At 40.4% G+C, this 142,703-nt stretch overlaps 7 protein-coding genes across 9 annotated transcripts; 2 read left to right on the plus strand and 5 right to left on the minus strand.

The window, feature by feature from the left end:
- Positions 1-1,725: 1,725 nt before the first annotated feature.
- Positions 1,726-26,962, minus strand: PCGF6 (polycomb group ring finger 6). The gene is made up of 10 exons (XM_074295489.1): positions 26,528-26,962; positions 24,286-24,385; positions 24,093-24,189; positions 20,409-20,464; positions 20,244-20,303; positions 19,760-19,868; positions 16,626-16,653; positions 12,780-12,878; positions 11,517-11,603; positions 1,726-2,990 (listed from the first exon to the last, which is right to left on the minus strand). The coding sequence occupies exons 1-10, from the start codon at positions 26,864-26,866 to the stop codon at positions 2,934-2,936; spliced, it is 1,032 nt and encodes a 343-aa protein (XP_074151590.1). The 5' UTR covers positions 26,867-26,962; the 3' UTR covers positions 1,726-2,933.
- A 2,444-nt stretch (positions 26,963-29,406) lies between these two features.
- Positions 29,407-46,238, plus strand: TAF5 (TATA-box binding protein associated factor 5). The gene is made up of 11 exons (XM_074295488.1): positions 29,407-30,068; positions 33,838-34,075; positions 36,155-36,470; positions 36,817-36,980; positions 37,089-37,224; positions 39,373-39,493; positions 39,934-40,063; positions 41,668-41,832; positions 43,712-43,889; positions 44,114-44,291; positions 44,978-46,238. Exons 1-11 carry the CDS (start codon positions 29,426-29,428, stop codon positions 45,193-45,195), a joined length of 2,487 nt encoding a protein of 828 aa, XP_074151589.1. The 5' UTR covers positions 29,407-29,425; the 3' UTR covers positions 45,196-46,238.
- ATP5MK (ATP synthase membrane subunit k) lies at positions 46,231-50,370 on the minus strand. Its single transcript, XM_074295492.1, has 4 exons — positions 50,181-50,370; positions 47,908-48,004; positions 47,731-47,823; positions 46,231-46,359 (listed from the first exon to the last, which is right to left on the minus strand). Exons 2-3 carry the CDS (start codon positions 47,992-47,994, stop codon positions 47,734-47,736), a joined length of 177 nt encoding a protein of 58 aa, XP_074151593.1. The 5' UTR covers positions 47,995-48,004; positions 50,181-50,370; the 3' UTR covers positions 46,231-46,359; positions 47,731-47,733.
- A 125-nt stretch (positions 50,371-50,495) lies between these two features.
- Positions 50,496-85,106, plus strand: PDCD11 (programmed cell death 11). 2 transcript variants are annotated; one of them, XM_074295486.1, is made up of 36 exons: positions 50,496-50,640; positions 51,268-51,377; positions 52,682-52,813; positions 53,224-53,391; positions 54,161-54,316; positions 54,422-54,545; positions 55,486-55,667; positions 59,487-59,594; positions 60,617-60,823; positions 62,137-62,261; positions 62,417-62,477; positions 62,753-62,899; positions 63,204-63,455; positions 63,977-64,108; positions 65,947-66,141; positions 66,721-66,891; positions 67,888-68,107; positions 68,498-68,647; positions 69,246-69,361; positions 71,036-71,565; positions 73,066-73,128; positions 75,317-75,425; positions 76,105-76,194; positions 77,696-77,798; positions 78,098-78,275; positions 79,181-79,237; positions 79,947-80,069; positions 80,335-80,457; positions 80,852-81,137; positions 81,327-81,428; positions 81,977-82,123; positions 82,296-82,546; positions 82,961-83,129; positions 83,505-83,658; positions 84,109-84,274; positions 84,647-85,106. In XM_074295486.1, the coding sequence occupies exons 2-36, from the start codon at positions 51,276-51,278 to the stop codon at positions 84,816-84,818; spliced, it is 5,571 nt and encodes a 1,856-aa protein (XP_074151587.1). In that variant the 5' UTR covers positions 50,496-50,640; positions 51,268-51,275; the 3' UTR covers positions 84,819-85,106. The 2 variants fall into 2 exon arrangements, with proteins under 2 accessions (XP_074151587.1, XP_074151588.1); XM_074295487.1 differs by having other exon boundaries at positions 81,980-82,123.
- Positions 85,107-86,473: 1,367 nt separating this feature from the next.
- On the minus strand, positions 86,474-93,997 carry CALHM2 (calcium homeostasis modulator family member 2). 2 transcript variants are annotated; one of them, XM_074295490.1, is made up of 3 exons: positions 93,684-93,997; positions 90,950-91,530; positions 86,474-87,493 (listed from the first exon to the last, which is right to left on the minus strand). In XM_074295490.1, the coding sequence occupies exons 2-3, from the start codon at positions 91,502-91,504 to the stop codon at positions 87,077-87,079; spliced, it is 972 nt and encodes a 323-aa protein (XP_074151591.1). In that variant the 5' UTR covers positions 91,505-91,530; positions 93,684-93,997; the 3' UTR covers positions 86,474-87,076. The 2 variants fall into 2 exon arrangements, with proteins under 2 accessions (XP_074151591.1, XP_074151592.1); XM_074295491.1 differs by lacking the exon at positions 93,684-93,997 and adding an exon at positions 93,081-93,181.
- Positions 93,998-100,328: 6,331 nt separating this feature from the next.
- On the minus strand, positions 100,329-103,125 carry CALHM1 (calcium homeostasis modulator 1). Its single transcript, XM_074295493.1, has 2 exons — positions 102,473-103,125; positions 100,329-100,802 (listed from the first exon to the last, which is right to left on the minus strand). The coding sequence occupies exons 1-2, from the start codon at positions 103,022-103,024 to the stop codon at positions 100,329-100,331; spliced, it is 1,026 nt and encodes a 341-aa protein (XP_074151594.1). The 5' UTR covers positions 103,025-103,125.
- A 10,195-nt stretch (positions 103,126-113,320) lies between these two features.
- Positions 113,321-120,068, minus strand: CALHM3 (calcium homeostasis modulator 3). Its single transcript, XM_074295495.1, has 3 exons — positions 119,162-120,068; positions 116,045-116,300; positions 113,321-115,159 (listed from the first exon to the last, which is right to left on the minus strand). The coding sequence occupies exons 1-3, from the start codon at positions 119,446-119,448 to the stop codon at positions 114,659-114,661; spliced, it is 1,044 nt and encodes a 347-aa protein (XP_074151596.1). The 5' UTR covers positions 119,449-120,068; the 3' UTR covers positions 113,321-114,658.
- Between the last annotated feature and the right edge of the window lie 22,635 nt (positions 120,069-142,703).

Here is a 142,703-nt window from a genome sequence, read left to right on the forward strand (position 1 = left end):
AATTTTTTAGTGATAATATGTAGACATTCTCAATCAATTCTTTGTTGTCTATATTTAGAAATTCCGGAAGTTTATTTCTCACGTCATGGTGTTCAAATTTTTTGATTTGCAGTGTTCTCCTGGGAGATCTATTATTTTTCCTCCAATCACCTGAACTTTTTCTTTTGAAGGAGGCCATCAGGGTTAAGTGGCTTGCCCCAGTTTTTGTTTTGTTTTTGTTGCTTGCAGTTTCAAGTGGTAGTGCTTTCTGCCTTGTAATTGAGACTAAGGGCTCTACTCCTCGGTGACCAGAAATTTTCTTCTCAGCCTCAAAAACATGAACAATGTTCCTGGACTCCCCTGCAGCTGCAAGAGGTATCATTCCTTTTGGCTTTGGAGCTGTTACTCAGGTCCCTGGCTAGTGTGGGAGACCAACTTTAAATGCAGGCCCTTCTGACCCCAGGGCTGGTGCTCTATCTACTCTGCTGCCCCTCAGCTTTGGCTTATTGAGAATGTGTTCTTTTAATGTTGACTTTTGAGTTCCTTCAAATTTTCCTCCAATTCACTACTTCAGTATTCCAAAATTGTTAAACTTGCTTTAGAATATTTTTTCCTTTATGGATTTTTTTCCCCAATGTGTTGTTTTTAATTCTGAACAGAAAGCTCCAGATTTTAATCCACATTCATTTCTGATTTTTATACATTTTATTTCTCTTTTGAATCATTATGGAACTTTTGATTATTCTATGCTCCCTTGAATCCATAGGATTCTCTTTAGTCAGGTATACTGATACACTTTCCTTCATATCCTATGTGGATATGAATTTAATGCATTGAGGTTTTTATTCAATCTTTTTCTGGTTTTAGAATCCTCTCAGTTAATTTATCTGCTTTAGGGATTTCAGATCATTTATTTTGTTATCTTTGATGATTCAGTCTTTTTTTTTTTTTGGGAGAGGGACATTCCTGTCACTTCTTGTTTCTTCACCCTTGACCCCTCAGGTTGCTTGCAAGGCTGCTTCAGTCTCCTTGGCTTTGGGATACATAAGATTCTCTGGTCTGAATCCCTGCCTTAAACAATCTGGAAGGAATGGGGGACAAAAGGGGAAGGAAGGAAGGACTCACCTCGGTGGGGCGGGGAGGTTGTCCTTTTCTTTAGGTCTATATACCCATGCTAGAACACCTCCCTACTTCTCCCTCTGTTGTTTACATAGCCTAGTGGAGTCAGTTTGTGACACATTTTTGTAGAATTAGAGGACAGAGGCTGTTTGGGCAGTCATTATAGGGGCAGGATGCTAGGCTCCAAACACCTGCCTGATTCCTCTTATCTTTTATTCCTTCCCTTGGCCAGGCAGAATCAATGCCTATGGCTTCTTGTACGATGAAGGGGCAGTAGTGTTTAAGCAGCCACTGAATCAGGGCGGTCCGTATGCCAAGGTTTGCTTATAGGACACTGAGAATTTAATGGATAAAGGCTGATAAGTGAATTCCGGTATTAGAATTCCCAGTGTTAATTCATAAAGGAATTTCCCTTGTTGGAATTGTTTTCTTTTGAAGATTTATATGAAATAACATCTGCCATATAACTTACGGGGGGGAGAGGGGGGAGGAAAGGGGGTAACAGGGTGTGTTAGAGAGAGTGACCAACCCATCATTTTGTTGTTCGAAAGACTCAAAAGTGACAGTTAACTTTAATTAACCCTTGACCTATTTAAGTCATTTTTAAAAGATTTGTAATAAGCACTATTTAAATAGACTAAAATAAATTTTTTATTTAATTGTTACAAGGTTATCATTTTACACAATTCACAAATTGTTTACAAAGCATTCTCCTTGACTTATCCAACTTTGTAACTACTGCCATACAAACTTTCAAAATAAGTTTCAAAATCTGAACCACAAAATAATTTTTAACCTTTCAGGAAGCACTGTAAAATATTAACTTGAGTAAACAGGCTTGTTATTTCAAACTATCTTTATTGGCAAAAGAATTGTTTAAATTTTAAATTTTAAGGCCTAACATGCAAGTGAATGAGCTCATAAACACTACATCCTTCAAACATGGTGAAGAAACAATGAGAAAACAAGTTTGTCTGACAAAATAAGGAGACATTGAATTAACAAGTTATTTCCAGGATTCTAAGTCTACTTAAATAGTCCTGATCATACTTTCAGGAACATACTTTCAGAGCTAAGAGATCTCTAAAAACATATGAACCACTCAAATACAACGTATGTTGCCAAATGAATTATTTTAAGAATAAAAACATCAAAGAGGCACCTCTTATAAGCTGTGCTAGGGAAGTCAAACTACACTAGAGGCACATGGTGCTGGACAAGACTGCCCTATGGGAAGACATTCTGCCTACATAGAAGGAACTGATTCACCACCTCCAGAGAAAACAAGAGCTCTTTAGTGTTACTGCTGGTATAAAAATACATGCTCAAAAAATACTAGAAATCTGCAAATTGTAGCTTAATACTTTTGGTCTTCACAAAGATCAGAAAGTTTGTCCTGTGATTTTAAAAATAAAGCCATGACTTTTATCTTTAATTCAAAAGTATACATCACTTTTCCAAAAGGATGACTGTCTATCAAATCCCATCCCTGACAGCTGAATCTCAACTGCCTACTGTAAAGAGATATGGCTCTGGAAGAGAACAGGAGCTGATTTGCTTCAGAGAAGAGCAAGCAAATCAAAGATAAAGTGTGAAATCATAAAGATTTTTAGAATTCAGTGTTTCTAAATGATTTCCTTTCCCTGAGGCTTGTACTACTTTTTAAACTGTCACTGGCCAAATAAAAGTATGTCATCATTTCTAGTTTTATACTTTTAAATGCTAAGGTTCTTACGGCTGAAAATGAGACATATTGCATAAAGTGGTGGTAACCAGACATACGATGACAGTCTTTGGTGAGATGAGGATGCTGCTTTTCTATAGCTCTGGAATATTCAAGTTATTGTCAGTGGAGAAACCACAAGGCCATAATGAAGTACAAGTAAACCATCCTGGAAGGGAAAAAAGCATGTTATAACAGACAATCCTCCAAAAAGAAATAAAATGAGGCATTTTTTTCATTCCACAGTCACAGACTAGGTATTTTTTCTCGCTACAGGATCTAAATACTATAATGTTGTCTTGCTTTCTACATCAATTACTTTTTGGATAATTTGAACTTACCACTCTAAATGGTGAAAAGTTAGGTATTTTTAAAAGTAAAAACAAAATCTGACATTTTTAATGGCGCTTTTTGGTTTGTAAATCACTTTATATCTATTATCTTACTTAATCTTATCAGCACTGAATGAAATTATGATGCCCATTTTTATAGATGAAGGAACTGAGTCATAGAGAAGTTAAACAATTTTTGCAGACAAGTGGTATCAGAACCAGAATTCAAAAATGTCTTAAGTCCAAATCAAGTACTCATTCTGCCATTCTACAACATATTACAACCTTCTGCCTTCATCAGCAGACACTATTGAAAATAATTTAACTTTTTCTTGATTTTGGCATTATGAATATAGGATCATGGATCTCTACTCCAACACCTCCCCTGTTTTACAAATGAGGTAAGAGAGACTAAAGCTTAAGTGCTTACATAAAGTTATTGTAAGACAGTGAGGCCTTTAGGATTTCCTAAAGTATATAGCTATTTGTTTTTTATATGAAATGACTCCAGACTACTATAATTTGAATTCTTGTATTTGTTCTTCTATAGTTTTTTTTCTTCTCTGACAGTTATCATTTGATTCCACTGAGGAATCAGGGAAGGGAAGCTTGATACAGAATATCTAGGTTAAGATTAATGGAAGTAGAAAGAGAAGTGATTTTATCATCAGAATATTCTTTAGATTATTTGCCTGGTAAGAAGTTAGGAATTCAGAGGCATGACGCAGAAGAATTGGGTTCTCACATTTTTTAATCTGGATCTGTGATTCTATAGGTATAGGGAATTCTTGGTCACCTATTCTGCAATTTACCATATTAAAAGCAGTGAGAGGTACACTTCCTCAGGGTCACACAGCCAATATGTGTCAGTCATGAGATCTGATAGCAAGAACAGCTCTCTACCACCAATGAGCTCTATACTCTCTAGTAATGAAAGTGAAAGTGGGCTTTAATTCTCCACACGTGCAGTTACTAACTTTTCTTGACTTGCCTGCTGATTTAAGGACAATTTCATTCTTTAAAAGGCAGAGGTACTAACAAGGGGCACTCCCTTTTATAGCTCTTATCCTTACTGATAGGGAGAAACTCGTTGCTGGAGAGAAATGGGAACTTTGAAGGAAAGTGACCACTGCCTCCTGGAGTTAGTGAAAGAAAGAGAATAGGGAGCCAGGAATAGTTTGATATGCGTTCTAGATCTTGGGAGAACATATTTCAAGTAGTTCTGAGAAAAGATAAACTGGAGCCCAGTGATGAACATTCTAGAAGTCATCCTGTTGAGTATGGAAAATTCTTAAGAATGACATTTTGAAGACACAAAGCAAAACAATTCTGGTCAGGAGGAAAATCAGAGTTCTCTAGAGACTAATGTGGTAGGGAACCTCACCAACTAGTTTACAAAGATCTATACAAAAGATAAAAAGCAAGAGCATGTAATAGAATGAATGTTAAAAGCACAATGTAGTCTTGTAAAATAGTGTCAGAACTGCGAACACTCAGGATGAACTAAGTCTGGCAAAAAAAAGCTAAGAAGGGTAGGGCTATGGCTATTTTTAGGGAAAGAGAAAGCCCAAAGAAGAATAGGTCTATTGCTATGGCAGGGGGAATGAGGGTAGTGGGACAGAGATGGGACCCTGCTAACTGATGAGACAGAGAAGGCAGGACTGTTCAAATGTTGCTTTGCTTCTGTTTTCTCTGCCACAGAGAATGTAATGTAACTAGAAATGATGAGGAAAAAAATTGCAGGTGGGGAAATGGTACATAAAATAACCTTAATGAATTTAAATTACTTGACTGAGATTTGTGACTATTCATATAGCATTTTACTCTTTGTGACCCTCTTTGGCAAAGACCTTGGATGGATTTGTCATTTCCTGCTCCAGCTCATTTTACAGATGAGGAAACTGAGGCAAACAGAGTGACTAGTAAGTGTCTGAGACTGGATTTGAACTCACATAGATGAGTCTTCCTGACACTAGACCCAGCATTCTATTGACTGTGTCACCTAGCTGCCCATTTGGCATATGGTAAGTACCTTTTAAAAAAAAAAAAAATGTATTTTCATTCACTTAATTGGTTATACCAAACTAATTTTATTTTCTTTTTTGAAAGGGTTACAAAACTGATTAGGGAAAAAAAAAAAAAAAAAGCCATAGATACGGTTATGACATTCCATAAATTTAGTTTAAAATTTTAGCAAAATATTTAATGAAATGGAGACTAAATCAATGTCCTCCAAAAGGGACACTCAGAGAATATGGTAAGGAAATATTAAAACTTCCATTTGTATTTTTTTAATCTAAAAGAATTAAGAAAATAAGCATTTTTAATGTTTAGATAAGTGACTCTCACTATACACATGGATAGGAATCAACCCTTACAGATTTATTCATTTTCAGTACAATTGAACACAATATGTGTGTTCAGTTAAATGAGTTTGGTGGATATTATTTAGTTTTAACTAACTCACAAAATAAAATGTAGTCTAAAAAGAAGTGAAAAGTCTGATACTTCTCTAGTCTAAGCATTTTGTTAAGCTGCATTATGAAGTAAAAATTGATGATGTATTAAATAAGATTGGACAAGAAGTTGGTACAAAAGAATGAAATCATCAAGAGTATCTGAAATATAAGTTTAAATCTTCTATCACTCAGTATAGATCTTATTCCAATTGTATATTGTACTTTCAGATATTAATTAATGCAACATTAGCAAGACTAAAACTAAGCTTTCATTGTCAAAAAGATGCAACTTATAAAAACCATGATAAATGCTGAGAATACAAATATAAGGATAAGACAATCCTTACCTTCAAGCTTGTATTCTTACAAAGCTTATATTCAACTGAACTCTAGTTAACCAATGGAGACCTAGTCTCCTCATAGTAGCTCCTTTCTGACAACTAGGACTAGATTTTACCAATTACAGAACTCAAGATCACAACTGTACTTAAAATCTCTGCAAGTCCTGACCACCAGGACAGGGACACACCTGTGCCAGTAAACTTCATCCCACCTTCCTCCTCCATCCCAGACAACTGGTAGAATACTTGCAAAGATCCATCATACACATGAGGCCAGGAGACCAAGTCAGAGGCTTTTGCAATAATCCAGGACAAAATGATGAAACTATGCATCAAGATAGTAGGAATGTCAGAGGAGAAAAGGTGGGAGGGTTACGGAAAACAAATGAGAAAAGTATGAAGATTACATTGACAAGATTTCCCAACAGATTGGATATAAGGGATGAGACAGTGAACAGTTGCTGATGACACTTTGACAGTAATAGGAAATTTAGAAAGAATAAAGGGCTTGGTGGAGGCATGAAGGGGACATATAGACAGAAGAAAAAGTAGGTCACAAAAACCTAAAAAGAAATGGTGGCATTGTGAATTGGTCCAACCATTCTGGAGAGCAATTTGAAACTATGTCCAAAAGATTATCAATCTGTCTATACTCTTTGATCCAGTAGTATTTCTACTAGGCCTGTGTTCCAAAGAGATTTTAAAGGAGGGAAAGGGTCCATATTTACAAAGCTGTAGCAGTTCTTTCTGTGGTGCAAGGAATTAGAAATTGAGGAGATGTCTATTAATTGGGGAATGGCCAAATAAATTAAGGCATATGAATGTAATGAATTATTACTATTCTATAATAAATCATGGAGGGGCAGCTAGGTGCCTCAGTGGATAGAGCACCAGCCCTGAAGTCAGGAGGACCTGAGTTCAAATTTGACTTCAGACACTTAACATTTCCTAACTGTGTGATCCTGGGCAAGTTATTTAACCCCAACTGCCTCTGCATAAAACAAAACAAAACAAAACAAAACAAAAAAAAAAAAAAAAAAAAAAAAAAAAGAAAGAAAGAAAAGAAAAGAAAAGAAAAAAGGAATCATGGAAAGGCTGATTTCAAAAAAGTTTGGAAAGACACATGTTGAGTAAAGTAAGAAAAATGAAAAGGACATTGTACACAGTAACAGCAAGGATATGTGATGATCACTATGACAGCCTTTCTGTTAACTTATTTTTGTACAAATTATTCTCCTCTCTCCCCATCTCCCTAAACAGAAACTCCTTGTGAACTGGGGCTACCTTGCTTTTGTCTTTGTATCTCCAATATATTCAAAGATATATTTAATAAATGGAGCCATACCCTGGGCATTGGTGTGTGGCATAAATTTGGCCTACTAATCAGCATGCTATTTCTGACTCAGTTGTCAAATTGATTTTTTAAAAACTCCAGGGGCTCCCTTTCACCTCAGGATCACATGTAAAATTCCTGTTTGACATTCAAAACTCTTCCTAACTTAACAAACTTCGGGATGCGCATCAATTGGAGAATGGCTGGATAAATTGTGGTATATGACTGTTATGGAATATTGTTCTGTAAGAAATGATCAGCAGGATGAATACAGAGAGACTTGGAAAGACTTACATGAACTGATGCTAAGTGAAATGAGCAGAACCAGGAGATCATTATATATTTCAACAACAATACTATATGAGGATCAATTATGATAGAAGTGGCTATCTTCAACAATGAGAGGATCCAAATCAGTTCTAATTGATCAGTAATGAACAGAACTAGCTACACCCAGCAAAAGAACACTGGGAAATGAGTGTGGACCACAACATAGCATTTACACTTTTTCTGTTATTGTTTACTTACATTTTTGTTTTTCTTCCCAAATTATTTTTTTCTAAATCTAATTCTAAATCTGACTTTTTTTTTTTGTGTAGCAAGACAACTGTATAAACATGTATATATATGTTGTATTTAACATATACTTTAATATATTTAACATATACTTTAATATATTTAACATGTATGGAACTACCTGTCATCTAGGGGAGGGGATGGAGGGAAGGAGGGGAAAAGTCGGAACAGAAGTTTTTGCAAGAGTCAATGTTGAAAAATTACTCATGCATATGTTTTGTCAATAGACACTATAATAATAATAATAATATATATATATATATATATATATATATAAATAACTTGACTCACCCCTATTTTTCTTCTTTTTATATCTTACTCACTCCAGTTCCCTACTCCATTTTCAATGGCTATGCCCCTGCCTGGAATTTTCTTCCTCATCTCTTACCTCCTGGCTTCCTTCAAGTTCCAACTTTTGACAAGAAGACTTTTCTGTCCCACTTAATGCTAGTACTTTCTGTCTGTTGATTATGTCCAACATATATATATATATATATATGTGTATATATATATATATATATATATATATATATATATATATATATATATATATATATATATATATATATATATACACATATATATATATATATATGCCTTGCCATTTTGTATTGTTTATATATACTTGCTTGTGTGTCTCCCCCCAAATCAGACTATAAGCACCTTGAGAGTAGGCACTGTTTTTGTCTTTTTGGTATCTTTTTGTCTTTTTTTTTTTAATCTATTTGGTAAGTGCTTAGTACAGTGCCTGACAAAGTAGATACTTAATACGCTTGCTGTCTCTAGGAAGACATCATACATAGTTAGAAGTAGCTATGGAATATAGTTTGGAAATGGCCACAAAGTGACATAAAGGTCTGGCTCTGGGCAGAGTATGGTCAAATTTCACTTAGCAGAGCCAAGGAACCAGAGTTCAGGTAGTTCTGATGGGATGAGGATAAGGATTGTTAAATAGTAGAGGCTACATGTTTCTGCTTATTGAAGTGAAGTGAGGTACCCTTGCTACTGGTTTTTTTTTTTTTTTAAATGGTACCAATTTTAAATTAGATTCTTATTTCCAAATGGAATAATTACATTTCAACTTGTTTAAAATACTGATAAAAATCTAAATTTGCTTCTCTTCCCCCATACACATTCAAGTATTCAGAATATACATCTCACATGTGATTTCTAAATGGCCACTGTTCTTAGGCTGGGCTACAAATGTGAGTCTTTCAACTTCTGAAAAACTCTGCACACCTCTTTTGATTAAGAGGTGCCTAAAGATGAGACTGCTCTTGGAAATCCACGATTCACACTTCCTGTCATGTCCTCTGCATTTTGATACAATTTAGTAATGATGGGGCAACTGATCTTCAAATATTTCTGTAGGGGCTCAAATCTTTCCTTCTCTGAAGTCTATTTCTTATTAAACCCAAATGACTGCTCCATTAGATTTGTTAATCACCTTCTCTTTTTTTCCTTCTAGCTAGCTCTCAGGTCTGTTTTATTTCCACACTAGCTGCCTTAGCTTTCTAAGGCTGGCCCAATGATTGAGGAGTCCCTCATTATCATGTCAAGGGCCACTAATAAGTCTTTATTTATAATTCATCTTCTGGCATGCTTCAAATGATATTGCCCCACCTTTCCCAATCACCCATTATGCTCAGTCTTTCTTTATCAGGCTCTAAGTTCCTTGAGAGGAGGGCTATCTTGCTTTCATGTTTTTAGCACAGTGTCTGCACATGGTAAGTGCTCTACCTATCTCTCTGTTCCTAATGGATAGCAAATGGAGTTTTTCATCCTCTGGTTATAGGCTTTGGGATGAAAGTATAAGATTCCTCAGAATTCTAGGAAGAGACTTTGTTTCTCATCTTCTCTTTATCAGCTTTTTGGACTATGGGCTTTTCTGAGGTGTTTTCCATTATTCTTTTTTTGCCTTTTAGAATTTTTAAAATTTACATTGTTATAGTCATTGTATATGAGGCTCTCATAACTATCAATTCATATAAATTTTCCCATGTTTCTATGAATTCCTCACATGTTTTTTCTTACTACACAATAACAATCCATTACATTCACATATCAATTTATTCAGTCATTCTCCAACAAAAAAGCTCTATTAAAATTTTGGCATCTCAGCCTCTGATCATCCTGGGACATATGCTCAGCACTTAAAATGCTGAGCTTAAGAGTAAGAACCACATTTCTTAATTAATGCTAAATTGTATTCCAAAACTCCAGGATCAATAGATATCTCAAACAATGTATTATTTTATCTGTTTCTGAATTACTGCCATTTTTTCAATGTGACAGGCAAGACAAAATCTTATTAGTTGTTTTCATTTGCACCAATTTTAATAAAAAACTATTTTCAATTTTCCAGTTTTATGTTTTTTTTTAAAGTCCCTATAGGAGTTGGAAAAAAAAAATCCCCATGACAAAAATAATATTGTTCAAGAAAGTAAAGAGGAAAAAAGGACTAGAACTTAAATTAGAATTCAGTTATTATGTCATGTGAAGTTTTCCATGCGTAAGTATAGTATGCCCTGGGGAACATTAATCACCAATTAACTACATTAAACTTCAGTTAGATTAAAAATCTGGTTTAAAACTTTCTCTTCAAGTCCATGAAACTTCAAAAACAAATGCTCAAGATTTTAAAAGGTGTTTGATTTTTCCTTATACAAAGAATAACCTGCAGTGCTGAAGGAGATTACTTCATTTGTTACAATAATCTCTATTGCTCAATGTGCTCTTTTAACTTTTTGGAAGAAACTCTAGTTTTATGTAAAAAAAATTTTTTTGCAAGGCAATTAGGGTTAAATGACTTGCCCAAGATCACACAGCTAATGTTGAGTGTCTGAGAATATATTTGAAATCAGGTCCTCCTGACTTCAGGACCAGTGCTCTATCCACTGCACCATCTAACTGCTCCAGGAAAAAAAAACTAAAGAAAAAAATCCATACCTCAAACTCTGGACAGTAAGATTATAGTTATTAAGGTTCAGTTGTAGGCTTTCTTAGTAAGTCAGTAAATGATCAGCAAAAGCGGGCTAGCCTATTTTTATCTTCTAATAATTACATAATCCATGTTATGAGGATAATTCTTATACTACCATGTATTCTCTACACAGTGATCTTAGCTGTCTTGACTAGGTAGTTACATTTTTGATAATAAACTAAATGTACTCAATTGGGAATCTAAAGTCTATTTTTTAAAGAGTTTGCTGAAACTTCCTTATTGCAAGTCTGTTAATGTGTTGCAGAATTTTTTAATAGGATTCTTGTAAAAGCTTAGCAGAAAACAGAGCCCACAACTAAAGGTTCCTTGTCTTAACTCTTCATGAATCTCTTAGAGCAAGACCTTGACTTCCAAATGTTCTAAATGACATATGCTGGTCACTTTATATTACCAGAAAAATATAATAAAAAAATTAAGTCAACTCCATTCTTTTTCCAATGAAGAGGAATTTAAAATGATGAGCTTATTAATATAAGAAATGTTCAGAAGTTAAAAGTTTAATTTACTGTAGAATTTAGTGCAGGCTGAGGAATCTTGGCTGTGGAATGTTTATTAAAACTTTGTATCACGTGGTTCTTAGTTTTCTTTTTATTTCAAATGTTGATGAAAGTATTTCTTTTACTAGCATTTTCATAATATCTAAGACTTACCTGCATTGCTCCATCACCTATAGCACGGCGAATTTCCTTTAGTGTCTGATACTGTTCCAATAGGTGATCGCCACATATTATATCTACCTATGGACACAAATAAAAAACTATCAAAGTATTTTTTCTTGCTTAACATGTTATATGAATTAATTAAGCCAAACAGTTCTGGATGAGCTTTATCTACTCTATTTTAGATATATTCCAATAAACTCTTTTAAAGTGGGACAGCATATTGTTGTAAAAAGAGCATCTTCATTAAAAGATACAGACATAAGAGTTAAACCACTGCCACCTGCTTAGTATGTAAACTTAGGTCAAAGTGAAGAATAAACTTGGATCCTGTTCTTTATCTACTAGTACCCAGATCTTACGATGAATTGAGTTGCTGTTAAATTATCTACAATAATAAAATATACATCTCTAATTTAAAAATTGCTTCAATGATTAATAAAAACATTTTTCAAAAAACCCAGTTTTCATATACTATAAATAAAATCTGAAAAACTAAACAAAGAAAATGCATACAAAGCAACTATCCCAGAGAATATGGTATAGGACATCAATAAATTAATTAGATTAATGAATAAAGAATATAATTCTTTATAGAATCAAGGAATTGGAAGGATGCACTAATGTACTTTATGCAATCTGTAGCTGAATAAGAACCTTCTTTATAACACATCAAAAAGCCTTTGATTGAAGACTATTATAGTCCACTATAATATCCACTATACCTCCTAACACGGACTGCCCATTCAACTTTTGGAGAACTTTAACTGTTATGAGGGTTTTCCTTACATAAAACCTAAAGGTACTCCTCTGTAACTTTAATTGTTCTATGCCTAGTTCTGACTTCTGGTTCCAAGTAGAACAATTTCAATCTTTAGTCTACATGAAAATAGCTTTTGTTTATCTCCTCTGACCACTCCACCCTCTCCAAGTCTTTTCTTAAATATTTATATACTCCGAATTTAACAGCTAACAGAATTTAACACTAAGAAGCCCTAAAGTTGGATACCATTCCCCATCCTCAACTGCCTTTCTCCTTTATTCTATTCTGTTACTTGTGGCTTAAAAGGTAATTCATTACTTAATAGACCTAAACTCCTGGTTAACAACTCAGCCCTATTACCACATACCTGGGTATGAAGATCATAGATTAGTAAGTATGTCACATATTCACCACTTTGGTTAAATGAATGGCTTAAAGGAAGTCACAGTTGGAAGACTTGAGAAATTGAAGACTACATAAGTGCATTATACCTGACAAGCTGGATTGAGACCCATTTTTCTTCTGAGAAACTTTTCAACATGCCCAATAGTTGCTTCTCCTGAAACACGAACAAACTTCTTTTCCAGTGGCTGTAAGAAATTGAAATTATTTACAAACTAAACAAGTTGGATTACTTAACACATTTTAAACACCTTTCACAGTAAAGATTATTGCTTCATGCAACATCTTTATAACCAAGATGTGTAAACAAACCAAAATCTAAATACTAACCCTGCTTAACAATATAGTCTTCATTCCAAATCTATAAAAAGTCACAACCTTTCTGTCAATAGGAAAGTATTTTTTACAATCAGTTCTCTAAAATCAAGAAATGTTTTACCAAAGAAAAAGTTAGTAATATGTCCTAGAATCAACCTACCTATATGGAAAAAAAAAAGTTTTCCTAACTCCATATTTCTAGATGATATGTTGACATTTTCTAGGTTAAATAAATGCTTTAGTATCTCATGAAATAGATCTTCAACACAGAAAGACTGTATAGTATCACTCTGTAAGATTAACAACTGAATTAACATAACTAGCATTTGACAAAAAGTTTGTGTGAGAAATAGAGGAACACCCTACTTGATCATTGTCTTGAAACAATCAATTGTAATCTTTCAAAATAAATATTATCTTTTAGAGCACCAGCCCTCAAGTCAGGAGGACCTAAGTTCAAATCTGGCCTCAGACACTTAATAATTCTTAGCTGTGTGACCTTGAGCAAGTCACCTAAACCCAAATGCCTCAGCAACAAATAAATAAATCATTAAATAAATAAACATTATCTTGAATGATCATATTTCTTAAAACTGCTCTGCTATTTTTAAGCTCTCAAAGTCAGAGGTCCTTCTCTAATTAGTTTTCTGTTCTTCCTCTCTTACTGTCTCATACCTATTGAAATTGCTTTTTAACTTTTATCTTGACCTCCAGGCCCTCACTCCCAGTTCTCTCATTTTAATCTTGACCATCTGATTAACCTAGATCAACCAGGCAGCTCTTTAGTTGAATCCTTTGTTCTCATGTTCATCCCTCCACTAATCATCTTTTGTTTTCTTCTACCAGGTGCTTTATCTCTTCCAATTCTGGAGATACTGAATGCTAATACAAGAAGTAACAAAACTGCAGTCTGGATCTATCACAAATTATGTTTTCTAACTTCACTGACACATAGCAATTCTTATCTCCATAGCAATTTTTTTTCTTTTCTTCGTGTTCTCAACTCCATTTCTATCTCCCTCTATTAGAAGAGGGACTTGATTCCCACTTTATTAAGAAGATGGCTATGAACTAAAGTCATCCACATTTTAAAATTCCTGTATATTCACACAATCTTTGGATAATCAGTCATTCCATAAACATTTATTAAATGTTTACTTAATAAATGAATACAAATAAAATAAAGAAAACAAAAAGAAACAATTCTTACCCTAAAGGAGGATACATTCAAATTGGGGCACTATGTACACATATGCATATATGTATAGGTGTATATGTAAAAGAAGCTAAGAAGTAAAAAATGAAATAAAAATTTTGGAGAAAATAATTGAAAGCAGAATAAATAACTTACAAGAGAAGATGCTAAACTCTACCCAACTAATAAGCTACCTGATAGAAAAAAATCAAATAAAGATAAATGATTCTGAGATAACACAGAAATACAGAAAAAGAAAAGATGATATTAAAAACACGATTTGTTAAACAAGTCAATGAAAGGTAAATTAAAGATCATCAAAAACATGATAATAAAAAAAATTTAGGCACTATTATTTCAGGAAACTATCAATAATAACTGACTGAATCAAAACAAAAGAACCTATTTCTAAAAAAATTTCCGAAGAAAAAGAGCTGAGTAGGAACTATGAAATGCAAACTTAAGAGCCTAGAGAAACCTAGAAAGGTAGCTATATCTGAGTGATTGGAATAAGCTGTATGATTATTCAATGCTAACATTCTAATAAGGAAAGAACAAACAAATAAGTATTTCTTCATTAACTTAAAGTTTTCAAATGAGGTATTGAGGAAGCTAAATAAGAAAACAGAGGGCCAAGATTGAAATGGTTCTTTTCTAACAGAAAAAAGAACAGAGTTTAAATGGAAGATTAGAGATAGAAAAGGGAAGACAAGGGTAAAAAGCTATATTTCATAAATGAAATGTGTAAGAAAAGTATAAGAACAAAATGATCATCAGTGTCAAAGGGTAGGACAATTCAAGGACAATGGAGACAAAGACTTTAAAGGGAGCAGTTTCAACTGAATAAGGTCAGAAGATAGGTTGAAGATAGTTGAGAATGGAAGGGGATATACTGAATGTAGATGGCTTTTTCAAGAATGTGGCTAAGAAAGGGAAGAGAAGAAAATGCAAGATAATATTTAGTAGAGATAGTAGGAACTGAAAAGATTTATCAAGGAAAAGGAATGTTAGTATGTTTTAAGCAGCAAGAGACAGAAGATTAAAGAGAGGCAATAATAATGAGGGCAGTCTGATGGAGGAGATGGGCTCAAGGGTACAAAGAGGACTATTGAAGAAGAGGGCTATCTATCCATCAGTGATTGAAAAAAAGAAAGATGTGGTAAGGAAAAAGGTCAGAGAAAGAGGAGGGCTTATAAAATGAGGAAGAAGGGGGAAAAAAAGTTAACAAGTAACCTCAATTTATTTGTGGAATACTAAGACCAAAATTTCAGTTGAGAGGATGGGGGAAGGGGACATTTTTGCAGGTTTGAAAAGAGGAGGTGTAGAACAACTTCTGGAGGAGGAGGGGATAGGATAGAGAATTAATTAAGGAGTAGAAGGAGTGCCTAATTGCACTGAGGCCCTAGTTGAAATCAGATAATATTAAGCTACAATGGAATCAACTGCCATTTATGAGCATCATGAGAGTAGGAACAAAGGAGGCAGATGCAAAGAATAATTCAGGGTTGGTGTCAGGTTATCTCTAAGTCTATCTATAAGATTTAACTTCTTCTCCCAGGTTACTTATTTAAAAAAAACCTTAAATAAAACCAATCCTAGCATCAATCCTTGGGACAGTCTATTATATTCTTTCACCCAAATAAATACCCTTTATTTATTCTTACCCTTTGCTTGTTCTAAATTGGCTCTCTGTTTTAAAACAATTTACCAATTCCATGGTGATTTTTAAAAATAGCTTTTAGAGTAAAAATTTATAAAAGGCTTTAAAAAAGAATCAGATTATACTTACTGATTCCTTTTTATTCATATAAATATTTACCTCCTCCAAGAGCTGTAACAGATTAGCAAAGCATTTACCTTTACATAAGGTATACTGCCTTTCTCTGGATGATCTATACTATAGCATCAAAGCAGAACACTGTGTACAGTGGAAGTCTACATTTTGGAGATTTAAAAGGAAATCTGCCTCAAAGTGCATTCCAGAGGAGCTCATTCTTCCATCTAAAAATCTAAAGAAATGACTGAAGCAACAAGTTAGAGCAGGTTAACTCGAGCCAAAAATGTTACATGCAAACACAATTTTAAGCCTTTATAGGGCCAAGTGCCAACTATGCAAAAAATGCTGAGACATTTTTTCATTGTAGCTATGTTTAGTATTTGGTTTGAAATATTTTTTAATTGGTTAACCACTTGTTTTTCTTTACTCCATCTTGCCTTAAATAAATCTCTATTTGTTACCTCTTTCTTTTCTCAAAAAACATTTCTTGGGAGGCAAATGATGTCCTTCACATAAAAGTATTTGTTCTATTCATAAAACATTTTATGTAAATATCACTGTGAAAGATAATCTGACTAGGTTTACAGGCTACACAGAACTCATTTGAAATAAAAAATATAACTAAGAATTTTTTCTTACACATACCTTAAAATGTCCTGTACCTTCATTAGCACTGAAAAGAAGTAAAAGCCAAAATATCAATTTTTTAAAAGGTTTTATTTTACCATATTAAAAACAAAGCAATAGAATATGAATATGAGAGAGAAATTTCAGGTTTTTTTAAAAAAACAAATCACCGCTGAATTAAACTTTACATTTTAAAATAATCAAAGTAGATTAATGTCAACAATCTTGACCCACTTAAATTTCACTGATAAAGTTCTCCTGCTTGTTGTTTCTGCCATCTGGTGGTCTGATATCCATAGTTTTACTCAGCAAATAACTGAATAAATTCATTTAAGTCTTACTATTCTTCTATAAAACAAGAAATTTCAGAATTAAAGACATTCTTTTTAGTTCAACATTTTCCTGCTCATGTTTTTGGCTTTTCATAGTTTTTTATTTTTCTATATTAATACCAATGAAACAAGATTTCAAAGGATTTTGTGGGCTAGCTCATATATGGTAGCTGTTTTGGAGGATTTCTGTTCAATAATTTGCCATCGCTTCAAAGCTCACACAGAACTTTGTATATCCCATGAATTTGAATTTCATTTTATATGATTAATGTTCTTGTACCATCTTATGTAAATGATATTTTTCTCAATGCCTAGACATAATACTCTCAGAAGGCACTTACTATTTGTTGTACTGAATTTACAGTACTAAAGTATCATTCTTTTACCCCCTTAAAAATATCTGTATGACTCGGTAGAATTACATAATTGCAGAGATGAAAGATTAAAGATTATCTAGACTGATTTATTTAAAGAACAGGGAGGTAAAATAATTTGTCCAAAGTCTCACAGTTAATATTGGCTGAGCAAGAACTAGAAATCAAGTCTGCACACTCAACTGTACCAAATTTTTCACTGAGAAAGGGAGAGAAACATATAGCTCATAGAAAATATCAATATCGGAAGAAATTTTGGAGTTCATTTAGTCTAATATCCTATACACAAAATGAATCCCAACAGTAACATTCTTGCTTGATTGCTTTCAGTGATGGGAAGATTATTAGCTCACAAAGCAGTCTTCAATTTCAAGAGAATTCTATTTGTTGGAAAATTCTCTATTTTCAGCTGAAAGCTCTCTTTGTAACTTCTACTCCAATGATTCTAGTTCTTGCTACTAGAATTAATCAGAAAAAAAATAATCTAGTCCTTTTTTACATGGCAGCTCTTCAAATTACATCCCCCTTTATCTTCTTTTCTAGACTAAACATCCCTAATCCCTTTTGTATTCTTTACAACATATTTCCCATACTTCTTCCTAGTTATTGTCCTCTGGACATACTCTGGCTTGTCAATGTTTCACCTAAAATGTGGTAGACAGAACTGAATACGGTATCCAGAGGTAAAGAGAACAAGAAGATTATTATAATTTCTTTGTTCTATGCATTAGATTTCTGTAGATGTTAACTGATAAGCTCTATCTTGCAGAGTTTATAATATTTTCATTTCATATCTCATACAGGTCCCTTCTAAGCATCATTTATGCATTTGTGCATTATTTTATATATTTGGGTACCCCCATTTGAACTACGGAGGTCTTATAAGTACACAACACAGCAAGGACTGTCTCCTTTCTTGCACTGAATATTATTTTCCTATTAATGCAGTTTATACGTTCCTATAAGTTGTTATGATGACATCATGTTATTAGTATACGATGAGCCTTACATTACAAATGCTGTGCATTTTAAAAATTATTTTAGTGACATTTTCACATTCACATACAGTTTGAACATTTTGAGAACTTTTCTTAAGTACAACTTTATTGTTGTATTATTTAAAGGACATATAATTTTGGAAACAGAAAATATTATGGGACAGCAACAATCAAAACATAAACCAAATAACTCTGGCTTTTCCAAGTAACAATGTTCTTTTTATATACACAGAAACCAAAGTTCAAAGAGTATCATGACTTAACCCCAAAATGAAGTTCTATTATAAAGCATAAGTTAATTATGAAGAACATTTTAGTAAGATACTATAGCAGCAGTGTGTGTGGCAGTCCATGTAATAAAAGTACAATTTGGTATTACTGTCCAAAGGCTATAGTTTACCTAATCGGACTTCTGCACTGCTTTAAAATCATGGAGGGTTGCCAGTTGGTCTGGACTTAGTGCATCGATTGCATACAGCTTAGTCTATGACATGTAAAACTGTTAACCTCTCTCCCTTCCTTCTCTTGGTAAAATGACATTTCTCAAAATGTAAACTACAGAATACTGATGATATGCTTTGCTTCAATTTAGGAATGAGTCATTTTTTCCAACTTTTAAAAGAAAATAAAATTTCATTTCATCATCCTTAAACATTTATTGAACACTTCCTGTATTATACATAAGTCTAAGCTCAAGCTGCTTACTTGCTTAATTGGAGAGATGGGAACACAAAGTTAAGTTATCCAGTATTGCTATTCATCTAAATATTAAATGAATTATTTAGACAAAATATGGTACAGGAGTTCATAGGACAAAATGGTCAGTACAGGTTGTTTTGTCAGTACAAATTTTCCCAGAAAAGTATTTTGGCTTCTTTTGCCAAATCTATAAAATAAAAATCTGGTTTTGAGAAATGATAATTTTAGACACACACACACTCTATTACACACTGTTTAACAAAATAGTAGCACACTAAAATGTCACATGGTATGTATACATATGTTGTATTTAATTTATACTCTTAACATATTTAACATGTATTGGTCAACCTGCCATCTGGGGGGGGGGGAGGAGGGGAAAAATTAGGACAAAAAATTAGATGCAGATATCTAGTAAATAAAAACTATTAACATATTAAAAAAAAAAAAAAGCACCAGAGAAATTGAAATAATTTTAATAGTTGATCTATATTACACCTAATGGGATAGCACTTAAGTAACTAAAGGAAATTTTAATTATAATCCAAGGAAATAAACTAAAACTATAATAAAAATAAAATAAAATGTCACATGGTAGAGAGCACATATTGAGTCTTTCTTTTAATTTAAAGAATGGTTATCAAGAAAATTTATTTTTAACCTATGATTTAGTAAAGTCTTCAGTTTACTATATAATACAAAGTCTTTTTTATAAGGTAAAATCTTATGTAAGTCTTTGAGGCACTCACCCAATGAACTCCAGTAATAAAGACATATCAAGTTCTGGTGGAATACGAAACACTGACCCCAGAACTTTCCTAGGTCTTCCCCTGCTCACAGTGACTGGTTGAGGTACAGCTATTTGGGGACAAAATCAAAAGCACTATGTAAAAATAAAATGTCACGTATTTTATATATTTGACTACATAAATGTCAGTCTTGGGGGAACAATTATAAAACTCTCAGTTAAACCCAACTATTTCCACTAATATTGGGAATCAGTACAACTTCATGAATTCTGTAAATAGCCTACCCATTACTTAAGGAGGATAGGTCAGAAAACAATGAAAATTAAGTACGTTATTAGTTACTTTAGAGAACTTAATTAAAACTATTTAAGTTGGAATTAAAAACATGATCCAAACCCCTATTTTCAAAATAGAATCATAAAATTAGAAAAATTTACAATTTAAAAAATCTAAAGGTACACTAAAATATATTGTATAACCTTACCAGGTTTTGGTACTTCCAGACCTCTTTCTTTGTAAAAATCATGCATTTGTTTTTTCTCTCCTGTAAAATGAAAGATAGGCTAATTTATATTTAAAATACAGCTGGTAGAGTGAATAGTGATCCTGGGATTCAGAACTTTGTAATAATTTTTTTTGAAAAACTTACTTTCTTCTAGATTGATCACTAATTTGTATACTATGTCTTGTAATTGTCGATCCAACCTAATAAAAGGAAAGGATGAAGGGTAGCTGAGAGTTCAGAAGAATGCATTTCAGTAAAGCATATATTATGTTTTGGGTAATCAATTTTATTCCCTTTTTAAAATGAACTATTATTCTTTCTGTTGTGAGTTTATTTTCAGGTTAACCTCAGAGCTCTCAAGAAGAGAGTACACAGCATATTACCTATATTACATAATTCCCTGTGCAATTACATTCCATCTTGAATTCATGAGTTGTTCTGTGTGGGGTAGATTTGCTTCTCTATTAAAAAGGTAATAAACTTAGAGAAGGGCATTTTATACTGTATTGTACTTTCCACAAGACCTAATATATAGTGTACACAGAAAAAACAAAAAATTCAAACAATAAGAATGGTCTACTTCTGAATAGAAAGACTTCAATATATTTAACTTTTATTATACAGATCAAAGAAAGGAAAAAACAATTGATAAAACAGTACCAATTGACAAGAAAAATTAAAACTTTAGGAATACCACAAAACTGATATTAATTAATAATTGAAACAGGAAAGATTTCTTGATAAGAAGGAATCAGTCCTATCCTATCAAACTAGGAAAGCTTACTCTGTGCCCAGCAGAATATTAGAACATACTCTAAATCTCTCTCCAAGGGACTTAAAACCTAGAGAGACACAAAATGCACAATTGAAAGAAGTAACAATACTAAATAGTATAGATTAATGCAGTCCTAAAACTGTGTGGTTTTGATCAGAAGAGGTACTGAAGGATAGGAAAACATGTAGCTGGATGTAGGTGATAAGGCAACATAGTGTTAATATAAAGAGGAAAGGATTTGGAATCAGAATACCTAAGTTCAAATTCTACCTGTTCCAGATGATGATCATGACCAAGCTACTTCTACAAGGCTCAGTTTTTTCATCTGTAAAATAGGATAGAATAAGATTGGTGATACCTATCTCACCAAGTCATTTTAAAACTCAAATGAGGGGATATACGTAGAGAGCTTTATGTATAAGTACTGTATTGTCAGTTACAATTAGGTGGGCAAAGCTTCATGAAAAAAGTGTGTCAGTAAGGGTTCTCTGATTTGATTGTTAGTTGTAGAGGTTAGCATAAGGAAAGGCATAGAAGTGGGGGAAAGCATGATAGGCATGCAATAGCATCTCTAGTCTTTTTTTTTTTCCTTTTTTTTTTTTTTAAATATTTATTAGAATCTTCAGCCCCAGGGCGTCTAAGTGGCACAATGGGTAGAGCACCAACCCTGGAGTCAGGAGAACCTGAGTTCAAATATGGTCTCAGACATTTAACACTTCCTAGCTGTGTGACCCTGGGCAAGTCACTTAACTCCAACTGCCTCAGCCAAAAAAAAAAAAAAAAAAAAAAAAAATCTTCAGCCTTAATTGTTCTCTTTTCAAAGATCTTAAAAATATTTGGGGGCAATTTGTTTCTTTTTCACATGAATAAAAAACACAAATTTACATATTAAGAGTCTTCATTAAAGTTCTCTTTTGATGTCTCATCCTGGCAAGAAAATTTTCCTGAGTTTTTGAATGTAAAGAACAGAAGAAATGTTTCTAGCAGATCTTACTAATCTGAAAAGGCCAAGGACCAGTCTGGTTCTGATCAGTGGCTCATCACCAGAGAGCTGACCACAAACTGCTTTTTTGTTCATGGCACCTCATGAAACCATCTACTACATCTTGACCAGGCCTCTCATTATCTCTTGCCCAGACCACTGAAATGGCTTGCTAAATGATGTACGTGCATCCAGCTAAGCCCTCCACAGAGCTGCCAAATTAATATTCCTAAAGCCTAAGTCTGATCATGTCACTCTTCGACGACCCCCTACTACCTATAAACTCTGGTTTGGCACCCAAACTCTCTAGGCTGATCACATATTACTCCCTCCCTTCCCCAGTCAAACTAGACTTGCTGTTCTCCACAAACAACATCCTATCTCCTACCTTTGTAACTCCATGCCTGGAATGTTCTCCCCTCCTCATCTTTACCTCTTCAAATCTCTAGCTCCCTTTGAGGTTCAGCTCAGGAACCACCTTCATCAAGAGGCTTGTCCTGATGTTTGTCACAACCCAGATCAATTTTATATAGCTCACATTTAATATATACATAGATATAGAGACAGATAGATATAAACATGTTACTTTTTAGTAAAAGAAAAGTTTCTCAAAGGCAAGAAATAGTCTTACTTTTATGTTTCTAGTCATAGCACTCAAAACATGTAAGCATTTAATTGATACTTTTTGAAACTAAGGTATAAAATGTATATAATTTGTATTGGTTAGCGTTAGAAGCAATACCCTTATGAATAAAGCCATAAATCATCAAAGAACAGAAACTATAGGGTGATCATCTTTCATTTTTGTTAAGAGTTAAGATTATTCATTTCTTTTATCCTTAGTATGAATATTTTGAAAGGTTGTGTTGGTGTAGGGCAGTGTTACAAACTCAGGTAGAAAAGGGGAGGAAAGCACTAAATAGTACATAAGGATCTTGGCAGAACACCTATTGATTTAGAAAAACACATAATATCTATGTTCTATTTATTTTATTAACTATTTCCCAATTAATCTGATTCCTGTGTTTGATTCCTCCAGTATAAGAAGAAGAAAATCATAGTTGAGATCAGGAAGAACTGAGGAAGTCCAGCATCTGACATACAAGCTTTGTGCTTATGACCAGGTTCTTTAACCTCTCAGTACCCAGACAATGCCTTAGGACTGTGAACTACAGATGAATTGCTCAGTTTGTAGACAGGAACAACAAAAACAAAAAGATTAAAATGAATATTCTGATATTTACATTTGAACGTTTCTACATTTAAAAACTGATTTTCACTCAACAGTAACAGGCAAGATATTTGTTTTGAAGTTCCTGAAATAGCTACTTAAAAATAAAAGAAGCCCACAAATTGGAAACAATTTGTCTAGATTCCTCACACAGTAAATGACAAAGTCAGGATTCAAATCAGATTCTCGAATGACATATCCCACACTCTCGCCTTTCTTATTCTTTTTATCCTCACCCAAATGCTATCATGCTTTCATACTCAGCATCATAAATTTACTTCTCTTCTTGTGCTGCTCCTTGACCTTTTTTCTATCAGAAGCTTCTTTTGAGTAACCACACTCTTTCACCATCATATTCTGTTGAAGAGTTCTATGCTCATTAAGTGCTGGTGATGCTTATGAGACTGCTTTTACCCTATTTAAAATTTTAAGTTTACTTTGTTGCTTTACGCTACACCCAGGCATCTACACATTGGGGCCATAAAGGACATGAAACTTGTACCTCACTTTCTTTTGTTTTTGTTTTTTTCTTCAACATCACTTTCTTTTGTTTTTGTTTTTTTTCTTCACTCTGAATTCTTAGCAGCTTCTTCACTATTGTTACTGTCTTCTCTGTTAAGCCCGCTGTCCTCCAGAAAATCCCAGAATAGGATACTGATACTGTATTCAGAAGGTCCAGGTAATACATATGTAATATTTTAAATATACAGAAAAGTACAATATTTCACTGGCCTTAGACATTTCTAATTTTATAAAATCATTCAAATAGACTTTTAATTACAATTGGATATTTACATATACAGATTGCTGGCCACATTAACTACAATGAGATATTCTTACCTGATGTTATAAAGTGGTTGTGTCTGATGGACTACTATGTTGCATTTTGGACATCTGTTGCTATAGTAAAAATGTCTTACGATGCAGCTTTTACAAACTGTTGAAAAGGCAAAATGTTAAAGTTAAGATGCTTCCATAAATCTAAATATGAAAATACATACAAAATCACAATATATACACATATTATACTTACATGTGTGAAGACATTCTGTAATGGTTGTAGCATCTATTAAGTATCCTTTGCAGATTGAACACAAGATATAGGGGGTCAACTCAGAGAGACTAATCATACGCTGTAAAAATAATGGAAATAGTTTTAAAAACATGTCAAACAACCCTTCCCTCATATATAAAACGAAAAGTTAGAGTAGATAATCAATCCACATGTATCTCTTTGCCAGGCTCAGTTCTAAGTATTGGTGAAACAAAGAACGAAGAAACAGATTGTGTACTCAAAGAAGCTTATACTTAAAAGGCAACTTGTACACATGTAAATAGCTGCAAAATAAATACACAAGGTAAGGAGAGGGAGAGAGATAGTAGTAGACACTGAGGAAGATGACACTTGAGCTTGGTATTCAAGGAACCTAATGAAGCAGGGATGGCAAAAGAGTTCATAACAGACATAGGGAACAACCGTTTATACAAAAGAACAGAAGAGAGGAATAGAATATTAATTGCCTCTTCCATTTGATTGTAAGCTCCTTAAGGACAAGTTTTTAGCCTCTTTATGGATCTCTCATGCTTAGCATGAAGCCAGGCTTATAGTGGTTGCTTAAAAAATGTTTATGGAATTGAACTGAATGTGAGTGTGGAGAATGGAGGGATAAGGTGAAGAACTTACAGGAATGTGTGAATTCTTTTTCTGTATTTTATTATTCATTATTTCTATGTCTCTGTAACCTGCATTAGTATGTTGTATGTCAGCCAATATTTACTTAAACTTTAGATATATTTGCTTAACCTGAAATGATGACATTTATCACTATTCAATGTTATCAATAAGTTGAATGCTATTAACTTAGAAATCTAAATTTTGAAGGTCTGTTGGCATCCATGTCAAACATTCAATTAAGGGGAGAGGCATCTAAATGCTCCCCAATTTATGATGTAATTCCATTCCAGTCTCTCCAAATATCAACAACCAATTAGATGCCTCCCCCCCTTCTCAATGCTAATCCTTGTGATGTAATTTCTTATATAAGAGCTGTGTATCTTTACTACTTTTTTTAGCCCTCCTACTGCGAGCTTTCTCTTTCTTATCTCGAGATGGAACAGCTCATCCTCCAGAGGTTTTCAATAAACAACTTTTCTGCCTTCTACTGAGTGATCTCTGAGTAATCATTTTGGGTAAGGGTCTTCTCCATCCTTCCCATGAGGAAAAACAAAATAGTCACTTTTGCTAGGACAACAAATGCAAGAAAAGTAATGTGGAAAAAACTACAGTAAGAGAGTTTGGAGCTAGGGCGGCCAAGGTTTTAAATGCCAAGCAGAATATACCTTACAATTCTAAAGTTGTCATTGTATGAATGAGTACAGGTGCTAGTAGTCAATTAGACAATGCATATATTTCAGATTATATTTTCTGCCCAGCATTCTGTGTGATCTATCAAACTTATTCAGGTGTCCATTCTTTCCAGGAGAAAGGAACATGCATTAATTAATCACCTGTTGTATACCAGTTACTGTGATAAGACCTTTACAAAGATCTTTTCTCAATAGTTTAATAAATTTATTTCAGGTTTTAAACTCCAAACAAACAGCCCCTTCCCCAAACCATGAAGAATCTATTATTACCCTTGTTTGAAAGGTGAGAAAATAGTGGGCAAGAAAGTAAGAGGCAGGGCAGCCGGGTGGCCCAGTGGATAAGCCCCGGCCCTGAAGTGTGGAGGCCTGACTTCAAACTCTAGTTCAGGTCCTTGACACTTCCTAGCTGTGTGACCCTGAGCAAGTCACTTAATTCGAATTATCTCAACAAAAAAAGAAAGAACTTAGGAGCTCGTTCAGGATCCCAAAGGAAGTGCACAGGAAAACCCGGCTGTGATTCCAAGGCTCCCATTCACGTAGAAAAATGCCAATGGCAGAACCAGGAGAAAGTTCCCAGATCGGAGGTGGGGCGCTACTGCTAATTAACTGGTGGCTCTGGGTGGCTCTGCCTTTGTTGTCACTTCCCAGAGCTCTCGGACGACCAAACCCCAGCTTAGGGGATCAAGGGGAGACAGGGGAAGGAACGAGGACCCCTCCCCTCCCACTACAGTTTTTTCAACTGCAGGAGCGAGAGCATTCCAGGCTAGGGAAAAGCTGCCCCTCCCCGGCTCCCCGGGAGCGCGCGGGCGGGAGTCCAGCTTGGGGAAATCTCCTCTCAGACTCCGCCTCCTCCTCCCCTTCCCCCACCGCCACCTCCAGGGTAACCAGGGCCGGGGGATGCTCATTACCTCCTCCTCATCCTCCGAGTCCAGCCGGTTCCCATCCAGCCCCAGCGGAAAGCGACCGCCTTCTTCCTCCTCTTCCTCGTCCTCGTCCTCGTCCAGCTCCTCATCCTCCTCCTCTTCTTCGTCGACGTAGTTCCCACATGAGCCGTCCAGGCTGCGCTCGGGCTCGAGCTCCGGGGGCCGGGAGCCCGAGCAGCCCGGGGCGCCCACCTCGGCCAGCGGGGGCAGAGGCGGCGGGCCTTCCTCCAGAACCGGCGGCGAAGGAGGAGGGTGGCGGGACCGTAGGGGGGTCGCGGCGGACCCGGATTCCCTCGCGCCGTAGACAAGAGAAGTCCCCTCCATGCTCGTGAATAAGCTGAGGCGAAGAGAGAAGCGAGCGCGGTCGAAGGACCGGCCGATTGGGATGCTGCGCGAGCGCAGAGTGAGCTGGACGAGGACTGCCGGGAAATGTAGTCTTTCTCCTCCCCGCCCCCGCCTATTCAGGCTAGGGCGGGGTGATGGAGAGCAGGTGAGGAGGGCGGGGCTCATGACCCACACCTCCTTAAAGAAACCACACCAAAATTTGAAAAATGTTAGTAGAAAGAGCTCTGCATTCATCTAAAAGCCCTGGAACCTTGGTCCATGGTATAAAAATGAGAATTCCAGAAGGGCTGGGACTGTTTTTTGCCTCAATAAGTGCTTAATAAATACTTAATTTTCTAATCCACTTTATTACCCAATAAACCGCGTTAAGTTCATTTTCAGTTTCTCTTTAAAATATATTTTATTTCCCAGTTACCTATAAAAAATTTTAACATTTATTTTTGAAAGTTTTGAGTTCCAAATTCCCACCTCTATCAAGCTTACTCCCCAACTCCCATCCTTGAAGAATCAAGCAATTTTATATCGATCCTATGCGGAAGTCATGCAAAACACTTTTCCTACTTAGCTATGAGGAAAAGAAAGAAAATCCCGGTTTCTTTTCTCTCTTCCAATACTCTTCTCTTTTCAATTTAGATGAGATGGCGTTACTGAATCCTCCCTTTTCCACCCCCAATCTGTTCTTTTAGTTGATATTATATTTTGTAGCACCACTTTTTAAGAAACATTGTTTTAAGTCCACTCCACAAATACTTTTTTCTTAGTCTGGGATACCCTAGAATCTAATGGCCCAGATTTATGACTAGGAAGTTTTATACTAAAACATTAGTAAGCTGAGGTAAGGCCCCTCATCTGGAGAGTGGGATGGTGGAAAACATGGAGATATCCAGGAAACTGAAGGTAGATGCGTAAGGAGACTCTCCTCCTCCGCAAGAATGGAGCCATTTGGTAATTTTCTATTTAAACTAATTAATCTTTATTACTAGATGCTAAGGTTACTTGTTTTTTAATACTTGGCATTTAAGAAGCTTGATTGCAGGGGATTCCGTAGGGATAGTGTGATAACTTACAGTAAAAATACAGGGGAAACAGGGGCTTGAAACCAAAGGCCTTCTGTTAGACAGTAGCTTGTTAAGGCTAGAAAAGCCCTTAGAGATCTTTTCTAGTTCAACGTCTTAATTTTACAAAAGAAGGAACTGGCTTTGAATAAGGAGTGGGGTTGTGGTGAGCTAGCCTTGGGTCGCAGAGGAAGATTCATTTCATTTACATAAATTAAGACTGAGTTGAGGGGCAGCTAGGGGGCGCAGTGGATAGAACACCAGCCCTGAAGTCAGGAGGACCCGAGTTCAAATGTGGTCTCGGACACTTAACACTGTCTAGCTGTGTGACCCTGGGCAAGTCACTTAACCCCAGCCTGGGGGGGGGGGAAAGACTGAGTTGAGGCGGCCTCAGATAGAGCCTTATTTGGCTCTATCTTGTGGTTCAGAAGTCAAGAGTGAAGAGAACAGATTTGGGATCATAGAGTTAAAGATTGAAGCTATTCTTGCCAAAACGAAAAATGATTTTAAGAAAGAAAAGATCCTCTATGCGGAGCCCCCTGCTGCAAAAAGTGCCAGTCCTTGCTGCGCACTGCCCGAAGAAGCCAGGCACGCTGCAGATTATTTATGCGTTAAAGAGAGTGACTCGGCCCCCGGCACTGGAAATTTGACAAACCAGAGTACTTCCTTCAGTAAGGAGTCAGAACATGTGCCGCTTCCTATGGGGCCAGAGCGCGCTTGCTCCCAGTTCTATTAGAGGTCCATTAGATAAGCGATTCCGGTGATATCCTCCTTGACTTCGTAGTGTAACTCTAACTGTGCGGTATGACTTACGGTGACCCCAAGAGCTAAGAGACCCTATCTCCCTTCTCTTCTTTGCAGACGTCAGAATTATGGCTATGGAACATCAGACTAGATGCTTAGTTTTGCTTAACTTTTTTAAAAATAGTTTTTATTTACCAGATATATGCATGGGTAATGTTACATTTGCCTAACTTCTTAAACTTTTTTTGTGTTTTTATACCTGGTGGCTTTCCAGGAGAGAGGAATCTATGTTCGCAAATGAAAATGATGCAAACCTAAAGAAACGAAAAACACGTGCACGTCCCTTCTTGCGTGCTCTAGACACTGGAAAGGAGACGAAAGAAAAGGGGCTAAAAGGAAGGTCAGAGGTGCACTCCTGCCCCCTTCTTTCGTCCCCCGGTCCAAGCGGACAAGGCTTCCTTCTCCGCGGCAGGGAGGCCGAGAGGAGCCTTTTTTGTGCCTCGTTCCTGGTTAGATGTCAGGAATAATGCCAGTGCTTATAGCGGACTACGAAAGTGCCGTTTGGTCACCTGCCCCTTCCCAAGCAGCATTCTTCCGTCCCCAGATATTTCCGCCCCCGGCTGCTCCACGGCTGCCGTAAACCACCTCACTGTATTGTCGCAAAGCGTCCTCCACCCCGCCCTCGCAGCGACGGAAAGGTGGCCACACTTAGCGGCCGTCTGGGGAGCTCGGCTGCAAGATGGCGGCGCTGGCAGAGGAGCAGACGGAGGTGGTGATCAAGCCTGATCCGGAGGGACCTCCTGCGCTCCCTGCCACGCAGCCGGGCGACTGTCCAGGCGAGGGCAGCGGGGGCAGCCACAACAGCAGCCACAACGGAGGCGGAGGCGGAGGCGGTGGTGTCGCGGCGTCCTCAGCGGGCGGCGATGGCGGGACCCCGAAGCCCGCCGTGCCTGCTCCGGCAGCTGCTGCTGCTGCTGCGGCGGCGGCGGCGACAGCAGCCCCGGGGGGCGCGGCCGGGGCTCCGGCAGAGGCTGCCGAGGGCATGGCCTCTCAGGACCGGCAGACCCTGCTGGCCGTGCTGCAGTTCCTGCGGCGGAGCAACCTACGCGAGTCTGAGGAGATTCTGCGGCGCGAGGCCCGGCTGCTGGAGGAGGCGGCGGGAGCTGGCGCCCAAGGGGAGGTGGACGGACCCGGGGCCGAGGCCACTAGCGCGCTGCTGAGCCGGGTGGCCGCCGCCGCCGCCGCCGGACCCACCGGCCCGGGCCCCGGCTCGGGCTCTGGCCCCGGCCCCGGCGCCTGCCCTGCGTCCGCGGGCCCCGGTGCCTCAGGGGCCGGCACGGGGAGCTCGGGGGCCGCTCCGACCGCGGTCGCTCCTGCCAAAGGTGGGTCAGAGGGTCCCCGGGGCGCGGCGGGGATGCCCGGCTAGCTGTCTGGGGCTGCCGGCCCCGCTCGTCTGCGGGTTTGGTTTGAATTTCCTGGGCCCGCCTCTCCGGCCGCAGCCCGCCCCCTTTCCGGAGCGCGCCCAGCGCGTGGGCACAGCCTCCTTCTGGAGCCTAGCGCTGTCCTTGCCCGCCCGCCCGTGGGGATACGCAGCGGGCGGCGGGCGAATGGATGGATGCACTGGTGGACTGATGTGGATGGATGATGGATGGAAGAAGGGACAGACGGAAAGATGGATGGATGGATGGAAGAATAGAATATGAATGGATGGAGGGATGGGTGAATAGGTGGAAGCATGAACAAGGCAGAAGGGTGGATGGATGAATGGTTAGACTGGCGGATGGACGAGTGGAAGAATGGATAGGTGAATGGATGCATAAATGAAAGGATGAGTGGAAGAATGGATGGAAGGATGGCTGGTTTAACTAATAAATGAGTGGAAGAATGGAGAGTCTGATGGATGGATGGAAGAGTGGAAAAATTGATGGGATGAATAGATGAATGGATAGATGTGTAGGGTTATGAGCACAGATGTGGATGTCAGCTTTCTACAAGCCCAATCACAGACTCCTGGCTTCCAAATTCCACCTTCTGCAGGAAATCTTTACCTAGTCCCCTTAATTCTAGTGCCTTCTTTCTTTTGATTATCTCTGATTTGTACTCTAAAGTAGGGCTTCTTAAACCTTTTCCACTAGCAACTCCTTTTCAAACAAGATGTTTTTACATGACCCTGGTATTATGTAAGCATATAAAACAGGAATACAAATCAAACATTTATTGTTAACATCATAATTTCATGATTCCCACATTCAGTTACATGACTGAACTACAATTTAAGAAATTGTGGTTTGTTTGTATATATTGTTGACACATTTTTTCTCTCTTTAGGTTGTGAGCTCCTTGTCTTTTTCCTTTCTCTCTCAGTACTTAGCACAGTTCCTGACATATATTGTGGGGTCTTAATAAATATTAACTGACTGACATGGTATGTGACTGTGCAAAATTAGTGTTATAGGAAATTGGTGATACAGGAATTCACACTGTGATATTGAATAAGGGCTGGGAAGATCTGGTAAAGGTCAGATTTGAGCTGGACCTTGAAGTTTAAGTATGATCTAGGTGAATGAGAGGGGGAAGAATAGCAACTTCAAACAAAAATTACCTAGTATTTGGCAGACCAGCCTGGCTGGACCAAGGAGACTGGCAGAGAAGAGCAGAAAAAGAAGACGGGAAAATTTTGAAGGTTTTTTTTGGGGGGGGCGGGGGGAAGGATGTGACATTTTAGGAATGATTCCTGTACATATGGTAGACTTTAGAAGTTGGCTCTTTTATTAACTTAAAGGAGAAGGGAAAAGAAGTATTTATATAGCACTAAACACAACCTGTAGTGTAAAAGAGCAAAGCTTTTAGTAGCTTACTTGTCTGGAACTCTCTCTCTGGAAATCTTACCTATTCCTATCACACTAAGACATAAGAAGTAGGCAAAAATAGTTGCTAAAATAGATATCTCAAAACCAATGTAAAAAATTCTGCTTGTATTTTACATATAATTCTGTTTACTTGTTTAGTTTCCAGATGAGAAATTGAATATTATAAGGTTGAGGCTATCAGTAATAAAAAGTGACAATAGTGGAAAGAGAAGTTGTAGTATGTAAATATAAGAACTAGAATAAACCACTCTTTCCTGTTTAATATTACTCTGTGTGTGTGTGTGTGTGTGTGTGTGTGTGTAGTATTTACTTTCCTTTCTGTGTAAGTATTATATTCTCCTTCCTCCAAGAATGCATGCTCCTTGAAGGCAAGGACTATTTAATTTTTTTCTTTTTAGTCTCCAGCACCTTGTACATATTAGGCACTTAATAAATTCTTATTGAATTGAATTCCATATCTTAATAGGTCCCAAGGTATTACTATATTGCCTAGTATAGCAATTAATATTTATAATGATGACTCTTAGTAATGAAGAAAAGGTCAAATTACATTATATTCAAAAAATTATTGAGGAAAAAAAAAAAAAAGCTTTGGTTCTTGAAGATGTAAACCATCCAGACTAATTTATGAGAAAAAAAAAAAAAAGCTTTGGTTTTTGAAGATGTAAATCATCCAGACTAATTTAATCCTTAGGGATCCTGGATAGATAGCAGTGACTTTTAATATAAATAGTGGTTTCAAGTGACATTAGTATTTTGTTCCTTTATCAGGCTAATTTAGAATCATACAAATCATGGAATTTAGAGCTGAAAGAAATATTGAAGAGTCCAGCCCCCTTATTTATAGATCTGAAAAATAAGGCTTGGAGAACAAAAGTGATTTACTCAGGGTCATAAAGGGGAAATTTATGAATTCTGTGCAGTTGATAAATTATTTTTTTGGAAGTTGCTTTTATTGTTGGGGCGAGAGGAATAGTAAAACAGTCAGAATTAAGTGATTTGTCCAGGGTCACTCAGCTAGTAAGTATCTGAGGCTGGAATTAATTCAGGTCCTCCCAACTCTAGGTCTGTTACTTTATTTACTGCTCTTCCTAGCTGCCCCTAATCAGCTCTTTTAATAGTCATACATTACTATGTATGTTGTATAAAAAACTATATTAAGTCTTCAAGAGATAAACTATGATTTTTTTTTCTGAAAAAGTTGTCATTGCATAGCTTTGCTGTATGGAAATTAAAAGGACATATATTTTTGGTCTTTGTTCTTTACCAAAGAGAGTAACATAGTCATTAAATTAGGTATTAAAGTAAACTTCTTGCAAATATTGTTTCATTCTTTGTACTCATATCCCCAGTGCTTAACACCACCTAGTCATTTAAATCATTGTTGTTGATTGATAAAAAAATTTTTTTCAATTTAATTTAGATAACATTTTATTACCTACGTATGTTAGGACTTGTTAGGTTTTGAGAAGACCACGAAAAAGAATATTAAATTAAACATTTATTAATCATCTACTATGTTGAAGGCACTGTTTGAAGTACTTTCCTCCTCTTCTTCCTTTCCCTCACCTCCCCCTTCTCTCTCTTACACACACATATAACATAGTCCTTGCCTTTAAGAGGTTTACATTCTGGGGGAGTGGGAGGGGAATTCAATAAAGAATAGATAAATAAGTCTTAAAATTATTTGAGAAGAGAGAAAATATTAAAAACTACAGAGATTAAGACAGGCATCAAGTAGAATATACCAAGTTGAACTGAAACAAGCCAAGGATTCTAAAAGATGGAGGTAAAGAAGTTCATTCCAGGCCCTGGGATGGAAGATGGAATGCTGAATTGCCGAGATAGTTCAGAAACCAGTCTGACTGGAATGTAGAATGCATAAAGAATATAACATGAAATAAATCTTGAAGGATAGGCTGGAGCCAGATCATGAAGGACTTTATGTGCCAGGCATATTGGATCTATATGAGTGATAGAGAGTGCTATGATCATTTAAAGAATGGTGAAATCACATTTTTTAAATGAAATTGCTCAGAAAAATTATTAATTATTTTTGCTATTTGGTTTTGCATTATTTGATAGTCGCCACAGAAATACAAGGTGGAAGATGAATGTGGCAATATGAAGAGACCTAGAAACAAGTTCTAATTCTTTTGTCAGTCAGGGGAGAGGAAGAGAAGGATGGGAATGGATGTGAGTTATGTTTCACTCCTAGATATTATGCTAAAGGTTTTGTAGTGTTTCATTCTCCCTGAAGTATTTTTTTTCCTTTTTGTAGTTGGAGTAGTTGCTGTAGAAGATCAGCCTGATGTCAGTGCAGTGTTGTCTGCCTACAATCAACAAGGGGATCCAGCAATGTATGAAGAGTACTACAGTGGACTGAAACATTTCATTGAATGTTCCTTGGACTGTCATCGAGCAGAATTATCTCAGTTATTTTATCCTCTATTTGTACATATGTACTTGGAATTAGTCTACAATCAGCATGAAAATGAAGCAAAATCATTCTTTGAAAAGTATGTGAATATCCTTGTACTGAAGTTGTCCATGTATAATGTTGTAGAATTACAAAATTTCAGAGCTACAAGGACTGTATGAAGTGACCCAGCTCACCCTCTTTCTAATTACATAGTAAATAGGAGACCCAGATGATTTAAATGACTTTACAAGTGTCACAAATATCATTAACTAGTAGCAGGATTAGAATTGGAACTCAAATCTCCTGACTTTTGGTCTAGATCTCTTAGCCCTTCACCAGGATTCCTCTCAAAAGTATATATTTCTTTCTGTTTTTATTATAAAATAGTGTAGCATGACTGAATATGTAGAAGAAAGTTAATCTCCAGTGGCTTACATCCAAGAATTTATTTTTATTTTACTCCAATTAATAAGAAATTACTTCTTGTTTCCATCCTCCTAAAGTTCTTCTGGGTAAATGAACAGAATAAGAGACTCTCATTCCATGCTTTATATTTGTATTTGCCAGTACTTTTTTTGGACCCCAGAGTGCAAATATTGATGGTACACTCAGGGTCTGGCCCTGAACTGAATGCTCAGTCTCCATTCATTTGCTCAGGAGATTAAAACGTCAGAGACCAACTGATAGTTCATAAGAAGAAAATGATGTATCATTAACAAACAAATGTTCTCTTGGTATTCCAAAGTCAACTTTGTCCAAGACAGAATTTATTTCCCCAAGCCCACTACTTCCCTACAATCCTGGCCCTACCATTCACCCAGCCAACAGTGCTTGAAACCTTGTGGTGTTGTCTTGACTCTTCTTCCTTTCCTGTCATGTCTAATCAATTACCCAGTCCTTTAGATACAGCTGTCATAAAATAGGGCACTCCTTTTGAACCCTGCTCTGCTTCTCAGGACTTGTAAAACCATGACCTAGTCATTGATCCTCATGGCATTTTAGTCTCTTCACTCTAAGATAGGGGGATTGTTCTGTATGACCTAATCTCTACCTCTGGATCCTGATTTCCTTTCTAGCTCTATTGCCATTTCCCAAGGGCAGTCCTTTTGTTACCACCTGCTTGGACTGCTGATCTTCCTACCCACCTTCAGTTTCTTGTTTTGCCCATTCCTCACATTGCTACCAGACTTATGTTTGCATAGATCTGCTCCTGTTAGTCCTCTGCTGAAAATTAATAGCTCTACACTGCCTGTAAAGCCCACTCTCCAGTTAGCTATTAAAAGTCACCTAAAATCCAGCACCTCTTTATCTTTCAGATCTCATCGCTCATAATTCACTTCCAATTCATTTCAAAGCAATGTGTTAACACTATAGCCCAATTGAATTATTCTTTGTCCCATATATGCACCATTATTTTATATGTAGAATGTTTGTTGTCATCCCCCTACCCACCAATCCCTTTTTTGCTTCTTGGAATATTGACTTCCTGAAGATGTCTATTTCTGGAAAGCCTTCCTCAGCCCCTTTCTCAAACATTCTTTTCAGAAATTCTCTTTACTTCCTCTGATCTCATATGGTACTTTATACTTATTATATACTATTCTATTCTATTTTTCCCTATAATTACTATGTTATTAGTATTCCATTGAATAATATTTCTATATCATAAAATTTCAGACCTAGAAGGATCCTTTGAAGTGAACTTTCTATATGCAATTCTTTGCTTCCTACTATATTTTAAGCTCAAAAAAGTTAGCTACTATATCTTAATTGTTTAAAATTTCCTTCCCCTTCCTTGTTATGAAGACAACTGTGATCCCAGCCACCCAAGAGGCTGAGGCTGGTGGATTACTTAGCCTTACAGGAGACTAGGGTGTTTATACCAAGTCTGCCCCTCTTAGGTTTAATAATATATATTATTTACTTCTCTTGTGTTGTTCATTTCATTAATAGATGAAATGCTTATTATAAAGTCTTAATGGCTGAATTTAAGAACTGAATTAGAATAAGTTAAGATGAAATTAATTTCTTAATACACTGTGTTAATCCCTGTTTAGCAGATGTGCTTTAAAGGGGCAGCAGCATTACTTTAGGATATATGGGAGGAAGGTAAATACTATAATTATAATGAAGAAAAAACTAGTTATTAAAATTAATCTTTTAAAAATTGAATTAGGTTTCATGGCGATCAGGAATGTTATTATCAGGATGACCTTCGAGTGTTATCTAGCCTTACCAAAAAGGAGCACATGAAAGGGAATGAGACCATGTTGGACTTTCGAACAAGTAAATTTGTGTTGCGCATTTCCCGGGACTCTTATCAACTCTTGAAAAGACACCTCCAGGAGAAACAGAATAACCAAATATGGAACATAGTCCAGGAGCACCTGTACATTGACATCTTCGATGGGATGCCTCGGAGTAAGCAACAGATAGATGCTATGGTGGGAAGTTTGGCCGGAGAGGCAAAGCGAGAGGCAAATAAGGCAAAGGTATGGGCCCAGTCCTGGGACACGTATCATGCAGAGAATCAGAGTCAGGACCATTTCCAATGGATCAGTTTACACATTCTTTTAACCAATCAATTTGTCAATAAGCATTTATTAAGCACCTGCTGTGTGCTGGGCACTATGCTAAATTTGAGAGTAGCTGGGGCTACATAATAAAGTGACATTGAAGTGACAGGGGTTTTGTTTTCTAAAGAATGGGTATACATAATTTGTTTTAAACACCAATCATCTTATCAGCATCTTACTTCACTGTGCATTAGTGGGAAAGTGCATTAGAAATGCCTGAAAGCATACATATTTTTGAAATATTTGCTCTTTTGATTTGTAGGTCTTTTTTGGCTTATTAAAAGAACCAGAAATTGAAGTTCCTTTGGATGATGAAGACGAAGAAGGGGAGAATGAGGAAGGAAAGCCCAAAAAAAAGAAACCTAAAAAAGATAGTATGGGATCTAAAAGCAAAAAACAAGATCCTAATGCTCCACCTCAAAACAGGTTAGAAAGGAACTTTGTCAACTAAATGGGCTTTCCCATGAGGGCACTTATATCTGCCATTATCAAAGCATTATTTGACAAGCTATTTTGTTGTTTTTTTTAAAATAGAATTCCTCTTCCTGAATTGAAAGATTCAGATAAGTTGGATAAGATAATGAATATGAAAGAAACCACGAAACGTGTGCGCCTTGGTCCAGATTGTTTACCTTCCATCTGTTTCTATACATTCCTTAATGCATATCAGGTTGGTAAAATATTCATGGAAATTTAGGATACAATAGTTTGAACTGATTTTGAAAAACTGCCTGTGAAATATAATTAAAATAAGCCTAATAATTGGTTTTGGAGGGGGAAGATATAACTTTACTGTTTGACTTAACATATGAATGATTTCATTAAAGATAGCACTTAGAAAAGATAGATAGGCTTCCATTCCTTAGAAAGTTTTTGATGATTTGCAGCATCACACTTAAATGAAAATTTATTATTAAATTCAATCAGTAGAATCCTCTAAAATTATGTGAACTTTTGAGAAAGCACCACGATTTTGTTCTGCTAGGCTTGGGAAGTTTCTGTAGTTTATATAAACTATATAAGTTTAAAAGTTTATACTTGAAATTATACAGTACTGTGCTTAAATTTTCTTTGTGTGTTTATTACAAAAATTACTGTTAATTTTGCACTTCAGGCCAAACGTAAATGACTTAAAATTAAAAGTGAAAGGAGAGAGGTAGGTGGAAGGTGGTGAAAGATCACCTTGATGGCTATTCAGTTATATTGATTGCTTTGAGACAGTGGGGTTTTATCCAACTTTGCTTTTTTTTCTTTTTTGGTAGGTAGTCAGGGTTAAATTATTTGCCCAGGGTCACACAAGTTCCTGACACTGAATATGAACTCAGGTCCTCCTGACTCCAGGACCAGTGCTCTATCACTTTGCCACCTACCTGTCCCCCCATTTTTTTTAATCATGGGAGAATTCTCTCTCATGCATTCTCAAACTTAATAAGATAGCAGCCATTGTGTTTTGATCATTTGTTTTCAAAGATTTAATTGTGGTGGTTCTTTTCCAGATATATAAAATACCACTTGATAACATTTTTATACTCCTCTTATGTCCCTGTCATTCTGCTTTATATTATCTGTGTAGCAGTCAGTCAACAAGCATTTGTTTAGCACCCACTGGGTGCCAGGTGCTGAAGATACAAATGCAGAAAATGAAAGATCCCTACTCATAAGGTGTTTACATTCTATCAAGGGAGACTAGTATATATAGGATAGTTCAAGGGAGATAGAAGACCTAAAAGGGGACAGCACATTATTAGGAAAGCTTATTATTGTAGAGAGTGGTCCTTGAGCTGCTTCTTGGAGGAAGTGAGGGGTTTGAGGTGAAGTGAGGAAAAAGTGAATTCGTTCTAGACATGGGGACAGTCAGTACAGAGGTGTGAGTGCCATTTGTGAGAACTAGACAAAGGTCGATTTGATTGAAGGATAAAGGAAAGAAGGAGTAACATGAGGTCAGAAAAGTGGGTTGGGCTAGGTTGTAAGGGGCTTTAAAAGTTTAACAGGAAAGTTGACATTTGATTATAGAAGCAATAGGGAACTACTAGAATTTCCTGAGTAGGGGAGTAGTGACTTGGTGAGCTTAGTCTCAGATAGTCTGTCAGTTGATCCTCAGAGGTCACAAACATGACGATGTTGCCTGGCCAAGCATGTCCCTGCTGGCTGTCCCCCAGAAGTGGAATGCTCTCTATACCTTGTCTGTCTTCAGATGTAAACTCCTTGAGGGCAGAGAACTGTTTTCTCCTTTTCTTTGTATCCCCTGTTCTTAAAAAAGTACTTGTCAATTGATTAATTGTGCAGAAGATGGGAAAGGGGGAGCGAGGGAGGAGTTTAAGCAAGTAGACCCATTAGGAAGCCAGAGCAGGAGCCCAGGTTAGAAATGAGATGAGCTCAGACTAAGGTGGTGATTGTGTGAGCAGAGAGGAATCATATCCAAAAGATTTTTGAGGAGGAAGAAACTGGTAAGATTTGCCAAGGTATTGAATATGTGGAGGGAGGAACTGAAGATAAGGCTAAGATTGCAAATCTGGAAGACCAGAAGAGTGATGGGGACTTTGACAGAAAGAGAGAAATTTGGAAGAAGAGTGGATTTGGGAGAAAGGTGAGTTCTGTTGGACATGCAGAGAGGAGATACATGTATCTAATTGCCTTTCTAAATTGGAAACTCTTTGACAGCAGGCATCTTGTCTAATTTTTGGTGCCCTCGGCACTCTCCCTTCCCCAGTATAATGCATGGCATATAGTAGGAACTTAATATTTTTTTTCAGTATAAAATGAGTATATTATCTGTGGTATGATTTCCTATTAAAACTTCCTTCCCTTTTACTGACAGGGTCTCACTGCAGTTGATGTCACTGATGATTCCAGTCTGATTGCAGGAGGTTTTGCTGACTCCACTGTTAGAGTATGGTCTGTGACTCCCAAAAAACTTCGTAGTGTGAAGACAGCAACAGGTAATAGAAATGATTTTTTTTTTCATTTACTAGAAATCCATAAAGCACACTACTTTTTGATCTTAAAAGTGATTGCCATAAACTTCTATTCCAGTTGGTTTTGTTTCAGCTTCTAAGATACAAGTGATTTTCCCCTACATCCTTTGAATGTTTAACACCAGAGTATCATGTGAAAAATTTGGCTAAGGGTTTTCATTTCACATACAAAAAGAGATGATTTCAAAATGAAAGAAAATAATAAATTAGAGCAAAGCCTCATTTTAAGGGAAACTGGTTTCTACTAGTAATATTTTAGTATAAAATACTGGACAAAAGTCTTAAAGAATGAGATAAAGAATAAAACCCTTAATTGTTTAGATGAGTGATATATTCTGTTAAATTATGATGTGTAATTTTTTGCAAGTGTCATTTAAATTATTGCTATCTGGAATTTTTTCTAGATCTCAGCCTTATAGATAAAGAATCAGATGATGTTTTAGAAAGAATCATGGATGAAAAAACAGCAAGTGAATTGAAGATTTTATATGGTCACAGTGGACCTGTTTATGGGGCAAGCTTCAGTCCTGACAGGTAAAATATGAAAAGCAGAAGAGGTATGATATATGATAGCATCATATTGTGACTGGACAGAATATTTTCTAAAGCTGCATTATGCAAATTAAGATATTATTGAAAAGTTTTAAAATTATACATATTCATGATTATATTTAAGGATCTTGCATTTTGTTAACTTACTTCAGGACCCCAGTACAAAAAAAAACCTCCTGAAGAGGGCTCTTCAAAAGTTGTCATGAGAAACATGCAAAGCAAATTAACTTGTTTGAAAATTCAACATGATCTCATCCCTTTTCATTTTTTTTTGGAAAGGCTGGCTAACAGTCATATATCATCCTGATATGTAGCACTTTGTTGCAAAGTACCTTAATAGAAACATTTTCTCCTACATGAAACTCTCTAAATTAGGGATTCTGTTTTGAATATTTGATGGGTCATACTGGGTTCAGCTACCTCTCACTGTCTACTGCTGTTTGAATTGATACCTAATAGCTTGTAAATAAATGTAAAGGACATAATTGCACATGATTGAGACTTTCATCCTGTTATAATCAGAAGATCGATGAAAACTTCTTCAATTGTATTTTAAGAGTTATGATTAAAACAGGAGAAAAGCCCACTTGGAAGAAACATTGAATAGCTAATATTAAGGATTAATATTCAATATTTGATTTGAAGTCTGAGGACTTGAGTATGAATCATGACTTTAACTCTTAGATAAGGTACCTATGCTATCTAGGATCATTTCCCGATTTGTAAAAATGTGAAGGATAAGCCATTATTCTGTAGAGATGTCTGGTGGATCACTAAAGTTTATTCCCCCAAGAATAAGGAGAGCATTCTATAAAGTTATAATCTTATAAGATTATATAGTCAATGTATTCTTAGCTGAGAATTTTCACTTGAATACACTGATCTCTTCCAAAAAAATAATCCCTTAGTCACTAAAATTTTTGAGGGGCAAGAGTTTGCTTAATGTATAAAATGTCTTAAAGATTATGTTTTCTTATGGTTGGGTAAGGATAATACTGTATTTTCAGTGCTAAGCCATAAAAATACTTTCTGAAAATTTGAATTTAAGTTAATTTAAGGTGACATGAGAACATAATTAGCATTTTTATAAATGTTGGCAAAAACAGAGCTCACTTTAAGTGTTTTATGGTTTACAAAAAGCTTCCCAACCCTGTGTTGAAGTTCAAGCTGAAATTGTGTGTTAGCATATAACTACCTAACTTTGATTTGAATTCTATCTTCAAAGTTAGCTTTTTGCCTCTCGGCAAATTTCAACTCAGCACTTACTTCAGTTTTTTGTTAAAAATAATATAAAATAATTTAAGTGCTTTGCAAGCTTTTACACTACCAAAATTATTCTGGCCCATAATGCCTAATACAGAGTTTACAAATAAGGTGGGTGTTCAATCTTGAGCACTTTGGGAGTTTCTGTTATTTTATCTAGAAACAAAGCCAGCAAATTATTAACAGCTCATCCTAACATTAATATTTGTAGTGATCATAGAGATCCATTGATTTCTTTGTATTCTTAGGAGAAAATGGAGCCTCATTTACACTTACAATAGAAATCACATTTATCCTTTTTTTTTTTTCTTTTTTCCTTTAAGAAACTACCTACTTTCCTCCTCTGAAGATGGCACCGTTAGACTTTGGAGTCTTCAAACATTCACTTGTTTGGTTGGATACAAAGGACACAACTATCCAGTGTGGGACACACAATTTTCTCCATATGGATACTATTTTGTGTCAGGAGGACATGACAGAGTAGCTAGGTAAGAATATAAATTTTACTTGTCAAAGAGGAAGATGCATTTTTAATTGGAACAAGACTTTTCCATGTATGGTTTTATAAATATTCAGTATCCTTCAAGCAACAAACTTTAAAATGGCACTGAGTCATATTTTAAAGAATGATAAACTGACATATATCTTGTGATTTCTAGTCACTGTACTATGCTAGAATTAATCATACTTATAAATTATACTTATAAATTCAAAATTAACATGGAAATAGGAGTTGCATCTAAATGAGAATATACTGCTTGCAATTCTGTGAAGCCCCTTTTCTTTTCTGTTATTTCATACTGAAACAACATCTTTTGTAGAGTAGGGCAAAAAGAAGTTGAACTCTGATATGGACAAAATAAAATGTTCCTATTGATTTTTTAAAGTAGATTTTCTTAAGTTTCTCTCCCTTCTTCACACCTTGCTCTTCTGTAACAAAAAAATGTTAAAAGGTGCCATTTGGAGTATATGCAACATTCTGCTTTTATTCTCTTCCCTCCTTCCCACCTCTTGCCCAATCTCTTAAGATACATTTTATTGTGTGTTCTTTGGAACTGAAATAGGCCATTATGATTACTTCAAGTATGGCTTCTTTTAGTACTTTTTTTTCAAAATGTGCATTATTATAATCATAAATTATTCTAGTTCTCTTTATTTCTGTATAGTCCATACAGTTCCCCAAATGGTCTACATTTCTTCTTTTTCCTAGTTTATGGCATTCCTCTATTTGTTCAGCTAGTCCTCATTTGATGAGCATTACTTTATTTGTAATGCCTTGTGACTACAAGGGCTGCTGTGAATACTTTTGGTTTGTTTACATGGAGAAAAAACTCTAGATACCAAAGTAAGAGAACTACCCCAAATGTTCATAGAAACTATTTGTGTCTGACCTGTGGCAGAACATTCTGAGCTCCCATTGGTTTGAGTTGGACACACTAACTTGACTCTAATATATTGATGTCATTTTTGTCCTCTTCAATAACAAAATGACCTAGTGGGAGGATATGCTTTGTATTAGAAAAACTGGATCAAAATGTTAAGATGAAGCATTTCTATCAACTTTCTCATGATTCTAACTTTTTTCCCAGAATGGTTAAACCATTTTAGTGTACCATGTTAAGAAAACCTACTACTTTTCTAGGCTATACAGAATTAAGAGAAAAACCACCATATAACTTGTCATCTAGGCCAATCTGTACCAGAATAGGAGTCCCTTCTACAAAATCCACAAATAACATATCCAATCTTCCCTCAAAGGTCTCTTACCAGAACAGAATCCATACTCTTCCCCTGAGGCAGGACATTCTACTTATGGGTAGCTCTGGTTGATATGAAGTTTTTCCATACATAAACCCTAGAGCTATACCAGATCAACTTATTTCCCTTAACACAGTGGTTACATTAAAGGCAGCACTGCTTTAATTTAAAAAATTGATAACTAAATAAAATTCACATCATATTTTGCCCATATATTAAATATTGAATAAATAAAATAAGTTAAATAAAATGTTAAGATGAAATTTGAAAAAACAAGTAATTTCCAAATGATCCAAAGCACTGTTAACATTTTTTTAATATAGGTTCCATACTTCATACTTAATTCACAGAAAGAAGTTATATATCCAATTGCTATAGAACTGTAGATTTTCAAGAAGCCTCCTTCCAGAGAAAGGTTCCTTCTCTTTTCTTCCCCTCCACAGTAATTAGTATATAACTGTCAATAAATTTTAAAAATAGAAATCTGCTTTTTCCTCGACAGCCATACATTTTAATAAATTTTTAATTTTAGACATTTTTATTGTTTTTATGGCAGAATATACTAGTAATAGGGACCTGTTTTAAAGCTGATCTTTTGTTTCTGTTAAGGCTTTGGGCTACGGATCATTATCAGCCTTTACGAATATTTGCTGGCCACCTTGCAGATGTGAATTGTACACGATTTCATCCCAACTCTAACTATGTTGCTACGGGTTCAGCAGACAGAACAGTAAGGTTATGGGATGTCTTGAATGGGAACTGTGTAAGAATCTTCACTGGACACAAGGTAAATTATAACTTAAATAAAGCCATCAACAAAATATTGCTTTATAAGAGAAAAATAGTTCTAATTTCATTAAGTGAACAATAATATATACTATTGCTGAATTCAAATAGCGCTTTGTACTATTATTGGAATTTGTCCAAAATTTAATTCCCCTTTTCTTAGTTCTTTGACTTTTTTTTTTTTTTTTTTTTTTAAATGTTCACATGTCTTTCTTTACATTATAGGGACCAATTCATTCTTTGGCATTTTCTCCCAATGGGAGATTCCTGGCTACTGGAGCAACAGATGGCAGGGTACTTCTTTGGGATATTGGACATGGATTGATGGTTGGAGAATTAAAAGGTCATACAGACACAGTATGTTCACTCAAGTTTAGTAGAGATGGAGAAATTTTAGCATCAGGTAAGGAACTGGAAATAAAGTGTTGGAGGATGTGTGTTTAAAAAGTAATTCTGTGTCTTGATTAGTTTTTAAAACTCTTTATTCTTTACCTTGTCAGAGCAATTCCAAACCTAGTGATTTAATTATTCTTTTAGGCTCAATCCTACTTGATATTTTACACTGTTTATAATTAGTCATTTATCAGAAACTGTTAAAAAAAAAGTGCTGAAGTATGGTATTTTATTTTATTCTGCAAAATGGGTTATTATTTTTTTATTTATAATTTTTTTCACAGTATATATGAATAAGTAATTTTTTAAATAATATTATCCCTTCTATTCATTTTTCCAAATTATCCCCTCCCTCCCCTTGATGACAGGCAATCCCATACATTTTACATATGTTACAATATAACCTAGATACAATATATGTGTGTAAATACATTTTCTTATTGCACATTAAGTATTAGATTCCGAAGGTATAAGTAACCTGGGTAGATAGACAGTAGTGCTAACAATTTACATTCACTTCCCAGTGTTCCTTCTCTGGGTGTAGTTATTTCTGTCCATCATTGATCAACCGGAAGTGAGTTGGATCTTCTCTTCTTTATGTTGAAGATATCCACTTCCGTCAGAATACATCTTTGAAGTATGGTATTTTATAAAACATCAGAATTTGGTTGATGACTTAATATACTATTTCCACAGGGTCAATGGATAACACAGTTCGTTTATGGGATGCTATAAAAGCATTTGAGGACTTAGAGACTGATGATTTTACTACAGCCACTGGACACATAAACTTGCCTGAAAATTCACAGGATTTATTACTGGGAACCTACATGACCAAGTCAACACCAGTTGTACATCTCCATTTTACTCGAAGAAACTTGGTTTTAGCTGCAGGAGCTTATAGTCCACAATAAACTATCATCTATATTAAGACTTTTTGAAAGCCACTCTCTGGAAAAATAAAAGATACTAAAAAGTAAAATACCTCAAAGATGAACACTTAAGCCACAAAAAGTGTCTTAATCTAAAAGGATCTGGAAGGAGGCTGCCTGGAAATCTAAACTGGACAATAGTTCTACAGCAATTGCATATTTAACTATTTCTGTGAGTTGGATACAAGGCATGGATGCTGTAGAAAGAAAACAATGCTTTGGATTATGTGGAAACTATGCATTCTCTGTTCAAATTTCATCTTAATTTATTTTCTTTTAAAAAGAAAACCTGTAATTATTGACTTAAGTAATTTTTACCCACTTCCAAGCTTCCAAATCCTTAGTGTCCAATATAACACTAAGTTTAGGTTGGTTGAACTCTTCTGAATATATTCCTGATATGAAAAAAAAAATGAAATTTAGCCACTGTCTGGCATTTGATTACTTCAATAAGTAGCAACAGATCTGTTGCCTACTTTATAATAGTTTCCTGTTTTTCACCTTAATTACATATGTTCTCAGCTCACTGAGATCAAATAAGCAGGGGTCTAGTCTTAATTTAAATAAACCTCTGGCCTCATGAGTAAATCTCACTGCACTATTTACAAAGGTCTGAGCAACTAATGTAAGTGCATCTGAGAATTTCATAAGCCAGTGAAGGAACAGCTCCTATTAATAAATAAAGAAATTCTCTTATGTGAAGATGACAATAAAATACTGATTCACATGGGAAATGACTTCCTCTGTTTCCCTAGTTCCCTCCTTGTAAACTAATAATCTTTTTTTGAGGGAGGTAGAAGATCTTCAGCTAAACTTTGGTTTCAGTTAGCTGATATACAAAATATAATACACTTGAAGTCAAACGCAGACATTTCAGTTGCTTACCTCCAATACAGAGCCTTGCTTTGGGAAACTAAAAGCAGATTTAGACAGACAAGTCACTGCCAGTTTTCTGCCTTTGTTGTATTTTGTACAGTTTTTATATTTTTGATACCTTGTAAATAAAAACAAGTCAACTTTTCTGAGTTCATGTTTTATTTCAAGAACTGTAGATCACATGCTAAATTGACAGCAGATCTTCCTTCAGCCAGGGAACTTGATGTTGGACAAAAGTATACACATACACACACATACACATTGGGACTCCTATAAAAGCAAAAACCAAAAACATAAATGTGAATATACATACTAATTTAAAGACAACATTACAACCCAAATGAGAGCTCACAACTTTATAGTATATTTATATATGAAGCATTTTCATCTCATGTTTATACATAACTGTATGTTTTTGTCTTTCTTTGTAACTTCAATATTTACTTTGCAAATTAGTATGTTAAGCATCTGATTCAATAATCTTCACTTTGGAAAAAGGACATATAAACAGAAGTTGAGAATTTAATTTAATAAATGCTAAATATCTAGTATGAACAGAACACTGTTAGCTATTCTTTTTCTAGGAAAGATACAACATGATATCTGCCCTTATAAAATTTAAGGTCCATTGAGTAGATATGACACATATAATTCAAAATACATAAATGCATGAGAAATGCAAGCTATGCTAGATAAACTTTGGAAGAAAAAGTGGATGTGAAGATTAATATAGACTGGGAAGATTTGAATTGTATTGGAAAGTATAGAGAGATGGAATATCCCAAAAAAGGAACATATTTATTCCACCCAACAAAATGTAAAATGACTACCCTTTGCAATTAATGCACATTAAAATATAAATGCCACAGATACTTTATCATTCATTCACGGTTACTATCCAAACATTCAGGGGATTATTTACTTGAGAAAAGGAACTACACAATCCTATGACTTAAACTGTATTTTCTAGAGACATCAGTTTTATAATGATTAAAAACTAAGACTTTTGCAGAGAACTAAGTTTAACAGTGGTAAAGAGCAAAACTATGCTTACAATTTTAAATAGTATTTTATTTTCCTAAATACATGTAAAGATAGTTTAACATTCATTTTTATAAGACTATGTTCCAAATTTTTCTCCTTCCCTCTCCCCAAGATATCCAGCAATCTGATAGACATTTCCAAATTTGTCATGTTGTGCAAGAAAAATCAGATCAAAAGGGAAAAAAAATGAGAAAGAAAACAACAAAAAGGTAAAAATATAAGGCTTCTATCCACATTTAGTTTCCATGATTCTCTCTGGATGTGGTTGGCATTTTCTATCCCTAGTCTCTCGGGATTGCATTGAATCACTGCATTGTTGAAAAGACCTGGATGTGCTTAAATTTTTAAGACTACTACTTTTCCAAATATGTAAGTGAGGTAAAATTCAAATTCCTCAATCCCTTAAAAATAGCCAGAATGAGAAAATTACTCTTGAAAATAGTAACATCCTCTTTTTTATTATTATTTTAGGCATTTTTCACAAATAACATGGCCTACTTACAGAAACCCTCATCTAAGCAAAGAACTCAACAACCAAAATGTGGAATTTGTGTTGCTCAGAGACAAGTGCTTTCACACACCATGTCAATATCTTACCATTTATGTTTCCTTTACAGCTGGAGTTTTTTTAGATCTTGTCTTAAAGTAAAGTATGAGCAAAGCGATTCCTCCATAAGTGGCCAGTACGTACTGAATAAAATCAACCAGAAAACAAAGTTATACCAAAATTATTTTAAGATAGGTTTGCCCAAAGAATCACAACTTAGTACTTACATTCTTTCTGCCAGTAAGGGTGTATGAATTGAAGTATTTCTTAAAACCAGTGAACTGATACTGACTGTCAGATTCTGGACCTGCCATAATTGAAATCCTAAATATGAAGAAAAATCCAACAATTAATTGGTTTGGCTACAATCTGAATTGTGAAAATAAATTACATTTTTTGCAATGTAACTTAATACAACAACCAACTGAACAGCCATCTTCCTCCTTTCTGGTACTGGACTTCTTAACAATAGCTAACGTTTACAAAGCACTTTAAAGTTTGCAAAACACTATAAATTAGAAAACTGGAAGACTGATAGTTAAATGACTTATCTCTGATGAAGGAGGATTTGATTACTTGTCCTGCTGGTTCCAAATGCAGCCCTTTATCCATTGCTGCCTCATTTTACCCCCATCTGAAGTTCTAGCATCGGTGTACCTAAGACATCTACTTCTTTTGGGTAGAGAAGGGAAAACATTACAACCCAAATGAGAGCTCACAACTTTATAGTATGTTTATATATGAAGCATTTTACATCTCATGTTTATACATAACTGTATGTTTTTGTCTTTCTTTGTAACTTCAATACTTACTTTGCAAATGCCCAGCCCTAAAAAGCTACTAATTTGATCCTCACAACAGCTTTTTAAGAAAGTCAAGTACTCAGATATTTTACTTAATTGAGTATGATTCTGGGCAAGTAAATGGAGATGGTTGCACCTACCTACCTGCCTGTTAAGCAGCTAGGTGGTACAGTAAATAGAGCACCAGGCCTTGGAGTCAGGACCTGAACTCAAATCTGACCTCAAACATTTACAAATTGTGTGTTCCTGGACAAGGGTTTGCCTTGCAAAATGAGCTGAAGAAATGGCAAATTATTCCAGTATCTTTGCCAAGAAAATTCCAAACAGAGTCACAAGGAATAGAACATGATTGAACAGGACTCTCATAAAAATTAAGCAATAACTCTGCATAGTTAATTACAAAACAATTTTATAGTTATTTTATGTCTGATGAAACAAACTAAGAGAAGTTAATACAATTTGTTCAAAGTTTATAAATGGCAAAAGTGGGGCTAAAACATGGGTTTTCCTGCCTGCAAATATCAGACTCTTGTCTAAGCACCGCTACAATTTGCCTTAAATCAATACAGCAAGAAAATAAGATGAAGTTTCTAATCCTGCTCTTGCTAGAGATTTTGGTAAACTTAAATTATAGGTTGTACAATGTTTTCAAGTAGTTGGAGACAATCTATTGATATATTGTATTTTCTTTTGGATACTTAATTTTCTGTTGCTGAGCTGGGGATTTTGTTAATGTTACAGACTCTGGAGATAACATTGTTCCCTCCAGCTCTAAACCTACAGCCACGTGGAATCTTTTTGTTTTACGCTCATCTTCTCAAATAGAATCTTAGGGCACTGAAAACCCACATCACATTTTTGAATTTTCTAGAGCAAAGACAGGAACCAGAGGAGAATTCCACTGATACATGGAATTCTCAAGCGGGGAAACTTCCTCTGCCAATGCAGGTCGCCCCCTCCCCCCTTTAATGTATAGTCTTCGACAACCGGTCCCAGAGGCAGGCCAGGGTCAGGCTGAAGGGTGTGTCAGAGGCAGACCTTGACCCTGGCTTTTCCCAATGTCAGGGAGCAGTTTTCTAGACTCTTCCACTAGGCTGCCTCGAACGTTCTCCAGAATACCTCGCCACTTTCTCTCCTACTTCCCTGTACTCGGGCGAGCCCTAAGCGCCTGCTTGTGGAGAAAATGCTAAGAGACAAACATGAGCGGGTGGCCGGACTCCGACTCCCTCCTGGGGCTCCGACTTTCCCTTCTCCTGCACCAAAGGAAGCCCAGCCTGACCACTCGACACGTGACCCAGGACTCGTTTCTCCCCCTCCCCCCAGAGCCCATTGTTTCTTCTGGGTTACAGATCACTTAGTTCTAGGGTCCCCCTAGTTCTGACATCTGGCAGGACTCTGTCCTCATTCTTTTTTCTTCTTCACTGCTCCAATTCCTAGGGCTTCCCCTCCCCCCGCTTTTCCGGCCCTGTCTCCCCCTTTTTTTGGTTGCTTTAATAAAAAAACCGGGGGTGGGGAAGAAGAGGGGTGCATGTTGCTGTAAACACGGCGGGGAACCAGCTTAACAAGGAGTCCGTCCTTCGTCCTCACTCTCCTCTAAACCTCCTCCCGCCCGCCGGTCTCCGCCTCGGCCGCGCGACGGACTATCAGCCATTAAATCACTCCCGCAGACTTCGCGGTGCAACGGACTCTCGACTCACCGTGTGAAGTGCCCGGAAAAAGAAGTTAGAGGTCCGGGGTCGTCCGCAATTTATTCACCCTACAATGTATTCGGCGCAGCCGCTGCCCTTCACTGTCCGCGGCCACAGCCCCTTCCCCGACCCGGACCCGGAAGAGCTTGCCTCGACGTCCGCTAATAGGACCAGAGGAATGCAATTCTCGTCGTCGATTGGTAGGCGTTAGAACGCCTTTCTCCATCCGTTGTTGATTTCCCGCCCCCTCTTCCCTCGCCCCCTCCCACTTCCGCCGGCGCGCTCCCCTTTACCAGAAACGAGCGGAAGAAGTTTCAGACGGCCAGATTTGCTTCCGGAAGTGCTTTCTTGGCCGCGCTGATCCACGTGGGGCTGAGCTGAAAAACCGTAGCTAGGGAGAAGTTCTCCCGGGCTCCCCTTCTGGCCTCTGTTCCCCGGCCCCCCGTTCGGACGCCGGCTCCCGGGACAAGTAAGTGAGATCCAGATCCCGGCCCAGCTCCCAGCCTTTAACGCGGCCTTCCCCGGGCTTCAGCCTTCTCCTTTGCCGACGGAGGGGTTGGTCCCGATCCGGGCATCTTAACGCGCGTCGCCCTGTGGGCTTTCTAAGTAACGCATTTTGAGCATTACTTCAGCAGAGTTATTTGTGTATTTAAAGCCGTGCCTCGGAGAGCGGCCCCGTGGGGGGTTATTTACCAGCCTGCGGAGAGCGCCCAGGAGATAAAAATCCTCCGCGTTGGCTTATTTTTCCGGGGTATCTGAAAGCGCTCGGGTTCCCCCCCTCTCCCGGCACATTGACACCTGGACGTGGTCGGGGGCTGTCGCTCTGCAGGCTCTGGCCCCGTCCCTGCCCCCATCCCGGCGTGCGGGGGAATGGACCACATGATCTCCGAGTGGCCAGAAAGAGCCGGGGCCGAGAGTCTGGCCTGAGAATCGGGAGAGAACGGTCCTCTCCGTCACCACGCCCCCTTCCCCGGGACTGCCTTTCTGACTGCGGCTTCTGGTTTAAGTGGCCTGGGCGGTGCTGGGTTGTTTAGGGGTTGGGCCCTGTGATGCTCATCATATTTCACTGTAATTCACTGTGCTTTTTCTCTTGAAGAGACTGACATGGCATCCCAGGAAGACAGCTTCCCGCGAGGGGGCTCGAAAAAGAAAGCGCCCGGGGAAAAAAACCCCCAGCAGCCGGTGGAACATGACAATTTATTCGATGTAAGTGGGGGGCTTGTGTGGCCAGAGAGGCCCAGGCGGTGACAGTTTGACTCTAGAATTCTTAAGAACACTGGACTTTAGATCCCTTGTAAGATGGGTGTGTGTACGAGAACAGCTGAATGGCCAGGCCCAGGGGGTCTCACCCTGGGGTTCTCAGATACTTCCAGATGTAAGCCCTCCCGCTGCTCTCGGGGAAGGGGAGGGATAAAGTGAAGTGAGACTGTCGGGGAGTTAGGTTCTGGGAAACTGGAGGCCTAGAAGCAGATGTAAAGCTGGTGTCACGCAGTCCAGCCTGGGCCTATTGCACATTCTTGCCTAAGATTATTCCCTCTTCAGTCCAGTTTACACACAGAGCCGCTCCTTCCTGTTACCTGCAGGATCAAATGGGGGTACTCTGGATACTATGTCCTTCACAACCCTACTCTGCTTTCATCCTTACCATACATTGCTCTTTTTCTCTTAATCATCCATCTAAACAGGGCCCTCCCTCCTCTGACTGTGGCTGTTTCCCCCTCTCCCATACCTACAATTCTCCCCCTAACTCCCAGTTCATAGAATTCTTTCTTTACTTCAAAATTCTCCCCAAATACTACGGGTTATATGATGCCTCCCACTGCCCAGTTCCCTTCTTTTTTTGGTGGGGGGGTGTTATATATGTATTTGTGCACACAAATTTGTACACAAAAATTCCCATGTGTAGCAGAGGGCCTGATACACAGCAGTAGTCATGTAAAAAATTTTTTGGAATGATTGATAGTATAACTCTAGATTTTTCCCCATTGCCTGTTGTAGCAAGGCCTTGTGCTTGCAGTATAAGAGCTAGGAAATGATCCTGCCATTAAGCACCATAGTCCAATAGGAAATAAAATATATACCAAGTTAGCTGTGGTATGAGGCAGACTAAGGAAAGTGCCATAAGGATGATAGAAGACAAAACAAGCTCTCTGACAGAAGGGCCAGGTGAGTCTCTAGGCAGAGACATAAGACAAATGTTTGACCTGTAGTTTCCAGGACATAAAGGGGGTAGGAGATGGGAAGAAGTAAAGAAGGAATACAGGTTGGAACCAGATGATAAGAGTTTGGACTTAATCTTGGAGGGAATGGAAAACTCCCTGCGCATTTTTGAACCAGGGAGAGATGTGAGGAGCGCCAAGCTTCAGAAATAGTAGGAAAGACAAGGAGAGCAAGGGCCTAAAGTTCAAGGATTAGGGCAGCAAGTGAACTGCCATTGGAGCGGGAAGAGTTGGGAATTGCCTTCTGTTCTCTTTTCTTTACTTCTCTGGGTCTTGATGGATTTCTTCTAGGTTCCTACTGAGGAAGGACCCCGAAAAAGGAAAAGGAGCCAAGAACAAGGTGCTAAAAATAAAAGGTCAAAGATAGAAAAAAAGGAGACCAGCAGACCTGAAGCAGAGCCCTGTGGAATCCTCAGGATTGAGGTGTGTTGGCAGTGACTGGCAGGCAGGTGGGCTTCCTGAACTCTTAGGTCACTGCCCTTGCCAGTAGTGCCAGTTGTATCTGCAGTGGTGCTACCCAAAATTGAGTAATGTTAATCCAGTAAGGTTTATGAAGCAAACGGAATAGTCCTTGACCTGTTTCATGCACCAAAGCACCAGGGTTTTTTGGTGGAGTCAAGAATGTTAGAGAAGAAAAGGACTTTAGAAGTCATCAAGTCCAGTTACTTTTTTTTTTTTTTTTTTTTTTTTTTTTTTTTTATCAGTGGGGAAACAGATTCAGAGAGGGGAAGTCACTTAACCCAGGGTCACTACTGGGGACTAAGGTCTCCATACTCAGTGTTGTATCATAACCCTACCTCCTCCCCCAATGAGGTGATTCACTGTTTTTCCAGGCTCTGACTGAGGGAATGCGGCTCCTGGGATGTGTGAAGGAGATAAATAATCTGGAGCTTGTGATCAGTCTGCCTAATGGCCTTTGGGGATATGTGCAAGCAACCAATATCTCTGATGCCTATACCAAGAAATTGAACGAACAGTTGGATCAGGAGGAGCCCCTGGAGGTAAAGGGGAAATGAACAGAACTTCCTCTTTCTAGGCCTGGGTTGGTTGGGAGCTGGATAGAGTCCCTGGATGCTGACTGCTCTCCAAGTTGTAATTCAAAATTCTTCTTTGGGTTAAGGAAGAGAATTCAGGGCAAAGGAATAATAGTAATAGTTTCTCACATTTACTTTCATTGTCTTCAGAACTCACAATTGGTCATTTCATTGACCAGAGTTCTGAAGTCTTTAATAATGCTAATTGTGATTATCTTGTAAATTAGTTTTGGGATTCTGATTTAATTTTGTATCAGTTCATATAAGTCAATTAGTTAGTCAAGAGGCATTTATATAGTGCTTTTTACATGCCATACACCACACTAATAACTAGACCCAGAAGAGGCCAAAAGTCAGTCCCTGCCCATCTTCCCTTCGCTGCTCAATATTTGCCAATCTTCTGCTTGTAAGATGAAACCTTACAATTGATTTAATTTGTGTATCTCTTTATTGTTTTCTATTTGGAGAGTTGTTTCACCATTCAGTGGATAGTTTGCCTTTCTTCGTTTGAAATGTTGCTAGTGAATAAGCACTTTGCATTGCCCTCTTGGAGGACCAGCTAATGTAACTTATCTGTGACATCTTTACTTGCCCATTTGGTGATGCCATTGGAGAATATGGTACAGATAGGCATCTTGCAAGATGACAACTTACAGGCTTGTCTTGAGCTCAGGAGAGAAGCAGGCCCAGGGCTTCCCAACTTGGTTCAGAATGTCTCTCTGTCTTTGTTTTGTAGGACCTGGCTCCCTTGTCCGAGTTATTCCCGCCAGGATTGCTCGTGCGCTGTGTTGTCAGCAACCTTACGTCTGCCTCAAAGAAAAGCATCAAGCTGTCCCTGAACCCCAAGGATGTCAACAGGGTGCTCAGTCCTGCATCCCTGAAGCCAGGCATGGTAGGTGGTCTGGGACCTTCCCTGTGCCCTGCACGAGTGTAATGAGAGTAGAGGCTGGGGGAAGCAGCCGATCCTGACTGCACATGGGCTTGTCTTTTCTCGTAGCTGCTCACAGGCACGGTGCACAGTGTGGAAGACCATGGTTACCTGGTGGACATTGGTGTAACGGGGACCAAAGCTTTCCTGCCTTGGCAGAAAGAGCAGGAGTACGTCAAACAGAAGAACAAAGGTGAGGGGGAGGGAGTCTGGGGTGTGTGCAATTTCTGTGTGTTTAGCTTCCCTTTATATATATTTTCATATATACATACATGTGCGCGCACACATATCCATGTACTTTATATTTAGCCCCATTTTTAAAGATTACTTGTTTAAAATGGGCTGCATAGGAACCCATTGTAGAAATTCTGGAATGTGGATCTTTATTTTTTTTTTTTTTTTATGCATCCATTCATCAGCCCTTTATTAAATACTTACTATGGGTAAAGAACTGTCCTAGAGGCTGGACTTTCTTCTACATGTCCAGACCATCCCAGAGGCTGGAGGAGGAAGGAAATGCTAATGGACCTTACAGTCTAGCAATGGAAGATATATGGTATTGCACAACAGCCAGAGGCAATTGGAATCTGATAAGAGCACTGTGGTAAAGATTTGGTGCCATGTGAGGTCAAGGGAGCTCATTTGGGACTAGGAGAATTGGGGAATTTGCAGGTGAGATGGCATTTGAACCAGGCCTTGGAGAATGTAAAAGGTCTTAGGTAGAAAGGTGCGCATTGTTTGGTGTTCCTACTGAAATGTCTTTTATTAGAATTTTTCACTCACCTGGCCTTCTGTGAGGACTCGCAGTTGTGATTTCAGCTTTTGGCCTCATTTTAATGGGGCGGTTTTTAATTATAAATTTTATTTCTAGGAAATTCCTAGGTGTAAATGAAATCCATTGTGAATAGGGGTTTTTAAAGGTAGCTGCTGTCCCAGCACTGTGCCCAATACAGAAAGTATCCTTAATAAATGTTGCTTAATTGATTGATTGGAAATAAACCTGGGATAGTAACTGGACCCTGGAAACTAGATTTTTCTGGCAAAGGAATAACTCCTTCAAGAGTTGGGCCCAAGAGAACAGGTTCTTGTCACAGGGAAAATGCTCCTCTTTGAGGATTACTTTTCACTTTCAGATACTAAGCTGCGTGTGGGCCAGTATCTGAACTGCCTCATTGAAGAAGTAAAAGGCAATGGGGGGAGTGTCCTTCTGTCCACAATACAGTCTGCTGTTTCTGCGGCCATTGCTACAGAGGAACAAAACTGGACATTGGATAACCTATTACCAGGACTGGTGGTTAAAGCTCAAGTGCAGAAGGTAAGCCACAGGATGCCAGTTAAACCAAAGCTGATCAGATCCCCACATGGGATTGTTTAATCAGGCTACTAGTCCTAAATAGTTCACTTTTCTAGGTGAGTAGTGCTGTTCCTAAGCACTTGCTGTGATTGTATAGCAAAGTTCCCATTAGACTGGGAGCTCTTTTAAAGTGGGACTGAATCCTCCTCATCTGAACAAGAGCATCCTAGAGCATCTTCTCCATTGGATCCTGGTAATGGGTGGTGCTTACAGTACAAGGAGAGGATCAGTGTTTGGATGTTGTGCTCACATTGTTACCTCTAGGAGTGAAGGGGCAGCCTAGAAGGGGCAAATCATTGATCTTGTAGCCTCAGTTTCCTTCTCTATGAAATGAGAGGATTGGACTTGATACTCTTTTAGGGAATTTCTAGCTATTATTATTATTATTATTGTGGCAGAGTGTGATTATTTAGATCTTACAGCAGGGGCTCTAAACCTGTAATCTGTGAACTTGATAGTGTTTTTTAAAAATACTTTGGTAACTATTTCAGTATAATTGATTTATTTTCTATTTTCACTTAAAAACATTTCTGAGAAGGGGCTTCTCTGGACTATCCAAAGGGTCAGTGATACAAAAGTTTAAAAACTTCTTTTTTGGAGGAGAGATTGGCCTCTATCTAGAATGTGGCTTCTTAAACTTTTTCCACTCATGATCCCTTTTTGTCCAAGAAATTTTCATGTGACTCTTGAGTATATAGGTTCATAAATTAGGTGTACAAATTAAACATTTACTGATAATAAATCATAACTTCACAACCCCCACATTTAGTTGTGAATTGCTGGGATATAGAAGATGTAGTTTATAGCATTTATTTATTTAAAAAAAAAAATCTCAATATCAAGTCTCACCCTTTACTGAACTCTTCCTTTGGGAAGATTCTGAGCAGATGTCAGTGTATATCAGCAAATTTCAAGCTCTCCAGATTTTCCCTACAAACAGAACAAATTTGTGCCTCAGGGCGAATATAGACTGGTGAAAGATCAAGATTTGGGGCAGAATAGGGATCTTCCTGATACAGCCCAAGATCTGAAGAAAGATCCCAGACTGGGATTTACCAGAACCCATGTGAAGTGCAAACACCTCCCTCCAGCTAGTTCTACAGAAACACCAAGTGAAGACCCCTGGGGCTGGAGCCACACCAGGAACCAGAGACTTTGACCTCACAGACAGTTTGAGGAGGGTCTGAGTTTTGGGAAGACTGAGTGAATCTTGGCTGATCAGGAATGCCAAACTCAGCTGTGCTACTGAGATTGGGCCCTGGGCAAGAAGGAATCGGCACGCCAGTGTGTGTGCAGAGGCAGTGGGACAGGGATGCTGCTGGCTGCAGGCACTTGTAGGAGGTGGCAGCTCTTGGTTTGAGGTTCTAGGTCAGAAGAGAGAGCTGAAGGGAAGACAGGAGCAGCACCATCCTTCCAAACCTAGGATTAGAAATGCTTATACTGATACTTCTCATTAAAAAAAAAAAAAAAGAAACAAAGTGAAGAAAGAACCCAAACATAGAAACTTACTATGCGAATAGGGAAGATGTTCAACTTCAGAGGAGAACACTGAAGTTAAAAAAAAAAAAAAAAAGAATAGCTGCTTCTACCCTAAAGAATAACTGTAAATGGCTTCCTGCCTAGAGAGAATTTATAGAAGAACTCAAAAGAGAATTTAAAACTCAAATGAGACGGGGGGGGGGGGGGGGAGGAGGAAACGATGTAAGAAAAACCAACTAGAAAAGGAGACACAGAATTTTAGACAAAAATAACACTTTGAAAATCAGAATTGACCAAGGTGAAGCCAGTGAAGCTATGAGAGATCCAAGAATTAACAAAATAGAACAGAAAGTGATACGTCTTATAAGAAAGACAACAGATCTGGAGAACATATCAAGAAGAGAAAATATAAGAATAATTAGACTACCTGAAAGCTGCTTCTAAGAAAAGAACCTTGATATAGTAATGCAAGAAATACTCTAAGAAAATGGTTCTGGAGTGATAGATCATGAAGAAAAAGTAGAATTAGAAAAAATTCACCAATCATCACCTCAGTGAGATCCTTTGTGGAAAACATGGGGATATAATTACTAAATTTTGTAACCTCCAGATAAAAGAAAATTTTGCAAGAAACAAGGAAAAAAGCGAATATGCTGGAGCTACAATTAGAATTTTACAGGACTTAGCAGCCACAGTAAAGAACCTCACATACTGGAATCATAACTGATGATCAAAAGAATTAGGCCTGGGACCAAAAATATATCCAGTAAGTTTATCCTAAAATATTCAATGGGAAAATGGGCATTCAACGAACTTGGAGATTTTCATTTTCTATCAACCAAACCAGAATTCAGTAGAAAATATATAAGCCAACATCCATGATTAATTTTAAGGAATTTTACTTGTACACATTGCTTTCCAAATAGAAATGTATACCATACATCTGTGATTGACATCAGGAATTGGGTAGCTCAAAAAAATTTATACAAATGAGGTAAAGAGGAAAAATAGACTCAGGCATTAAAGGAAGGAGGACCTATAGTTCTGAAATTGGGAATGGGTTAAATAGAAAACACTACATATATACCATGAAAGGATATATAGCACCTTCAGAATCTATAAAGAAGGAAGGGAAGTCAGAGTTGTACACAAAGAAGATAAGAAAGGGATCATGAGTAGAGGGAGGTTAAGTAATAGCAAGGCAAGTTAAGGAGCAAGATAAAAATGGTGGAACACCAAGAGGAGATGTGCATAAATATGACAGATCAGGAGTCGAATTTATTAGGAAAAAGTACGACTAGTAATTGTTAACTTTAGACAGTCAAGTTTGAAGATTTAATTAAAAGAGAAATTTATATTATATGTCAGCCATACTAATATTGTTTTAGATGCATGTTTATATATGGGTAAATCTATGTGTGTGTGCACACTGTCTATAAGTATATATGGATATATGTATTTAAGGATCTTGATGAATATGTATGTATGTATGTGTGTGTGTATATATCTATTAAACATATCTGTACTTAACTATAGTCTGTGTTGGGGAGGTGTGGGGGGGAATGAAAAGAAGGAAAAGAACAAAGTTTCAAAAAGTGCACAGCAGAGAACAAAAGAACCCTATGATGAAATAAAGAAAAAATGAGCAAAAAAAAAAAAATTCTGCCATGCAACAAATTAAATAAATTTGAGTAAAATCCAAAAATAAGTCTGATACTACATGCAACATTATGCACTTCTAGTCTTTGCTTCTACTGAGAGAGAGGGGTCTATTTTTTCCACTTTTCCCTAAACAAGATGGGTTATTATTCATCTGAGTTTATTGTGGTATTCCAGTTTATGTTTTTATTTCTGTAAATATTTTCCTGTTCATTCTATATCAATTATATATAAATCTTCCCAGGTTACTCTGAATTTCTTATTTTCATTATAAAGTTGTATACTTTTCCCTTAAATTTATATAGCATTTCACATTTCCAAATTGATGAATCACTTCTAAGAAAAGGAAATTTTGTTACCACAAAGAGTATTGCTGTGCAATTTTTAATTGACCACTTTTATATCCAGCTGTGGGATGGTTTGGTATAAACTTATTAGTGACTTTTTTTGCATAAATTCAAATTGTCTTCTGGAATGGTTGTTGGCTTATTTCCTACCTCCCCTGACTGAATATTGATGTGTCTTAATTCCCCATAGGCCCTCCAACATTGATTCTTTTTTTTTTTTTTAATGATTCTGGCTGATTTATGATGTAAAATGTAGGAGCTCTGTCTTTAAACTTGCTGTTACTTCTCTTTGCAGGTGACCCCTCATGGTCTCACCCTGAGTTTCTTCTCTTCCTTCACTGGACTGGTTGACTTTATGCACTTGGATTCTAAAAAGGCAGGACATTACTTCCAAACCCAAATGGTAAGAATTTCTAGGATTTGTCCCCAACTGCCTTCTGCTACCTTTGTTTCTCTTTTAGGGTGAGGTGGCCAATCATAATTACCAGGAGTTTTGGAGGCCAGAGGTCTCTGACCTGAGTCAACTCCTCTGGAATAATGGATTGAGTAAGAAGACAAAATAGCTGTTACCTTGAGGACTTGATTTTGTGACTCTGATTTGTGATTATTCTCTCCTTATCTTTATCCTGGTGAATTTTTAAAAGGAAGAACTATTATAAAAATTGATAATTGTGTAATATATATTATGTTTTCTATATATCCTCAATAACATACAGGAGGTAGGTGCCATTTTATCCTCGTTAAGAAAACAGGGTAGGTGAGAAAATCTTGCCCAGGTCCAGACAGCTAATGTGTGTGTCTGAGGGAGGATTGGAACTCTGGTCTTTCCGGTCCCAAATCCTAGCATCTCTCCACTTTGCTCTTTGCCTCAATTTTCTTTGCACTCCTTGTCGTGAATGATTTGTTTTTATCTTAGAGGTTTGAATTATATATAGACTTAAGAGTTTTAGCAGAAAGCCAGACTTTCTCAGAATCTTTTTCCATTATGGCAGTCATAATTAAGACCAAAACTATAACTTAATATAATATTGCTGCCAGTTATAGTAATAGCTTGAGGGAACCCTTATTAATGAATTGTGGACTTCGGTTCTGAATATGCTGCCTTTGTAATCACCTGAGGCTTCAGCAGAGATTAACCAATGGCCAGAGTAGGGAATCCTTCCTGTGATTGTGGTGTTCCTCAGCCATAGTTAGTTACACCCTGTCACCTGAGCCAGCATCTCATTACTTGGGAATGCCATTTTAGTCAGTTGTAGGCACACAGTACTGTTGTGGACCTATGGGTTAGGGCCATGTGGATTGCACAGAGAGTGCATGTGGGGACATTGAGAGTTTGGTTCTTTGGAAGGTCTGGCCTAGGTGGCTTGATTGGCTCTGCTTCCTTTCTTGTTTAATGCATTTTTTTTTCCTTGATCCTCCTCACAGGTGAGGGCCTGTATCCTCTCAGTTCATCCACGTACCAAGTGCGTCCGACTAACATTGCGCTCTTCCTTCCTGCAAGCTGGCCGCCCAATCACTCGCCTCTGCCACCATCTCATTGGAGTTGTGTTGAATGACGTGCCTGTTCAGGGCTTCTATGCAAAGGCTGGTGCCACCTTCAGACTGAAGGATGGATCTCTGGCCTATGCTAGGGTGAGGAGGGCGGGCATGGGCCCATTCTCACTGGAATGGCAGATGGGACACCTAGGCTCTTGGCTGTTTCCTCTCATACCTATGTGGAATTGTCTTTGTCTACTTTGGGAAATCCATAGAGGATGTTAGTCAGGTGGTCTTTAAGTCTAGCACTTTTCTAGCAGAGTATTAGTTTTCCTTGATAGAATGAGTTGACGTGGGTTTCCATATATATATATATATATATATATATATATAGTTTAAAAAAAAAGTTACATCTGTTTGTTCTGTGTTGCTATATTAAGTTATATAGGAAGCTGCCTGTACTTCAGAAGAGTCCTAGGGTCTTAGAAGGTTTTAAACCTTCTGTTGCAATGTGTTCCTGAAGCACAAAACCATTTCCCAAAACCCCTCTCTAGCCTCTTTTTGAATAATTCTTGTGGTGGGGAATTAACTACTTAATGAGGTAGCTTGTTCTAGTGTTTTTTTGTTTTGTTTTTTAAGGAAGTTATTAATTGTACATGGATCTGTGAAAAGATATGGCATAATGGCATCCATTAATAATAATAAGTTAATAATAAAATAATAATAATAATAAATAAATGGCATCCATGCCGTTTATCTTTGTTTTTTTAAGAGAGCACTTTGCTGGCAAGCATGTACTCTCAGAGAAGGTAAGGGGCCACATAAAGACTGCCCATTGCCCCAATCTTTTCTGAGAGGGTAGTCCTGATGACCAAGTATAAAAAGAACCAAGAGGAATGCAGGACTGGTATAGGAGGTTTCTGTTTTGAGAGAAATGCTTTTTTGTTGGACAACTGGATATGCTTTTATCTTATAAAGAGTGAAACTGGGCCGTGTCATAAGCAGCGACTCAAGTCCTGACCTGGAGGGGGATCTATCCCATTCACTAGCTTCTCTCTCTGCTTTGGGAAATTCCTGAGTTCTATTGTTTTCTGCCTCTGCATGTGTTGAATGATGATGTCATATTCTCTCTTGGCTCAGGGAGTCTCTATTATGGGCACATGTTAGGAATTCCTTCTCAGAAGCATGATGTTGGGCTGGCATCATGGGAAGCTACTCATCACTCATAGTTGTTTCATTTGTCAGCATTGAGGCCCAGCCTGCTCCAATCATCCTAGCTTTCCCTCCTTAGAGTCTGCTGTCCCCTAGTGTCCCTTGTCAGAGTAGGATCGCAGACAGGCTAGCCAAAAAGTCCCTTGGGGGTTTCCTAAGAGTGCCCCAAGTCTCCCCAGAGCTCTTTGAAATTCACCTACTGTTCCGGGATCAGCCGGGTTTCTCTCCTCTCCTCTGATAAATTGCTTTGTGTGCAGATGATGCACCTCTCCGAGACTGAGAAGTCCTTTAAGCCAGAGAAGTTCAAGCCTGGCAACATGCACAAGTGTCGGGTTATTGACTACAGCCCAATGGATGATCTGGCGTTGTTGTCTCTGAAAACGTGAGTGTGGGGGTGGCTGGGTGTACATGTGTGGGCACATCTGTGCACAAAAACACAGCATGCACCATCGTGATTGTCAGTGTGGGAGCCCTTTGTTACTCATTGGCCACGTCAGCCTCTGCCACTGTGTGATTGTTTTTTCCTCTTTATCCCAGGAGCATCATCGAAACTCCATTCCTGAGATATCATGATCTCCACCCAGGGCAGGTAGTCAAGGTGAGGCCCTCTAGCCTTGCAGTCTATCCAGCAGAGGCAGCCCCCACCACCCCCTGGTCACCTCCATGTGTCTAAGGCAAAAGGACCCTATCCTAAAGAATGCCATTCAAGAGTGAGGGATAAGCTGGGTCAGAGCATTCTCGTGCTTCAGGTGTTCTGGCTTGGTCATGGAGATGAGGGTGGAAATGTCAGCTAGGGTTCTCCCCAGTCTTGATGGCAGAGGGAAGGCCTGTTTGGAGTCACCTGCGGTGACTGTGTCTGTTCTTCCCCCTCAGGCCACAGTGTTTGCACTGAGATCCTATGGGATGATTGTGAAGGTGACTGAGCAAATCAAAGGTCTTGTGCCGACCTTGCACTTGGCTGATGTCCAGATCCGGAATCCTCAGAAGAAGTATCATCTCCAAGATGAAGTCAAGTGCCGGGTGAGACTGGGGTGGCTTTCTGGGGTTGGGGTATCTTGGCAGGGCCCAGGCAACCAATGGGCAGGTCCAGCCTTGGAGTGCCCTCTGCTGGGTAACAGGAAGCAGAACAAGTAAGTCCAGCAGCAAATGTTGCTGCAGGGCTAGTCTGGGATGGCTTCCTGGAATCTGGCAGGTGGGCTGAGAATTTCTCCATGGGGAGAATGCAGACACGGTCTAGGGGAATAGCTGGGGCCACTTGGTTGTAATCCTCCCCAGGCTTTCCTGGCCCTCCTTTTGAGCATGGCTGACTACCCCACCCTCCCAGGTTCTGACTTGTGACCCTGAGAACAAGAAACTGCTTATGACCCTGAAAAAGACCCTGGTAGAATCCAGCCTTCCTGCTCTCACGAGCTACAAGCAAGCCAAGCCCGAGCTGCAGACGCACGGCTTTATCAGCAGCATCAAGGACTCAGGCTGTGTTGTCAAGTTCTACAATGACGTGAGGGGATTGGTACCGAAGAGGGAGCTTGGGGCCCAGCCCATCTCCACTCCGGAGGAAGTGTTTTACGTGGGACAGGTAAGCCCTTGGCAGAGGTGCAGAAGTCCTTGGGTCCATGGGCTCCTGATAGGCTTAGCTTTAGTTCCTTTAACCCTGTCCCAGGATGGCAGGGAATGATTTACACACCTGGACAATACCCTGTGCGTGAAGGATTCCCAGGAGAGCCTGCTGTAAGTACTAAGGCAGGAGTCTGCTCCCACCATCATGGCCACTAGGTCGTAATCAAGGCTAAGGCTTGGCTGGGGTGACGCAAGAAATAACAAAGGCCCTCTCTGCCCAGGTTCTCCCATCAGGGCCCCTGTACCTCCCCACTATCTTGATGATTACCATGACACTAGAGAAGAGAGAAGGGCTTGCTGACTATTTTGTGACTCTTCTGAGTCATTTCTACATTCCTCCTTGTTCTCCATCTGATCTAGGATCTTGACGGTTCTGAAGCAGTAGCTTTGGAAGATTTGTGGGGTAACAAGGAGCCTGCCCTCCCTTGTGGGCACACACCCGGGGAGAAGGTCAAGTAGCATTTGCCAATCTCTTCCCAGGTAATGAAGGTCACAGTGCTGAACAGTGAGCCGGAGAAGGAGAGGATGCTCTTGTCCTTCAGGCTGTTCAGTGACAAAGAGACAGAAGGCCCATCCCAGAGTCAGAAGAAAGCTACGATCAAGGTTGGACAGGTACTTGGATTCGCAAGGTCGCCTTCCTTTGTTTAACTGGGGTAGAGAGATAGAAAAGGACTTGGGCAAGGTCACTACCTTCCTCAGTGCTAGAATCAACTGCTAATCTGCATTTTCTGATTTCCAATCCAGAGACTTCATAAAGTCATCGAGTTTATCCTCTGCTTCTCCAGGAAATGTCTTGGCATATTCTGGTTTCCCCCCTCGTCCCCTGGCATTTTAGTTTTCTGTGTGATAGAAGGCTAGATTAAAAACGCTTAACATTTAACCTAGGGAAGAGAAAGCTTAGGACAAGATTATTTTTTTTGACTCTTGGGGAAGACAATTTTCTCAACGGCATTAAAGGCATCACTATAAACACGGTGAAAATGTTAGGGAGTCAGGTTATGGCCTTCATTGTAGGAATGAGGAATAATTTCTGAATGGGCCATCCAAGGGTTTCAGAAAAAGCTACAGGGAAAGACCACCAGGCTGGTAGTCATCAGATTGGGTCTACATCCAGATTTGCCAGTGATTAGCCATAGGTCATTGGTCCAATCACTAACCCTTACAAAATAGGGGGATTGGGCTGTCTAGATGATTTCAGAGGTGTCTCTGATCTTTAAAGCTTTGTAATTCTTTCATTCAAAAGCTGGAAAGATATATTTTGTATGATATTGAGGGAATTTGTGCATTGGGAAGGGGTGTGAACTCAGTTTCTTTTTTTCTTTTTAATTTAGTATTTTATCTTTTTCCAATTACACAGAGACAGTTTTCATCATTTTGTTCTTTGAAAGTTTTTGAGTTTTTAATTTTTCTCCCTTCTCCAAGATGGCAGGCAGTCTGATGAAGGTTATACATGTGCAAATATGAATGCATATTTTGGATTCTTTTTTTAAAACTCCTTCTAGCATTGAGATTTGATGAGTGATTTCTCCTTTTCTCCCACTTCATTGGCTCTTAGATCATATTGGCTTACATCCTGAAGTTTCCCCAGGGACTTCATTGAAGACTGTGGGGAGAGTTGGGTAGACAGCTAAAGATTTCAAGCTGATACCATTAAAGTTCTGGATGTTGGTGCTTTTTAGGGAAGAAGGAGAGAGATTTCTTCCCAAGTTAATTATTTTTTATGTTCTTTTTCTTTTTTCTTTGAATTCTAGATTCTCTTCATCCCTCCTTTCACCCTTTGAGAAAACAAGCAACATATCACTTATAATATGAAATCATGCAAAATAAATTTGTATTTTGACTTCATTTTTTTTTTAAAGCAGGAAAGATAAAGAAAGAAAATTATACTTCAGTTTGCACCCAGAGTCCATCATTTTTAGCTCTCTGAAGATGAATTGTATTTTTTCATCCATGAGTTCCTTTGGAATTGTCTTGGATTATTGTACTGATTATAATAGCCAAATCTTTCACAGTTGATCAGTTACAACATTGTTGTTACTGTGCACGATGATCTCCCAGTTATTCTTACTTCACTTTGTATTAATTCATATATATCTTGCCATGTTTTTCTGAAACCACACCCTTATCATTTCTTACAGCAATATGCCACAGCTGTTTAGCCATTTCCAAACTGATGAGCATCCCCTTGATTTCCAATTATTTGCTACCACAAAAAGAACTGCTGAAAATATTTTTGGGCACATAGTCCTTTTCCTTTTTCTTTGATTGGAATACAAACCTAGTAGTGTGATTATTGGGTCAAAAGTTATGCACAGCATTATAATTGTTTAGGTCCAGTTTCATACTCCTAAGTGGTAGTTTTAAATTTTCTCAATTGACTCAACTTGGAACCACGGAAAGTCTTTGCTCAAGAAAAGTGATAATTTTTTTTCCCTCTCTTTTACTCTTAGTTAGTAGATGTGAAGGTGAAGAAGAAGGTTGAGAAGGGATTGGAGGTGTCCATCCTACCCAACAACATCCGTGCCTTGCTTCCCACAACACACCTATCAGACAGTGTCACCAACAGTCATCTACTCTACTCCTGGCTCCGGGCAGGTGACGTCCTCCACAGGGTCTTGTGTTTGAGCCATAGTGATGGTCACATTGTATCCTTTACTATCCTCCATGGAGGGATGAGGGCCCTGAGTCTCAGAGGGAATTGTTGATCAGATACAATTTCTGGTTTTATTTGGGTCAGCCATGAGTATGATCTCTGGATTCATATACATAGTAACTAAAGAAAGTCAGGCTTAAAAAAAAATCTGTAGTTTTATATCCTCCTTTCAATCTGAGAGACTTTGAATCTGATGGGAAAAACTAAGGGAGTATTTTAGCCAGAGAGTGGGCCCAATCTTCTAATGTCCTCTGCCTTCCCTTCTATCGCCTCCCCATCAGAACTCAAATCCAGAGAGCCAAACACCTCTGCAAAATGGCTGCTGGAGTACCCACAAGAAGCTCCCCTACTGAACTCAGCCTAATCTACTCCATCCTACTATTGCTTCAAATTCTTCCCGGTCCTAAACCATTCAATCATTGTCCTATTCCTCATTTTGTTTTACTCTGAAAATAAGGTTTCATATTCTTAAGATGAGGCAGATCTCCCAATGACCTGAATGGGGACCAAATTTCCTGGAACCTTTGGCTTTCTGCCCTTGCTGGTATACTCCTTGATGTGGTGGCTCCAGGTCTTGTGCAGGAAACCAGCCCTGATCTCTGCTGTGGAGAGTGGCCAGGATCCCAAGGTCTTTTCTGAATTCCAGCCTGGGATGCTGCTGACTGGTTTTGTGAAAAGTATCAAGGCCTACGGCGTCTTCGTCCAGTTTCCATCAGGCCTTAGTGGACTGGCTCCCAAGTCTGTGAGTCTGCTTCCCCTGGATTCTCTCTATCTGAGAATTTTTTGGAAAAATGATGTACTGGGTCAGGCAGGAAGGAAGAGGAGGGATGGCCCCTTGGGGGACAGACACTGACTTTGAGTTGTGAAGGGCCAGCGGGTTGTGTCACAGGTTGTGTAGTGTGGGCTGCTGCCTACCTAGCGGGTTGTCATAGGGAAACCATGGGCAGAGTGAGGGTAGCTCCATGTGAGCTGTGCCGGAAGAGTCCAAAGGGACCTACATCACTGGATATGGAATCACAAAGACCCACCTTCCAATTTCGCCCCGACACTACTGGACCCATTGCTTCAGCATGCCGGCTCTAAGAGCACCGCACAGGTGTTTCTAGCCTAGCAGGAGGCCCTCTTATGGCAGGGATGTCGGCCCCTAGCTCGAAGCATGGCTTCCCCTAGGAAGTGTCAGGAAGTGAGTCATGTCTTTGCTGTTTGGGTGCATCTTGTGATGTTCTGGGGGCTCCCCCCAAAGGAGTGCTGCTCTCTCTCTCTGTGTCCCCTGAAGGCCCAGGTGCCCTGCTTGATGGTAGGGGAAATTCCTGTGGCAGATAGCATGCGGGTAATGAAGGTAGACTTGGCTTTGTCCCGACTACCAGCACCCTGATAGGAGTGTGATAGCATTAATCCCACGCTGCTGAGAAAAGGATGTTAAACATCGTCACATTTCATCAATGGGCTTTAAAAAATTTTTACTGACACTTCTCACTTCCTCCTTCCTCATGAAGCTTCCCTTTCCCCCCTCTTCCCCTTTCTCCTCTTAACAAATACCAGGTCAGTAAGCTGAGTCAAGTACAAAACAATAGTTGATTGGCCATAGTTGAGTACAGGTGCCATCTTCTGAACCTCTGATCTGTCAGGCCAGACTTCTGAACTCATGGTGATTCCCTACAGCGGTCAGACTTGGTGAGGGAAGAGGGTGGCCTGGCCTCCACTGGTGCTGACAGACCTCAATGCTCCCTCTCTCCAGGCCCTGAGCGACAAGTTTGTGACCACAGTCAGCGACCACTTTGTGGAGGGGCAAACGGTGGTTGCAAAGGTGACCAATGTGTATGAGGAGAAAGAGCGGATGCTGCTTTCCCTGCGCCTGTCTGATGTTTGCCAGGAGGACGCGGCCATCAGCTCTCTGGCCCTCCTGAGCCAGTGGTTGGAGGAGCTGCAGGGAGTCCGAAGCCTCATGAGCAGCCGAGGTGTGTGGGTGTCTGTGAGGGGCCTCTGTCCATGTGGATTCTCTAATGCGACTTGGGCCCCCCAGTTCCACAGAGGCCTGGAGGGAGCTGGGATGGGGGAGATAGTGAGAAGGAAGAGGGGTGTCTGTGCCCCCTGGGATTTTTGAGGGCTTGTTCAATTAGGATGAGGGCCTGTCTAACTCCAGCAAGGATTTTCACCTCTTAGAGTTTGTGATGCTCCAGTACTGCAGCATTCCTCACTCGACAGTAAGCCAAAAGGGAATGTGGTTCCCCCACTCAAGAGGTTTTCCTTGTCCTCGCTCTGTTTAATGCTGCTTGAGGTGGAGAAACAGGCTGCATGGTGCCATCAGGCTTCTATAAATCCTGCTGTTGCCTTTTAATCTTGCCCAGATTCTATGCTGACTCAAACGCTGGCTGAAATTACCCCGGGGCTGCTTATGGATCTGGTGGTGCAAGACATGTCAAGTGATGGCTCTCTGATGTTCAGCAGTGGCTCAGTGCCTGGCCTAGTATTGAAGGCCAGCAGATATCACCAGGGAGGTGAGTACAAAAAGCCTCTTCCATCCAGTGTGATTTTTCTTGCCCTCTTGGTCTCCGTTTAAAATGATCCACTTCTCTTTATACTTCCTTCATTATCATGACTAACTTGACCTTGAACACCTAGTTTGAATGTACTTCATTATATCCAATTATTGCATAATGTAATTATTCAGTAGGAACCTCTTGCGTGCATAGCCTATGCTCAAAAGTCATTGCATCCAAATCACATTCTTTAAAAGAGAATAAGAAAATAGCAGCATGCTATTTATTTAAAAAATAATCCTTTGATGAACCCATTTGCAAGATGAAATCATTTCTTGATTTTTAATAGTTGGGAAAGTGTGGGATTTACATGTTTGATTTGCATAAATAGGGGCTTGCCACCAAGGCAGTCTTGGTCTTTGCCTGTACAAATTAGAGATTGGCCTCTAGTCCTATAGTATCAAGTTCCTGGGCACCAGTCCCCTCTTGGAACATTTGCCTTTCCCTGGCCTAGAAGGTTTGCCAGTTTTGGTGGATTGAGTATCAGGAAGATGAGGGAAATTGCTCCTTTGACCTAGGAAAGGAATGAATTCTCTGCTTCTCCTGAATTCTACAGGGAAAGTGATGAATCCTGGGCAAAGAACAAAAGCTGTTGTCCTTCATGTTGATACACTGAAGTCTGAGGTTCATGTTTCCCTTCGCCAGGAACTGGTGAACAGAAAATCCAAGCAGGTAGGCTGGCTCATGGTTTCTATTCTCAGGGATTGCTTCCTCTGGGTTTAGGAGATCATCTTGTGTCTTGTGGAATTCTGAATAGCCAGCAGTATGATCATAAAATGTTAATGGCATTTTCCTTGTGATAAGTAGATCATCCTCCCCTCCAACCCAATTTTTTAAAAAAGTCATTGTTGCTTCTTGTCTTTATACCAGTCATTTCTGAATGCAATTACCCTGATGTTGGACTCCCAAAACACATGCATTTTGAGCTCTCCTTTATAAGGAAGCCAACTGAAGCAGTGATTGCATTCCACAGCGTATGCACCCTTTTTCACCTGCAGTCTCATGTTTGACAAGAAAGGTGCATTTCATCATCTTTCCTGGGCTTGAGATTAGTTGCTACTCAGAGTTCAGCTTCCTTTTTAATGATGTGTTCATACATAAGTCCATATAAGTCTACACTTATGTTGTGGTATTGTCACCCAACATTTACCAAATGCGTAACACTGAGCCAGGTGTTTTACAGAGAATTCACCTACACCCAGTGGAGCTCTAAAACAGGCACTGGCTCAGATCTGGACACACACATACACACACGCACAGTAGTCACCCACATCAGAGCACAACAGTGAACAATGTAGTGTTCAGTAAGCATTTATTAAGCGCCTATTCTTACCTGCCTGGCAGGGAGTTTGCAGCAGTGCCTTGCACATAGGATGTGTTTGGTAAATATTGAATGATGGGGGGAAGCAAGCTCAAAATTAGAGACTCATCAAATAAGAAAAAGAAGAGAGAGAGATCAGATCCCTCATTTTGAGGAGGAAATTTGAGTTCAGAAAAGGAAGGGCCCCATCCCAGATTATGAAGCATGAGGTCAGAACTTAGGCTTTCTCATTCCTGCTCCAGGACTCTGAGCACTATAAACTGTGCTGCCTTCTATTGTCATTTATGGAAAGAATGGTTATAAAATAGGGACATTTTCAAGGGACCAGGACAAACAGCTCATTTCACTTTCAGGCACCTCTCATTGTTAGAAACCTTACTGATTTAAAATCTGCCTTTGTAACATCTGTCTACTAGCCTCATCCTGTCACCTGAAGCCTTAAGACATACATCTTAGCCCTGTGGATAATGGAATATAGAGTATATATGTGTTGTATGGTATGTAATATTGTATAATAAAGTACATATTTTTAAAGTACCTGCTGTGGGCAGAGCATTGTGCTAAACTGAAGGGGAGATGTAAAGTTAAGTTTCATACAGTTCCTTTCTCGTTGGAAGTGGGGATTATGATGCCTTCTCAGATAGCTATAATGCACAAAAATACACAATAAATATTAAGTAGTTGCAAAAATAAAGGGGATATGGCACCTACTCAGATAGCTATAATGTACATGATAAATATTAAATAGTTAGAAAAGTAAGGTCCAGTTGTGGAAGGAAAAAGCATCTCTGATCAGAGGAGTTTGGAAAGGCTTCCTGGAAAAGGTGACATTTAAGTGGGACTTTAAAGGTGGAAATTCAGTAGGCAAAGGAATGCAGGGTAGGACATTTCAAGCATAGGGAGCAAGCAGGTGAGAAAAGGCACAGAAACATGAATAAATAATTCATGTTTACTATGGGGCAAAAATGAATGTTCAGTGAGAAAAATTGGGACAATTTTCTTTTTTGTTTTTTTGTTTTTCCCAGCTGAAGAAAAACACTGAGCACCGAGCAGTTATAGAGCACTTGGAAAAGACATTTGCCATAGGCTCCTTGGTGGAGACTGGACAGCTTGTAGCTTTCCCAGTGACCTCTCACCTAAACGACACCTTCCGTTTTGACTCGGAGAAGCTGCAGGTTGGTCAGAGGGTCTCCTTGATCATCAAGAGCGCAAAACCCAGTGACATCGGCCTCTTCTTAGCTGTGGAGAGTTCAGTCAAAAAGAGGACACCAGCTCTGCCCTTGGCAGATCCAGAGCCTGCAGGGGAAGATCCAGGAGTGGTGAGCTCGCTTCTGGAGAAACCCAGCCTGCCCATTGGGGAAATGGTCACCGGAACAGTGAAGTCTGTCAAGGCCACCCATGTGGTGGTGACCCTCGAGAACGGTTTGGTTGGTTGTATCCACGCCTCCCAGATTCTGGATGATGTGCCTCTTGGCACCCAGCCCACTGCCAAGCTGAAAGTTGGGAAGCCAGTCACTGCTCGAGTGATTGGTCAGAGAACTTTGTTAACTCACAAGTAAGCAGGCTATGGTGATGGTGTGGGGCAGGAGGGAAGTCAGACCGAGTTAAGGAGATGTTGACCAAGTTTTGCAGTTAGGAATGGAAAAGCGTGTCCTCCATGGCAAGACACCTTTGTCTCCTAGTTTCATATTTGATTTAGCATTATTTTGAAGAACTAATGAATGACTTGGCATTCTGTGTGATGCTGATAACAGTAGAGGAGACTCATCTGTGAGTTTGTATTTTTCCCATGAATACTCGCCAAATATTTACCCATTTTTACAAAGACATGGTAGAGATGTAGTTAATGGTGTCTTTTGGGTGGCCCCTCTCTGGGTATTAGTACCATCCAAGATATTTTTCATACTTTCCAAATCTTCCTCTGTTTGAGATATTTTGAAAATTAACCTCTGAGTGCCTTTAAAATTGTGTCATCTTTAGCACAGATTTAATCAGCTCTTCCTGATCTCCTAGTCTGTTCCTTGTCTATCATTTCTGCTTCTTTATAGAGCTTACATCTTGGGTAGTGATTTCAGCTAATGTTGAGTCCAAAAGTCACAATTCTTTTTGTCATCAGGGGTGTGACAAGCTCACTGTAGAAATGTGTTACAGTCTATCATTTCCCTTCTAATAATTGTCCAGTTTCATCTGTAAATGCTTATGAAACTAATTTTCCATAGTTTTTTCCCCTCATTTTGTTTTTTTGATATTTTGTGAAAGGGTATTACTATTACTTTCTGTTATTGTCCCAATTAGTTCAAATAACGAATCCCCTACAATAGCTGTATTAATTTCACACTCCATATTTCCACTGGGCTAGAATCAGTTGCCATATTTATGTAATCATAACTTTGCATAATATGAATTCAGATATATGTGACTACTTCAAGGGGATTTATTGTCTCCACTAATTGGGACCTAGTTGTATTATGCAGCGAGAAAGCACTAAAGAACAAACACATTTCTAAATCTCATCCAATGGCCCCCTTCTATCTACCATTCAGAATTCTGGTGGACTCAAGGAGTCTTAAGAATTCATCATGGCTCAGTTTTTTGAGAATGGTAAAGATCAGGCAGGGGAGATTGGAGAAAGAAAGAAGGAACCAACCCAATATCATGGTGAAAGAGGTAGAAATGAAAGAAGAGAGTACTAACTTTAAAGTTGTCATTAGTCACTCAGTAAGCATTTTGTTAAGCATTTATAATATCCCAGGTGCTGTGCTGGGTGCTGATGAGATAGCCCCTGCCTTCAAGAAGCTCTTATGCCTTAGCCAAGAAAAACAACTTTACATGGACAAATTGTATACAAAATAGACAGAGGGTGATTTTTGGGAAGTGGGGTTGGGTACTAGATGTTGGGGAGATCAAGAACAGCTTCACATGTAAGGCGTCTTTCACTGAGAAGCAAACTAAAGGTTCTGATTTAGAAAGGTGAGGAGGGAATATACTTAACTTTGGGGAGAGAAGAGGTGCCTTGGCACAAGGAGAGAAGGGATTTGACTCTTTTCTTTCTCAGGACTCTCCCAATCAGCCATCCAACAAGTGCACAGACTGTCTCTGATCTGAGTATTCGATCAAGGTAAGAAGGGTTGTGCTTATATGTTGAGTGGGACATTAATAAATTATGCTGTTTATGAGTGAATTTTTGAAGATCCATAAACTTATATTTACTTTTGTTTTTTTTTTTTTTCAAACTTAGCACATTCTTGTGTCGCTTTTTTCGCATTCTAGTCCCTACTCCATGAACCACTAACGGTTCTACTGGATATGGTAATCTGCTATAGAGAATTTAGATTTTTTTACCAGTCTTGAGGATAGTTTTAGATGCAACACTGGCCTATTGTACAAGTTAGAAGGAACTTTAGAAACCTTCACCTGAAGCCAGTATTTGTTTTTATTTATTTAAGTTTAATTGGCTTCTTTATAATGCTGTACATGTTATTTTATACATTTAAAGCAATATTAATCCATGGGATTGATTATCTGCCAAAGGGGGATCCATAACACAACAGGCTTAAGTCTTGTAATCCATTTCCTTCTGCTTCTGGATGAACAAAATGAAGTGACTTATCTAAATCTATCCACTGTATCAATGCCTCCTTCCAGATATTTGCTGCATCCCTGTCTTCCAACACAAGACCTTTCTTCATCATTTTAAACATGCTAGTTTTCAACTGTTCCTTTTTTGGAAGGTCCTTCACTCCTCTTATTGCCTGCCTCTGATGGTTTTCATTTTATCATTGTCTTTTCTAAAATGTGACTTGACTAAATATAGTACCTTAAGATATGGTCTGATCAAGTTAGGAAGTTAGGGATGGTAGGACCCATTACCTCCAGAGACATACATAGTACTTCTCTCTTAATGTAATCCACGTTGCATTTGATTTGGGGGGGAGGTTGGGGGGGAATGATGAGGAGAGGCTTTCTGAGATTAAATCTTTTAGCTCCCTAGTTCTCCCATCTTTATCAAGTGGTCAAAGTAAACTTCCTGTTTTGAATGTGAAGGCAATTCAAGTTCAAGTTTGTAGAAGGTAGATAATAAACTGAGAGTAAGAAAACCTCCTAGGAAGGTTGCAGATAAGGACCAAAACTAGATTGGCAGTAGAGGAATGCAGAGAACAGATCTAGACTGTAATGGAGGTGGAATCAATAGGATTGAATGGCATTTGATTAATCCTTATTTAATCTCATTTTATTAGACAAGGTCCAACTTTCTATCTAGCTCAGTAAAATCTTGATTATTATCACCTGATATTAAGTATCCCTCTTAGTTTTTCCCCCACCCCCTAATTTTTTTATTGTGAATTTAGCAGTCATCAGCCATTTTATGTACACACACACACACACACACACACACACACACACATATACATATATACGTATGCACGCTCTCATGCATATGAAAGTAAACTAGCTTAAGCTTTCCTCTTCTCCTGATTATATTGGAAATACCTTTTAGTATTTTTCCATTACAGATAATTCTTAGGAAATGTTAATGTTTTTGAGAAAAGGTCTTTCCTATATTTTCTAGGTATCATTCTTTTCTAAACATAAATGAATATTGTATTTGTAGTTTCCTAATACTGAACATTCTTTGCATACCTGAATTAAATCCAACTTGTTCATAAGGACAGTCTTTTGAATATATATTGCTGTCACCTCTTTGCTAATATTTTATTGGCTATTTTTTGTATAAATATTAGAGATAGTCTATTGTGTTTTTTTTTCTGATTTATCTCTTACCTGTTTAGATATCAAAGCCATATTTTATGAAAAAGATCGTGTAGTCCATTCATGACATTTTATAGATGAGGAAACACTTTTTCTTTTTTCTGTGTCACATTCTTCCACTCTATTCTCTTTACAAAGTTTAGGATTTTTCTCAACTCCAAATATTCTTTAAGTCTTCCTTTCATTTTCAGAATGAATACTTCATTCTCTATGATGTGTAATCATCTAGTCTTAGTGCCATCATAGTACAAATTTAAGACCATATTTTTCCAAGGGGAGAAAAAGAATTTTGTTTTGTTTTCTTAAATGCTTTAAAAGAAAATACAGGCTTTTATTTAGCTTGTGTAGAATTATTGACATGAGCTGGAACAAACCATTCTCATTCTAGCATTATGAAGGGGTTCCTTAGGAGTGAATAGGAGTGGGATGAAGGTACAGTATATGACCTGGTAGTATATTTAAGGGGGCATTCAAACTGGCTTCTCCCATTAATAACTAAGACCATTTTCTTTGCTTCTCTGCCTATGTGTAAACAGTGAGCTGAAGAAAGACATCAGCAGTGACCCCAGCGCTCATTGCTCTAGCCCCACAGAGAAGCTCAAACAATATCTTCCTGGCCAGACAGTGGTCTGTTTTATGAGAAAGGTGAGATGAATATCCCTGTACTAGGATACTCTCTTTGGAGGGAGAGAGGAGGGGAATTGGGAGGTGATTGGGGGGGAAGGGGGGAGAAGACCAAACCAGAAACATAGTCCTAAGACATCTTGGGGGCATCTCGTAAGTGTTGGCATCCAACTTTGCTTAAGAATAAAAAGGGAGGATAATGTGTTCCGTGCACCTTTTGAGTTTAAAGTCTGAGTAGGGGCATAAACTCAGACATGAAGAATTTCAGTGCTCAGCCATGTAGTGTACAGACTATATACCTGCTGGAGAATGTCAGAGGAGGCTATGGAGAGTGGGCAGAAGCACTTGGGGAAAGCTAATAACACTTTTACTGAACTGCTAATGCAGATCCAGGCAGATCCTTGATGTGCTTCTGGAAATAGATACTTCTATACTTTAGGGTATTCCCACACTATGAATTGCAGTCCGTCTGTGCCTGCTTACGTTGTATCACTTGAAGCACAGTATTTAAAATGAAATCCCTAAAGGGAGACAGTAAATGGTAGAGAAGATGAGACTGATAGGTCCATGGTATTCCCATTTGAAGGAATTGGATATAGTTCCAAGAGTTTATGTCATTTACAACACAGCAAAAAGGGAGAAGACTCATGAACTCTTCCTTTTTCTGTTTTTCTCCTCCCTACCCACACTTGTCTTCCAGTTCAACATGATCAAAAAATGGCTTGAAGTGGAGATAACTCCTGATATCCGGGGAAGAATCCCTCAGCTGTTGACTTCTCTCAGTTTCAAGGTCCGTCTGTTACCTGTGGGCTGAAGTCTTGGGGACTCCTAGCCTCCAGGAGCATTTATAATGTATATTATATACAGTACTAGAGAACTCTTATGGTACTTAGAGAACAGGGAATAATAAGGGGTGTCTATCCTTGCTGGTTTTCTGAATTTCCATTTGGGGAAAGAACAAAAAAGTTTTTCTCTCTCCTTTATTAGCTTCCATAATATTGCTTCTCTGCCATCTATCTGACCATCCTTCTTAGTCTGCAAGCATGAATTGCCCCCAAGCCCTCTCTTCTTTCTCCTTTTTCTCCCTTAATGCTTTTAGCCACTCATGGATTCAAGTGACACAAAACTTAACATCTCTCCATTCAGCTTCATTGTCCCCTAAACCCTTTCACCAGTTGGTCATTAGCACTTAGATGTAGGCCAGCACCTCCCATTCACCAGGTCCAGAGTTTGACTCTTACTTTCAGAATGGTCCCTCTTATCACCTGGGGTCCCACACCATTCCTACAACCACATGAATTTGAATACTGAAAAGTTATCTTTGACTTTTTTCTCCTTCAGGCCCACATTCAATCAGCTGCCTGATTCTCCCTCCTCTTTTTGGATCTGTCTCCTCTCCAAACACACTGCCCACCCTGCTTGGTGGGTTGCTGTCCTTTGTTCTAGAAGAGGAGGGAACGGACCTCACTGTGTTAGAGTTGAGTCACAGTGTGTCCGATTGGCTGATCAGACCAGTATGAGCTCTGAATGCTCAGCCACAGGTTGGCCACAAAAAGTCTCTATGAACATTTGGAGTGGATTCTCTAGCTTTGTGCATCTCATATTTCTTCTGAGCAAATTCAGGTTCTCATCACCTCTTACCTAGATATTATAAGAGTGTCTTAACTGGTCTTCTTGCTCCCAAGCCTTTTTCTTTTGCAGTCTATCTGCCCTATCGCTTCCAAAATAATTTTCCTAAGACCAGAGGTCTTACCTTCTCACCAGTCAGAACCTTCTGTGGTTTCCCATTCCTGTGAGAGAAAATGCAGGTCTTTTTTTGGGGAGAGTGAGTCACGTAAGACCCTACACAATTGAACTCAAAATATTTTTCCTGATTTATTTCTCACTACCTGCTTGCCATGGTCATTGCAAAGATTAGATTATGTTCAAGCATATAGGGCTAGCTACTATTGTCTGAACGTGACATTGTGTCCCAACATTTAGAGTGTATTCCTCCCCCTCTTTATCATTCAATGTCCTTTTCTTCTTTAGCTTGGTTCTTTCTTTTTCTCTTCCTACCTTCTCACTCCCCTTCCCTCCTTCATCTCCTCCCATTGCTCCCTGTCTTGTCTCTTCTGTCATTTGTCTCTTATATGTGTCTTCCTTTTCTCTGGTAAGCTTCACAAATGTAGGGATTATATTTCAAATTAAAAAAAAAAAAAAAAAAAAGCACAACAACTTTTAGCACCAAGCATACTGCTTTGCCCAAAGCAAAGCTTTGTTGAATTAAATCAGGGTTCTCTTTCATCTAGGTTCTGAAGCATCCAGAGAAGAAATTCAAAATTGGCCAAGCCCTAAGTGCTACAGTAGTTGGCCCAGAATCCTCGAAGGGATTCCTTACTTTGTCTCTCATAGGTATGGTGATGAAATGACTCCTGACTGGGTCAGGAAGGTGATCTCCAACCCATTTGGGCAGAATGGGGGATAGGGCTTATAGCCCTCTTTGGGGGAAGAGTTTAATGTGGGCCCCCACTCCTGCTTTTAGCCATTGGTTGCTTTTAATGGTTACTAGACTATGATTCTGGAAACATGAGCCTGGCCTTGAGTTGGAGGAGAAGCCTAATCTTCACCTGCCCCCTCCTGACCTGACCTCACCTGGTCTGCTTTGCAGCCATTGCCCTTTCTCTCGTCTGAGTCCAGTACTCCCCTCCCAGGTCCTCACAGGTTGGAAGAAGGAGAAGTAGCCATGGGCCGCGTGGTGAAAGTGATCCCTAAGGAGGGGCTGCAAGTCCTCTTTCCCTTTGGGACAATTGGGAAAGTTAGCATCTTTCACCTGAGTGACTCTTACCTTGAAGCGCCCCTGGAAGGCTTCCACCCTGAGAAAATCGTCCGGTGAGTCTGATTCGGCTTTGCTCTCTGCCTATCTCCTGTTGTGCTCCCTTCTCCAGTGCTTCTTGTGTCTTAGCCCTGTCTCACCAGTGAGAATGCCCAACCCCAGGGCCATGGCATGCTGAGGATAGGTAGGCCTCAATCGGAGCCCAGAGCAGTGCCTTAGCCTGAGGAATCAGCATGGTCTAGAGCAGAGTTGGGTGTGGAGGCCACTTTTAAGTTCCTTTGTTATGCCATGTAAGCAAAATTCTGCAGTCACAAAGAATAGGAAATGACATAAATAACTAACATTGACTGAGAGCACTTTAATGTTGCACAGTGCTTTAGCCAGAAGGCATTTATTGAGTGCTTATTGTGTGTACAAAGAAAGGCAACATCCCCTTCCTCCCAAAAAACAACCCTCCCCCACTCAAGGTGCTTACTTTCTGATGGGGAAGACTAGGGGCCAAGCACTATGTATGTCCAAGATATGTACAGTGTAACTGGGAGGTAATCTGGGACGGTCCCCACAGGGAAGGATGGGAAAGTCCCTTTGTAAAAGGTGGGGTTTGAGCTGTCTTGGTGAAAGCCATCAGGAGAGGGCTCTTTAGGCTTGAGGGGCCCAGGTGGCAGATGCTCCTCTGGGTTCAAGGTGCAGTGGGAAGGCTGGCATGGCCAGGTTAGGAGGAGAAAGGAGCAGCTTGTCAGGGGCTGTCAAGCCGAACACAGGACTTTAGATCTGATTCTGGGGGTCACAGGGAGCCCCTGGGGGAGGAGGAGGGGTCTAGACCAGGGCAACCCAGACTCTACATGCAAGGCCGTGTTGTGGTTGCCAGCCTTGTCTAGTGTTTGAGTCCTTCAGAGAAGCATAGGCCTAACTGGGCACCCACCAAACTGTGGGTCTCATTGTTTCCCCCCCTCTCTCGCAGGTGTTGTGTGCTCTCCACCAAAGACCCCGTGCTGACTCTGTCACTGAGACAGTCCAGGTAGACTCTTTGATGGGGGCAGGGATGGGGGGACAGGATCAGGGGATCACTCTCTTCTCTTGATCAGTTTTCCAAGTTGGAGAAATCTGATTTCAGCTCCTTGGCTCCTTGTACTTCTTTTTTGGTCCTTCTACTTTTCAAGGCTTTTTTTCCTCAAAGACAGGGGTAGTCTGAGCTGCTTGGATTCAGGGGGTCAGAAAAACAGGAGAGTACAAGATGAAGATAAAATTAGTCTGCAGTCTGTGGGCAGTTTTCTTAGTGATTAGAATGTGATGCTGATAACACCAGGGTTAGGGTTCAAGTTTTTTCTGTTCAGTTAATATTAAGTGCCAGGCACTTAGGGATACAGTGACAAAAACCAAAATCATCTCTGCCTTCAAGGACATTGTCTGGAGGGATAGGTAAAATAAAGTAAATATAAATGACAAACTGCTCACAGAAGAAGATTCTAGCAGGGACTGAGCCTTGAAAAAGAGCTGGAAATCAGAGACAGATATGTGTCAGGGGTATGACAGAGGATAGGGATGGAAGGTGGGATGTTCAGTACCAGGGACTCTTAAAAGTGGGCCACAGAATGCTGACCTAGAGGAGTAATGGGGATCGGGGTGGGGTGTCAAATAGAGCAGCCTGGGAAGATGGACACAAAGATTGGGTGGAGTAGTTAAGCCCTCTTCCCTTTCTTCTCTCTGTTCCTCACCCATTTTTTTAGGACAAACCCCAGGATGAAAAACAAAATAGAAGATCCTGAAGTGAATTCAATCAAGAACATTAAAGTAGGGCAGTGTTTACGGGGCTACGTGGAGGCCGTCAAGAAGCTGGGGGTGCACTTCCGGTGAGAAGTACAGTGTCTTCTTGTCTGCCTTTTCTAGGACTATTATCTTTGGTCTCCAGACCTCTTTTTAGGAGTTCCTCATTCATGACAGTTGCTGTATGGCCCTAGTTGGGAGGAAGACTGTGTCCTCCCTATAGCTGCCTTTGGCTGTAAAATGAGTCCTTCCTATTTTGAAGGCACTGAAGGGGTCTTTGCCCCATCTTAGGCTTTGCCTGAGTTGTCCCATTGCTCCAACATGTCCCCCTTGTCTTTGCTTTTTTTATAGCATTGGTCCCACACTTGTGGGTCGGGTCAAGTACCGGCATGTTACCAAGTACTTTTTGTCTGACAAAACTTTGTACCAAACTTACCTCCCAGAAGGAAAGCTGCTTTCTGCCAAGGTCTTGAGGTAGGTATGGAAACAGAGGTCCAGGCTGTGCTGTGCCACAGCCCCAAGGCTGTACACCTTGGTACACACAGCCCTCTTAAAGGCAGGCCCCCTTTCTGGTAAATACCTGAAGAGATGCAGCCCTGGGTGGGGGGGGTGAGAACAAGGTCTTCCCTCTGCCCAGCGGCCTCTGGCTGGTCTGGACACTTGGCCCCGCTGTCTGCCACAGCCTTCGGGCTCCATGCCAGCCTTGCTCCCTCCAACAGGAGAAGGCCCACGGGCCATGAACATGAAGGTTCTCAGTCAGGTCTGCTCGAGCTCAGGCCCATGAAAGGTGGTTTTGGTCTTGGTTCCTGGTCATTCTTCCTCTTTCCTCTCTCATTGGCCTTGTTGTGGTCCCTCTCTGCCCCTCCAGGGTGAAACGGAAGCAGAATCTGGTGTATCTGTCCTTCCTCCCCAAAGACACGGGCAAGCCCGATGTATTTCCCGACTCTTTGGGCCTGCCACTGCGGGACCAGGGCAAGGACTGGGTCAAGGAGGTGCCCAGCCCCCAGCCCAAGAAGAAGCAGAGACTGGAGGACAAGGAGGAGGAAGATGAGGGAGACTCCAGCACAAAACAGGAGGAGGAGAAGCAGCAGGAGTCAATGGCAAAGGCAGCAAACACAAGGAAGCGGAAGATGCCGGAGGTGGAACGAGAACAGGTACTTCCTTGTGTGGAGGAGATCCCTTTAAAAAGGAAACATGGAGAGCAAGAAGCTCGTGCTGGCCAAGGTGAAGACAAGCCCGGCCCTAGCCCCCGATGCCACGGAGTCTGCCCTGACAGGGCTTGGGGGACTGCCTGACGGCAAACACCACGGTTCCTTCCACTCCCCTTCTTTGTGTTTTCCCAGGAGAGAGTGACCAAAAAGAAAAGGCCAAACCTCCCGCCTGAAGAAGATGATAGTGGAGTGGAAGTTAACTATAAGGAGGAGAAGAGGCTGAAACAGCCCAAGGTGAGAAAGGCTGGCCTCTGATTGGGGGGTGGTTCAGAGACCTGGGCCTTCTCCCAGCCAGGGCCTCTCAAACTGCCCCCTTCATCTCCTCATCTGTAAAAGGGTGGTAAAATTAGGGCGGCACACAGTTTCTCTGGGGTCTTGGCGTTTAACTAAACCTCTCAGACCAGAGGGTACAGTAGGAAGAATTCTGTAAATTAGTGAGAGCATCTGGGCATCCCTTGCTTCCCACACAATATTGGGCTCTGAGTCTGCCAGGACCTGGGCTCTGATCTCACCCCCTCCTTGCTGGGCCTAGTATCCTCACCAGTGTTGTGCCAGCTTAAAGCTCCATTTGTGCGGATTCCAGAGATGAAGCTGAAGTAGCCTCTATCACCAGTGGGGCCGGCGGGCTCTCTGCACATTGCCACATGCACACCAGGGCTCTGGGAGAGCCGCCATCTTATCTGGGCCTCTGCTCCGGTAGTCAGCAGACGGAGGGGCTGGGGTGGCCCAGAAGATTGGGGCGGCCTTGGGGCTCGGCCTCACATGCTCTCTGGTTCTCACAGCAGAAGCAGACCAAGCCCACAGAAATTCCCAGGCTGCAGCTGTCTTCGGGCTTTGTGTGGGATGTGAGTCTGGACATGCTTGCCCCGGCCGCACCGCCCCGAGAGGAGAGTTCGGACAGTGAAGAGGAGTCGTCGAACCAAGCCACGGTTTGGTCTTTCCCCGGGGCTTTTTTTAGAGGGTCTCTCCAAGGAATGCTTCCTGAAGCCAAGCCTTGTGGTGGGAGGGCCAGGCCAGTGTCGAGAGGCCTTGTGGCCTCCCCAGGGTGGATGGGAGCCGAGCCTCAGATGCCACTACTTACCCTCACCTGCTTCTCTGTAGCTGAAGAAGAAAAGCAAGAAGGACAAGGAGCTGGAGAAGCAGCAGGCAGAGAAGGAGCTGGCACGCATCGAAACAGCCTTGATGGACCCCAATTGGCAGCCCGAGACCGCCGATGACTTTGACCGCCTGGTCCTGAGCTCCCCCAACAGCTCCATCCTGTGGCTGCGGTACATGGCCTTCCACCTGCACGCCACAGAGATTGAGAAAGCCCGGGCGGTGGCCGAGAGGGCCCTTAAGTCCATCTCTTTCAGGTAAAGTGGCTCCCCGGGGAGAGTTGTAGATAATTCCAATACATAGTAGGTTGTGATCAATTGGTAAGAGATTCAGGCTCTGCTGGTTTGGAGGAAGAAGGAGAGTTAGGGTTTATGTTCAAGAGTTGACATCCTGCTTGACTCTAACTGAATCTCTCTCAATGCCTTCAGGGAAGTCTGTTTTGGGATCCACCAGGGCATAACAGAGCCCCGCCCACAGCCAGGGAATCTAGGAGCTAGGCTTTTTTGCAGACTTTTGGGGGGGGCAGTGATTACTCAAGCTCGATTCCCTGACATTGAGAAGGCCTGAGGGCCTTAGGAGGGATGGTTGTGATCTGTATTTCAGCCGTTGAGGTGAAAGAGGCCCTCTGGAACAAAGAGTTTTGATCCTTTTGTTTTCTCCTTCCCCCCCAGAGAAGAGCAGGAGAAGCTAAATGTGTGGGTGGCCCTGATGAACCTAGAGAATATGTATGGCTCCAAAGAGACGCTGAGCAAGGTCTTTGAGCGGGCTGTGCAGTATTGTGAGCCCCTGAAGGTCTTCTTCCAGCTGGCTGACATCTACAGCAAGTCAGAGAAGTACCAAGTGTGTTCCCCTTTAAGCCCCAGAAGAGTATCTGCCCCATCCCTGCTCCAGACAGCATCTGCCCAGAATCTGCAGGCCTTCCCTTCTCACTGTAACAGTTCTGGGTCCCAGCACGCCTGTCTACAGCATGGCAAGAATAGGTCCTTCCTTTTAGAGGTTAAGTATATTGCTGGATGGGGAAATTATTTGGAGACAAGATTCCAGGCGTCCCTAGTGTACCCCAGATGTCCCTGAGCTTGCGCATTGCAAACTGGTGGTGGTACTGTAGTAGTTGAGAAACACCTCTCAAAAAGTGAGCACTCTCCTGCCCCTTCCCAGCCCCCAACCGTGGGGTAGGCCCCCCTGGTCCTCTGTTCACCTTCTCGGTTTCCCCAGGCTGCCGAAGAGGTCTACAATCAGATGCTGAAACGTTTCCGACAAGAGAAGGCCGTCTGGGTCAAGTACGGCTCCTTCCTCCTTCAGAGGGGAAAAGCTGAGGCCTGCCACGACCTGCTGCCGCGGGCCTTCAGTTGTCTGCCACAAAAAGAACGTAAGGCCTCTTGGTCCCTCTTATCCCTCTTTCCCTTCCCCATGTAACTTCTGGAGGACCTCCCTCCTGCTTGGCATGGGGCAGCCCTTGTCAGGATAATTCTCATGTAGTTCTTGGTTTTACATAGAAGGACAGAATGGCAGTGGGCGTTCCCAGACTTCCCATTCCCAGATGAGGATAACAGAATTAAATCTGATTCTGAGCTTCTTTGTTGAGATGGGTTTAGATAAAGGGGCCCAGTGTTCAATGATGTTGGGACCCTTCCCTGATGCTGCCTTCCCCACCCTTCACACCTTGTAATCCCAAATTGTGCTTGTCCTTCTAGAAAGGACTGGGATCTTGGGACCAGAGATGAGGTGTGGACACCCTCCCCATCATCTTGGACTCAGTCTCATAAAGAAAGGGTTCTGGCCAGCAGGATATGTGTCTGAGCTCCCCTTGCCGTTGCAGATGTGGACGTCATCTCCAAATTTGCCCAGCTTGAGTTTTACCTGGGGGATGCTGAACGAGGCAAGGCCATGTTTGAGAGCACTCTGAATAGCTACCCCAAGCGCACAGACGTCTGGTCCATCTACATCGATATGCTCATCAAGTTTGGGAACCAGAAGGAAGTGAGGTAAGTAGAGGGCTAAGAGGACTCATTCTTTTCCTCAGAAGGCGATTTTGTCCAACAGGGAGGAGGCCCCCTGATAATTATCTGTGCCTCAGCTTTAATTTCTAGCACCTTCATTTTTCCCTGGCATCCTCCTCATGGATGGGGCATGGTGGGGGCTGCCTTGCATGAAGTCACTTGACTAGTTGGGGCAGAGCTGCGACTGGGATGTAGGGCTGTCTTTGTCCTAGGACTCCATCCCCCAGACCCAGCAGCTCCCCTCTCAGTTTACTTGGGGTAAGGCCAGGTTTTGCCAGAATTCTCCAAATTTTAACAAATCATGGCTGTGGAGGGCCAATCCCCCATTTCCCTGAACTCCCTATTTTTGTGACCCAGGGATGCCTTTGAGCGAGTGGTACACTTGAGTCTGTCCCCCAAGCGGATGAAATTCTTCTTCAAACGGTACCTGGACTATGAGAAGCAGCATGGCACAGCTGAGACGGTGCAGGCTGTCAAGGAGAAGGCCTTGAGCTACGTGGAGGCCAGGAGCACTCTTGCTGACAGCTAGTGACTAGGCTGAGCCATACAAGGCATCTTCCTAGCCATCAGTCCTGGAGAGTGGACACAAGATGTATTTAAAACCCACAGTGGGAGAGAGAGAGTGAGAGGATTTACTTCAGTGTTGTTTGTGTAAAGAACAGGAGTGACCTGCCCTTGTCAGAACTTGTATCTATGTGTGTCTGTGAGTGTATTGTTTCTCTGAACCTTATTTTTTGTTATAAGGCATGGTTGGGGGGAGGGTTGAGATGTTATATACTGTGAAATAAAGACGATATAAAAGCAAGAGATAAAAAAATTTTTTTAAGAGAAATGTTCACTTTATTTAAAAAAATAAACAAAAAATGAACCAGCTTGTTTCCTCTACTTCTCTTCCTGGTAATGCTGGAGGGCAAATTCCTCTGACCACTTATTCCAGAGTCATGTTCTGACCGACAGACCCAAGAACCCTGTCTGGTTTGCAACATACAATTTAGCCACCCCAGTCTCTTTGACCTTTCTTGGAACCATGGTCAAAAGGTCAAGAAGACTTGCTAGATTTAGCCTGAGTTTAAATGAACTTGTTCACCTGTGAGAATGCCTGTGCTATTTCACCAGAGCTTTCTTAAAGTGCTTTGTAAAGTATCATTGTTTCCCTGGGAAGTGCTAATGGTAGGAGGCTGACTTTCTCTCTCATTTAATCATGTGTGATCTCTTCAAAATTAGGAATCGCTAGGCTGTGATGGTATCATGGAGATTCCCACAGACCGTGAGCCATGTGCTCGGTCTTGCCTCCTTGCCCAGAACTTTCCTGGATCCTGCTAGAGGCAGGGGGAGAATTTGTGGAGTCACTGTCTTGAGATCTTCCTCCCTCCCCTGGGGGTTTTGTGAGGACAGAAGCCAATAAAGGGAAGGAAGGACAGAAAAAAAGACACAGGCAACATGATCCTTGTTCCCTTGATGAAGGACTTCATCCACATCCTTGTTGCCTTCCCTACTGAATGAGTAGCCGCCTTCCCTTGCTTTGCCTCCAGATGTTGAAGGAAGTGTGCTTTCTGCTGTTGTGAAAGCTGATTTTTTGTTCTAATCTTGAGACAGACTGAAGTTGGTTCTGGTGGAGCCTGAAATACTGTATGAACTAGAGAGCAATTGTAACATAAATAAAGACCTGCATTTGGCAGGATTGGGAGAGAAAGGAAAAGCTATTTTTCAGAGGTCAAAATTAAGGGGAAAAGATGGAGAAAGCCTTGACCCTTCTCCAGGAATGAGGGATGTTTTAAGTTTTAGGAGCTTCAGATATGGGGGGGAAAGAGGACAATTGGGTGTGTCTGCAGTACTGTGGGCTCTGGGAGGGATGGAAGCAGGTGTCTGGAGGTAAATCTAGTGGCAGTTAGCTCCCTGGGTATGGGCTGGGCACATAAGGAGAAGGACTTTAAAGGGCATTATGGCATCAAGTCACCGGCTTGACAGAAGACCAGAGACTTAGATTCTTGTAACCTAGTGGTCATGAACTGCTTTCTCTAGGCCTCAATTTGTTTTTCTACAAAAAGAGGGGATTTTGTGGGTGCTACCATCCCTAAAATTCTATGATTTCTCCCAAGGGCCTATCTTGTACCTGTTTTTGTATCTGGGATCTCTTTACTGTAGTCAAAGCAGCAGGGACTACTCACAACACACACACGTCAATGTCATAGCAAAGTATTTATCAAAAATGTTTAAAAAGAAAGTCAATGGAAGCCCGAGGAAAACTGCTTAGGAGGGATCCCCCAGGTCTTCAAACCTTTTTCTGAAGATGGCCATTCCTGACCAACACGCAGTTAGACACAAGTTAACTGCATTCAACTTCATTCTCACCAGGCGCCCACCAGTAGGCATGGAGTGACTCAGTTTCTGGTGTCCTGGGGTTCAGAAGTTTGTGCAAGTAGCTGTTTTTCTTTGGAAAAGACCAAAACATCCTGTAAAGCTGCTGATCCAGCAGGCTGCAGTGGGACCAGCTTGAGTGCCAGGAGTGTCCTCAGATCGCTGGACTGCCCACCAAAATCTCCCCAAACTTGGGCTGCTTCCACACCTCCCTTTGATGGCCCGTTGGTGATGCTAGTAAAAGTAGTTTGCCTCTGACCCACCCCAGAATCATCTGGGAATCTGCTAACTCCTGGGTATGGGCACGGGACTGTCACCCAAATAGGAGCAGGGAGCAACAGTAAGAAGCAGGAAAACTGGATTTAGTGGGGCAGCTGTGGGCCCCAGATTATAGAAGTCTGTGTGTGGGGGTGGTGGGATGCTGCAGGACTAGGAACCCAGGAAAGCCATCTCTAGGTTGTCCGGCCCAGTCCCGTTGCCCACTATCCCCTGGGCCCACTTGTGTAGCCGGCTGTAGAGCGGGAAGCCCTGGTTTTCACGGTACAGCGAGACGCCAGTGATGGCGTTCCACTGGGGCCTCGGCTGGGTCCCCTCCACAACAAACTCCTCAAGCATCTCCTTGTCATCCTTGTTCAGGGCCACAAAGCCGAAGAAACGGCGCACGTTGTTGGCAGCCAGCACTCGGGAGTGCACCTCCGCCGTTCTCTGGAACAGCTGGGACTCGTTGGCGCGGTACTGGGCCCAGTAGGCCTCTTGGCGGTAGCCCAGCGGGGAGCAGCAGTGCTTCAGACATTTGGTGAGGAAGACCAGGACAGCCACCACACCGATCAGCAGCCACCCGAAAAGCTGGGCAGGAGAGAAGAAGCGGGTGAGCTTTCCCTCCTCCCCACAGAGAGCAGCCAACTCCCCTCCCCACTCTGAGCAAGGGCAGGGGAAAGGAGGGGAGACCAGCCCGGCCAGAGAGAGGGAGTCTAGTCCTGACTTGACAATAAATAATAACTGCACGCCAGCCACTCTGGAGAGCAATTTGGAACTATGCCCAAAGGGCCATAAAACTGCTGGCCCTTTGATCCAGCCAGTCTCCACTAGCCTGCATGCTAAAGAGATCATAAAAAAGGAAAGGGACCCACATGTGCAGGAGTGTCTGTGGCAGCCCTTTGTGTAGTGGCCAGGAACTGGAAACTGAGTGGATGCCCATGGGGAATGGCTGAATAAATTGTGGTATATGAATATTATGGAATATTATTGTTCTGTAAGAAATGATGAGAAGTTGTTCTAGAAGAAATGATTATGGAGTATTGATGAACTGATTTCAAAAAAGTCTGCTAAGACTTGCATGAACTGATGCTGAGTGAAATAAACAGAACTAGAACATCGTACACAGTTACAGCAAGACTATGGGATCAGCTGTGGCAGATTTAGCTCTTCTCAGTCACATAGTGAACCAAGACAATTGTGATACACTGGGATGGAATCAGCATCCCGAGAAAGAGCTGTGGAGAATGAATGCAGATTGAAGCATACTATTTTCACATTTTCCCCCCTTCTTATGGTTTTTTCCCTTTTGTTCTGATTTTCCTCTCACAGCATGACTAATACGGATGGATACAGAGTTGACACGATTGTACATGTATAATCTATATCAGATTGCTCTCTTGAGGAGAGGGAAGGGAGGAAGAAAAAAATCTTACAAAAATGAATGGTGAAAACTATCTTTACATGTAATTGGAAAAAATAAAACACTATAAAAATAAATAGCTGCATTACAATAAAGTCAATTGTCTTCTCTGGATCTATTTGCTCTGTGGAATGAGAATTGGAATAGATGTTCTCTTAAGTCCCTCACAATTTGTAATATGTCATGCTTTCATTTTCTGTCTTCTGCTCAGTCTGCATTTTCTCCTCATCTCTCCATCTCTGCAAGTGTCTGTCCATTTTTCTCCTGAACACCCATTCCTTTCTGTCTCCTTGTGTCTGCCCATTTGTTTTGCCTGTCCTCTTCATCACAGTGAAAGGTAAAAAGGATCTTAGAAGGCCTACCCATTTTACAGATGATTAAGTTGGTGTCTAGACAGGTTAAGTGACGTTACTTTAGAGCCCCCAGCTAGTAAGTATTGGAGGAAGGATTTGAACTCAGATCTTTCAGCATTTAGTACAAGTACCTGGTTTGTAATAAGTGTTCCTGACTCCAAGGCCAGTATTAGGCTGCATCTCCAACTGGTGCTTTTAAAGACCTTTAAGAGAAAATTATGTGCTTCCCACTCCTTGGCTTTGCCAGTTTCCCTTTCTCCTTTCTAATAAGGCTTCTATTTTTTTTTTCCTCATCATCAGTTCATTACCAGATAATGCTTTTTGGGATTCTGTAGCCCAATTTGTGGGTAACTAGATGACACAGTGGATAGAGAGTTGAATGCCAGGCTTGGAATGAGAAAGACTCATCTTCCTGAGTTCAAATCTAGTCAGACACTAACTGGGGGATCCTGGTAAGCCATTTAATCCTGTTTGCCTCAGTTTCCTCATCTATAAAATGAGTGGAAAAGTAAATGGCAAATCACAATAGTGTCTTTGTTAAGAAAACCCCAAAGGGATCACAAAGATTCAGACATGACTGAATTTCTTTCCCAATGCAAGAATCCTCCTCTCTACTGCATCTCTGATTACCTGTGCTCATCAGACCTTTTTGAACACCTCCTGGAATGAGTAGCTCACTACCTAGGAGATAGCCACTTTACACTGTCAGACAACTCTTGATTCTTGCAAAGGTCTTATAGGCTAGGCTGCATTAGGCTGATCACACCCACCGGGGTTAGCCCTTCAGCCTAGTTAAGTCTAGGCTAAGGGTCCATCTGAGCCACAGTCAGAGGTCAGAACATGGACGGAGTCAGAACCAAAAGAGGCATCAAGGAACAGAGATCAGAATGCAGATCTTGGAGTGTGAAAAGGCCTGGATTTAAATTTTGCCTCTGAGACATACCAGCCTCCCCCCACCCCAAGAACATTTCTAAATTTAAGTGGGGAGAGTTCACTATGCTAATAAAATCACAGATCCAATTTTTTATAAAGGAAGATGGACTATGCCCAAAGTGAGTCATGAGATCAAGATGTAATTGAAGAATAGCAATTTTCCATGCTCTTTAAAATTATTGGGAACTTCCAATGGTCTTGTGAATGCAGAGAACCATCTGCACCCAGAGAGAGGACTGTGGGAACTGAGTGTGGATCACAACATAGCATTCTCACTCTTTTTGTCTGTTTGCTGGTGTTCTGTCTTTCTTGTTTTTTTTCCTTTCTGATCTGATTTTTCTTGTGCATCATGATAATTGTGGAAATATGTATAGAATATTGTTTAACATATATCAGATTACTTGCTATGTTGGGGAGGAATGGGGGCAAGGGAGGGAAAAAATTTGGAGCATAAGGGTGAATGTTGAAAATCTATGCATAAAATTAAAAATAAATAAATAAATAAATAAAATTGGAAAAAAAAAATTATTGGGAACCTGAACCATAAACATGGCTTCATTAGCACTGGGTATTACCCACTTCTAACACTGAGAATTCTTATTCTGGGGTTGGAGCAGTCTTTCTGTTCTCTCCTCTTCACCCAAGAGGAGCAAAGCTGGAGCCTTTCCAGTTTTCCTTTCCTACCTTGAGCTGGGGACGGGGAGAGAGGATGGTTTAGGATGTGATCTTTTCTCTCCCACTGCCCTCCCCTCCTTTCTGGAGATTTAATTAGCCAGTTAAACAACTGGTTTACTTATTATTATTTAAATTAAAAACAACTGGTTTGATTTTTATTTCATGTAGGGACCATATAATGACCAGGTCTACAGAGTCTCTTTATTTCGGAGTTTATATCAGAAAAGTTAATAAAAGCATCACTGGGCTGCTAGGTGGCTCAGTGGATAGAGTACCAGCCCTGAAGTCAGGAGGACTTGAGGTCAGACACTTAATACTTAATAGCTGTGTGACCCTGGGCAAGTCACTTAACCCCAATTTCCTCAGCAAAAAATAAATCATATTATCATAGCTCAGAGCCCCCAATTAGAAAAACTGATAAGGGGAGCTCCTGGGCTCCTGCTTGTGACTCCTAAGACTCACACCAATGAAGGACCTCCCCAGTAAAAAAGGCAGGGGGGAGGGGGGGATCAGCAGCCTCTAAGGTTCTTTCTAGCTCTAACCTTGAGCTTTCCTGGGTAAAGACTCTGGTCATCCCTCCAGCAGCATTCCCAAAGGCCGTGAGAGAAGCCATCCTGGAGCCTTTGCCCGCCCACCTCCACGACCCAGGAGATCTTGGCTTACCTGGGACTCATACTTGAGTCTCCGGCTCACCTCCTCCTGGAAGCTGGACAGGTTTGCCGGGGCCTCCCTGCAGGGGAACTTGGCCAGCACCTCGATGGCGTGGTCCTGGGGGAAACCCCCCTTCTCATCTGTCAGCGAGGAGGGGTCCACAAACTCGCTGAGAGCGCAGACGTAGGCCTCTCCTCTGAGCAGAGAGAGGACGGACCAGGTGACGGGGGCCACGGCCGCCCGGCCCAGGATGGAGCTCAGGAGCAGGAAGTTGGGGGCCGCCGAGCAGTTCTTGGCCCGGCGGAGCTGACACTCGGCCACCAGGTTCCAGGTGTGGGTGTTGAGGATGACGCCTATGAGGAAGAGAGCCAGGGCGGGAACCCCAATGGCGGTCAGCCCGTAAATGTAGTTCCTGGTGGGGGAGCAAGGGCAGTGGAAGGCCACCACGGAGAACAGTTCCTGGCTCCCCACCGTGCCCAGAGCCACCAGCCCGTTGAAGATCATCACGTCCTTACTCTTGAAAAAGAGCGACAGGAAGCGGAAATTCTCCACGATCAGGGCGGACATGGTGATGACTGGAGGAGACCGTCAGCCTGCAGAAAGGAAGGGTGAATTCAGGGATTGAAATCCTGGTGGGACTGGGGAAAGGGACCAGATGTACCGGGGCCATGCGATCACCCAGAATGGGTGATCCCGAGCAAGTCACTGCTACTCGACAAGCCTTGATATCACCATCTGTGAAATGGGAGACAACGCTTACCCATATACCAATGTCTTCTTTATATAGAGCTTCAAAAATACGCTCCTCTCCTCACAAAGAACCTGAGAGGCAGGGAGCATGGCAATGGACTCAGAGGTGCTGGGGGTCCTGAGCTCTTGCAGCCTAATAGAGAACACTGCTAATTGAGACCAAGGCCACTTGTGCCTTTCTTTGTATCTCCAGCATTTAGCACAGGGCTGGATACAGAAGGCACTTGCATTCAGGCTGGTGACTGGAAAACACTATTTTAGTGATGGGGTCTCCCAGCCCCTGCTCTCCTTGGGGCAGAACCAGGATGTGAGTTCTCAGAGGCTGAATCCACCGTTCCCTTCTCCTCCCCCCAATATGTGAGCTGGGTAGAATTCTGGAGAGGGAGAAGGAAGGCCACTTCCAATGAATTGTAAAATGAAGGGGACCAGAGTTCTCTCTTCCTGGGATGGGGCTCAGATAATTGGCACCTGGGCAGAGCTGACAAGATTTTCAGTTCTATTTTGAACAAAATGAGCAGCGTCAGTCAGGAGACAGCTTCAGCTTCCTCTCCCCCAGAGGCTGCCTTCCCTGATCCCCATCCAGAACTTGGCCCCATCTCCATCCCAAAATGGGGGAAACACGGCCTCCTGGCTCAGGACAAAGTATCAATGAGAATCTGCTTAGCTCCAGCCCAGTGCTTTACTTCTTAGAACTCTATCTGTAAGTTAAGGCCCCCAAATTGGGGTGAGTGAGGGAATAAAGTAAGGTTTGGGGACGTTTTGTCCTCTGTATAAAGGCTCAGCAATGGGTCCTATTCTGGGGGGATTCCTCGGGCTTTAATGTTTTGTGTGTATGAACATGACAAAAACCAACAAATAAATATCTCAACACACAAAGAACAAGAAGGGACCATAGATTGCACAAGGAACGAAATTTCTGCAAAAATCTACAGAGCTTTGGTACATATAGCCTTAAATAAATACACCTTTATTTATTGCATTTAATTAGGTAGCATCAAAATTGCTCTACATTCCTTTTAAAACTTCATTCTGTTTTATTCTATGAATTTAAAAACATTTCGTTGATGATCTTTTGGGAAGTCACATCCATCGGTACCCACTAAACTATTCCCCCATAGATGTCAGTGTTTGGAGTAAATATACTGTCTAACAAACTGTAAGCTTTAGGCTCGGGCTGCAGGAACTCCTGAGGCTGTAAGTGTTCATGACACCTTCCTCCGGTCCGGTGGTCTGGGGGGTAGGAAGAGGCTCTTCCTCAGGTTCTGTAAAGCCCAGGGAGAACGGATTTGTGCTTCCTAGAAGACAGAAGTGCCAGGGGCCCGAGGGGAGGCAGTGCTGTGGGTACAAAGCACTCCCACCCACACTCATCCCACTTCTGGACACCCACACCTACCTCCCCGAGGGAAGCCCTTCAATTTTGGGGACGAGAACAACCATAACAAAAAAAGATGCGGATTCACAGGCTCCTTCGGGGCTCCCTTACATGCCCTCCGCGCTCCCCGTCCCCAGTGCAGTCCAGCGCCACAGACAAGGCGATCCTGGCCTTCAGAGGCCCTCTCTCTGAAAAGGAGTTTCTGGCTCTGTGAGAGGGGCGGGGGAGGATAATGGGCCACAGACATCAGAGGATTCCTACTCCCCTTCCCCCAGCCCCATTTGGCTCCTGCCCCTCTCCAGGCCAGCAGAGCCTCTGGCCCTCTCTCTGGGGAGGCTCAGTTTCACCCGGACAGGGTGCAGACCATCTGACAAATGGAGCTGGACAAGCGCTAGCCCTCGGGCAGGGAGGGACCGGGACAAGGACCACATGCGTCCCCTCGGTGGGGAGGGGCCAGGGAGGTTCTCTCCGGGGTCGAGAAGCGTCTTTTGGGGGTCTGGACCTTTTCTTCATGCCCTGGCCGGCCCACTCCTCCCCCTTTGTCCCCTCCTGGCCGCCGGTGCCCCAGTCTTTCCCAGTGGTCATCAGTCCCCCCACCCTCGCTGGATGGGCTCGGTCACTCACCTGGAGTCTGGGTGAGTCGGGTACCAGCGGGCAGGGCGCAGACTGGGCAGCGGGCGCGGGTGGGCAGCCACCACGCCCGGCGGCCTGCCCGCGCTCAGCAGTCGCTTCCTCCGCCTCTTCGCAGGCTCTGTTTAGGAGTTTTGATTTGCAGGGCCGGGGCTGGCTCAGGGTGGAGGAGGAAAGTCGCGGAGACCCTGCAGGACTTTGGGGAAGTGCCGGCGAGGCTTAGAGAAAGTTTAAACCCGAAAGAAATAAATAAAGAATGAAAAAGCGCGTGTGCGCGTCAGAGTGGAAAAACAGCTTCCCCAGCGTCTGCAGGGGAGGGGAAGAAGGGGGAGGGGGGAGGGAGAAAAAGGGTGGGAGAAGGGGGAGGAGGCGCCCGCCCGCCGGCCCTCCCGGGTCCGCGGTGCAGCTCCGCCCTCCGACCCAGCGAGGGCTAACCCGGGCCCGGCGCTCTAAGAGCCGGCTGGTCCGCTCTCAGTAACTCCGATCTTCTTCTGGCTTTGGGACCGGGGAGAGGAACCGAGATCAGGGAGCCAGGGTCCTCTTGGACAAAGGGTGTGAGCCTGGACACCCACCTAGGGGACTCCAGGGGTCTCCCCAGGATTAGGAGTTGGGGAGGTCAAAGAAAGGGAGGCGAGAACCTGAGCCTATTGGGTCTTCGGGGAGATCTGGTCCAGGTGCTTCCAGATCAGTCCCATCAACATTTATTAAACTCCTTTTATTTGCAGGGCACCGGGCTAGAAGCTGAAGAAGAAAGGGCGGAACCAATCAGGTCCCTTCCCTTCTGCGGGGAGATAGAATTGGCGCACTTGTAAGTAAATGCAAAGCACATACCGACTCGTTTCTTTTTTTCTTTTTTCTTTTATTATTAAATTTTTATTGGTGGTTTTTATTTTTACGTCACCTAAATTTTCTAATATTTATTTCTTCCAATCTGCTCTTTTTACATATCCATCCCTTATGACCATTTTTTTTTTTTAAAGGAAAAAAGCCCTACAAAAGTAACCAACACTTTCAGCCGAGTGATTTTTATATCAGCTTCACACCCATAGTTCTCCCTTCAGGGGAAAAAAAGCGGGGGGAGGGATTTGTATTCTCATAACTATTGCTTGGAGACAAATCTGTACCCCTGCTACCGGAGCTTTCTGAGGGTTAGAGTAAACTTGGACGTTCCTTTTTTTAACCCTACCTCCCTGGCTGGGCAGGGGAGGCCCCTAATTTCTCATTTGTTCAGTCTTCTGATGTCTTACTCTGCATTTTAATCTACCATGACCCTCTCCTTGCCAATTCTCCCTTAGGGTCATCGAAATCCACCCTTCAAAAAGCCTCAGGCTCCAGGCTACGTCTCCAGTCTTATTTCCTATTGCATGTTTTTCACACTCACTTTTCAGCTAAACGAACCTATTTGTTGTTCCCCCAGATTTTCAGTCCATCTCCTGCCACCATGTTTTTGCAACAGTTCCTAATGCACTCCTTCCTAATCTCAATTTAGGAGTGAAGAAGGATAGAGACCAGAGCTGGAAACTGTCCGGCTGCCCCTTCCTGCCCAGCTGATCTAACTGACCAACAGCTGCACTTCTCTGGGGGATTGGGCCTTAGGAAGGCATTTCACCACATTCCCCTTACTTTCAGTTAGCAGTCTGACTATGTGGGGGGGAGGGGGAGAACAGCACAGAGGGGTGAGGAGATTATCCTGTGGATTCTGCATGGGAAGAACTGCAGTCTCTCAGAGATAAGGGAAATCCAGACCCCCTCCCCAAATAAATAAATAAGCCTCAGAGCCTCAGAGGAAGTCAACTGTTGCTGAAATGGGAGAAACAGTAGCGAGCTGGGATACAATCCAAGCAAAATAGAAGTGACTTTGGGGTTGTCTGTTCTTTTGGACCCTGGGGCTCTGCTGAAAGATTGGTCAGTCCACATCCCTGTTCTCCCCGCACCAAAGGGCCACTTGCTTTTCCATCTTCTGCTTCTTCAGGCTCTTCTCCTTGTGTCTGAAATGTGCTCCATGTGCCACACCCACCTCTGTTCCAAAAGCTTGGTAAAATCCATCATTTTTGTAAGCCACGGGGTCAAATGCCAGACTCAGGAAGCCTTCCTTTATGTCCTCTCCTCCAAGTGGGTATGGTTTATTTATCCTCCGAGCTAAAGCAGCTAGTCAGGGATTCATAACATTCAGTTCTGTATCATTTGTGTACAGAAGAGGCAGCATGGGAGTGGTTAGAAACACTGGGCTTGGAGTCAGGAAACCCTAGGTTTGGACCCTGTGTCCAATATCCACTAAACTGTGTGATTCTAGGCAAGGTACTTAACCTCTCTGACCTCTAACCTCCTTAAATATAAGACTCATTGTCTTATGAATCTAAACAGCTCACTGTTTAATCCCTTAATCAGAAGGGAAGCAAAAAATGTGAAATACAAAATCTCCCCCTAAGGGGATGAATGAAACAGGTCCATAAATCTATGATCTTAGATTTTGTGTTTATTATCAAAACTACACTTGTTGCTAAGCTTATCAAGTTTATCTAGGACTGTTTTGTTTGCCCATATTCCACAGTGCAAAGCACTTCAATTTACCTGTAGCAGACAGCCAATCATTTTTTACTGAGGGATCTTGTAGTTAGGAGAAGGTGACAGGGGAAAGAGGAAAGCTGAGGAGATAAAGGGAGGAAAGAAGAATGGAAGAAGGAATCTGGCAGGAAGAATTTACTCTACCTTTAATGTCCTGACCACACATACACCTCCCAGCTTGGGTTTTTTGGGGGGAACGTAGCAGGGAGAGAATTACCATTTTGTTTCTTGAGGAAGGATTTTTGGGCCTCTTCTACAGGCCACACCCTGGCAGACCTGATGCTTCCCCCTCCCTCTTCCCCCTGCTTTCCTGTGACTCATTCTTGCCCCTTTGGCAGCTAGAAGTCAAACTTAGCTCAGCTGGAGTGAGGAGTGAGGGTTTGTTTTGCAGCTGTGGTCAGACACATGTCTAGGCTGGAGGCTGACATCTTACTGTTCCCAGGCCCTGAGATACCACAGTGCAGCCCCCAGACCCTCAGCCCACCCCCAAGTACCCACATGGGAAGGGAGTGTCTCTCACAGCCAAAGTTCTGGGCAGAGTCCGCATCAAACTTTCCAGAATTTTAGGACTGAAGGAGACTTGGAGACCATCTACTCCAACTCATTCCAGAACCAGCGTCTTCAGCATCATCCCGGATAAAGGATGGTCCAGCTTTGCTCCACTGGCTCCTAGGAGGGGCAGCTCCTTTCACTTTTATTGTTCAATCTCTGTGACCCCACTTGGAGATTTCTTAACAAAGATACTAGAGCAGTTTGCCTTTTTCTTCTCTATCTCATTTACATGAGGAAACTGAGGCAGAGTTAAGTAACTTGCCCAGGTCACACAGTATCTGAGGCCACATGTGAACTCAGGTCTTCCTGTCTCCATGCCCAGGGCTCTATTCCCTGAGCCAGCTGCTCTCCATTCTACTTTGAGAATTCCCTAATTGTAAATGGGGAAACCACTCTACGATCTTTGCCAAGAAAATCCCAAATGGGGTCACAAAAAGCCACTCAGGACTGAAACATTTCGACAATTATAAGAAAAACTTTCTTCAGATCAAGTCTGAATCTGTTATTTTGCCATTTCTGGTTATTGCTTTTAATTCTGTCCTGAGAGCCACAACAAATCTAATCTGTTTTTCATTGAATGGATTTGATGGCATTTATTAAATAAATGCTTCTTGTATGCAAAGCTCTATGCCAAGTGCTAGGGATTCAGATAGAAAAAGGATTTTACTTTCTAGAGTGAGACCTAATACCCAGAGGAGGTTTCCTTTTTACAAGTCAGTTGGGAAAGTCCAATGGTCCTTAGGGTTCAGCGACAAGACAAATAATAACGTCTCAGCTTTAGTGTTATTTCCGGTCATAACATATAGCAGTGTCTGGTGTTGAACTATTCAGTGAGGCCAAGGACTTTGGCATGGACCACAGGTCTTTTGTACTTGAAGCTGCAGAAGACGCAGGGACTGCATCACCAAGTTATGTCTGACTTCTCCCAATTTCAGGGACTTGGCTGGAGCGGAAAGGGCTTTGCTCTTCTGGGAGATCTTGGATTTAACTGCCCGTTAATGGCAGCCCATCAAGCTGCAGAGTCAAAGGAATTACTGAATGAAGGACCTTCAAAATCTTATAGGTATCTTTCCATTTCCTTTCTAGGATTCTCTGCTCTAGGGTAACCATCTCAGTCCATCCTTCAGTCAGTTCTCATTGGTACAAATTCCTTCCCTATCTTGGTGATCCTCATCTGGATGCTTTCTAGTTTATCAATATCCTCCCTAAAATATGACTTCCAGAACTGAATACTGTAGCACTACAGTTTTGGTTGGATCCACAGCAGAATCTTGTGGCCACTAATGGAATTAGTCCTGCGTGTAATGTAAGATCAAATTAGCTTTCTAATCAATAATGTCGATCCATATCAAGCTTGCAGGCCACTAAGACCATCCCCAACTCTACACCTTCATTCTTCTGGCCAGGCAAATTCAATTGAAGTGGGGGTGTTGACCAGAGGACAGCCCACTTCAGTTACTTATATCTATGTGCCTTAAGTACTGGGTTCAAATCTTGCTTCAGATCTGTACTTCACCCTGGGTGAAGCATGTGCCTCATCTTCCTCATCTGTAGAATGGAGTGGGTGGGTGGGTAGGAGTTTGTATTCAATGTCCTTAAGTTCTTTTTAGCTCCAACTCTGTGATACAGAACCTATTTCATAGGCTTCCTCCTAGGGGAGATGTTAACTTTAACATTTTTAGCACCAGTTTTGATTAAGGGATTAAATACTAAGCCATTTCTACTGGAGAAGGGTCCCAATGGTGTTTGGTTTTTAAATCCTAATCCCTCCTGCTACCTGAATTTTCCCAGGATTCTAGTTATGACTTTGCCTCTTCCCATTTTCTGCCCTTTTGGGAGGATAGGCTGAAGACTTAAGAAATGACATTGTAGGATCCCAAAGCTTGGGATGATAAATAAATTCACTCAGAACCTAGTTATTCTGTTCTAGATATAGTTAGTAGGCCTTAGTAAATGTTCGTTTAAATAAACAATTTATTAACTTTCCTGAAATTTGAGGACTGAATGTGTGCTCTCTCTCTCAGAGATAGTCCCTTCTTAAATTAGGATTATAGAGAAGGCAATTCTCACTCATAAAGGCATTGTTACACTTTTGATATTTTATAGAAGAAATATTTTATAAGATATATATTTTAAGACGTAGGCTTTTACCTCCCTTTGTACTCCTATATGACTCCCAATAGTTTCCACTACTAGATAAGTAAAGTAGTATCCTTCTAGATAGGAGGGTTGCCATAAAGATCCCTTACTCTATCTTTCAGTTCCTAAAGGCACAGTCTCACAAATAGGTCACTCTTTGAAAGCTGCCATAGTGCTTGTGCTGGCCCATGATGATGGGTGACATCAAGCTAGGTGTTGTCCAATGTTGAGCAGGTGAGGATCAAAGGAGGTGATATTTCTCTTACTTGAGCTCCTGCAGTCAGAGAATGGAAATAGCCCGGGACTGTAGATCACTTCCAAAACTCAGAGTGACCCAAGCTCAGGTAGTGGTTATAATTAAATTGAGAGGCCTTATCTCAAAATCCTTAAGCCTGAAGAATTCCAGAGGTTCCCAGAGCTTATGGGGGATATTGCTTCATCATTCCAAGTCTCAGTTTCCCTGTCTGTAAAACACAGAGGCCTTCCAGATCTTCATCTCCAAAGGTAGGCAGCAAGAAGTGTTGAGAAATATACAACAAACTCCCTGAACTCGAGAGGAGGAGAAAAGTTTTTCCCCAAAGCCACAAAATTATCATTATGAACATTATCACAGATACTGTGCAGGTCGCCGGGCCTGGAGCAGAATTTTCGGTCTTCAGATGCTGCTTTTGATAGCACGACCTCACACAGGAGGCAAGGGCTAGAATGAAAGCTCCTCATTGTATCTTTCTTCAGCTCAAAAGACAAATCTCAGTTCTTGTGACTTTTCACTTATAGGCAAGTGATTGATATTCCCAAGAAATGTTCCTGGAATATTAGACCCAGTTACCCAGTTCTAGCTGAGAAGAGACAAGGGCTAAAGCCCCCTGTTTGGAAAGGGACTTTGGAGAGAGGCTGGGATGAACAAAAGTCTATCCCTATCTTCCCCCAATCACTCACGCTCTGATCTATTCTGATTAACACTGCTAGTTGTAGCTCTCTAAGAACAGCAAATTTCTGGGGTAGCTAGGTGGTGCAGTGGATAGAGCACCAACCCTGAAAGTCACTTAACCCTAGCCTCAGGGAAAAAAGAAAGAAAAGAACGGTGATGCCGGCTTCTCTCTCTCAGCTCCCACATCAGAAATTCCTCCTTTTTTGGAGGAGGGGACCTGGAGCATTCAGACCCCTAGCCGATAGGACTAATCACTTGCACTCTGGGAGCTTATTTTCCCCATCTGCAGGAATCCCCAGCAATGCTTTTCAATCTTTGCTGCCCTGATCTCAAGAGACCCACTGGCCTCTGGTGGGTAGCATGGGAGGCTGATGGACGTCTGCCCTATTTCATAAAGCCGGCACTGAGCCTGCAGACCTGTAGCTTATCTCTGGAGCCACGGCCTTGATCCCTCACACTTTGCTGAAGTAGGTGGCCACCTCCTTCCTCAGGACAGGGGCCGGCTCAGGCCTGGGATCCCCGCCAGCCCACCCGTTCCCCAGGAGCAGCTCCTCCTGGTCCAGCCGCAGCGGAGGCTTGCAGTCGTGCCAGCTTTTGAGCAGTTGGTTCATGGTGCCCTGGTCAGTAATGCCATGGAGCTTTCCTCGCTCCTCCTCGGTGCCCTCGGCAGGGGCCTTGGCCGGTCCTGGGTGGGAGTGACCCAGCGTCAGGTCTTGGTTCATGGCTTCGAAGAATTGTTGGATGCAAACCTTGGCGAAGGCCTTGGCATGCTCCGTGCAGGTCTCGTCGAAGAGCTTGCGCTCGATGTCGATGTAGTGGGACCAGTACTTGCTCTTGAGAAAAGCAGCCTGGGTGAAGCAGGGGCGGACTGCCCGCACGAGAAATGCCAGGAGGGTGGTCAGCAGCACAAAGGTCCAGCCCAGAGCCTGTGGGGACCCAAGGGGAGGAGTGAGTGGGGGCTCCTTCCTACCTGCAGGCCCCTGGCACTGCAGTGCCGGGCAGAGAAAGCAGACTTGCAATTTCTGCATCTGCAAAATGGGAATAAAACCAGCTTTTGCCCTTTACAGATGAGAAAGACTCAGGCATGCTAGGCTTGGAGTCAGGAAGACCAAAGTTCAAATCCACATTTTCTAGTTTTCTCAACTGCAAAGGAGAAATAATAATAGAACCTACCTCCCAGGATTGTTATGAGGATCAACTGAAATAAGATGTGTAAAGTCTTTGACAGTGCCTAGCCCATAATAGGTACCTAATAAATGCCTGTTCCCTTCCTTCCTTCTTATAGATAAAGAATCAGACTATATGAATATATTATTATTATTATTGTTATTTCACATTAATAGGATCTTCCCAAACCACCTTCCCTAACTAATCCAGGACTCAAAGTTCCCTCTCCTCCACTCTTAATGTCTCTACAGTATGGCTCATTAGAAATTTAAGCAGGCATTGTCCAAGATTGTTAGTGATCTTATACCTCTTTTTAGTCTCCCCAGCTAGACTTTAAGCTCCCAGAAAACTTAATATTCATACTTGTGTCTCTCATAACAGGGCTTCTTACTTTTTCCACTCGGGACCTCTTTTTGCCCTGGGAAATTTTTCTCAACACTGGGTATATAGGTTTAAAAATAGATTTACAAATCAAACATTTACTTATAATAAATTGTAAAGAAATTTATTTTAAGATAATTCTTTGGTATACATATAGTTTTACCATTTATTAAAGTTGAAATCAAATTTGCCTACTAATAAGATGGATGTAATTATTTTTATATAAAGTATTAAATCTTGGCAGAATATTTGAAACCTTTTATTGTCAATTTTTTTGCTACCCTCAATTCAGTGATGCAAGCGCATATCAGGTTGCAACCCACAGTTTAAGAAGCTTTGTCACTTATGTCCTACAATAGGGCTTAATATATCATTTTTGATTTGTGATCCTGTTATACCTTTCTAGAGAGAACCATCTTCATTTTCTAAATGGAAAAATTGTAGCTGCATCGGTGACTTGTCTAAAGGTATTTAAATGTTGGGGGACTCGATTCCATATAGGATCCATTAAGCTCTAAACTCTGGTTTTACAGAGTTTTTCCTTTACTCTTCTCCCCAAATACCATCTTACTCTACTCTAAGCAGAAATGAGATCTGATTTCCTTGAAGGGAAATATCGAAGGCTAAAATATATTAAATCCTACTGTTTCTATTCAAGAACCCACATCAGCTCCTAGTTCTCACTCAGACTTGCTGGGTTCTATGGGTTCTATTTGCCTGGGAAATGAATCCAAATGGCTCAGAACCATGTTCCGTCTTCCTCAGCCCTTCCTCCCCCTTTCCAGGTTCCCTAGTTTTAAAGGATGCAAATCTTTCAAAATCACAATAATCCTTCTTCGGACAGACTGGGACACCAGTGGGTGCTGTAGAGGCCCCACATTATATCCCAGGCCTGTTACTAGCCTAGCCGGGCAGGGTCCTGAATTGGCAGAAGGGGTTTCAGTGTCAGGCCATAGGGAAGGAAGGACAATGGATAAATTGTTTTCTTTGAGGAGCTGATGGCCCAGTGGAAGAAGCCGGGAAGTAAGGGGAACACCTGAGAGCTCACCTGGGAGATGCAGCGCAAATATCTGACGGCCACTTCTCGGGCAAGCAGCCAGTCCCCATCATAGATCTCCTGGCAGGGGATGCGAGCCAGCAGTCTGACCACCTCCTGCTGGGCCAGGCCGGGGACGTGGCTGGCGTTTCCCAGGGTGGCCACGGGCACGGCGGTACAGAAGGCACACAGGAAGCACTTGCCATCCAGCAGGGTGACAGCAACCCAGACCACAGGCGCAATCAGCGCCCGCTGGGCCATGGAACAGAACATGTAGCGGAGCACGGCGGGGTCCTTATGCCTCTGGCCGGTGGGCCGCTTCCATTCCTCAGCCAGCATGGAGATGTTATTGTTCATCACCAGTCCCAGGAGGAAGAGCACCAGGGGAGGGGCCAGAAGGATGCCCCCGCTGTAGGCCAGGTTGTACCCAGGCAGGCAGGGGCAGCTGAAGTCAAAAGCCGAGTACATCTGGGCACTGGCCAGAGCCATGATCCCACAGATGCCATTCATGAAGGACTCCTGGTTAGACTGCAAAAACTGAAATATCATCCGGAACTTATCCATCGCGCTTGCCTCCTCTAGGGAACCAGGGACCAGCTGCCTAGACTCAGGCCCCGGTCTTCCTACCTTCAGTCAGCCTCTGCACCCGCCCCTCGGGCCTGGCCCCCAGTTACCAGTGGCTGCCTGGGACAATGGTGGGTACATGCCCACCTCAGATTCTCCACCATAGGGCACCCCGGCCTCATGTTTCAGGGTCCTGGAGGTCCCAGGGTGGCGGCTGTCTCTCCTTCACTTCCCGTGCCTCCAGTTCTGCCCCCTGCCAACCCCCACCCTGGCTCTCCCTGAGCTGGTTTGCAAATCCCCAGGCAGCTGGGAGGCTCTCTCCCCACCCCTTCCAGGCCAGTCACTGCTGCAGCCCTCAGCAAACAGGGAAACCGCAAAGGGAGGGCCTGACCTTGTCTGTTTTGCTCGCAGAAAGGCCAGGTTCACTGAGGGAGGACGGACAGGAGTCCACGTTCAAGGAGAACTGAGTCTGGATGAAAAGCATGGGAGGGAACATTGTGTCAGTGTGGATGGGGGTGTGAACAGATACCCAGGAGACCCTGCCCAGGGTTGTTGATGTGCAAACCAGGCATTTTCTTCTTTTTTCTATTCCATGCTGAACATTGTGACACATTAAGTGTCACAAAGGGCTAGATGTTTAGGGAGACCATGTTAGTGCAAGACTGTCAGAGCCAGCTCACCCAGGACAGCCACTTGTTAACTTTTTCATTTTATTTTATATTTTTAAGCAATTGGGGTTAAGTGACTTGCCCAGGATCACACAGCCAGGAAGTGTTAAGTGTCAGAGGTCAGATTTGAACTTCCTGACTTCAGGGCTGGTGCTTTATCCACTGCACCACCTAGCTGCCCCAATTTGTTAAATTTTTAGTATGGGTGTTTATACTTGGTAAACCTGTAAATCAGGGGGTTCTCAAACTATGGCCCTCGGGCCAGATGCGGCCTGCTGAGGACCCCCGAGTTATGGCAAATGGGCAGAGTGGCCAGGGACAGTGTGAGTTTTTGTTTTTACTATAGTCCAGCCCTCCCACAGTCTGAGGGACAATGAACTGGCCCCTATTTAAAAAGTTTGAGGACCACTGCTGTAAATGTTACAAATTGGGATGATTGTTTTGTTCATCATCTAGTCTTAATAAAGTGATGGGGAAAATGTGAATAAAACAGATTAAACATTTACTATTACACCCTTAATCCAATCTTTCATCTCACAGATGGGGTAAGTGATAGCTGAAGAAGTAAAGTGACTTAGTCAAAAGGTTACAGAATCACCAAAGAGAAGAAGTCTCTTGATGGTGATGTTACTAACTCACAACTTCCTTTTAGGCTTTCAGAGTACATTCCTCACAACACTCATGGAGGGATAGGTATTCCAGATATCACTGTCCCCATCTAACAAGGGAGGAAACTGAGTTCCTAAATCTTTATGTGTTTTGCCCAGTTACACAAGCAGAAAGTATAGAAGTCAGGATTTGAACTCGGGTCTCCCTCTCCTAATTCCAAGGTCCAGGTCTGTCTTTCTATGGTACCACATTGTTTATCTTGATGATGCTGGTTGGTGATGATGGCTGTTGACCAAAGGTAATGTTGCTTCTCAAAAATGGTCCCAGATATTCATTTACCTGGTTTAGGAAGGAGGATGAAAATGGGAGAGGGAACTGCAAAAGTCTAAGAAATAGATTCCAGCAAGGATCGTCATATTTTTAAAAGAGACAGAGAGTAAAAAGTAATAGCTAACATTTTTATGGCCGCTTCCAAACTGTTTAACATGGATTATCTTGTTTGATACTCACACAAAAAAGATCCTGCTGGGTAGGTGCTGTTATTACTATACTTCGGTCACACAACTAGTGTCTGAGGAAGGATTTGAACTTGAGGTCTTCCTGACCAAGCTCATTATTCACAAGCAATGAGACTGATGGTGTGAGGCTGGGCTCGGAGAAAGAGGAAAAGAGTGACAGATCCACGTGACAAGAATTCACAAACCTGTGGCAAAAAATAGGGAAAAAAAAAATTTTTTTTCACTAAGAATTCCCTTAGTGGACAAAAACCCCTAATTTGATTAGGAGGTTTTGTGTAGAGCTTAGTTGATGGTACTTTGTGGCAGACCCTGGCCTAGGGCTAGGGACTGTTTGAGTAGAAATCTTCGATTTCAATAGAGAAATTTTCAATTGAATGAGAAGTCCCAGACTAATTATCAACTCAAAAGAGAGTGTATTCCGCAGTGATATCGATGGAGGTGTGCCCGTCTAGTTCTGGATAACAGAAGGAAGCTACTACTCCGGATTCCCTTGGGCAGGTCTTTTACTGTGGTGAGTTCGAGTAGATTCTCTCCTTCCGGGAGTTTCAGAGAGTTTCGGAGTCCCCCTCTCAGTTTCAGGGTTCTCATGTCAAGACTGCCCTCTTGTCTTTCCAAAGTATGTGACTAGGTGTGCACTGGGTATGTGTATTTTTGTATGCATCTCCTAGTACCTCTCAGAATTCTCTCCCCCATCTTTTAGCTGTTCCAAATAAAACCACAAGAACAACACCCAGAAATCCGGCTTGGGAGGAAAGCTCTGTGGACAGTGCCCGGAAGGGTTCCCGAAAGGTTGGGAGAGCTTCTGTGGGGTTCCCTTTGAAGCCTGGGAAGCTCCTGGGAAAGTGGGCAAGCCTTGGCCCCACCCTGGCTGGCCCAGCCCTCTCCCAGTCTTGTCCTGAGGGCCCTTTTTCTATGTGGGAGTTTAGGTGGTTGTGGGTGTGTCTCTGTATGTGTGGGACATAATACTTTGCACACTTCATTGGGCTACATAAATGCAAGGTACTATTATTGTAATCTCTGTGAGTCTGGGTGCCATGTAGCTGCATGTCTGTGTAAGGGGGGGGGGAATCATTGAACTGGGATTTGGGAACACCTGGTTCCTAATCCTGCAGAGGAAAAGTTGGGATTTGTGTTGGGACACGCATTTATTAAAGACCTGAGGTACCCTATTATCAATGAGATCACAGATCCATTATATGCAAAGACTTTGGGACGTTCCCTCCCCGCCTTTGTGCATTCCCATTAATCTCAGTTTGCTGTTGTTTAGTTGTAGTAGGCTCTTTGTGCCCCATTTTTCTTGGCAAAAATTCTGAAGTGGTTTTCCATTTCCTCTCCAGCTCATTTTACAGATGGGGAAACTGAGTCTAACAGGGTTAGGTGACCTGATCAGGGTCATACAACTAGGTCAGATTTGAACTCAGGGAGATGGGTTTTCTTGACTCCAGGCCTGACACTCCAGCCTCTGTGCCACTCAATTGCTTTAACGGAAGGGATTAACTCTAATAACATCGGCCCCAATCCCCCTTGGTTTAACTTTGGATAAGGCTGGTGTACTAAGTAGGGGCTTAGTACATACGTGATGAATTGAATCAAAGGGGGCAGCAAATATCCTCCTGGCTACTCTGAAACTGTTTGCTCGTGTTTTGTAAATTATTTAATTTCTAGGTCTCTCTAACCAGCCAGTGAACTCCAAGACAAAACTGGATCCTGTCCCTCTGTCTCCCCAACCACGAGGCTCATCTTGGGATTCAGAGATCCACATTACTTACTTAGTGTTTCGGGAGGGGAAGGAAAAGACTGTCGCCCGCAAGTCAGCCCCTCTGCCTGACAGAATGCCCTAAAGCATCTCAAAGGGATGACTGCCTATCAAGTACTTCTGAAACACTCCCCACTTAGTGATACTCACCTGCCTCCCTGAGGCACTGAGAGAAACAGCTGCTTTCACTTACCCCTTTCAGGGCTGATGGTCCATCCAGTCCCAAAGGAGTTAAAAGCCCAAGACTAGAATGTAAAGCATTATGCAAAGGAGGAAGAGAGGAAGAGTAGGTATGTGCCTAGTTCTGTTGGCCTTTTAGGAAAATGTGCCATTTGCTTAGCAGAGAAAGGCGGCCCGGTGGGCATTTTGGCCTATTTGGGCAGCTCTGTGTTTGGAACATCCAGCAGGTTCTATACCTGAAAGAGAGAGGTCTGAGATTTTCATAGAAACTAAACTAGCCAATGTCATCTAGGACTATATACTCCCCCTCCCCCCCCTTAATAGTATTTTAGATTTTCTAATTACATGTAAAGATAGTTTGCAACATTTACTTTGATAATCTGATGTACAATCATGTTAAATAGATTTCCACATCAATTATATTGTAAAAGAAGAATCACAACAGAAGGGAAAAATTATGAGAAAGAAAAAAGCAAGACAAAAAAAGTGAAATTAGTACACTATGATCAGCATTCAGACACTTTAATTCTTTCTTTGGGTGTGGTTAACCTTTCTATCATGAGTTTTTTGGAATTGTCTTAAATCATTGTATTGCTGAGAAGATCAAAATCTATCAAAGTTAATCATCATACAATGTTGCTGTTACTGTGCTCCTGGCTCTGCTCACTTCACTCAGCATCAGTTCATTGTAAGTCTTTCCAGGTTTTTCTGAAATCTATCTACTCATCATTTCTTATGGAATAATAATATTCCATTTCATTCATATACTTCAATTTGTTCAGCCATTCCACAATTGATGGGCATCCTCTTGATTTCCAATTCTTTGTCACCACAAAGAGAGCTGCTATACACATTTTTGTATCTGCAGGTCCTTTTCCACTTTTTAAGATTTCTTGGGGATACAGATGTGTGGTACGGAAATGGTGAGGGGTCACCATTTAATAAAAAAGTTGGAGAGATCTCTAGAGTAAAGCAAAGTTCATAGTACATTCTCGAGAGAAGGGCGTCACACCCTTCGAGCAGACAATGGAAGAGAGGAAGCACCTCCTGTGGGCAGGACAGCCCCTTTAATCCCTAACGCAAAACACCCCCTCCCACCACTGACCCTCATCCTCATTGGCTGAGAGTCTTACATTCTAAACTCGAGATCTGCCCATGAAATTGAACTTGACCAATAAGTACATAGTTGCCCATATTTGGCTGAAATAGGGAGATGATATCATGGGAGGGGAACGCAATTATGCCCTTGACTCGATCTATGTTCACAGTCCTTCAGGCCTACTCAAACTCTGAAGTAGATGAAGCCTTACTCGATTTTCACAACTGTCTTAACAGATCTCACCTCATCTCATTCACAGAACTCATCTAGGGAATACATATATAATAGAAGTCTGATGTCTAGAATGAAGGTGGTGGTAAGTAAGACTCTGGAACCCTGGTCAGATCACACCTGCGTTTTGTTCCAGGGGCCACATTTTAGCAGTCACATTGACAAGCTGGAATGTATCCAAAGGAGTGTGATCAGGATATTGGAGGGATGAAAAACCAGTGCAATATGAGATCTAGATGAAGGTAAAGGGTCATTTAGCTCAAAGAAGAAAAGATTGGAGGGGAGAGGGTCATAAATCCTAAGATCTAGTGGAAGCTAGAAAGGACCTTAGAAAACATTTAATTTAATACCCTCATTTTATAGACAAGGGAGATGAAGCCCAGAATGGCTATTACATAATCAGGGTGATGTAAAGCAGCTAAGGTTCTCTGACTCCAAATAGGATAATTTTATGTTATTGCAAGATGTTATTTTCTCTAGTCTCAAATATTGAAGGAATTGTTATATAGATCAGAAATTAGATCTATTCTTTGTGGCTTTAGAGGGCAGAACTAAGAACATCAGGGAAAAACAATAGGTGAATCAGGTTTTGTTTCAACATAAGGAAATCGCTTCCTAACATTTAAAATGGCATAGATGTTTTATTAGGGAGTTCTCCATCACTAAGGACATTCAATTGGGAGGTGTTTGGTCATCTATCTATGTGATGGAAACTAGAATGCACAGTGAATATAGCTCTGGCCATAGACTTGGGACAAACTGAGTTCAAATCTATCCTCAGTTACTTATTAGGATTGTAAAACACTTTAACAACATTATGCAACCCTGGGAAAATTATTTAATCCATCATTTTCTTCAAATACAATAAATTAATAGTAAATTAAAATAGGGATAATAATAGCACCTACCTCTCAGGATTGTTTTAAGGATAAAATTATATATATAAAGCATTTTTCAAACTATAAAGTACTATGCAAATTCTATTATTATTTGTTATTATCATTATAGTAGATGGAATCTATGTACTGTATGGAAAATTTGACTAACTTCTCAAATACCTTTGAATGAGATGAGATCTTTCAAGACAGTTGTGAAAATCGAGTAAGGCTTCATCTACTTCAGAGTTCGAGTAGGCCTGAAGGACTCTGAAGGGCATTGCCTTCCCCTCCTATGACATCTCCCTATTTCATCCAAATATGGGCAACTATGTACTTATTGGTCAAGTTCAATTTCATGGGTAGATCTCGTGTTTAGAATGTAAGACTCTCAGCCAATGAGGATGAGGGTCAGTGGTGGGAGGGGGCGTTTTGCGTTAGGGATTAAAGGTGCTGTCCTGCCCACAGGAGGCGCTTCCTCTCTTCGATAGTCTACTCGAAGAGTGGGACGCCCTTCTCGCGAGAATGTACAATAAACTTTGCTTTTCTCTAGAGCTCTCTCCAGTTTTTTTATTAAATGGTGACCCTTCACCATTTCCGTACCACACACCTTCCAAATCTGAGATCTGATTCCATTAAAATCAAGCTCTGGGCTTCACCCTATGGTCTGGGGTAATGGGGCTTGATTTAAATAGAAATCAGTCTTTGGGAGAAGATGAGAATTAGAATTGTAATGGTTTTCATCTTCCTGTCACCCAAATCTGGAACTATGAAGAAACTTGGAAAATAAGGTCTAGAAATGCTTTTAATGGACTAGGAAGATTTGAAGACAAGAGCTAAATTTTAGCACTTAGAAAGACTGGGTTGACAGCTTTCCCTTCCTCCCCAGCATGATTCTTCATGGGTCTTTTGCTCAGAGGGCAAAGTCCCTAAATCTATGAACCTCTGCTTCACTTCAATTACTGAACAGCAGCTCAGTATATAGGGTTCAGAACTGGAGTTATGATTTCATTGGCATAAGAAACTTCCAGAGGAGGATGTCTCCTTATCTAACACAACTGTCACCTTCTCTGAAATGTATAGCCTTAGAGAGTTTGACTGGACAACTGGAAAGTCAATTGACTTGCCTGGGGTCACCCACATTATGGATGATGGTGAGATTCTTTCAAGGACATTGCCATGCTGAAGAGAATTTTTTTTTTTAAAGTAAAGCTTTTTATTTTCAAACTATATACTTGGATAATTTTCGACATTCACCTCTACAAAACCCTGTGTTCTAATTTTTCCCCTCTCTTCCCCTACCCCCTTACCTAGTCAGCAAGTGATCTAATATATGTTAAACATGTGCAATTCCGAAGAGAAATATTTTCACTTGATCTCAAAGCTAGTTTTCTAAGAATTCCATTTTATGAAGAGGAAAACATCCAAACTTGTTCATCTCTTGATTCAGTTCTGTGATCCCTCCAGCAAAGGCCTGAGCCTGACTGAGTTATTTGGGACCGTTTGGGATGTGATCATTCAGTTGTTAAGGCACAGAGATTATAACATTCTCATCTTCCTTTAAGATTCATCAGAAATTTGTCATTCTAAGATTTAGCTTGTAAAAAAAAAAATGCTATAGCTTTCTGTGAACCATTAAATTACATGCATACATACCTAGATACATAAATGTGTATATATTCTCTACATCTTTCAGTTTAATCATGAAATAGTAAATATATACTTCATCACTGAATATCTTTTTAATAATTTTATTTACTTTACTCTGAACTTAAGGAAAAAAGCAATCATTCCATAATATAGGAGAATAGGAAAAAAGAAGATTGTACATGAAACTGCAAATCTATTATCCTCTTAAATAAAAAATAAAGTTATCATATAGCTTTCTTTTTTTCTTCCTTCCCACCCTTGCTCTAGAGATGGCTATAAGATATATAAATATGTATATATACATATACATGTGTATGTGTGTGTGAAACCATTAATTAAATGAAAGAGAAATCCCTATAATTTTATGGTTGTAGGAGGATGGCACAGTTGTATCAGACTTTAACAAGCAGCTTGTCAGTTGTTAAGTGAACCAGGAATTGTAGAATAATCCAGTGAGCTCTGTCTGCCCTGAGCAGGGATCCCAAATTGGCAGGAATGTTGGTAGTGGTGATAACTTCAAGAGATGCCATCCTGACTTTGTCCTACAATCAAGGTCAAGGGGGATGTCAGATCCCAGAAGTCAAATTGTGAGGAGCCAAAGATTCTGCCAGACACTTTAGTTAGCTTAGGCTAGATTACGGAATTGGTTGCCATTCAGGAATCATTATAATAGCATAGTACCCTTGAAAGACCCCTGTCTGCAACCAGAGGATCTGGATTCAAATCCTAGCTTTGAAGCTCACTACCTTTGTGACCTTATAAAAATCAATTAACCTCCTTAGATCTGTTTCTCCATCGGTAATCCCTCTAAGATCCTCTTCAATTTATATTGCATATGTCTTTTTTGAACATAACTTTTTGTATGTTTTTTCCCCATTAGATTATGAATTCCTTGAGAACATGGGCTATTTTTACCTTTTTTTTAAATCTCCAGGCTTAGTTTATGTTGTTGTTGAGTCATTTTCAGTAGTGTCCTACTCTTTGTGACCCCATTTGGGGTCTTCTTGGCAGAGATACCAGAATGGTTTGCCATTTCCTTCTCTAGCTCATTTTACAGATGAGGAAACTGAGGCACACAGGGTGAAGTGATTTGTCCAGGATCAAACAACTAGTAAGTGTCTTAGGTTTTGATTTGACTTCAGGTCTTCCTGATTTCAGGTCAGGAACTCTATCCACTCTGTCATCTACCTATCTGTTAGTAATATATATTGAATCCTTCTTGACTCTGAATTTACCCAGTCATTTCCTACCTCCACCCTGTTGTTTATCCCATTCCCTGGAATGTGCCTTTCTTATCTCTAACTACTGAAATGCTTGCCAATCCTTTCAAACTTTAATATAACCAGAGTCCATAGTTTCTGAACTTTGTAGGTGAATTGGGTGACAAAGATGAATAATTCTCACTTTTGAATGATAGGGAATAATTTGGTTGTATGTGAGTTTTTTTTTTTTGTTTGTTTGTTTTCATTATTCCACAGTCTAATTTGATGAGGAAATGCAAATACCCAGTTAACTAAATAAATGGTCTAGTGGGTGAAGGAAAAAAAAAAAAAAGAATTTGATTAGCCATTTGGAATCATACATAGAGAAGAATGATGGGGACTTCTCAAATCCAAATTTGGAATCACAACATTCAAACAACTATGTACAAATAAATATAGCAGAAATTAAAGATAATCTTAAAGGATTATCCAGTAGTATCTGTAAAATGGGAATACTAACTAAATGCCATCTCTATTTGTCTCACAACGTCTGGAGGTCATAGAAGAAAGTACTTTGAAAATTTTAAAATACTACATAATTGTGAGTTATTATTATTATTATCATCATTATTATTCCCAAAATGTGGTATAATGGGAAAAAAAAAAAGAAAAACATGGAATCTGAAATTAGAGAAATTAGGGTTGAATTCCAGCTCTGCCATTTGGCTTTTGTGTGATTATGGCCAAGATACTTATCCTCTGTGGACATCAGTTTCCTCATCCATAAAATGAGGGAGCTGGGTCATCAGATGATCTCTGAGCTCCCTTCTAGCCCTAATCTGTGATCCTAAAATCCTAAAAAATCTTCAGTTTGAATCCCATATCTACTTCTCCCTGTCAATTAACTTTTCTGCATTCGAAATAGATTATTTCTACAGTTTCTACACCACTAAGTCAAAGGATTGTAACTCCATCATACCATGATTCCATTCTGAGGCTTCCTTCCTGTACCGGCTCTCTGACTTTGCTTAAATTCCATGGAGGCCCAATGACCCTGTGAACAACCGCAGTCTCTGGCAGGAGAACTGTGACTGCCTTTGTCAGTCAAGGGAAAGGACCCCTGACTGGAAAGTGCAGGAGTAGTTTTGGGCTTGGGACTACAAGTCCCAGTGGGGACTACCAGTGGGGACAGGCTGTACGTGAGAACCCATGGCAATTCAATTCAAAGCACTTATTAGCACTCACTGGGCACTACACTAAGCTCTGGTGGGAGTCCCTGTCCTGGAGATGATTGCATTTTCTCTCTCTAATATGTTGAATCTAATATGTTAGGGGAAGGTAGAGATCAGGAAAAGCCATTCAGAGAAGGTGGTCTCTCAAACTGACCCTTAAAGGAGGATACACATTACTTGTATGGTCTTGGATAAGCTATTTCACTCCTTGGGACCTTAGGTGCTTTATCAATAAAAGGATAGGGCTGAGCTAGATGGTCTCTAGATTCTTTTTTTTTTTTTTTTTTTTTTAATTTTTTTTTTTTAATTTTTTTATTTTATTTTATAATTATAACATTTTTTGACAGTACATATGCATGGGTAATTTTTTACAACATTATCCCTTGCACTTACTTCTATTCAGATTTTTTTCCCTTCCTCCCCCAACCCCCTCCCCCTGATGGCAAGCAGTCTTATATATGTTAAATATATTACAGTATAATTTAGATACAATATATGTGTGTAGAACCGAATTTTTTTGTTGCACAGGAAGAATTGGATTCAGAAGGTAAAAATAACAGTTTACATTCATTTCCCAGTGTTCCTTTTCTGGATGTAGCTGGTTCTGTCCATCATTAATCAATTGGAATTGGATTAGCTGGTCTCTAGATTCTCTTCTGATTCTAGATCTATGTTCCTCTGAGAGACGGAGAGGGGATGCATGCTAGCCATTCAAGATGGCTTATGTGAAGGCTTTTGCAGGGGGGGAAGTGAGCTCACAGAATAGTGAATAGTGCATTTTGGTCAGAATGTAGAGGGGAAAAATGAAATGATGTTGGAAAGGTAGAACCAGTGCTTGGAGGGCTTTAAATGCCAGGCCAAGGAGTTTATAGTTTATTCTAGAAGTGATGTGAAGTCACTGAAAATTTTTACTGGGACTTATATGATGAGTTCAGTGAAAGTAGAACTAGGGGAGAGGAATACAAAAAGCAGGGCTTAGCTCAACATCCTTCATATCTACTGAGGACCTGACTGAAATTAAAGGAAACAAACACCCTTAGAGCACATCAAGAACTATCTAGAACTTACAGAGAGCCAGGAACACCCTTAGAGCACATCAAGAACTATCTAGAACTTACAGAGAGCCAGGAACACCCTTAGAGCACATCAAGAACTATCTAGAACTTACAGAGAGCCAGGAACACCCTTAGAGCACATCAAGAACTATCTAGAACTTACAGAGAGCCAGGAACACCCTTAGAGCACATCAAGAACTATCTAGAACTTACAGAGAGCCAGGAACACCCTTAGAGCACATCAAGAACTATCTGGAACCTAGAGAGCCAGGAACACCCTTAGAGCACATCAAGAACTACACAGAACCTATAAAAAACTCCCACCTGTGGAGAAAGCCTAGAAAGAATGAGTCTCACTGTTTGGGGAGGCAGGGGCCCAGGCTCCGGAACCTGCGGTTTCTTGATGTGTACAAGGTTTATCTTTACTGGTTCTCTGACTGATCTCCAGTTGGGAAGGTGTGAATGCGGAGGCCCAAGACCCCTTGCGCCATTTCCCTTCCCGCTGCTCCCCGTGGGTGACAGTCAGTGGCCCCGCACAGAAGGCGGCCCCTCCTCCTCCTTACACATCTGTGTGCTGGGGGGCGGCTGAAGGACAGGAGGCCCCTCGGTGGCTGAGGCCGCCCCCTCCCTCCCCCGGGGGAGGCTGCAGGGCCCGCGTGACGTCCAGCGGGGGCTTGCTCCTGTACCACGTGGTCAGCAGCCGGTTCACCTGCTTCTGGTTGGCTACGCCGTGCAGGAGGTCTTTCCCACCCCCCTCCTCGAGGGCCGGGCCTTTGGCCTCTGACCCGCTGTCTCCGGGAAGGACCGCCCCCTGGCGGGGGGAGGCCAGCCCTCGAGCCTTCATCTCGCTTCGCATGCTATGGAAGAAGTGTAAGACGCACTTCTGGGCAAAGTCTCGCGCGTGCTCGCAGCACGTCTCGTCGAACAGCTTCTGCTCCAGGTCCACGTAGTTGCTCCAGTAGCGCCGCTGGGCCAGCAGGCTCTGGTCGAAGCACGGCTGGAGGGAGCGGGCCAGCAGCGCCACCACGATCAGCGTCAGCATGATGCTCCAGCCGAGGGCCTGGGACCCGAAGGAGGGGGCGGGGCCGTGAGCACCTGGCCGGCCTCTGCCCGCCAGCCCGCCTTCCTCCCCGCACCGACGCCCCCCGCCTTCCCTCTCAGCCTCCCACACTACCGCTGAGTCTCCCACCCATTGCTCTGTCTGTCATCCACTCCCCCAGCCTCCTTTTGCCTCTTCTGTAAAATGGGTGTATTCCTGCCATATTTGCCAATGGCTCTGAGCTGTTGTGGGGGACCAATGAAATAATGCCTATGGATGACTGTAAAGAGTAACTGACACGGAAGGACTTAGAGGCCTTTGATTCAGCCCCCCCCTCCCGTTTTATAAAGGAGGCTAAGCCCGAGGGGAAGGGACTTAACTCGCCAGTTCCCCGGTCCCGACTCCGGACTCTCATTCTGCTCAGGACGTACCTATCCGTAAAATGGGTCCCTACTGTAGGTTCTCCTGGCTAAGACGCCGCAGCGGCTCGCCGTTTCTTTCTCCAGCCCGGTTTATAGGTGAGGGACCTGAGTTAAGTCATGTGCCCGGGAGCATACAGCTGAAGAGTGTCCGCCTCCAGGCCGGAGACGGTCTCTCTCCCAGATCTAATTACACAGCTCATCAAGTACGGAGGATGCTTCTGATCCGCATGTAAAGATGGACACTTGGGGTTTGTCGCCCCCGGAAGGGCAGGGTCTTACTGAGCCATTTAAGCATCTCAGCACGCTCCCCTTCATGGCGGCTCCCGGGCTAGTTCCGGGGTCGCTCTCTGACTCCTGAAGGGGCTGAGTCTGTCCCTGACCTCCAGCAACGAGATCTAAGCCAAGCCGCCAGACGCGGGACCGCCGGGAGGGCGGGGCGGCTCCCTCAGCCGGGGCCGCCGGGAGGGCGGAGCGGCTCCCTCACCTGGGACAGGCAGCGCAGGTACCGGGACACGGCCTTGCGCGCGGGGCTGTCTCTCACCAGCGCGTCGTCCTTGCAGGGTACCTTGGTGAGGAACAGCCTCGCGTCGCTCGCGGTCATGTTGGCGAGGTCTGCGAACTTGTTAGGGTCCACCCAACCGCTGAAGGCGCAGATGAAGCACTTTCCGTCCAGGAGGGCGAGGAGGACCCAGACCGCGGGGGCCGCCAGGGCCCGCTGCAGGACAGAAGAACACAAGTACCTGCGGAGGGGGCAGAAGAGATCAGCGAGACAGCCGGGCCCTGGGAACCCCAGGGGTCAGAGCGAGCTCCAGAAGCTCTCAGAGGCCTCGGAGTCCCGCTCCTTTTCACAAGGAAACTGAGGCACAGAGAGGCCAAATGACTTCTTCTGGATCACACAGTCAACAAGTGTTAGAGGTGAAATGTGAACCCAGATCTCCCCATGTCAAGTCCAGCTGCTGTGCAAGCAGAGGTGGCTTGGTGTGTGTGGTGGCGTTTCTCCATCCCCGTCCCAAACTCCCAGCACCCAATGAAGAAGTCCCGCGTCAGATTACAAAGTGAGACCCAGAGAATCCTGGGAGTTTCTAAAACCCTTTCAGGGGGACTATAAATTCAAAACTAGTTTTTATTTCTAATTAATAATTATTCTATTATAATAATTTATTTAATTTATAATTTCTAATAATTTCTAATAATTCATATTTCTAACATGGTCAATATCTGTAAATATAATCCACATAAACACTCTATGTCCCAGATCCTTAATAATTTTTAATAGCCTGAGATACAGATACTGAGAACAAAGATCCGGGCACATTGAGGGAGACTGGAAGCCCTTAGGTCCTAGGTGATGCAGTAGGCCGCGGGCCAGATGCAGCCGCCGAGAACGTTTATGCGCCAGGTTATGACCCATGGGCTGAGGGGCGGAGACAGTGTGAGCTTTGTTTTTACTACAGTCCGCCCCACCACTGTCTGAGGGACAGTGGCCTGGCCCCTATTTAAAAAGTCTGAGACCGCTGGTTGCACCTGGAGTTAAAATTCAAATTCAGCTTCAGCTACTTACCAGCTGTGTGGCCTTGGGGAAGCCAAACTGTCTGCCTCCGTTTCTCATCTAAATGAGAAATGAGCTGGAGAAGGAAATGACAAACCATGCCAGGCTCTTTGCCAAGAAGACCCCAAATGGAGTCACCCACCCTAGCCCGCCTTCCAGGGTTAAGTGAGACAAAAGACATCCCACTAAAGTTCCCTGGAATTCTTCATCTAGGTATCGCCTACTATTTTTTACTTCCAGGTTTCTCCCTTTACTTCTGGGCTCCTTTTTAGGCTTTTCCAATCCCAGCCTCTGGAGCCTCTGACCCACCGTCCCGGTTGCTGCCCAGACTTCTCACTTTGCATGGCATCAAATATCCTGCTCTTTGCCAAGGTGACTCCAACAGGAACAGTAGCAGTAAGAGTTAAGCACTTATTTAAGTTGCCTCAGTTTCAGGAACTGTACTAGATACTTTAGAATATGTAGAAAGGCATCAGTCTCTATCCTTAGCTTATATTCTGATGCAGGAGACAACATGTAAATAATTATGTACATGGGAGATTTTGCAGAGTAGAGAACAAGAATCTCAGAAGGACACCGATGGCGGGAGGAACCAGCCCAAGACTCCTGCAAAAGGCGGGATTTGAACTGGGTCTTGAAGGAAGCTGGGTCACCTTCATAGCGAGATGAAGTCTCAGTGATGACAGAATAAGGAAGACTTCTATTTATATCATCCTCATCATCCTAAGTCAAATGCATGATCACTACACAGACAGAAAGTACTTTCCTTACTACAGGCTAGTGAGATAAGGTGTGTAAGGATGACTTCTGTTTTATAGATAAACTAACGTGTAGGGTGAAATGATTAGCTTGAGGTCTCACATAAGGAACAATTCTGGAACCAAACCTCACTAATGATTGAGGTCTGTGGCTCAGACACAAATGGGAGCTTTCCAAATGTCTGCCATTTGTTTCTAAAGCCCTCCCGAGTACACCCAACATTCATGCAGCAAATATGTATATGGGAGCATGAAATCCCTCAGCTTAACAGCACGGATTACCCAGCGTATGTTTTGGTGCTTGTAACAACACTCGGTATGTATGTTACACATAAATAAATAATATATAATACAGAGTATTCTTCCTCATTCTAAAGAGTTTGCAGAATGAAAATGTTCTGTAGACAAAGGCAGTGTATAAAACATTCATGACCATAAAAATAGCAAATACGAATACAAAAACTGGAAGGATTTATATCAAGGATGATTTGACTTGACAAAATGATTCCACGTTTAAAAAAGAAAAGCAGAAACATATATATCCCTACTGTATTTAAAAAAAAAAAAAAAAAGGCAACAAAATCTGCTAAATTCCCAGAAAGATGTTATGGTCAAAGAGATTGAAAAGGGTCACACTATGTGGGACATTGTGTGTGTGTGTATGATGTATTTATAGATATAAAATACTCTTTAGCAATTCTAATAATTTGGAGTTCATGGTTTTCTTCTTTGTTATGTTTATTTAGTTGCTTTTCATTTAAATTCTTACTATTTATGATGAAAATTTATAAAATAATTTATGCACAGTATATATAGCATACACAATGTGTATCATACTAATGAATAATATAACACTTTCTAATCAATTGATTCCAATTAACCTGTGAACATTTATTAAGCATCTGTCTTAGGCACTGTGATGGATATGAAGATAGATAAACAACAATTTTTTAAAATCCTTTTTAAAACAGGATCTTTCATTCTATCTATTAAATTCTATCTAGCCCCATAGCATGTGTAAATATTTTAAAATGTTTCCTATTGTTCTTCTCATTGTGCACATATAGCACCATAATATAACCAAGAAAGAAGAAGAGAGGGGAAGAAGGGAAAAAAGGGAGGAATCAAGAAGGAGGAGAGAAAGTAGGATACAACTGGAAGAAAAGGGAGATGAGAGAAGTGGATGAGGAAGGGCCAATGAAGGACAGAAAAGGAGAATGGAAAAGAAAGAAAGGGCTGGAAGATGGAAGGAAGAACAGTAGGGAAGAAGGAAGGGGGAAGGAAGGGGACCTACTTGACAATGCCTGGATCCTTTTTCCGTCTTCCTGTGGGTCTCCTCCATTCCTCCATCAGTACTACAGACTGCCTGTTGGCAATGAGACCACATAGGAAAAGGGCCAGGGGTGGCGTGAACAAGAGACCCAGGCCATAGAGAGCATTGTACTGGGGCAGGCAGGGACAGTTGAAGTCAAAGGAGCTGTAGATCTTCACAGTAGCCACAGCCAGGATAAGGCAGATCCCATTCATGACAGACTCTGAGCTGGACTGGAAGTACTGGAAAATCATTCGGAATTTATCCATGGCTCCAAGAGCTGCTTAGTCTCTGGGCCCTCTGAGAATGAAGGGTCTGCCTTCTCTTGGGCTCTATCCAATCCAGTAGCCTGAAGTTCCCAGGCCACGCTCTTGGGTAGGGGGTCTGTCCCCAGGGGGTTTGAGTCTGTAGTGAGGTCCCCCTCTTCTCCCCAGCAGCCTCTTCCAAGTAGCTTCCTTGGCTGGTAGGTTTGGCCCCTCCCCTTCTCCTCTGCTTTACACTCGGCTCCAAGTGTTTTCTTGGTCTGAGGCTGGAATAAAGAAGTTTTTCTTTTCTCCTGGCAGTAATGGAGATAAAAAATGACCTAATGATTCACTGTCTCTCCAGAGCCAGGTCTATTCAAATAACCTGGTTCCTGACCATGTCCCTCCCTGGGGCCCAGGGAAGGGGTGAGGTAGGTAGGAGAAAGAGGAAGGGCTGGTTTCTTTAAAGAAGCAGTGTAGGTAACACTCAAGTTGCTTCCTACCACCACACACCAAGACTGACTCCAAATAGATACATAACTTAGATCTAAATTATGATATCATAAACAAATTAGAAGAGCAAAGAAGAAATTATTGATGAGAGTTCTTGACCAAACAGGGAATAGAGATAATCCCAGAAGATAAGATGAACAATTTTGATTTAATAAAATTAAAAAGGTATAACACAAACAAAACCAATGTAACTAAAATTAGAAGGGAAATAGGTAACTAGGGGGAAAAAACTCCAAAACCTTTGCCATAACTTTCTCTAAAATTTTCATTTCTAAGACATAGATTGGACCACTTCTTAACTCCACCAACAGCACAGTGATGTGCCTGATGTCCCTAGCTCCTCCAGTGACTTTCAATTTTCCTTTTTCATCATCTTTGTCAATCCACAGGGTGGAAGGTGGAAGCTTAGAGAGGTTTTAATTTGAATTTCTTCTATTCTCCTTCCAGCTTTCTAATGTGTTCTCTGTCAATTTTGCTTATAAATTTTTTGTCACTCTTTTCCACTTTAAACTAGCATTACCTTTGGCTATCATGTTTCTCAGCTTGGCAAGGAGATTAAAGGTTTGATAACTAATGCAGTTTGGAGTCCCTTTTGTCCTCCTCTTTGTGGCAACTGTTTTGCAAAATTTAAACTTCTCTAAGAAATGTTGTTCAGTATCAGCAGGGAGAGGGACAAAGCTGGCAAACTCTATCCTGCATTTCTGCCACCATGGCAACGTTCCCTATCCCCCTTACACTTTCATATTGAAGGTGTCCATATGGATATAGTTCTTTTCCTCTGGTCATGAATCAATTCATTGGTTACTGAGAAAACCCTAAATGGGGTCACGAAGAACCAAACATAATTAAACAATAACAACAACAAAATGGAATATCATATAGAGTGGCAAAACCTGGAATCTGAAGGAGATAGGAAAAAAAGATAGGTGCATTTACTAAGCATCTACTATGTGCTTAGCACTGTGCTAAGTGCTTTACGAATATCTCATTTGATCCTCATGACAACCCAGGGAGGTAGGCACTATTCTTCCTATTTTTACAGATGAGAAAACTGAGATAGAGGTTAAATAATTTACCAGGGTCACATAACTAGTTGCAAGAGTTTGAGACCAGATTTGAACTCCAGAATTCCTGCTTCCAAGTCTAGCATGCTGTCTGCTGTACCACCCAGCTGCCTCTGGATATGGAATGAATCTGTGAGTTCATTGATATAGAAAACTCCAAAGCGAGGGAACGCTCCTTCCCAGGACAAGTGAGCATCTTTTCTTCAACTTCAGAGTCTTATAGCGTTGTTCAGAGTCCTGAGCATGGAATATTCCAGTGGGAAAGGACCTTAGAGACTACTAGGTCCAGAGGTTCTTAATGATGAACCCCTTTGACAGGCTGGTGAAGCCCAGGGACCCCTTCTCAGGATAATTTTTAAAATAATATTTTATTTTTTCCAAATACATGCAAAGATAATTTGCAATATTCACTTTTGCAAAACCTTTTATTCCAAATTTTTCTTCCTTTCTCTCTCTTTCCCCTTTCTCCAAGACAGCAAGCAATCTGATAATAGGTTAAACATGTACAGTTCTTCTAAGCATATTTCCATATTCATTGTGCTGTACAAGAAAAATCTGATCAAAAGGGGAAAAATCCACGAAAAAGAAAAAAAAAACAATAAGCAAACAAATGACGACAATAAAAGGTGAAGAAAAGTATGCTTTGATCCCTAGTTAGTTTTCATGTCATCTCTGTGGATGCAGATGGCACTTTCCATCACAAGTTTCCTGGAATTGCTTTGAAACATCTCATTGTTGAAAAGAGTACCTCACAGTTGATCATCCCATAATCTTGTTGGTGTGAACAATGTTCTCTTGGTCAGGATAATGTTTTTAAATGTATAAAATAAAATACATAGGATTACAAAAGGAAGCAAAAATTATGAAAATAAAAGATGTAATTCTTTTCTCCTAAAAATATTTTTTCTTATACATTTTTTCTTTTTTCCTTCTTTTTTTTTTTTCCATGTATTTTCATGACAACTAGATGGCATAGTGGATAAAATCCTGGTCCCAGAATCAGGAAATTTGATGTTGTTTGGTCATTTCAGATTCTTTATGACTCATTTGGGATTTTGTTGGCAGAGCTTGTGGAGTAGTTTGCCATTTCCTTCTCCAGTTAATTTTATAGATGAAGAAACTGAGGCAAACAGGATAACTCCAGGGGTCACATTAAGGCTGTATTTGAAATCAGAAAGATAAATCTTTTAAGCTCTAGTTCCACACTCCATCCATTGCACCACATAATTGCTCAGGAAAACCTGAATTCAAATCTGGCCTAAAACACCTGCAACTAGCTGTATGACCTTGGGAAATCATTCAACTTCTGTTTTCCTTAACTGTAATAATAGCATCTACCTCCCAGGTTATAGTAAAGCTCAAATGAAATGATGTCTGTGAAACATTTAGTATAGTGCCTGGCACATAGTTGGTGCTTTATAAAAGCTTGTTCCCTTATTCTTCCCCTCAGAAATCTATCTTCTAACAAGGGGTCTGTAGATTCTAGGTTAAGAATCACTGATTTAATACAACCCTTTTATTTTATAAAGAGAGAAAGTGATATGTCCTACCCTAAGTTCCATGGGAACTTAGCTACAGGTCCTTGAGTCCTTCCTGAGTCCCCCAGTTTGCAGACTAAAAAACTTTCTATTGATCATAAAAATACTCAGTAGTTTCAAGGTGTATGTGCTGTGATTTAAGAGGATTTCTTTGTATCTGCTCAATTTCCTGAACTTTGACTTTAAAAAAGAGCTAGAAATTCCACTTTGTCCTCTTGTGGAAAAGTTGGAATTAAGTTCATTTCAGCAAATATGTCTTAAGTGCCTACTATGTACAAGGCCTTGTGGTGGGCAAAAACCACTCAATACCATTGAAAAGCCAAAGGGTCTTTTTCTCTTTGGAAACTGATTTCCTCTTCCAGGTTCCCCTTGGGTGACTACAGCTCATAAAAGAAAATACATAACTTTCAGGAGACAATATTATCTATTTATTGATTTTTAAAAATTTAACTTAAATTTTTTTGGGCTACATTTTAAGTTTCAAACTTAAGTTCCAAACTTTTCCCCTTCCTCCCTCCACAGCTTGCAATTGAAAAGGTCACCATTTGACACAAACACATACATATATACATATATATGTACATGTGTATGTTAAGGCCACCATTTGATAGAGATATTTTCATACACTTTCTCACATACCTATATTAAAGGCCACAGATATATACATACATAAATATGTGGGTGTTCAGTGTGTGTATGTGTGTGGATAAAGGCCACCATATACACACATATACATACATATATATATATACACATATATATATATATATTATGAATACTTCTGTTTATCAGTTTGTTTATCTGAAGGACATTTTCCTTCACAGGTTCTTTGTAACTGATTTGAGTATTTATAATACTCAGAATAATAAGTCATTTACAGTTATTCTTTGGACAATATATTTATTGATTTTTAAATACTGGATTTCTCTCATACTCAGACTGGAAGTACAAGAACCCAAGCCCACTATTAGTCCTACATGGGAGCTTTGACCTGCTGGTTCCAACTTGGCCTGGTTTGTCCCCGCTTAGGCAACTTGTTGGCCTTCCTTTTCCAGGGGGACTAACCTTAATTGACCCCTCAAGTGAGTGCAGATACCTAGTCCACTATAGAATTACAGAACTACCTATCTTAAGAAATCTCTTAGAACTAGACCTTTATACACAGCAACAACAAGATGATATGATGCTCAATTCTGATAGACGTGGCTCTTTCCAACTATAAGATGATTGAAAATCATCTGATGGAGAGAGCCATTTGCACCCAGAGAGAGACTGTGGGAACTGAGTGGGGATCACAACATAATATTCTCACCTCACTCTATTGTTTGCTTGCATATTGTTTTCCTTCTCATTTTTCTTTACTTTTTTATCTGATTTTTCTTGTGTAACAAGATAATTATATATATATATTTACATATATTGGATTTAACATATATTTTTAACATGTGTAACATATATTGGATTATATGCCATCTAAGGGAGGTAATGGGGGGAAGGAAGGGGAAATTTGCAACAGAAGGTTTTGCAAGGGCCAATGTTGAAAAATTATCCAAGCATATTTTTGATAATAAAAAGCTTTAATTTAAAAAAAAAAAAAAGAAAAGAAAAGAAACAAACAAAAAAAGGGAAAAAAAAGAGGTCTGCTAGCCTTAGCCTCAGCCTCTCTGGCTGTTGGGATTACAGCATGTGCTTCCATGCCAGGCTGGCAATATTATTATTTAAGAGAGTGCTCTTGTACTTATGTAGGGGGTGGATTCTGCTCAACTTAATGATTTTATAGGAAGGTAGGATTGTAGGAAGAGTGGTTGGCTAGATTGCTATAGATGGCAGACATTCTTTTGTGCTGCTGTGACAATCCTTTTGTTCTGGTTGTTGTTATTTTTGGAGAAATCCGTAAAGACCTGAGCCCAGATTAAAGAATGAGAGACTGAAAATGGTCAGGAGTCCCCTAAAGACCAATTATCCATCCTCTCCTCCTTAGTCATAGAGACGGCAGCAGCAGAGCTTCTCAGGCCAGGAGAGGGCAGCATAGAGCAGTGGTGGAGCCGATGAACACAGCCCTAGATGGAAGCCAAGTGGTCCAGGATCCAGCCTCCAGCCCAGGAAAGATTTCATGGACACTGGTGGGTTGTGGGGAGTTCTGAGACCCAGTCCTCTCCAAGGAGAAGATGAAGTGGGTTGACTGTAGCTTTCTCTTGGGGCCTCATAACCGGAAGAGTTGCAAGGGATCCAGTCAAAAAATGTAGAAGCAAAAAATAGGATTTTTCGTCTTGTTCCTGTTTTGAGTTATCTGAACAATGTAAAAGCCTAATGCTTAACACATCGCCTGGCACATAGTAGGTACTTAATGTTTATGGAATGACTGAATACTGCAAGTATAATGGGAATGGAAGTTGATGTCTCTAGCAACTCCGTTTATTTCTTTAGGACAGCATCATAAGACTAGAGACCTTTATGGAATCCTAGGTAAAAAAGGGATGTTGTGGGGTTGCCTTTTTAGCAACCCCAAGTCTGTTTCCTTTCCAAGGGAAGTCCACAGGCTGGTATTCTAGGGATGAAGGATTGTGTAGGTCCCTGTGGGATGATGCTCACAAGAGAGCAAAGGAAAATTGTATGGATTATTACCTGAATTAAATGTGAATCCTCGCTCATTTTTGCAACTGCTTTATTTTATAGAAGAAGATATTAAGGGGAAGTAATGTGCCTAATGAAGATAATAAGTAATAGAATCAGGATTTGAACCCAGCCCCTCTGATTTCAAAGACATTCCTCTTTCCACCATGTTCTATCACAGATAATTAGTAAATCCTATAGTTCTGGGATTCTTTGGTTTCCTGTTTGTATATATATATTGTATATTTACAATATCTTGTACATAACTCTATAGGCATACTTAATGAATTCTTTCATTTTTTCAAGGATGTGTGATTTCAGTAGGTACTCCCTCCATTGAAGCAAATTTCCTTTGTTAGCATCCCCTTCTCACAACCATTTTAAATTTAATTTGTATTTGCTTATATACTTTGTATACACTTATATAGATTTACAAATCTCTCTCTACGTGTGTATGTGTGTATGTATGTATACACATGCACACACACACACACACACACACACACACACACACACACGTTTTCTCCCTGGATAGAATATAAGCTTTTTGTCTTTGTTTCCTGAGCCTAACACTTTATCTGGTACAAAATAGATGCTTGTTGATTGATTATAACATCCTAGAAGATGTCTTTATGAGTGGCTGTTACATAAAACATCCTTTACCAGCTGGGTAATCTTATGGTCATTTTATTAAATTGAATAACTCACATCCTCTCTCTGTTTTTGAGCTTTATTTTAACACTGGTTGCTACCTTTCACCATTCTCAGTAGCTACATCAGCGAAAGTGGGTATATGGGATATTCAAGGATGACTAATTCAGCGGAAGAATCTGCTCCAAGGTTCTGCTCAGAAAACTGAATGAAGTTGACTTGAATGTGCATTCAAAAGCAACAAGATGACCAAGACTTCTTTGTCCCCATTCAGATATTCTCTCCACTTGGCTCTGGATCTATCCATGCCATAAAGGCAACCTCTTTTCCCTTGTGGAGACTTTTCTCAGAATTGCGCTAATCAGATATCCTACCTGCCAGGACTTTGTCATCATTCACAGTGCTGAAAATGCTGCTGTCACCCCGTGGCCATTGGCACTGGGTCCCAGAGCACATGCACATTCAGTCTTTGGCTCTAGGCACCAACAGAACATCTCTGCTTCTGCCTTGCTCTCCTCCCTAGCATTCACTCTCTCCACATTTCTGTACTCCCAGGGTACTTCATTCAAAGCATTGAAACACACCCTCCAATTATCTAGGGAGCTGCATCTGAGTGAACCTTCCATGATAACACACTGGCTCACAATTCCTACACTTGTGTTAACTAATTTAGTGCTCACAATACCTATAGGCTGGGTAGCCATACCATCTGCCTTTCAATTTAGGTTTCCTCATAACTGAATGCAGACAACATCATTTCATGGATCATTGCATAAGATACTTGCAGTACTCAGGATGAGAGTAAGCAAACATAAAGATAATGCAACTAATGCACCTTTAGAAGTAGAAGAAGTAGAGAAATTATTTTACAATTTAAAAATTCTTATCTTAAATTTTGTGTACAAAAAATAGAACATTGCCAAGTAGAAATTGAAATAGAAAAACATTATATGTGAAACTTTGATTTTCTAGTATATATAACTTAATTTTTTAAAAAGTACATAATAAATTCAACTGTACTTTTAAGCTGTGTTACATCTCTATTTCCTTCTGAACCTTGGACTGTTTTATTCTATGCATTTTATTATTTAAAATTTATATTGATATCTTTTGTGAGAGGGAGCCAAGATGGCAGAGTAAAGGCAAGCACTTGCATGAGCTCTCCCCCAAACTGCTCTAAATTCCTTTAAAAAATGACTTTACACAAATTTTAGAGCTTCAGAACACACAAAAAGACAAAATGGGACAATTATACAGCTGAAGACAATTTAGAAGGTCAGCAGGAAAGGTCTGTGGCACCACAGTGGGCCTTTGGGTCTCTGAATCAGCCACAGTATTTCCTGTTCCAGATTTCTTACTCCAGAGACATCAAAGATGACTTGAAAGGTCAGCAAGAAAGGTTTGTCTCAACTCAAATGAGAAGGGCTTGGGAAACCAGAAAACCAGGAGTGAATAGTGGTGGCAGCAGCTTCCAGAGGCATCAGTCCAAAGGATGTCTCTTTTCTGGCCCTAGGAAGGACTCCATTGCTTTAGCACATTAGAATTTACAGCCACAGTGGAGCAGGGCAGAAAAGAGTGCTTGTGATCTGGTTCCTCAAAGGAGCTTTGAAAACAGCTGCACCAAATACCTGAAGTTTGGGATATTATACCCTCTACTATGAAAACAGAGTTCTACATTAACAAAGAATTAAAAGCTCAGCAATAGGCTAGGGAAATGAGCAAACAACAGAAAAAGATTCTGAGTATAGAAAGTTACTAGGGTGACAAGGAAATCAAAACACACTCAGAAAAAGATAAAGTTAAAGCTCCTACATCCAAAGCCTCCAAGAAAAATAAGAATTGGTCTCAGGCCATGGAAGAGCTCAAAAGGAATTTTGAAAATCAAATAAGAGATTCAGAGGAAAAATTGGAAAGAGAAATGAGAGTGATGCAAAAGGAAATATAAAAAGCTAATGAGAAGAATGCCTTAAAAAGCAAAATTGGCCAAATGGGAAAGGAGTTACAAATGCTCACTGAGGAAAATGATTCTTTGAAAAGTAGAATTGAGCTAATTGAACTAGAATAGAAGCTAATGACTTTATGAGAAATCAAGAAACAATAAAACATCACCAAAAAATGAAAAAATAAAAAACAATATGAAATATCTCTTTGGAAAAAGAAATGATCTGGAAAATAGATCTAGGAGAGATAATTTAAAATTTGTTGATATACCTGAATATCATGATCAAAAAAGAGCATAGACACCCAAAAAGTTATCAAACTGTGCATACCCTTTGATCCAGCAGTGCTACTATTGGGCTTATATCCCAAAGAAATACTAAAGAGGGGAAAGGGACCTGTATGTGCCAAAATGTTTATGGCAGCTCTTTTCGTGGTGGCTAGAAACTGGAAGATGAATGGATGTCCATCAATTGGAGAATGGTTGGGTAAATTATGGTATATGAAAGTTATGGAATATTATTGCTCTGTAAGAAATGACCAGCAGGATGAATTCAGAAAGGTTTGGAGAGACTTATATGAACTGATACTGAGTGAAATGAGCAGAACCAGAAGATCAGTATACACTTCAATAATACTGTATGAAGATGTATTCTGATGGAAGTGGATATCTTCAACATAAAGAAGATCCAACTCACTTCCAGTTGATCAATGATGGACAGAAACAACTACATCCAGAAAAGGAACACTGGGAATTGAATGTAAACTGTTAGCACTACTGTCTATCTACCCAGGTTACTTATACCTTTGGTATCTAATACTTAACGTGCAACAAGAAAATTGGATTTACACACATATATTTTATCTAGGTTATACTGTTAACACATGTAAAATGTATGGGATTGCCTGTCATCTAGAGGAGGGAATAGAGGGAGGGTGGGGAAAATTTGGAAAAACGAATGCAAGGGATAATGTTATAAAAAAAATTACTCATGCAAAAAAAAAAATGAGGCATAGCTAAAGACAGTAAAATAATAACTATTGATACAATGCTTACTCTATATATTAATGTAATAAAGTACTATTGTACGGTTAAAAAAGAAAAAAAGAAAGAGTATAGACATTATCTTTCGGGAAAATATCAAGGAAAACTGTCCTGACATTCTAGAACTAAGGGATAAAATAGAAATTGAAAGAATCCACTCATCATCTCCTGAAAGAGATTCTAAGATGAAAACTCCTGGAAATATTATAGCCAGATTTTGGAACTTCCATGTCAAGGAGAAAATGCTGCAAGCATCCAGAAAGAAACAAGTATAATGGATAACACAAGATTTCATAGCTTCTATCTTAAAGGATAGGAAGGCTTGTGATATGATATTCCAGAAAGCAATGGAACTAGGATTACAACCAAGAATCACCTACCCAGCATAGCTGAGTGGGAAAAGGTGGATATTCATTGAAATAGAGAACTTTCAAGCATTCATAATGAAAAGACCAGACCTGAATAGAAAACCTAATTTTTTTTTTTTTTTAAATAGGCTGGGGTTAAGTGACTTGCCCAGGGTCACACAGCTAGGAAGCATTAAGTGTCTGAGACCAGATTTGAACTCGGGTCCTCCTGAATTCAGGGCTGGTGCTCTATCCATTGTGCCACCTAGCTGCCCCCAAAATCTAATTTTCAAAAATAGGACTCAGAAGTAGCATAAGGAGGTAATCAAGAGAGTAATGTCATAAGGGACTTAATAAGATTTATCTGTTTCCATTCCTACATGGGAGAATGATTCTTGTAATTAATTCATAAGAACTTTCTTATTATGGCACTTAGAAGGAGTATAAATAGAGGGCCAGATGAAGAGATGTTATCTAAAAAAATAAAATTAAGGGGTGAGAGAGGAATTTATTGGAAGAATGGGAAAAAGAAAGGTAGAATCACATAAATTATCTATCATAAAATGGCAAGAAAAAGCTTTTACAGTGGATGGGAAGAGGGGGAGAAAAGGAGAAGTGAGTGAATCTTTCATCAGAATTGGCTCAAAGAGAAAATAACATATACACTTAATATGGATATAGAAATCTATCTTATCTGCCTGAAAGTAGAAGGGGGAAGGGATATGAGGAAGGGGGGAGGGTGATAGAAGAGAAGGCATGTTAGAGGGATAATCAATCAGAAGCAAAACACTTTTGAGGAGGGTGAGAGTGAAAAGAGAGAGAAAATAGAATAAACAGGGAAGAAATACAGTTAGCAATAGTGAAATAGCAATTGTGAAAAGTATCTTGGAGCAAGTTTTTCTAATGAAGGTCTCATTTCTCAAATTCACAGAGAACTGAGCCAAATTTATAAAACAAAAAGAGCCATTCTCCAATTGATAAATGATCAAGTGATACAAACTATGCCCAAAGGACTATATTATCATGCATACTCTTTGTCCTAATAATACGACTATTAAACATGTGTCCCAAAAGAAATTTTTTAAAAAGGAAGAGAATATTTATATATGCTCTTTTCTTAAGACAAAGAATGGAAATTAAGGGGATGTCCATCAATTGGGGAATGGCCGAATAAATTGTGTATGTGATTATGATTAAATAATGAGCAGGATGCTCTCAGAAAACCTGAAAAGACCTCTATGAATTCAAGCAAGGCTAAATATACTCTGTACAGTGTAATAGTGATGATGTTGTAAAACAGTATTCTCAGCAATACAGTGATCCGTGACTATTCTGAAGGACTTATGATATAAAATGTTATCCATACCCAGAGAAAAAATTGTGTCTGAATACAAATTGAAGCATACTTTTTTATTTTTCTTTGAGGAGGTGCTGGTGGTGATGGTCTCAGAGATCCAGGTTTTCTTTTGCAACATAACTTATGGAAAGTTTTGCATAACTTCACATGTGCCTTCTTAATGGGGGGGTGGGAGTGGAGAGGAAGGGAGAGAATCTAGAACTCAAAGTTTTAAAAACAAATGTAAAAAATTGTTTTACATTTAAGGAAAATAAAAATATTAAATAACTGCAAAAAAGTTATCTTCTGTTTTTATATAACCTAAATTTTCTTCTGTATCTTCTTTCTGTATATTTAAAAAATGCTTCAAGTTAGGTGGTACCATGAATAGGGTACTGGGCCTGTAGGCAAGAGGAGCTGAGTTCAGATTTGACTTCAGACACTTAGTGTATGACCATAGGTAAGTAACAATCCTAATTACCTTAAAACAAAACAAAACAAAACAAAAATGCTTCAGGAATCTTTTCTTCCTCCTCCTTCTCTTCCTCCTCTTCCTCCTCATCTTTCTCTTCCTCCTATTAGAGATTACTCTCTCACCCATCCCAAACTCTGCCTAAATAAAAAAGAAAAAGGAAAACACAGTTCTTGTCAGAAATAAGCATAGTCAAGCAAAACAAATCTACATACTTGCCATGTCTAAAAATGCACATCTCCTTCTGCACCTTGAGCTTATCTGTTTCTCTATTAAGAGGTAGGTAACATGCTCTTCATTAGTCAAGGTTAATCATTGCAGTGAAGAATATGGCAAGATCTTTCAAACTCTTTCTTCAAACCATATCTTCATGTCAGCAGATAATGGATGAATTCATTACAAATGTAGACATGGTGGAAAATATGGTTTAGTATTGAGAAATGAAAGGGGCTAAAGCTTGTAGATTACTGATAAGCATTATGATTTTTCAAAAAGAGTTTTATTGATGCCTTTTTCACTATTTTGCCACATAGACGAGTTTGTTTTGTCAACTGTTCTACAATAGCTCACTTAATTTCGGGAAGTTGGGCTTTGATTTTTTTTGTCCGGTTTGACTAGCTAAATCATTATGCAAAAGGTATAGTCTTTACATTGCAATTATTTTTCCATTAATGTCTCATTCCCCCCCCCCCCCACATTCCCTCCAGCATTTGAAATTTTCCTTTTCTGATCTATAAGCCAATAAGTATGAAGTGGTACCTCAGATTTGTTTTACTTTGCATTTCTCCAATAACTATTGAGTTAGAATAATTTTTCATATGGATAAAACTAACTTGATTACTTCATCTGAAAACTTCAAATGTTTTGATCATTTATCATTTGGAGAATGTCTCTTATTTTTTATAAATTTGACCAAGTTCCTTATATATTTGAGAAATGAGACCCTGCTTCAAAATTCTTTCCATCGTAATTATTGTTAACTGCATTTCCCCCATCTATTTTATTCTCTCTCTCCTTTTACTCTGCCCCTGCACAAACATATTTTGCTTCTGACTACTTCCTCCCCTAATATGCCTTTTTTCTATCACTCTTCCACCTTCTCTTATCCCATTCCCCTCCTATTTTTCTGCAGGGTAGGATAGATTTCTATATCCAAATGAATGTGCATGTTATTCCCTCTTTGAGCCAACTCTGATGAAAGATTCACTCCTTCCTCCCTCCACTCCCTTTCCCCCTTCACTGTAAAAGCTTTTTCTTGCCAGTAATTATTTTTTGAATTCCACTTCAGATTAAAAACAGTCCTCTTGACAAAAATGATTAAGCAAAACATCCACTAGACACTGATAATGTATATGATATGCTGTTATGATAGTTCCTCACTTCTGCTGAAGAGAAAAAGGCAAGTTTCATTATCTTTTCTCTGGGATTTTCAATTTCTTTCATTACTCAGAGTTCAACTGCCTTTTAATAATAATTTCATTTACATTATTATAATCTGAATATTGCTTTTTTGCTTCTGCTTCATAGAAGCAGTTAAGAATTAAGAAATGGAAACAAAGTAGTTGCTCATCGCTTAGGGAAAAGTGTATGTGTGTATGGGGAAACCTGGTATGCAAATATTGACGGCAGCCTGGTGATGCAGTACCATGCAAAGCCCGGAGTCAGGATAACTCATCTTCCTGCGTTCAAGTGTTACCTTAACCATTTTTGCCTCAATTTCCTCATCTGAAAAATGAGAAAGAAACGGCAGAACACTCAATATCTTCATCAGGAAAACCCCAACAGAGATGGACAGGAAGGAAAAATCATTGACTGAATCCTAATATAATGAGAGTGTGACATTGGATAGAGAAAGTCTTACTTACTGGCCTTTCCCTTACCTACCTCCAGTTCAATTCATGGTGCCTGTGCTGTGGATAAACAGCAATGATGGCATTGCCTTGAATGCAGTGAGGGAGTGAGGGGAGAAACAGATATATACACACACACAGAAAAAGAGACAGAAAGATGGAGAGAGAGAGAGAGAGAGGGAGGAGAGAGAGACAGAGAGTGAGAGTGTATGTGTGTATGTGAGAATCAGAGATAGAAAAAGAGAGAGAGAAGAAAGGAGAGACAGTGAGAGGAGAGAGAAAAAGAAGAGACAGAGAGAGAAAGAGAGAAGAGACAGAGAAAGAGAGAAGAGACAGAAAAAGAGGAGGGAAAGAGAAAGAAGAAGAAAGAGAAAAAGGAGAGGAGAGGAGAGGAGAGGAGAGGGGAGAGAGAGAGAGAGAGAGAGAGAGAGAGAGAGAGAGAGAGAGAGAGAGAGAGAGAGAGAGAGAGAGAGAGAGAGAGAGAGAGAGTCCCTCAGATCAGTTGGTAGTTTTAAAGATATATCCTATTCTAACCACACAGCTAATGGAAAAAAGCTATTTCCACCCAAGTAATAGGAGAACACAGAGGAATATTGGGCTAGAATTATACTTATCATACTTCAAACAGTGGTACTTAGGAATGTAAGTCTTTTGGGGCTTAGCATTTTTTGGGGTTATGGGTGCTAGAATTCAAGGGACATGTTAAAATTTGACCTCTTATGTATCTTCAGCTTCAGATAGATTTCTGGTCCACTATTCAAAAATCTATGTTTGCCTTCTAAACTCTTTCTCTGCTGCCTCTCCCATTAACTTCTCTGAATCTAAAAAGTCCCTTCCTCACTTTTGCAGGTGTAGCCATTTTTTTTCTCAGGTTTGTAATTTTTCTCTCTGAGTAAATAATATGAATAATAGACCACAGAGCTATATCAGAAAACACTTCAGATTTAGGTTGAAGTGATAACATTTGTATATATTTTGTGTTCACTCATCTATGGCATGCTCTTTATATAATGAGTTGTATGTGCCTCCTTTATAGTGGACACAGATTCTAAGCCAATGTACAAAGATTTAGGGCAAGGACAGGCTGTGAATCTCTCCCCTGCTTCCTTTTTTTCATTCTTGCTACTAGGTTCTTATGTATCTAGTGGAGAATGAATGAAGGTTTAAACATAACACTTTATCTAATCTTTATTTACCTTCTTGGTTTACTATTTTTGCTGGCTTAAAATTCAGTAGATACGAATACAATAGCCATTGTTCTCTTGATCACTTCAGCCTCAGAGGTACTGAGTGAATTTATTATGTTCATTCTAGACTAATTCTCCCTCCTCCTTCTAAAAAATTATTTTTATTAAACTTTTTATTTTTAAAACACATGAATAGATAGTTTTCAACATTCACTTGCAAAACCTTGTGTTCCAATTTTTTCTCCTTCTTTTCCTGCCTCCTCCCTCCCCTAGATGGCAAGTAATCCAATTTATGTTCAACATGTGCAATTCTTCTCTATACATATTTCTACAATTATCATGCTGCACAAGAAAAATCAGATCAAAAAAGAAAACAAAATGCAAGCAAACATCAACAACAAAAGTGAAAATACTATATTGTGATCCACACTCAGTCCTCAGTCTTCTCTCTGAATGCAGATGGCTTTTTCCATCACAATCTCATTGGAACTGGCCTAAATCACCTCATTGTTGAAAAGAGCCACATCTGTCAGAATTGATCATTGTATAATCTTATTGTTGCCATGTACAATGTTCTCTTAGTTCTACTTACTTACTTCACTCAACATCAGTTCATGAAAGTCTCTCCAAGCCTCTCTGAAATCTTCCTGCTGGTTATTTCTTACAGAACAATAATATTCCATAACATTCATATGCCATAATTTATTTAGCCATTCTCCAATTGATGGGCATCTACTCAGTTTCCCGTTTCTTGCCACTACAAAAAGGGCTCCACAAACATTTTTGCACATGTGGGTCCCTTTCCCTCCTTTAAGATGGTGCAGAAGGACCTGAAGTCAGAAGGACCTGAGTTCAAATCTTTTTTTTTTTTTCCCCTCCATTTTTCTGAGGCTGGGGTTGTGACTTGCCCAGGGTCACACAGCTAGGAAGTGTTAAGTGTTTAAAATCAAATTTGAACTCGGGTCCTCCTGAATTCAGGGCTGGTGCTCTATCCACTGCGCCACCTAGCTGCCCCCACCTGAGTTCAAATCTAACCTCAGACTTCCTAGCTGTGTGACCCTGAGCAAGTCATTTAACCCCAATTGCCTCAAGGGGGAAAAAGATCTCTTTAGGATATAAACTCATAAACTCAGTAGTAACACTGCTGGATCAAAGGATATGCAGAGTTTGATAGCCCTATGGGCACAGTTCCAAATTGTTTTCCAGAATGGTTGGATTAGTTCACAACTTCATCAACAATGTAGTAATGTCTCAGTTTTCCCACATTCCCTTCAATATCTGTCATTATCTTTTCCTGTTATCTTAGTCAATCTGAGAGATGTGTAGTGGTATCTCAGAGTTGTCTTAATTTGCATTTCTCTGATCAATAGTGATTTATAGTACTTTTTCATAAGAGTAGAAATGGTTTTAATTTCTTTCTCTGAAAATTGTCTGTTCATAGCCTTTGATCATTTATCAATTGGAGAATGGCTTGCATTGTTATAATTTTGAGTCAATTCTCTATATGTTTTAGAAATGAGGCCTTTATCAGAATCGTTGGTTGTAAATCCCCTCCCCCCCCATTTACTGCTTTCCTTCTAATTTTGTCTACATTGGTTTTGTTAGTACAAAACCTTTTTAACTTAATATAATCAAAATTATCCATTTTGCATTCCATAATGTACTCTAGTTCTTTGGCCACAGATTCCTTCCTTCTCCATAGATATCTATGTTGTTCTAATTTGTTTATGATAAGTCTAAATCATTTTAACCTTACCTTGACATATGGTGTTAGGTGTTGGTCAGTGCCTAGTTTCTGACATACTAGTTTCCAATTTTCCCAGCAATTTTTGTCAAATAGTGAGTTCTTATCCTAGAAGCTGGGGTCTTTGGGTTTATCAAACACTAGATTACTATAGTCATTGACTGCTGTGTCTTGTGAACTTAACTTATCTCACTGACCAACTTCTTTATTTCTTAGCCAATACCAAATGGTTTTGATGATTCTGCTTTATAATAAAGTTTTAGGTCTGGTATAGCGAGGCCACTTTTATTTCTATTTTTCATTAATTCACTAATGAATTAATTTTATTAATCCTTCCTATTTTTAAAGTTTTGAGTTCCAAGTTACATCCCTTTCCCATGCTCCTTCCTCTCTCTGCTGCTTGAGACAGCAAGTGATCAGGTATTGGTTATAGATGTAGGATCATGTAAAACATTTCCATATTAAGCATTTTGTAGAGTCTTCTCTAATAAAAGAAAAAAATGAAATAAAGTAAAAAGCAGCATGTTTCAGTCTGTATTCAAACAAAACCAATTTGTCTTATGAAGGTAGATAATATGTTTATCATTAGTCCTTTGGGATTGTCTTGGATCATTATATTGTTGAGAATATAGCTAAGGCATTCACAATTTTTCAAATAATATTGCTGTTATGTGGTGTACAACATTTTGTTCACTTCACTATGCACCAAATTTTCCTGAAATCATCCCATTTGTAATTTTTAATGGCACAATAACATTCTATCACAATCATATACCAGTTTGTCTAGCATTCCCCAGTTGATGGGCATCACTTCATTTTTCCAATTCTTAGGTACCACAAAAAGAACTGCTATAAATATAGGTCCTTTCCCCCTTTTGTAACTTGTCTTTAATATATAGCCCTAGCAATAGTATAGCTGGATCAGAGAAAATTAAGTTCTATAGCCTTTTGGGCATAGTTCCAAATTGCTCTTCAGAATGGTTGCATCAATTCACAACTCCACCAACAATGCATGTCATCTAGTTTTCCCACCCTACCCCCCCAACATCCAATATTTTCTTTTTCTTTTTGTCTTTTTAGCCAACCTCAGAGTTGTTTTAACATGCATTTCTTTAATCAATAGTGATTTAGAGCGTTTTTTCATATGACTATAAATAGCTTTGATTCCCTTGTCTGAAAAAACTCTGTTCATATCATTTGACCACTTATCAATTGGGGAAAGGCTTATATTTTTTATAAATTTGATTCTGTTCTCTATATATTTTATAAGCAGAGCCTTTATCAGAGATACTTGTTGCAAGTCATCCTCCTTCCAGTTTTCTGCTTTTTTTATAATTTTGGTTGCATTGCTTTTGTTTGTGCAATCCCCTTTTAATTTTAAATAACCAAGATGATCTATTTTACATTTTATAAAGCTCTCTATTATGTTCTAAATTCTTCCCTTATCTATAAATCTGACAGATAAACTATTCCATGCTCTTTTAACTTGCTTATGGTTTCATCCCTTATGTGTAAAACATGTTTCCATTTAACTCTTACCTTGCTACACAGTGTGAGATATTGGCTTATACCTAGTGTTTGCCATACTGTTTCCTAATTTTCCTAGTTGTTTTTGTCAAATGATGAGTTTTTTCCCCCAAAACTTGGATATTTGGGTTTATCATATACTAGAACAGAATGGCCATTTACTATAAATGTAATTTGTATTTAATCTATTCCACTCATCTGTCACTTTGTTTATTAATCAATATCAGATTGTTTTGATAATTACTACTTTATAATACAGATTGAGATCTGATACTGTGAGACCACCTTTTTTCCCATTTTTTTCATTGATTCCCTTGGTATATTTGAGGTTTTATTCTTTCAGAAGAATTTTTATTATTTTTTTCTAGTGCTAAAAAATAATTTTTTGGGAAAATTTTATGGTATGGAACTGATTAAATAGATTCATTTAGATAGAATTGTCATTTTCATTATTTTGACTTATTGTTCACCTATGCATGAACAATTAATTTTTTCCAATTATTTAGAACTGATTTTATTTGTATGAAAATTTTGTAGTTGTGTTCATATAGTTCCTGTGTTTGTTTTGAAAGGTAGATTCCTAAATATTTTATATTGTCTACAGTTATTTTAAATGGAATTCTTTATTTCTTGCTGCTAGACTTTGTTGGTAATATATAAAAATTTCAATGATTTATGTAGGCTTATTTTTGTATCCTGCAACTTTGCTAAAGTTGTTAATAATTTCAAATAGTTTTTTTTAGTTTATTTTCTAGGATTTTGTTTTTTTTTCTTTTTTCTGAGGCTGGGGTTAAGTGACTTGCCCAGGGTCACACAGTTAGGAAGTGTTAAGTGTCTGAGACCAGATTTGAACTCGGGTCCTCCTGAATTCAAGGCTGGTCATCTATCCACTGCGCCACCTAGCTGCCCCTGGAGGATTTTCTAAGTGAAACAAAGTATCATCATAGTTTTGTTTCTTCATTGCTTACCTAATTTCTTTTTTCCTCTTTTTGCAATAGTTAACATTTCTAGTATTAAGTATTAAATTATTATTAATTTATATTAAATAATATTTATTTTTATTAAATATTAATATTAGATAACAGAGATTGGGTATCCGTAATTCACCTGATTGTCCTGGGAAGGCTTCTAGCTTATTCCAATTACAGTTAATGTTTGTTGATGGTTTTAGATAAATATTACTTATTACTTTAAGCTCCATTTATTCCTATCCTATTGTTTATTTCTTGGGATGGGTGCTGTATTTTGTTATAGACTTTTTCTCCATCTATTGAGAGAATCATATTTCTGTTGGTTTTGTTTTTGATAAAGTCAATTAGTTTTTCTAACACTGAAACAACCCTGCATTCCTGTTATAAACTGCATCTGGCCATAGTATATAATTTGTGTGGATATATTGCTGTAATCTCTTTGCTGGCATATTTTTTTGGGGGGATGCAAATATTCATTATGGAAATTGGTCTATAATTTTCTCTGCTATGGCTCATCCTGGTTTAGATATCAGTACCATATTTGTGTTGTAAAGGGAATTAAGTAGGATTTCCCTTTTACTTACTTTCCCAAATAGTGTGTGTGTGTGTGTGTGTGTGTGTGTGTGTATACATATATTATATATACGTATATATATATGTATTCCATATGTATTCCAAATAGTTTATTTATATAGTACTGGGATTAATTTTTTTTTAAATGCTTGGTATGATTTGCTTGTGAATTCATATCATCCAGGGGATTTTTTCCTTAAGTTAATTGATAGCCTGTTAAATTTCTTTTTCTAAGATTTTCCCTATCTTCAATGTTCCTCAAATAACCATGTAACCAAGACTAGAGTGCTAAAAATAATTTTGATGCGTCAAGGAAAATGAATTAGAACATAAAAGGGGAGAGCGAAGAAAATGCTAAATGGGTATAGAAGCTGGTAAGCACAATAAAAATATCATTAGGGAGGGATTTGTCTAACTGCAGACAACAGGAAGAACTTCTTGTTTGAGATAATGGAGAGGAGGCAATTCACTGATATCCTCCCTTTGATGTGTATGTGTAAGAGTATGAGTTTTTGGGCAAGGAATAGTTTATGTGTAGGATTGTTTTAGCCAATTGTATGCAATTCACGATACCACATACACAATGCTAATAGCATTTTTGGTCAACATCAATTATCATGATTCTAGATGTAGGTACTTGGGGAAGAAACAGATCCTTCCACATATTCCTCATTTCCACACAGAGAACACATATCCCTCTTGAACTCGACTTCTTTTCTTTTCACAGAATTTTGCAAATACCAATCTCAACTATATAGCACATTTACAACTTCTAAAATTTTCCTAAAACATTTGTTGTTGTGTCTCTTAGGATTGTTGATCTTGAAAGGTGAGTTACAAATGTTATGTGTTGTTTCTTTTTCCCAGTAATCAGTAAATTCCCTGAGGCAGAGATTATTTTGATTTTTCCACTTGTATTCTCAGTTCCTACTACAGTATAGTATGTAATATATACATGTATATGCATATACATAGTATATAGATAAAAATGTGTAATATATTGACCACATGTTAGATTTTTTTTAAATAAATGCTTTGTTAAAAGTTCTTAATAGTTTTGTTCCTTTCTCCTTTTCAATTAAAGCAGGAGTAAGAAGAGGAAGAGAAATGCAACTTTGAAAATAAAATAAAGTTGAATTTTTAAAAATGCTTATTAAATTAAATTGTTGAGATCTTGTGATGAAGAAAGCCATCTGCACCCAGAGAGAGGACAGTGGAAAATGAATGAGGACCACAATATAGTATTTTCACTTTTTTTTGTTGTCTGCTTGCATTTTGTTTTCTTTTTCATTTTTTTTTTCCTTTTGGATCTGATTTTTCTTGTGCAGCATGATATTTGTGGAAACATGAATAGAGGAATTGCACATGTTTAACATATATTGGATTACTTGCTGACTGGGAGGGGGAGAAGGGTGGGAAAAATTAGAATTCAGGGTTTTGTTGGGGTGAATGTCAAAAATTATCCACGTAAATATTTTGAAAATAAAAAGCTATAATTAAAAAAAATTAAATTGAATTGTTGAATCCCAAAACAAATATCTTAAACCTGTTTACCAGTCTCCACTTTTACTCTCCTATTATTTCAATTTAATCTAATGAGATTTTAAAAATATATCCTATTTGCAAGGTTCTATCTAAAGCACAGTGATACAGAGAGAAAGTGAAACAGCATGATTAATATGGAAATATGTTTTACATATTGCACATATATAACTAATTATTTACCATCTTAGCGAGAGGAAGGGAGGGAAGAACATTTCAAACTCAAAATTTCAAATAAATGTTAAAAATTATCTTTACATGTAATTGGAAAAAATATTTTTTTTAAAGAGAAAGTGGAAAAGTCATCACTCTCAAGATGCTTACACTCTATTGTCTTCAGTGATATTAGCATCCTTGGTTTGTACTCCTGTAACGTCCAATCTCCTATCAATCTCTATAAATCCTACTGATAAAATATCTCTTAATCAGGACAGCTAGGTGGTGCAGTAGATAGGTACCAGCCCTGAAGTCGGGGGACCTGAGTTCAAATGTGACCTCAGACAGCTTAATTCTTCCTAGCTGTGTAACACCTTGGGCAAGTCACTTAACCCCAATTTGCCTCAGGGAGGGGGAAATCTTTTAATCAAAGGAACAGAATATAAGCTCTTTTCAAATCTTAAAGCACATGCTTACTGATCTATCTCATTCTCTTTATTTCTACTTATTGTCATGATCCTAGTTCAATGTGACAAAAAGAATGAAGAGGAAAGAGAAAGGGAAGGAGAAAAGAAGCAGAAGTAAAAAGGGAGAAGGTAGAAGGAAGAGGAGAGAAAAGAAAAAATGAAGGACAAAGGGGAGAATTTAGGAGACAAGAGAATGAGTGGGTGGGGAAAGAATTATCCCTGAGGAGATGAAACTTGTGAGTTTTCTCTCTGCCAATAGAGAAAGATCAATAGAAAAAGGAGTGGGGTAAGGAAGAAAATAAGGAAAACAAATTTACATGATAACTTTATTATATTTATTTATTATATTAAAATAATATGAAACTGCACAATAGATTTGCAGTTCCATGTGCAATAATATTTTAAAAAATTCTATGTTATGGAAATGCTTGTTTTCTTTTTTAAATTAAACATAAAATAAATGAAATTTGAAAAAAAAATGTTTAAAAAGATTCCTTATTGTGCTAACAGCTCCCTCTTCTGATGATGTGAAACATATGCAGTGGAGCAGGCTTCTATTGGAGGCCACTGGCACCTCCAGCTCAAGGACACACACACACACACACACACACACACACACACACACACACATTCACACACACTCCCCCACATCCAAGCTCACATGAAGCATCCTTAGATTCTGAACATGCTCTACTGCAGCCATCACTAGCTGTGGGTTGCTACAGTAACAGGTGCTGCAGCACTACCTCTGGCTATAAATAGTTTTGGAAATCACCAGGACTGTGACTTCATTTCTGCCTCCCCCAGGCTCTGGCAAGGAATCTTCCAGTTCTCAGAGGGGTGGGGAAGGAACTGCTAAAGCTAGAAAGTTTATTATTTGTCCTTCGTTATTGAAGAGGACCACATTAGGAAGTTAATGCCATGACTTGCAAGTGAATTGGATTTAAGCGAGGGAGGGCTGGGCAAAGTCACCAGGATGAGAATGAGTTCTCTCCTCCACAACCATTGGGGTCCAATGGCAAGATATAGATCAGAAAGATTAGAAATGATTCTGAAGGCAGTGGGAAATCTTGGGTTTTTTTTAAAGCTAAGTTCCTTCCCAGAACTCAGTTTAATTGAGGCAACATCCCTTTGGTGATTAAGAATAAGAAAAGAAGTAAAGAATGGCCTTATTAATTATTCAAAAAAACAACTCCCCCTAAACCCTCTAACAGTCCAATCTGGAGGGAAGATCCTCCGAGCTTCTGCCCCAAAGGGAAACAATTGCTATTTATACTCAGTCTGAGCCATTAAAACGATGACCAAGTTAGTCTTGGACTAAAAACAAATGGGCTCACCAATCAATGAGAGTCAGAGAATAGAGGTTTAAGGAATGGCCCTAAAGAAAGAAATCTAATCCCTAAGTCCCATGTTAGCAAAGTAGAATGGGGGAAAAAACTCCAAGTTAGAGTCCCAGCTTTTCTGCTTATTCTGTGACAATCATCGAGTTATTTAACTTCATTATTCTTGCAGTGCTCCACTTCATAGAGTTATTTGGAGAAAAGCATTTGTAAGACAAAGTATATTAATGTGAATTGTAATCATTTTAGTCAATCTAGTCCATCCTGCTGCCTCCAGGGCAGTTGTAGTGACCCCCAAACCTCCCTATTCCCCTAAAAGAATCCCAGGGAAGCTCAAAAAGCAGAACACAACCAGTGGCAGCTGCCCCAAACCTCTTTCCCACACTAAGGGAATCTAAATACCAAGGA

This window comes from Sminthopsis crassicaudata, chromosome 2 (assembly GCF_048593235.1).
Source record: "Sminthopsis crassicaudata isolate SCR6 chromosome 2, ASM4859323v1, whole genome shotgun sequence".
NCBI classification, from domain to species: Eukaryota; Metazoa; Chordata; class Mammalia; order Dasyuromorphia; family Dasyuridae; genus Sminthopsis; species Sminthopsis crassicaudata.

Excerpts from the sequence above, each read along its gene's own strand:
- PCGF6 (XM_074295489.1), bottom strand. The coding sequence starts at position 26,866 with ATGGAGGGGACTTCTCTTGTCTACGGCGCGAGGGAATCCGGGTCCGCC. Across the intron at positions 16,654-19,759 it reads TTATTACTGGAGTTCATTGG|TGCTAATGAAGGTACAGGAC; the intron begins GTGAGTGCCTCA and ends ACTTCTTTTCAG. Across the intron at positions 12,879-16,625 it reads AAGGTACAGGACATTTTAAG|CCACTGGAAAAGAAGTTTGT; the intron begins GTATGTGTAAGA and ends AATTTCTTACAG.
- TAF5 (XM_074295488.1), top strand. The coding sequence starts at position 29,426 with ATGGCGGCGCTGGCAGAGGAGCAGACGGAGGTGGTGATCAAGCCTGAT. Across the intron at positions 30,069-33,837 it reads CGCGGTCGCTCCTGCCAAAG|TTGGAGTAGTTGCTGTAGAA; the intron begins GTGGGTCAGAGG and ends TCCTTTTTGTAG. Across the intron at positions 41,833-43,711 it reads GGACATGACAGAGTAGCTAG|GCTTTGGGCTACGGATCATT; the intron begins GTAAGAATATAA and ends GTTTCTGTTAAG.
- ATP5MK (XM_074295492.1), bottom strand. The coding sequence starts at position 47,994 with ATGGCAGGTCCAGAATCTGACAGTCAGTATCAGTTCACTGGTTTTAAG. Across the intron at positions 47,824-47,907 it reads CCCTTACTGGCAGAAAGAAT|TACGTACTGGCCACTTATGG; the intron begins GTAAGTACTAAG and ends GATTTTATTCAG.
- PDCD11 (XM_074295486.1), top strand. The coding sequence starts at position 51,276 with ATGGCATCCCAGGAAGACAGCTTCCCGCGAGGGGGCTCGAAAAAGAAA. Across the intron at positions 54,546-55,485 it reads CGTCAAACAGAAGAACAAAG|ATACTAAGCTGCGTGTGGGC; the intron begins GTGAGGGGGAGG and ends TTTCACTTTCAG. Across the intron at positions 84,275-84,646 it reads GGGAACCAGAAGGAAGTGAG|GGATGCCTTTGAGCGAGTGG; the intron begins GTAAGTAGAGGG and ends TTTGTGACCCAG.
- CALHM2 (XM_074295490.1), bottom strand. The coding sequence starts at position 91,504 with ATGTCCGCCCTGATCGTGGAGAATTTCCGCTTCCTGTCGCTCTTTTTC. Across the intron at positions 87,494-90,949 it reads GACTCAAGTATGAGTCCCAG|CTTTTCGGGTGGCTGCTGAT; the intron begins GTAAGCCAAGAT and ends TCTCCTGCCCAG.
- CALHM1 (XM_074295493.1), bottom strand. The coding sequence starts at position 103,024 with ATGGATAAGTTCCGGATGATATTTCAGTTTTTGCAGTCTAACCAGGAG. Across the intron at positions 100,803-102,472 it reads ATTTGCGCTGCATCTCCCAG|GCTCTGGGCTGGACCTTTGT; the intron begins GTGAGCTCTCAG and ends GGGTCCCCACAG.
- CALHM3 (XM_074295495.1), bottom strand. The coding sequence starts at position 119,448 with ATGGATAAATTCCGAATGATTTTCCAGTACTTCCAGTCCAGCTCAGAG. Across the intron at positions 116,301-119,161 it reads AAGGATCCAGGCATTGTCAA|GTACTTGTGTTCTTCTGTCC; the intron begins GTAGGTCCCCTT and ends CCCCCTCCGCAG. Across the intron at positions 115,160-116,044 it reads ACCTGCGCTGCCTGTCCCAG|GCCCTCGGCTGGAGCATCAT; the intron begins GTGAGGGAGCCG and ends TTCGGGTCCCAG.